Below are 143,414 nucleotides of genomic sequence, written 5' to 3' on the forward strand. Positions count from 1 at the left end.
ACAAAAGTTTCGCAGCCACTGTGATTCATCCCAGACCTGCAGCACTATGCGGTCCCACCAGTCCGTGCTTGTTTCCCCGGGCCCAGAATCGCCATTCCACAGCATCAACATGACCCATTGCCACCATGATGTTCACGGCGTGGGATCCCGTGCTTTGTGAGAGGTCTGTGCCACTCTCAGACTTCATGTCCTCATCGCGCTGCCGTAGCCCTCCTCGCCCGATTTCTCAGCATCTGCCTCTGGAAAAGGTGGATGATAAGGTGCGAGGTGTTGACAACGGCCATAACTGCAGCGATGGTCGCAGCGGGCTCAATGCTCACAGTGCTGTGGCGTCCGCACTGTCACTCACCAGAAAAGTGCGCGAACTGATTGCCCGCCAGCGCTTTCAGGGAGGCAGGGTGGGAGTGACGGTTGGATGACGACAGTTACCCAAAACCACCCTCGACACATTTTTTCCCCAGCAGGCATTGGGGGCTCGACCCAGAATTCCAATGGGCAGCGGGGACTGCGGGAACTGTGGGATAGCTGCCCACAGTGCACCGCTTCCAATGTCCACGCTTGCCCCATTAGTGTGGACTCACAAAGTCGAATCACTGTCCTTAGTGTGGATACACACGTTCGACTTTGTAATATCCATTCCACATATTCGATTTAAGTACAATCGAACTACTCTCATAGTGTAGACATACCCTTAGTGTGGATACACACGTTCAACTTTGTAATATCGATTCCACATATTCGATTTAAGTACAATCGAACTACTCTCGTAGTGTAGACATACCCTAAGAAATAAAGTCGTGTTATGTTCCAAACTTCCAGTAAGATTATTTGATGTTTTTTATCTAAGTAGTATGTGCGTGCTGTGAAATAGGGTGACCAGACAGCAAGTGTGAAAAATCGGGACAGGGTGGGGGGGGTAATAGGCTTCTATATAAGAAAAAGCCTCAAATATCAGGACTGTCCCTATAAAATCGGGACATCTGGTCACCCTAGCTGTGAAAGGACATGCGCATCTCCATCCGTGCAGACCCTTTCATGCTGGAGGTGGAGTAGCAGTCTGCCTTTGTCTGCCTTCCATCTGTAAAAGGTCGAACAATGCAGGCAGGCTGAACAGGGAAATTAGAGGATATCTTAAGCCATCTTAGTGCTGTGTAACCCAGCCTGGTTCACAATTAAACCCATGCAAACTTTTGAAAACTCAACTCTGGCTTTTTTGTGGATGTTTTCTGTATAAAGTTTGCCACTGTGCATTCCACAGCAATTGATGAGGACAGACACGTACATGGAATTAAGTGGCAAGTTGCAATTTTTATTAAACTTTAACATGGGGGCGGGAGGAGGCACTAGCTGCCTATCACCCATACTATCCCTGGTATTTAATTGGCTCCTGTGCGTGGGGTACAGAGCTCCTTACTATATAACCTATAACGTGGGGTAGGCGCTCCTCAGCCTACCTCCAAGGACTCAGCTCTTTCAGACTCCTAGCACCCTCCCCCACCCTCGTGAGGGGGACAGAGGGTGCAGCAGGGTGAGGACCTCAGCCTACGAAGGCCACAAGGTCTGACCCTATCACATGAGCACAAGGCCCATTACCAAAATCCCAAGTCTTTTGCTCTAGGGAACTGTTCATTTTATGCTCTGAACTGCACTGGAAACTGACCACAGGGGACACCAGCAACTAGCTTAGTTGCTTCCCACGCAACCACAATGGCAGATATCACAATACCTGTCCAATCTGTACCTGTATGTCCTCTAGCTGTACATCAGCGCCTCCGTCTGACAGATGTATGCCATCATCCCTGAAAACTTCCAGCCCATTGTCATGGATGTCCCTGTGCTGTATCATTGAACCCCCTTTTCCCAGGAATATCTTGGTGAGTCCTTTATTTACTTTCTTACTAGTCTTGCCCACATGGGCTGGGTCTGCAATCAGCTGTTGCCTGTCAGTGAGTGCAAAAGTGATATGAGCTGAGCCCACTGCATGCATCTTCTGGATGGGAACAGCTTCCCTGGAGTGCCTACAAACCCAGATATTGCACACGCTCTGTGTAGCTTCTGAAACAAACAAGCTCACTGAGTTAGTTATGTTTTGGCATTCCCTGCTATCTTTTCCTTGGTGCAGACATAAGTCGTGTAACATCTTGATTTCCAGTACCCAATTACCTGCACCTGCTGTGGGCCAAAGACCAGAGCAGTCACCAACGTTGCTGCTCCCAGCCTGAAAAAATGAGCATTAAATTTTAAGCCCACAGGATCTGCAAAAAAATAAACATTTGAAAATTCAGGTCTTGTAGGATTTTTTGGTGGGTGTTTGCTCTATAAAGTTTGCCACTGTGCATTCCACAGCAATTCTGCCCTCTAACAGATCTAGGAAGCGAACCTTAGGCAAGGGATCTCTTCTTTTTCTTTTTCTTCCCTGGAATGAAAGTTGATTGGTGGGGAGGGTGAATATGTTATACTATGTTTTAAATTTAAACTGAGTCATGGGTTAACCACATTTCTGCGCATGAGATTTGTTTCACTGGATATATTGATACCTTTGATAAGGGTCAGAGTTACAGTCTTAAGCAAATAGTTTCCAGTTTTACTATTTTTATGTTGTTGTTATGCTAAACTTAGTTTCAAGTTTTTAAGTCAATTTTGTTTGCTTAACATGTTCTTTGAAAAGAAAAACTACAGTACCAATGCTGGGATATTTCCCCCTATCTTATTAAGTCTGATGGAAATGGATGAATTCACATGCAGGTGGCCACAGAAGGTAACCAGATCCTGAGGTCTATTTTTAATGTGGGGCAGAATGGTGTTCCTTCTTGCCAGTGCAGAGAGAGAACATATAATGGTGTGGCTAAGATCCCCCTTCACAGGTGTGCCACACACGCTCAGCCATGAAAAACACAAACACACAGCACAATGAAAGCATATTTCTGCTATTTGGGCAACTACTGGAATTGGCTCAAAAATAGCAATAAGGAATATGGGGGTTTTGTTTGATTCAAACATCCCCTAAAAAAACTTTGGGATTTTTATCCAAAGTTTCACTTGTAAACACATGGACGTTCCACCAGAACTGCACATCTCTCCCATTCCCAGCAGTCCTGAGCCGGTCACTCTCCTTTCCCCTTCCTTTTTTATAGAAGCATAGACCACCTATTTTTATTCCATCCTACTGCGGGATTTTTTCCTACCATCCGTACATTTAAAAGTGTTGTGCCCAATTTAGTTGTAATTGTGCTAAGTACTAGGGCTTCTACTATCTCCGTTGGGAGATTACTTTGCAATATACATTTTTCCTGATAACTCAGCCTAAAATGTTACCTTTCTTACTTTGATCCCATTAGTTCTATTTATACCCCAGTTAGTTATGTCAATTCTTGTCTCTCATTGGTATTTGCACCTTGCAGATATTTGTAGCTTCTTATCAGACCCAAGTATTGTAGTTGTAATGAAGTAGCTCATAGCTGTTAGATATGGAGGACTAGTGGGCGAGAAATATTCCAAACAAATTTTCATTTGCTATGTTCACACTTTGTTTCTAGTCACTTTTCATGAACATTCAGGGGAGCTTGTTTAGATGAGTGGAAATGGAAATGATTTTGGAGCTTATAGGCAAGGCTCATTTCAGGTGGCTACAGAATCCATTTTAGCATTTGGTTTGCGGGATTAATGGCGGAGGAGTATAAGCAGCAGTGTAGAAAGAGCGGTGGGTGAGAGATACACTATGAAGGATGATCAATAAAAGAAGAAAGTGGAGTAGGAGGAGAGGAGACAGAGATGGGCCAATGACACTATTCTATGTGAGTTCACAAAGGTTGCAGAGGCAAATCACCTTCCCTGGGCCTCCTCTGAGAAAGGCCGGCCTGCCAAGATGCCAAGGAAGATAGAGTGGATACGTCAGCACTATCTACTCTCACCACATTTTCCATTTTACGGCGCGAGAGTTGGAAGATTGCATAAATCACAGAGCATGGTCACAACCATACGTGGCATTGTTACCATTGCATTTGCCCAGGCTCGCTGCCAGGGCACTGTTTACATTCTAGTGCATGATGCTGGGCACACCGACATCAGTGAACTCGCTGCTCCCAATCAGCTTGCTAAATCTAGGAAATTGTCTTGCCGGGCCTGTGCAAATCTCTTCCTAGTCTCTGATGGAAGCGTGGCAGCTTCGGAGAGGAACCAGCACAGGAGTTGGGAGAACAAAAAAGAGCCAGTACCAGCACTCGGGAGAAAGAAAGGGGGACTGATTGTGCCAGCAATCAAGGCTTTGCTCTGCCTGCCAGCGCTCTCTCTCTAAACTCCAGTTGGCATTTTGTCATTGGACTTTGCTTCCAGAAGCATTGCCCCACCCCGTCACCCTGAGTGCAGAGCCGTGTCCAGCAGCCACAATCTAGCACTTAATTAATAGCACATAACCCAAAAGGGCAAAAGAGAGTTGCTATTAGCTTAATTTCAAGTTTTATGCTTTTGCCTAAAGGAAAGAGTAATATATTCACTAGATAACCCCTATTCTAGCAATTGGAAACATTTGAATAAATGTTGCATTTTAAAACTCGAAATAACATGTGTAATTGCACATTCACTTTGAATTCACCCTTTTCCTAAATGTGGGAAGTAGGGGTTGGAGAGCGTTAATCAAAGGATATTACTCCAATGTGAATCTGTCTGTCTAGGTTCTTATACTGAAACATCATCTATCAAGCAAAAGTTTGTATTAGAATATTAGCAAAAAATCATTCTGAACTGTGCAATGGAAAACGGTGTCTGCGTGAAATGTGCAGGCCAAAGCACCTGCATGATGAGCTGATTGTTGCCCGAGCACTACTGGGGGAATTATAAGCCCTTTAAATACAGCTTTGCTCCAGGCCTTTAATTAACACACAGTTCTGGCTGAAAGAATAACTGAAAGCTAATTAAAGTTCAGATTTAAACTGAGTTTTCATTAAAAGCTATGAGCAATACCAAGAGCAATGCAATGTGTGTTGCCCTTGCAGGAACCTTAAGCAGTTGGTAAATGGGCAAAATGAACAACTTGCAGTCTGTTCCTTTCGTGAAGTAGTTCTTGCATCCTTACTACTGAATGCCAGTGAACGAGGCCCATTCAGGCCTAGGGGGCTATCTGCACTATAACTCTGTTTTTATTATGAGACAGTGGCAGGCTCATCTGACTTGAGACCTCAAACATGATTGAGTTGTGTCTGCACAGCTGACTTTTTGTGTGCATCTGTACATTGTGGGACAATTTGGGTAGCTACCCATTACTCAAATTTGGTTAAAAGTTGTAGCATAGACCTGTCTTAGATCAGTCAGCTTCCCACTTCTATTACTACTGCTTATTATTATTTGTATCACTGTAGCACCTAGGAGCCCAAGTTACACCCCAGTGTACCAGGTGCTGTACAAATACAGACAGCTAGTACTGCCCATTAGAAATACTAGACCCAGAAAATTCTTCTGCAGTTCCTAGTAACTAGGGGGACCAGAGCTGTGGCAGCATCTGCGTATGAGGATTACAAACTTGAGTGGCAGCATGTGTGTTTAGATTTAAAGGATGGGATGAGTGCTTATGGTGCTTCAGGGCTGGTGGGGAAGGAAGAAGAGGAAAAAAGCATGTCAGTGTGCATGTGCAAGCTTGAGTGACTGTTGTGAAGGGGAAATAGATCTGCAATATGTTGGTGGGCTGGAGGAAGTGTGTAGGCAGGAGACTAATCTGCTGTCTGTCCCCAAGAGATAGTGGATCCACTAGTATGGTGCAGTGTCCTTTGTGGCAGAGAATGAACATGACTCAGTTGTATTGAATACAAAGCGGACTGGGCACCACTGGTGAGGACCCTGCAGTTCTCTCTGGCTCTCTAGCTCAATAACTAAATCCTGCCTATGCTACGTATGCTCACAGAGCCTGTCTAAATCCTAGTCTGACCCAGGTAGTCATGGAAGGTGTTACTGATTACAGCACACATAGAAAAGAATCAAATATCAGGTTTCCTCTTTCCCCTGTCCCAAAACATAAAACAAGGAATGGCTGTTGGAGCATTGCTTGAGCAGGAGCACGTATCACAACAAGGCAAGCTCTGTTCCTTGCATTCTTTACAAACAAACTTATAATTCAGTTCTGCCGTGATAGAAGTCAACAGCAAAACACCCACTCTCTTCAATGGGAAAAGGAAGCTCAAGAAATCTCACAGTAACTGTTAGGGATAGAAAAAAGAAATTGCAAAACAAGACAGACATATGGTCCAAGTTGTACAAGGTGGGCTTAGATAGCAATATGAAATAATAACCTTCAAAATACATGGGATATATTTTTCAAGTGGTAAAAAATGTATCCAGATCATTTCCCACGGTAACATGTACAGACTTTAGCACAAAGTTTTCCATGCATGGGATAGTTTTACTTCTAACTGAAAAAGTACCCCCTGGAATAAATTCTTTATTTGCAGCAATATGCTTTCTGTAATAAATATCTCACATCCTCACCAAGAGAAAGCATTTTCATTACATTATTTGCACATTATGATCACTAGGTTTGTATATATTTATTTCTCCAAAGCACTTACATTGCTATATAAATCAATACAGTAACAATGGATACAGACATATTAAGGTGATATCACTCTCTATTACATGACTGCAACTCCCACTCCACCCCGACACACAAGCACACCTTTTAAATCTTTTTAGAAAAATCTGGAGCTAGCATGCAGTGGGGTAGCTTATCTTTCAAAACTATTGTTGCCCAACACCTAATGCTGGCTGGGGGATAACAATTCAATTTTGTGACAACTGTCAAGGTTTCAATATTTGTTTTCATTCTCCACTGGAAGAAAAATAAAACCTTTCCAATGTTTTCATGAAACAGAACTGTGTCAAAACAGTTGGTTTCTCATCAAAAAGGTCAGATTTTTTATTCAGGTATCTCTCTCTGGTCAGAAGAGACCAGAGAGCCCAGGATCTCAGAAACCTTTCAATTGAAAACTTCGTCAAAATCAATACTTCTCCATACAACATTTCAGGTTCGGTGAAACAGCACATTCTGATGACGATATATTTTATTGAAAGTATTAGGACCAGCTCTACAGACAACACAAACGGGCAGAAGAGACACTTTTTGCTAATCATTCACCCAGAAGAAAGATCACCTTGTGGTTAAGGTCATGGTATAAGACTAAGGAGATCTGACGTTCAAGTTCCAACCCTGCCCCAGACTTCTTATGTGTCCTTAGGCCCTGATTTTTGAAAGATGCTTAGGTATTGCTCTATTCAGTGTTGCCCACCCTAAGATTTTCAATGATCTTAGGCTCCTTGACCATTTAAATCACTCAGGCCTTGCAACCTTGAGGGAAGCAATGGCTAAATACCTTTAAACATCTGTGCCTTAATCTGTCTGTGCCCAAGTTCCTGATCTGTGAAATGGGAATAATAATACCTGTCTCTTCTGCCTATTTAAACTTAAGCTCCTTGGGGCAAGGATTGTGTCTGACTATGTGTACACACAGCCTAACACAAAGGGGCCATGATCTTGGCTGGGGCTTCTGGGAACTACCATAATACATATAATATCCCTTCCTTCCTTTTTTTTTTTTTTTTGCCCACCCTTCCCCCTGCCCCATCAGTCATGCCCCTACAACACATACACTTCTCAGACATGGAGGAGGGGATGGTGCACAGAAATGCAGCTCTCAGAGCCTTCATGTATTCACATTGAATGGGATAGAAGCCCTATGAATCTGTTCTGGAAACATGGACATATTGGGAATGTATCTTTACCCAACCACCCTCTTTCAATCACATTATATTTATTTATTTATTTATAACAGTACAAAAGGGAAAATGCCAAGACATTATCTAATACACAGATGGTGCCGCAATAGCTTTTCATCTTAGTCTGGGAACCATTAAGACAGTTTGCTACATAAACAACACAGTGGATTAAATATTCATCTTGTATCAGCACCATATGTTATTACCAAACTTCTTTATAATGTTTATTTAAATAGCTTCAAAAAGGGATGTTCCAATAGATCAGTTGTACTGTAAATATTATTTAAAATACTTTAGAAACTTTATCAGAAGGGCCTTTTAATATATGGGAAACAGCATTGGTAAGAAATTCTCTTCAAAAAGTACTGAAGAAAATATAACATCTCTAAAGCTTGGCCATACATAAACTTTGAATTTCTAAATAACTTTAGTAGGTATGTAAATTGATCAATCTCACTAAAGTTTATGCATTGAATTTCTCTCTAAGACAAATAACAATACATGCCAGACTGTATTACTAGTCGGTGGTCTTCCATCATTAAATAAAAACCTTCTGTATTGCAGCGAGCTGCAACTTGGCATTTACAAGTTTCTGTGTGATGAGTAAGGAAGACCATAAATACAGTTGATAGTGGAAGTTACCCTGGCTGCAAATTAGACTAGTAAATCAAAAGTAAATATGCAAGTATTTCTTTTGAGGAAAAACAGCAAATAAGCACATTATTTTATGCAACTTAACATTTCACAGAGAGATGTGAAATTTAAATTCATTTCTTCTGGTTCTCCTGTGTGTTAGAAATATTTCCATGAGCATTAGTGATGATGAGTCATAGAGTCATTAAGCAACTCATTGCACATTTCTGAAACAAACATAAAACAGGTCAGTTGTACATTTATGTTCATTATTTTCTTCCAGATAGTTTTATGTATTAGCCTCGGTGGCTGTTGAGACATTTAGGACACTACTCTGTAGGAAAGAATCTGTGGCCTTCTACAACATAGAAAGATGTTGATTTTGTGTCTGGATCCAGCAGGTTCATCAGCAGAAAACTTGGCTCTGACAGGGAAGTATCTTCAGGAGTTTTTAAAATGGACTAGATATAAATAGATTGATGCATCCTCAACCTATAAAGTTAACGCAGTGGACTTTTTGATTGAATGCAAATCTTTTTGTAAGCTAGAAAAATGTAATGTGCCGTGACAAACACCCACCTACCAGTAGTTACATATTAGTTGACCCGTAAACTTTTCCTTCTGCTCACACTCTGCAGAAAAGGGTCCTGGAGTTTGGGTCTTCTTGGGTCTACGTCCCATACAGCTCTCTTCTTCGGTCTGAGTGTTTAGTCAGGTCCTTGAGGATGGGTTCTTGTTGGATGACCTCTTACAGGCCATGTATTTGACTGGTTCAGTCCTCTTTCCGCTCTCCAGGGGTCAGTTCCTGGAGAGTGAGCTGTTCGTGGCTAACAAAGCAAATAGTCTCTCATCCTAGAACTGAGCTCCAGAGATAGGTTTAGGGGCTGAGTGTCTGTCTGAGGAATTGACCTCATTGGGCCCATTTCTCCATTACTTCAACCCAATTTTGTACCAGTGTAACTCAGAGTCACCAATCCAGTGTACTGGTGAACTACAGTGCGTTAGAGTGAAGCCGGTGTAGCTGGTTGGAGGATCGGGCCTATTATATTCAGACTAAGTTTGAAAGATGATGTGAATACACTTTGTACTCTTATTTCTATCCAGAGCATTCAGCCTTTCATGAGTGGGAGGGAAAAATTAATCTGGTTTTCGAATCATCTAAATGTTATGGGCCTGATGCAGTATGTTTTGTGGACTTGGTCCGCCTTTTACTTTCAGTTGTGTCACTCAGAAGTCACTCCTTTGATGTCAATGAAGTTATGTACTAGTGTAAAACCAGAGTAAATGAGAGGACAACCAGGCCCTACATATTTTAGTTATGTATAAATAAACTGTATCAAAGATGTTAATGCTGCAAAATCAAGCTCTAGACATTAGGAAATGCCAGGATTAGAATTGCCCATATCCTCTTAATTTCCCCCACTTAGGTGTACACTTTATGACATATTATGTGATCATGTAATTAAAGGCGATCTTTCTCCCTGGGTCCCCTCCTCATTGAGTGCACAGGATGGCAGCAGATGTTATAGGGTAAAAAGAAATACTGAATACTACTCATTTAATGTGCAGCTTCTGTCCTGTGCACTGAATGAAGCAGATGAAAAAAGGCCTTTTTATGCTCTGCTGGTTTACTATATATCCCTAAACTAGTCCTTTAACTCTTGGAACTGGTTTATTGTGTGCTCTTTATCAAACCTCTTTTTAAATGTTCCTGATATCATATATATGATATCTTTTTATATGTTCCTGATATCACTGGTTAAGAGCAGGAAATGCTATCAGCTGAAGTACCATGATTGCCCTAGAATCCCATTTGGCCTTTCGTCCACATCTGTTTTGTTGTGTGAATAGGATGCTACCCATAATGTTTCAGACCTTATATGTGTGGCTCCATAGCACTGGTTAAGCTGCAGCTTTTGAGCATAATATTTGAGGTGGAACTTGGCAACATGAAACAGAGGGACTTGTGATTTCAGTAAGTCTGATGCTAGAAAAATCCATCAATATCAACACAATATATTACTACTAAGTCCATACAGAGGAGTCATTTGCTTCCCATAGCCACTCTTTCATGCAGTTTAACTTGCCTTTCACTAGAAACTCATGCTGCTTCAAAAGACTGCCATATTGCACTTGCTCAAGTGAGTAAGCCCAAAGATTTATTCCTCCTTGAATACAGTTCAGCGGGAAGCAAAACTGCCCGGAAAATCTGCCCAGTATCAGTGGTCCCTGGGCTACGTGGAAAAAGCTGGCACAAGAAGTGGAATTGCAGGCTGCTCTGTAGGAGAACACTTTGAAAGCTAATGACCTCTAAGGTGACATTAACTTTCTCTACACATAGTGACTCTCCACCAGTTTCCCATAGTGCAGCAGGGATCCATCTGCTAATGGCAGCATTGTTTTAGCTGCAAGGCCAACCACCACAAGAATACCCACATGGCACTGACTGAGGTTCATAAAGGTTGGGGTCTAGGACTCTACAGAGTATGGGAGAGAATAGGCAGATTCTGAGATACTTTTGCAGCCCTGTCAAGTATCAGAGGGGTAGCCGTGTTAATCTAGATCTATAAAAAGCAACAGAGTCCTGTGGCACCTTTAAGACTAACAGATGTATTGGAGCATAAGCTTTCGGGGGTGAATACCCACTTCGTCAGATGCATGCAATACATCTGTTAGTCTTAAAGGTGCCACAGGACACTCTGTTGCTTTTTGCAGCCCTGGCATTTTGGTTCTAATTTGTTCACCCCTCCCCTGCACTTTTGTACAGGGGAGCACATAGGCTATGACTGCAGTGGGCTTACTCAGTGGAGGGGTAGTTTGCAGGTTCAAGCTATTATTTTGCTGGCCCTCTTAGAAGTGCTACGAAGCATGCAGGAGGGAAGGAATAGCAGCAAGAAGTATTCTCACAGTCCTCTCAGGCTTAGAAATGACATCACTCTGGCTTTCCATTTCTTGATTTGGAAAATGGGACCAAATATGTCTGAGTGCTTCATGAGACTGAAGGAAGTTCAAGTACCTTGGGGAAGCCCACATTGTACATGGCCAACCCCTACAAAAGCAGAGTTTATAATGAATACAGCTCTGAAATATATTATTTTAATATTTTCCCATTATATTGTTTGAAGTGGAGCCACTCAGTCTGCCTCACACAGCCTGCCAATTTTTAATCATGAACTGAAATTTGAAATATTCATTTTATTAGAACAAAAAAGAACACTCAAAACATGATTATTAATAAAAAATAATGTTTTAGTTACTTAACCTCAAAGAACGCAGTAAAATCTTCAGCTCATTTGGAAAGATGAAATGTTTGCAACTTATTTGTTTTTGATTGTTTTGTTCAGTATGTAAGAAGTGGTTATTTGTAATAAAATCTTAAAGAGATTAAAGACAGAGTATACAGACAAACATGCTATAACCACAAACACAATGGATCTATGTACTATCCATTCTACATTAACCCATTGCTTGGAAATATTCAAAGATTATTTGATCTTTATTTGTTGCTCTTCATAAAACCTACAGGACAATATTTCCTCCTGATAAATTCCTAGTTATCCAGACATTTTTCAGTACCCCCCTTTTCTTCATGTCCTTTTAAAACTGACTCCTTTTCATTGTTGATGTTTGGTAGCAGGCAAGCCAGTGAATGACCTCACTACTTGATTGTGGCTTCACTATATATCTATATTCAAGGTTGAGACAAAAACCAAATGAGCAAGAATTCAACTATTTTATCTTCAGGTCATAGTAACAATAGAAGTTATATTTTTCCCCTCCCTCTATCCACCACCCCTATTTTTCATGAAAATAGTCTGCTCCAATGACTTGTCTTTTTGTTCAACTCCAATTGCTGAGTAAAATATCTGACTTTGTTTACCCCACTGTCAAGCTTCCCAGCTTGCCAAATGTCTACTGGTGTGATGCCGCTACCCACATTTCTTCAGTAGAGTGCTAAAAATCCTTGCAGTTCCATGACAGGTCATTGGGAAGGCATGTGTTCAAACACGGAAATATTGTAATGAGTCTTACAAAACTTTGCAACTACCTGAAAACCATCATCTATCCAATGACATGGAGTAGGTATTTTCACCATGAATACTCAAAGTTCTGGCTTACTGTGTGAATTCTGCTCTTAAGGTTAGATGAAGCACCCTTACTTCGACACATGGTTCTTCATAACTGATTTCTTTACAAAATTTCTTCCCAGCTTTCCGATCCTCGGCAAGAGAAAAACACTGTAAAGAAAAACAATGAACCCAGGAAGTCTTTTACAGTTGGCGTGGGAGAGGCAGAGCAGGAAGGGTTTATAAAAAGCTTATGAAACAGATTAACACCCTTTATAACAAAAGGTAATATGTTCAACAGCATCCAAGTGATTGAGGAGCTTGGATCCCTTTGCCTTTCAATTAGATTTAGGCTTCTAAGTGGCTAAGTCCCTTCTGAAAATGGGAATCAGATAAAATGTTAGTGTACCCAAGTGATTTAGTGACTTCAGACCCTTCTCAAAATTACCTAGGCACCTGAGCTCCTAAAAGATTAAAGTAATATTTTCCAAAGAGTCTAGGGGCTACATTTTTTTAATCCTACTAGGCAGTCATCTTTATTCCTAGGTGTCTAATAGGGTGACCAGATGTCCCGATTTTATAGGGACAGTCCCGATTTTGGGGTCTTTTTCTTATATAGGATCCTATTACCCCCCACCCCCTGTCCCGATTTTTCACACTTGCTGTCTGGTCACCCTAGTGTCTAAATACCTTTAAAATCTGGCCCTAGTAGCTCAGGAACTTAGGGTACATTTTCCACAAGTGTCTAAATTCCAAGTCACATGGACATTTTAAAAATTTTACTCAATGATTCTGGGAAGGTCAACTGCTCATATAAAAGTGATATGCCGCACCTATCTGGTGTATGGAACATTAAAGGCAACATGGACTTCAAAAGCACATTTAATTTATGCAGGTTCTTCCAAATAATACTGTATCATACTACTCAATTCTACCAAGTAGTATGCATATATTACATGTAACAAACATACTTTCAAGGGTCTTTACACAATCCTTACATGTTTAGTGCCAGATTCATGGGCAATGAAGGATACATAATTGAAGCTAGTATAGGTTTTTAAACTAGAAATGAAGCCAATTTTGTAAATCAAAATTGCATTCCTGTCCATGAACTAAACTAAATACAGACCTGTGAGATTGTGAGGTTTGAATCAAAATTTTGAAAAAAGTAAGTATGAGAAATTTTGTCCTCTTCTAATGATGAATTTTTGGTTTGTTATATACTGTAGTGTTTCATTTTGGTTTGGTTTTTAGGGAAGGGGAAGGGATAGAAGTGATTTATTTTGTTTTTTAAAGGATTGATTCTCTCCTTTCCATTCCAGATGTCACTTTGTAGACACATACTCTGCCTTTCCTTCCCCTTCTATTTCCCATTTTAAAGAAAATAGAAACATATTTGTTCTAAATTAATAGAATGTTACGCTAAGAGTTAGGTCTTACTTTCTGCCTCCTCTCAGCTTGTGAAAAACAACTCTTCAACAAAATTGTACCCACTACATTACAATGACATAAGAAGACATTTAATTCACAGAGATGAAACAATAGGCCTTCAAACTTATGCCTCATATTGTGGGAAAACTCCAAAAATCAAATCTTTGTGGTCTCAAGTCAAAGGGCATGTCTACACTAGAAACTTAAGTCAACCTATATTAGATTGACTTACAACCGCTTCAGTGGTTCATATCCACACTACCCTCCTTTTGTTGGTGGTGCACGGCCACTGACTTGAGAGGGGCAGCATGGGAGGCTGAGAACCCAGGATCTCGGCTCCAACTGCAGCTCCCTGCTGCCAGGAGACCAGCTGCCTCCCCCTCCCCCAGCTCTTGGCTTCCTGCTTCCCACCGCCAGAAGCCCAGCTGCCCTCCCAGGTTCCTGGTGGGGAACTCTGTGCCTGGAGTCCAGGCGGCTCCCGGACTCCCCATGGGGGTCCCAGTGAGGAGTCGGGAGCCCAGGGCACAGCCTGCCTGGGAGCGGAGAGCAGGGAGCCAGGTAGGTGCAGCCCAGCTTGGAGCTGGGAGTGGGGAGCCCAGGCAGCAGCCAGGCTGGGGGAGCTGGAACCTGGGTGGCAGCCTGGCTCCAAGCAGGGTGGGAGTTAGGAGCCCAGGGATCAGCTGGAGGCCCCTGCCCACCCTGGGATGACAGCCTAGCTTTCTTGTCAATTTCAATTTACAAAAATGGCTGCCAACAGCCAATATAAGTAACGCAGTGTCTACACGGACACCATGTTGCCCTAATGACACCAACATAAGCCTTACGCCTCTCATGGAGGTGGAGTTATGATGTTGGTGTAGTAGGGCACTTATATCAGTGGGAGCTAGGCTGTAGTGTGTACCCTGACATATTTAGGTCGACATAAGGCTGTTCATGTACATGTACATGTAGTGTAGATCTACATGTAGTGTAGATCAAGCCTAAGAAAGTATGAATCCCACTCCAGATAACATCTTGGTACTTGACTGGCACGGTTATACTCATATAAGCAATCCAGATGGCTTCTTGTTGATCTAGCAATCAATTGTTGTCAGACACTGGAAATCTTCTGATGTGCCCTCTCTGTCTGCATAGTAATCTGAAATCAGGTATTTCTGAATCAGCAAAGCTAATCTGCGTGCAGAACAAGTGAAAAAAAAATACTCTACTTGCAATCAGCACTGTCTGAAGAAGCTGTCAACAGCATCTCTTCAAAAAGGTTAATAAGTTTCTTACTAATACCAGTTCCTTAAGAAATTACCTTACTTTATCCTGCTGGAATAGTTGGGGCCATTTTTAACCTTTCATCATCTGTAACATACAGAATTGTACTTTGTCAGAGTGAAATTCACCCCATGCAGAGAGGCTACAAGAGTCCTTATTCCCTAATGCACCATTTTATCCCAGTGGAGGATAATTTCAGCCATAAAGAAAACACAGTACAGAAAGTACAGAATCATAGCTGGAGTCCATTTCACTTGGAATAAGGAACTGTGGTAGACTCTCTCTGTGCTACTTAAGCTTCTGTGGGAAGGGCTTAAGAGGGGCAGATGAACTACTGCCCTCTGCATGGTGGTGAATTTCACCACAGAGAAAAGAATTCTCTAAATACAGACATGTAGCTGCAAGCCATTTCATATGAACAAAAACTATGGTGTTTCAGATTCCCCTCTTCCATATACTGCATAAAAGAAATCGGTGAAGCAATTGGTAAGTCTAAGGGCCATACAGCTTTGACTACTGAAGCCCTGATTCAGGAAAGTACTTAAACATGTGTGACTGGGGTTCCGGGAGGCCACACTGCGATTGCTCAATTAAGGCGAACTGCAAAAAATCGGGAAGAAAATCCCCCAAACTGGTGGTCATTCCTGTACTTCAATTTACCAAGCCAACAATCTAAACAGCTTCTACAATACCTTACTGGTTACATCGAAGCCAAAACATAGCTCTCTTAAAGCAACCCAGCACTGGGCTCCCTCCCAGCCAAGTCAAATATGATGATTAGTGAAAATCTTGTTCATCATATAACTGGTTCTATCAATCCCCAAGGATTGGGCACATTACCCACCAATCTAATGAATATTTCAGATTTTACCCAAATACATGCTTACAGCTTATCCTTTAGTATGTAATATCTAAAGGTTTATTTATAAAAAGAAAGATGTGAGTTAAAACTGGTTAAAGGAATCAAATACATACAATAATTGCAAAGTTCTCAGATCAGGCTTAAAGCAGTGATGGCCTAAACTGCTAACTAGTTAAGACTCTGGTTGCTCCCAATTAATTGGAAGGTCCTCAGTCCCTTAGTTAGAAGGCTCCCATTAGTATAAACCCATAGTCCAGATATCAGAGCAGGAAAGAGGCCAAATGGAGATATTTCCAGGGCTTTTATAGCTTTTGCCATGTGGAAGGAAACTCATTGTCCCAAACAAAGCCCTTAGCATAGTTTGTGGGAAAGTACAGGCACATACAATGCAGATTAGTATCACATGGCTAATCAGATGCCCTTTCATGCTTTGATGAGTCAGGGCAGCCATTACCCATACTCTAGATAGAATGTCCTCAAGAAGGTCCATCAGGTGTCGATAGGCTTCTTCCATGGTCCATTGTGAGTTAAATGTTCTTTGATGGGCCATTCAACTTGAATAATACCTTCACAATGTGCTAGCTTGTTATGAGTAAGTACCTTGTGTTACCACAGGAGCGAACACATTTGAAATACAGGTACATAGTCAATATTCATAACTTCAGCTACAAAAATGATACATGCATACAAACAGGATAATTATATTGAGCAAATCATAACTTTTCCATAGACACCTTATATGACATACTTTGCAAGATTTGTTGTGTTTATATAACAGTGATCTACATGGTCATATTTTAATCATATAATATCACACGTGTTTAAGCTCCTTTGATACCAACAGGACTTAAGTGCTTTGCCAAATAGGAAAGGGAATACTCCTATGTTTCAAGTTATGCTTGTTCTTAAATGCTTTGCTGAATGGTGGCCCCAATAGACCAATTTTCCAAAATATTTAGTCATTGTTGTGTTTTGCCCCAAACTAGTTCTTCTTAATATTGGGGAAATCCCTCAGTGAGAATAGCAACTCAAATATTGAAAGGAGACTAAAATAAAGGAACATATAATGTGATTAGAGCTGAGTTAATAATTTGTCATTAATATTTTATTTATTCACTGAATTTTGCATCTTTCTGTAAAGAGACTCCAGTTCTCAACATTAATAATTATTCAGAATGACGTAATCCTCAGACTATGGTTTATCCACAGCAGTTTGTTGCAAATAGTCAATTTTAAAAATATAAATTGTTTTGACTGGATCCAGAACTCTTGAATTTGAGCTGTGCATAAGAACATCCTTCTCTTCCATCCTTGAAGTATTGTTCCATGCAGTCATTCAAGAAATACCTCAAGCGAAAGCACTAAGTCCATTAGCTGAAGGAAGTAGTAGGCTAAAACAAAAAACACCACCACTTACATGGTCCATCCACTACAGGAGAACAAAGATCCATACTGAGGTAATATAGACTACATTATCATGGGCCTCAATATAATATGTAGTTTTGTTGTGTGGCAATAGGTATTGTCAAAAGAAGAACAGGAGGACTTGTGGCACCTTAGAGACTAACAAATTTATTAGAGCATAAGCTTTCGTGGACTACAGCCCACTTCTTCGGATGCATATAGAATGGAACATATATTGAGGAGATATATATACACACACAGACAGAGAGCATAAACAGGTGGGAGTTGTCTTACCACCTCTGAGAGGCCAATTAATTAAGAGAAAACAAACTTTTGAAGTGATAATCAAGCTAGCTCAGTACAGACAGTTAGATAACAAGTGTGAGAATACTTACAAGGCGAGATAGATTCAATGTTTGTAATGGCTCAGCCATTCCCAGTCTTTATTCAAACCGGGGTTGATTGTGTCTAGTTTGCATATCAATTCTAGCTCAGCAGTTTCTCGTTGGAGTCTGTTTTTGAAGTTTTTCTGTTGTAATATAGCCACCCGCAGGTCTGTCACTGAATGACCAGACAGGTTAAAGTGTTCTCCCACTGGTTTTTGAGTATTTTGATTCCTGATGTCAGATTTGTGTCCATTAATTCTTTTGCGTAGAGACTGTCCGGTTTGGCCAATGTACATGGCAGAGGGGCATTGCTGGCACATGATGGCATATATCACATTGGTAGATGTGCAGGTGAACGAGCCCCTGATGGTATGGCTGATGTGATTAGGTCCTATGATGATGTCACTGGAATAGATATGTGGACAGAGTTGGCATCGGGGTATTGTAGGTATTGGTATTGTATAGGTATTGTAACACCACAGAATTTATACTAGTGTAGCACTCAATAAAATTGTTGCGGTTTAACATAATTGGACCTAAATAAAGTCACAGCTAATACTGCAGCCACATTTACTTCACATCTTTTATTTCTACAGCACTAAGAAAAACAAGTCAGGATACATTTCTGCTATAAAAGTACATTCAGTCCTCATCGGAGGCTCTTATATAGCATAGGCGCCAACTCTGTGGGTGTTCTGGGGCTCAAGCACCCACCAAAAAAATAAAATAAGGTGTGCGCATGGCTAGATTAATCTTTTGTGGGCCCCGCCTCTTCCCCTCAAGGCCCTGCTCACCGCTCTGTCCCTAGGCCCCACCCTCACTCAGCCTCTTCCCCCTGAGGCTCTGTCCACCACTCGCACGGGGTGGCTGAGAGGAGTGAGCAGGGAGAAGGGAGTGGAGAGGAGTGGGTGGGGCCTCATGGGGAAGAGGCTGAGAAGGGGCAGGGGAATGGGGCCATGGTCTGGGCACTGGGGCCCCTTTTGTCTGTGAGCCTGTCACCACAGCTCCATTGTAAACCCTGTACTGAGCACCCACGAGCCTGGACAGTGTTGCTGACAGTTTCATCAAGAAAGCTACAGTAAGACATAATGTCTTTAAACTGGGATGTTCGTGAAGACAGCTTGTAGGTGAGTGCAATGATTTTAATATACTGTAATTCATGGTAATGTCATTATGTAGTTCATTACTATTTTAATAATGATTAAATTGTTAAGATTACCAATGATAGACACATTCAATAACTAGAATATGAAAAAAGTGTACAAATATGCTGAAAATTGCCTCCCACCAAAACTGCTAGAGCCACTGCCCAAACACACACCCCCACCTCTTCAAAAGTACCCACTGGCAAAAACAAAAGTTAGCGCCCATGTACAATAGTGTTACTATTCTTGTACTCTGAACAATATCTGTAGTGCTCAAGTCACTCTACCAGTCAAATAGGCTCTTGAGAAGAATTCTTTTATGTTGGTGGAGTGCTCTGTGAAATTAACACGTTGTGTTTGTCACAGTGCTGTTGTAATAGAAATCTATTTTTCTGGTGTTGCCTGAGTAGACACAGTAAATCATTTCCCCTGGCTACTATTGCTTTTGTTAGAATGAAGCCAAGGGAAAACTTTAAGTTGTTATGGGGGTGACAACTGCTGGCAAAGGTAAGTTATAGTGAAGTAAACGGAGTCAAAGAGCAAGTTTTGGACTGCTCCTACTAGTGATGGATATTCTGCTCTCAGTTACATTTAGGGAATCTCTGAAGAGCTGTAGCCTTTTACCATTCCCCCTTTTTACTCTGTCCTCATATGCAATGTCCTCTAAATTAATATATATACACACTCCCCATATAATTAGTATGCATTGTATATGCATCAGTAAATATATGATATAAAGCATCTGACACATAGTAAATATTGGTTTTATGTATTTTCTTCTCTTTTGTCAGTTGAATATTTCCGAGTTTGCCTCTCACTCTCGGCTTCCATCCCTCCAAGGCTGATTTAAAGTCCTAAACACATGTAGCAGATAAAAAAAGATGGACTAATATATTTTATTAATATTCATAATTTATGTTACAATATAACCTAGAGCAGGGGTGGGCAAACTATGGCCCGCAGTCCGGATCCGGCCCCTCAGGGCTTTGGATCCAGCCTGTGGAATTGCCCCCCATGGCGCCGCGCCGCTCTGCAGAAGTGGCCGGCACACTTCCCTGCGGCCCCCGGGCGGGGGGGGTAGAGGGCTCTGTGTGTTGCCCTTGCCTCCAGGCACCGCCCCCTGCAGCTCCCATTGGGCGGGAACGGGGAACTGTAGCCAATGGGAGCTTCGGGGGAGGTACCTGGAGGCGCGGCAAGGGCAGCACACATGGAGCCCTCTGCCCCCCCTCCCCCCCCGCTCCCCCAGGAGCTGCAGTGCTTCCTGGAGCAGCGTGGGGCCGGGGCCGAGGCCGAGGCCGGGGCCGGCATACAGGGACCCTGCCCTGGCCCCAGTGCGCACCACTGCCACCCCAGAGCCACTTTAGGTAAGCGGCGCCAGGCCGAAGCCCAAACCTCTCCTGCACCCCGCCCCCCAACTCCCTGCCCGCACCTCCCACCCCTCCTTCAACCCAACTCCCTGCTCTGAGCCCCCTCGTACACCCTACACCCCAACCCCTGCCCTGAGCTCCTTGCTGCACCCTAACCCCTGTGCATCGCAACCCCCTGCCCTGAGTCCTCTCCCACAGTCCACACCCCTCCTGCACCCCAACCCCCTTTCCTGAGCCCCCTCATACACGCGGTACCCCACCTCTGCCCCAATCCCTTGCCCTGAGCCCTTTCCTGCACACCCCACCCCCTCACACACCCCACACTCCCTCACACACCAACACCCTGCCCTGGCCCTGCATACAATTTCCCCACCCAGATGTGGCCCTCGGCCCAAAAAGTTTGCCCACCCCTGAGCTAGAGGTTCTAAGACAACAAACATATCCCCATTATGGAGGAAACCATACAATCACATATTAAGAGACAAATCCCTGCCTCTAAATAGCTCACAATAAATAGGCAAGATGGAAAGAGTGAAAGCAAAGGAAGATTATTTCGCTTATTTTACAGAAGGGAAACTGAAGTACAGAGAGAGTGTCAGATTTTCAACAATGCTGTGCACAAAGCACCACTCACTGAGAATCCAGTCCAGAAAGTCTTTAGCAACATGGTCAACCTTCTTGTCTTCTTTTTTTTATCAATCCGGGATCACTTTCTCTGTTTAGACGTGCTATTTATTATAGAACTGTCCAAAACAATTGAACCTTGATATCTGAATCTCAATGATCCAAAAACCACTCTTTATCTGAAATAGGTTAATCTGCTCTGATGTGTATTAAATGAACTGAAACATCCATGAATTATCCAAACTCTCGTTTATCTGAATTCACTGAAAATCCCCAGTTTCCCCTCAGTTAATCATAGTTTAACTGTAGTTCAAAGACTGACCCAGGAATTTTATAATGAAATGTATGATGTGGGATCATATCATTTATCTTTTTCTAATGTTGTAAGATGAAAAAAGTCCCACTGTTCTAGCTCTCTTGTTCTTTGCCATGCTGAGCTCCCAGATGAAAAACAATGGCTGCTGTTCAATCATCTCTCTCTGACTGGTTATTTCCAGATGCCACCCATCTTACCTTGCACTTGGCATAAAGAAGACAGAGAGTGTGCAAACAATTCACCCAGCAGGGAGTGAAAAATGTGATTAAAAGTCCTCTTAGAGACTTCAACCTCTTGAAGCAATTTAGCTGTTCTTGTACAAACTGACTGTAAGCCATCACTTGGAGATTACATTACACAGATAAATTACCTCACATCACATGCACCCTGGATTTTTACCTGGGACAGTTTAAAAAAAAAATCAATCCTTTCTATCTGATTTCAGAAAATGGTACTGACCCACCTGAGCGCTGAAACTGTTGTAAAAATCACAGACAGGAACTGAAGTGATCAGATAATGTTTAAAACTACATGCTGTGTCATTTAATTACTAATGACATAAAGGAAAACACATTACTCTGTCACAAAAATCACAATGTGCCCAGTGTGCTCAAGACTCTATGAGCCTCAAAAAAACAAAACAAAAACAAAAACAAAAAATGTAGACTCTGTTTGTCAGAGGGTGGAGATGGATGGCAGGAGAGAGATGACTTGATCATTGCCTGTTAGGTCCACTCCCTCTGGGGCACCTGGCGTTGGCCACTGTCGGGAGAAAAGGATACTGGGCTAGATGGACCTTTGGTCTGACCCGGTATGGCTGTTCTTATATAAGTTTAAGTAGAGATAAGACCACAGGAAAACCTTGGACACAAATACTATCCAAAATTTGAATCCAGATTCTGATCAGAATTTGACTGCTTTGACCCATCTCTAATTCTTAACATTCTTCCATTTTTAGGCTTTTAAAAAAAATATTTTTCTGATATGAGTTAGAAAATTCAGATGTTGGTTTCGTTTATCACTCTGCCTTAATATCAACTTATTTTTAACTTCCCAATTTACTTTAATTAAACTCTTGTTATACTTACAAGTTTGGAGAACTGTTACTCTCCAGCGCACCATCAAGGATCTAAAACCTATCCTGAAGGATGATCCCTCACTCTCACAGACCTTGGGAGACAGGCCAGTCCTCGCTTACAGACAGCCCCCCAACCTGAAGCAAATACTACACACCACGCAACAGAAACACCAACCCAGGAACCAATCCCTGCAACAAACCCCCTTACCAACTCTATCCGCATATCTATTCAAGGGACACCATCATAGGACCTAACCACATCAGCCACACTATCAAGGGCTCATTCACCTGCACATCTACCAATGTAATATATGCCATCATGTGCCAGCAATGCCCCTTTGCTATGTACATTGGCCAAACCAGACAGTCTCTATGCAAAAGAATAAATGGACACAAATCAGACATCAAGAATTGTAACATTCAAAAACCAGTAGAACACTTCAATCTCCCTGGACACTCAATAACAGGCTTAAAAGTGGCCATTCTTTAACAAAAAAACTTCAGAAACAGACCTCAACAAGAAACTGCAGTGTTGGAATTAATTTGCAAACTTGACACCATCAAATTAGGCCTTAATAAAGACTGGGAGTGGCTGGGTCACTACAAAAAGTAATTTTCCCTCTGTTGATACTCACCCCTTGTTGTCAACTATTGGGAATAGGTCACTTCCACCTTGATTGAATTGGCCTCGTTAGCACTGATCCCACACTTGGTAAGGCAACTCCCATCTTTTCATGTGCTGTAATATATATACCTGCCTACTATATTTTTCACTCCATGCATCTGATGAAGTGGGTTTTAGCCCACAAAAGCTTATGCCCAAATAAATGTGTTAGTCTCTAAGGTGCTACAAGGATTTCTCATTATTTTTGCTGTTACAAGGGAGTTTACCACAAACCCAGTTGTGGTTTTTTGTTTAGTTTGTTTGTTTCACTTACAGCTCTTGTTTTATCATACTTCCTGGGGCAGTTAACATTCATAGAAAAATCTGCTTTTTCTAGAACTCTTATGAGATTAAATATACCTGCTTAAAAATATCAAATATCCTCATAACACCCTCTTTTCAACCATTCTTTAACCAGGTTATGCCCAATTTTGCACCTATTAGTGTCAATTGCCACCAACATCAATGGAAGCAGGACTGAACCTATGGTTAGCTTATAATTTCCTCCAGAGGAAGACCAAATATGACTTCTGCTTCTCTGTGTCTTCCTTACGCTGTCAGACAACAGACTTTGCAAAGTGAATCAGAGCTACTGTAAATGACCATTTTATTTCCTAATTTCATATGGCCCTAGCACACAGTTCCCTGTGTTTTTTAATACATAGATCATTATTAGCATAACTACAGACCGAATGCCAGCATGCACAACATTAACATGTGGAAGAAAACAGTCCTCACTCCAAAAAGCATCTCATATTTTCTGCCCCAATGCCTGGTTCTGTAACACTTATACATCTGAGTAATCCTTTGAAGTCAATGGAATCACTGGAGTGACCATAGGTAAATAAAAGTTGCAGAATCAGGCCCTAAGTTAGACAAACAGTACAGTTCTGTTATGCATCATATAACTGCTGGATCTCACCGGGATATAATTTAGGCACTCTTTTTTTGGGGTGTTGTCTCAGAAGAAGTGTATTTCAACAGATTAGTTGCTTTCTATACTAGGAAAAAGAGGGAATTAAAAGAATGAGGAGTGGCATGAAGGAAAACCAATACAGATGAGAGTGGTAGAAGGATATAAAATGAGCATACAAGTGCCCATAGTGGAAGAGCAGAGAATCAAAGCATATAGAATTGTGCTGGGCTTTGAGGTTTGTGTTAGAAGTCTGAACTTGATATAGAAGGCTAGAGGAATGCTGCAAAAAATTGAAAGTAGGAAGTAACATGGTCAGAGGTGCCAGAGAAAATGATTATTTTAGAAGAAAATTGTGGGTTCAGCAGGATGATATAGTAAGACCCTTAGGAAGGAATTGGTGGCAGTTGTCAAAGCAAGAGATGACCAAGAAGTGGACAAGGTTTTTTGTAGTGGGAACAGAGAAGAAAGGACAGAATTCAACTATGTTGTAAAGGAAGAACCAATAGGATTTGGTCGCAGTCTGAATTCAATGTGACTACTAGCTTGAAAAAAGCCTACTGCTATGAATGTGGATTGCAGGATTGTGCCCATAATCATAGGGTTTACTCTCAAGATTACAATGTATAAACTGCTTCTCCAAATCAGTCTTGCATTTATGTGGTCGTGTTTGTTTTGGAACAGCCATATGCATATTGCTGTCTTTAAGACCTCGCTGCAAATGTATTATTGATGGCTTCTCTGCAACATTATTCTAAATGAGTCTAATTCTTTGTTGTACTGTGCATTTCTTCATTATAACAATTTCTAGTTCTGTGATTTATCCATGCTATAAATTATGTTGATGAGTAGCAAAGGACACTGACATTTCTATCTTGAAATAATTGATTTCTTTTATTCCTTTAGGCATTTTATTCAGATTTTGTTGTCTATTTTTAGAACTGATGTATTCCATACTAATGCTCTATGTGTAAAACTGTTACTTTTAAAATCCTTGCTAAATTAAATCATATTTCTTGTAGTTGTATTGCATGTAATTGGGGATAAGAAGTGTTAGTGTCTTTTACACTCATAACTAATGATCAAAGAAGAAAACGGGTTAAATTTCTAATTTAGTATCCAACCTGGGGTTTGTTTTTAAGTGTAAATCCAATCTGTAACAGTTTTATATAGTTAGTAAATGATGATACAGTTTGCTTTTACAACATGTTACTGTTATTAGCTCTACTGACAGTTTAGGTTTCCCTTTCCCTCAGCTGCTCAGATAAAAATCTGAAATATTTTGATATTAAAATACATTGGTGTGTATTCAGTGAAATGTATTAATCTACTGCTGTAGTTGCACAAGTCACAAACATGCAGAGTGAACTCTAGAACATGAAAACACAGGTGAAAACTCCCATTGATTTCAATGGCTCCAGAACTTCACTCAGGGTCTTTTGAATAACTTTTTCAGAAGTATAGATTAGATATGATCCTAACATGACCACCAATATATAACAATGTTAATAGAAGCCTTCTACCTACTCTATAACTAAAAATAATGGTTATTAATAAATGCTAATACTTTACAATCATGGCTTACATCTAAAGAAACTGAGGAACTCAAAGCTCTTTACAAACTTTTGTTAATTACTTTTATACTAATCATTTACATCTAAACACCCAGGATCTTGTGGGTAAAACTCACCTAATCCTTCATACCATAATGAACTATGAATTGTACAGCATAAAAAAAATCTCATACTAAACATCATATATACACTATTCATCATCTGTTATTTCAAACCAAATGTAGTTTAAAATTTGTCTGTTCCTTGCAGGAATAGGGACTTGTTTGAGATAAACTGTCAAGAACTCTCATTGCTCAGAAAAGTTTATATAAATAGACTTCTCTAAAAAGTCTACTCTTGACTGAAATAGGACTTATCTAAGAAATGACAACTGAACAATTAGCTAGGTTGCAAAAAGAATTATGCATAGTACTTCACATCAAAACTTCAAACTGATATTTAATAAAAATCCCAGTACGAGCACTGGTCGGAAAATAGAGAAATCATCATTAAAGATTTCAAATGTTCATTTCTGCTTCTCAAATTTTCATTTTAAAGACATTTCCCAACCAGATCTAGACAATACATTTTGTTCAAAGATAATTAGAGAGGAGCAAAATGGTTCAGTTAAAATAATAAACATATGAAGCCCTTATCTAAAAAAATATATTTAAAAGTCAGCTAGCTAGAACTTCATCCCCATATCCAAGTTAACAAGAAGACCACTATAATAATTTCTGTAGCACCAGAAGGTTAGTTTACAAAACAAAACCATGATCTCTGCTCCAAAAACGTTACCATCTAATTTTAAGGAAAGCTATGAAGAGAATTACAAACATCAGGGGGAACAGGTTGAGAAAGGCCAGTATTTATGGTAACAAGATCACTTTTTATTCAATTATACTGTAGTTACTTAGTTATCGCGCGTGCACATCTCTGCCCAGTGGTAAGTTAACTCCTTGAAGGCAACAAGGACTATGTGTTTTTGCTTAGAAGTGAGCCCTTTAAGAGAAGTGTTAAGTCATGAGTCACTCTCATAGTTAATCTCAGTTCTTGGTGAACTTTTTCTTCCAAATGGCTGACCTGTACAAGTGGAGAACCAGTCAGAGATATTTCCTGAAGGAAATGCCACATCAATAGCGAGCTGCTGATTCGTTTGGGCTCTCTCGTAGGTGGGGAGAGGCCAGAGGAAGAAGAAGGAGCAGATAAGTATTCAAATTTTTGAATACTTATCCAAGCCTCACTGGTCTGGAAGGAAGACTGGAAATAACTCAAAGAGGGTTTCTTGAAAGATTTCCAGTACTTCTTGGTTTTGGCTGAGGGCAGTAATACAGCAAGAATAGCCTTTCTTGGGATATTTCAGTATTGCTATTTCCTGTCACAGACAAAACCAGAATCTTCAATCTTTCTCTTTTCTTCTTTTTCCTTGTCTTTTCCTTGTTTTATTTTAAATTTACCAAACTATTTTCAAGTTTCTGAAAAGTTCAGGCTCGGGTTCAGTTCAAGGTTAGGGCAAAGGCTTGGTGCCATCCTTACTTGGTCAGAATGGATTCACCATATGCATTGGGTGGGCTGCAATTTTCGAGAACATTGCTGAACACTAATATTTCCAAAATTCCAGACAGATACACTGGACGAAGAAGAATGTTTGGTTCAATTTGGAAGTGGGAAGCTAAAGAATATTTGATTCCAATAGTAGATTTTTCTCTCCTTATTACTACTAAACCACCACCACACACAGCCAAATTCTGCCCTCACATGTGCACTCATAGCTCCCATTGGGGCATGGAACCCACACACATGCATCTGAGGGCAGAATGCGGACCCAACAACTGAATTTTTTAATATAGCCACTTTAATTACAAAGCTCATTGACCACTGTGTACAACGGACCCTCTGACCGCATATAGCGTAATGTAATTCTTGGTGCTGGTGTTGCAGCTGTTGTTCCTTTTCTGGCTAAATGGGCTGCGAACAGAACAGGAGAGAGAAAGAGCACAATGACAAAGATCCTTATTCTTTCATTGCATGCTAACATTGGCACCAGTTTTTCCCTTCACCAGGAACTAATTATTATACTCACGGCCACACAGAATGTGCCTGGCAGCTGAGGAGCTCATAAACCAAGCTCTTTAATCTACTTTGCTGGTAACATTTAGCTCGATGGTTATGATTGTGATGGTTCTGTTGCTGACTTGACTAGACTCTAACTGTCTCTGTTTACATATAAGGTTTGGCTGCCGTATCTAGGCTCTCTTACTGGAATGTTTCAAGGGCCCCAGTAAGGCATAAATAGTTTGACAAATTAGACAACTCAAAATCCATTTCTAACACCTTACACTTAAAAATTAATTATTTCAAATTAGTAAAAGTCAACGCACTTTTTGCTATTATCCAATATTAACAAAGTCTGGTGCAAAGTTTATCGTTCCGTAACCATAGTAGGGGTTCTATATTGTTTGTGTGCTCTACAAGGCTGTAGGAAACAGTTGACTGAAAAATGAAAGATTTTCTTTTTGGCAAACAAAAGAATCTGAAGTTACACATATGCTGGATTCTGGCAGTAACTGCTGCTTCAGTGATTACACAATGCATCCACTCCAGTCTTAAGCCCACTGCAGTTACACCAGGTCTGAATTTCGCTCATTGTGTTTTATTTACTACTTTTACTGTTTCCTTTGATGTATTCACATTCATAAAAGGGCTCTATCCTTTGCAGTAGCTGCTCCTTAAAAAATAAAATCAAGTCAACACTACAGCACTACTCTGTAGCTGCGCCGCTGTAGCTGCGCCGCTGTAGCGTGTCTGGTGAGGACGTGCTATTCCGATGGGAGAGAGCACTCTCATCGGCATAATTACTTCACCTCAGCAAGAAGCAGATGCTATGTTGGCAGGAGAGTGTCTCTTGCAAACATAGTGCCCATGTGGACAGCGTGAAACTTGCATTGCTAAGGGGGAGAGGCTTTTTCAACCCCGAGTGACATAAGTTAAATCAACTTAAGCGGTAGCGTAGACCTGCCCATCGACGACTCTTGGGACCATTTGTTACAATAACTGTAATCATTATCCATTAGCTGAAGACAGTTCAGTTTTAATGGTCCTTTACTCAGGGGTGCTAGAACAATTTGTATAGTGGGGGTGCTGAAAGCCATTGAACCAAACTGTAAACCCTGTTTATGATGGGAACCGCTTCAAGTTTATCAGTTCAAAATGTGTTCTATGAAACATGCAATAAACACAATCACATACTCAAAGTGAGAGTCAAGTGAGGAAAGAGCCTATGGTTTGCATGACAAGGATCTGTAACTTTGTGCGATTGTAAGAATGTGATTGACTAATGGAGGATGGATAGAGAACATACAGGGACGGATAGAAGAGACATGGAGAGACAGAAACATATCAGAGCCCTTGGTTTTTCCATTTCCATCCCCCTGATGGAGGTCTGGTGTTCCATGTGCCGACAGTGCCTTTGATCCTTTCCCCCCTATCCCAACCCAGCCTTTGCTCCCTCTGGGTTAATGTACTTCACTTCTACAGGTCAGTCCTTGACATTGTCACTTCTACCTCGCTGAGTTTCTCTCATTTTCCCTCCTGAATCAGCAGCACTGGGGATGACCCCCTGAGATGCCCCAATGTCTCAGAACCTATTTCCAGGTGCATTAGGCAAAGAAATTGTATTTTCAGAGCTTAATTGAGAATAAGACAGGCAAAAATAAGATTAGAATCTGCTCAGCGAATAGATTTCACAGGACCCATCCCTATGACATCATAGGTAGATACGCTGGAGGGTAGGAATAGGATACAGAAGGACCTAGACAAATTAGAGGATTGAGCCAAAAGAAACCTGATGTGGTTCAACAAGGACAAGTGCAGAGTCCTGCACTTAGGACGGAAGAATCCCATTCACTGTTACAGACTAGGGACCGAATGGCTTGGAAGCAGTTCTGCAGAACTGCAGAGGTTACAGTGGACGAGAAGCTGGATATGAGTCAACAGTGTGCCCTTATTGCCAAGAAGGCTAACTGCATTCTGGGCTGTATAAGTAGAAGTATTGCCAGCAGATCGAGGGATGTGATCATTCCCCTCTATTCGACATTGGTGAGGCCTCATCTGGAGTACTGTGTCCAGTTTTGGACCCCACACTACAAGAAGGATGTGGAAAAATTGGAAAGATTCCAGCGGAGGGGAACAAAAATGATTAGGGGGCTGGAACACATGACTTATGAGGAGAGGCTGAGGGAACTGGGATTGTTTAGTCTCCAGAAGAGAAGAATGAGGGGGGATTTGATAGCTGCTTTCAACTACCTGAAAGGGGGCTCCAAAGAGGATGGATCTAGACTGTTCTCAGTGATACCTGATGATGGAACAAGGAGTAATGGTCTCAAATTGCAGTGGGGGAGGTTTAGGTTGGCTATTAGAAAAAACTTTTTCACTAGGAGGGTGGTGAAGCACTGGAATGGGTTACCTAGGGAGGTGGTGGAATCTCCTTCCTTAGAGGTTTTTAAGGTCAGGCTTGACAAAGCCCTGGCTGGGATGATTTAGTTGGGAATTGGTTCTGCTTTGAGCAGGGGGTTGGACTAGATGACCTCCTGAGGTCCCTTCCAACCCTGAGATTCTAGGATTCTATGATTAATAGCATAGTGTATATTTTCCAAAAATACTGCTACATTTAAGGCAAATTGTAGAATTCTTTTCAGGAGTACTTGAGAGAGAAACAAAAAGCCAAACTATAGACCATTATGGGAAGTATACTTTCCTCCAAATTACACATTAGAGGTTTTTGGGGCCCTTTGTTTTATATTGGAGTCTTTGTCTCCACAATATGGTAACGGAGTGACTCATGACTGATCATTGATAGATATTCCAACGGTAATTCTCTCTCTCACACCCACAGACAGCCATTAGCTGGCGTAAGTTGGAATAGATCCACTGTATTTAACTTGATGTGTTAAATGAAGCTATGCCAATTTACACAAGCTGAGGGTTAGCTCACAAACTAAATGTACCTTTTTATGGCCTGGATCAAGTCTACCCTGCTTAATTTAGATTCAGCTGATTAAAATCATGACCACATGTGATAACCTGATGCAGGAGAAAGGTCATGTCACTTTTAATAGGACACACAGGAGGATGCTATCTGCCTTGCAACCTGGTATAGAATCTGAAGGAATGGATGGCCAAGAGATTTGTTATGCTGGCAGTGAGAGATTGAGAAAGATGAAATCCAAGCTAAATCCTTTATCTAAAACTAAATCTCTCTTCTGAACTCAACTGCCAGCAGCAATGAGATCATTTTATATCAAGGTGTTGTTTTTTTTTACTCCTGCCACCACTATTTCTAAAATTTGGCATGTATAAATAGATTTAGCTGGTCAATTGTCTTTAAAAAATAAATAAATGTGAATTTAAGTCATTTTGGCCTGTCCCCAGTTGGGGGCAACAAATTACAGTGGAGGAATCTGGAAGTTTGTACCCTCACTGGCTGCCTTTCCTGTCCTGACAATAGTAACAATAGTGGTTGAGTGCCAGGACAAGAGGTGGATATCAGATTGCAAAGATAATAGAGTTAGGGCAGGGAATAAAGGGTGAAGACCAGCAAAGTTAAGTTGATTGTTCAACCTACTACTAAAAAACATCATGGGAGAAATCTCATACTCTAGTCAATTTTTTGGTATCTTTGCCTTCTCTAGTAAACAATAGTGTCTATGCCACACAGATGGTGCCTATGTATGCTGGCTCCCAAACTTGCAGTGAATTCATCCCCATCCACAGTGCACACAGTGAATCAGAAAGCAAATAGAGCATTGTGTGGTGAACCATCTCATCTCTACCCTGTCACATGCACCTCCTTTGCCAAGGAGTACACAGACTCCATAATACTGGCTTCCTGGTTCTTGGTGGGGTCATCTTCAATCTCCTGACAAGTGTTGATAACACATATAGCTCACTAAATGACTTGTTTCCCAGCATTCCAGTTCCTCATAAGAGGTAAATAATTCACATGACTCCAGAGACACAATTGTTGATCCCAGCTTTATTGTATTGCACTTTCAACCTCTGGCTCTTTTCCTAATAGTAATCAATGCCCCACATCACCTCAGTATAGACATGCTATGTTGCAACTATAGGCAAATACTGCCTCATCATTCTGGGTTCTTTCTAAAACTCTGACATGGATGAATGAAAATGGTATTGAAAATGAGTACATATAAGCATCTGAATGGCTAATTCAATACAGTGTTGTACATAACTCAAACCTACCTGGCTAAACTGCAGCTATGGAACCAAATTTGGTTTCACTACATATTGCTTTTGGCTAAGAAAATGATGCACACAAAAATTGGTTCCGAAAAGGAAATGTAGCTGCCAACTGTTGTTTACCTTTTTTCCCCACTGATCATGTAGCAGATGCTTCTCTGATTCACTTACACAGATACTTTATAATGTTGCACACACATATTATTAAACTGCAGACCTCAACAGAAACATCTGGGAAAAAATTTAGCTCTTTCTCCTCACAGGAAGTCTGAAGACTTATTTGTACAAGAAAACATTTCACTACCTGCCATTTTTCCAAAACAGTGAGAACTGCCATGGTTTGTAATCTAATTAGAATGGTACTAGCACCTCAAAAGCAGCATAAGCTTTCAGGTTGTCTGTCACTGTGGCATCTTTCTTTGAAATACCATCCAGGGAAGAGAGCTCTTCTGAGACTGGCTTAAACAGTGTTTAGTATAGTGTGTAATCCCAGCTCTTCGTCCAATACACTTCAAAGCATCGGGGCTAGGTCTTTGCCATGGCTCCTCCCACTATAATTAATGCCCCCTATATCTCGTCACCCAACTATAACCCTAAGAAACTGCCAATTACATGCCGATAGGAGAGGACCAAAGGAAAGAAAATTAAATGTGTTGACTTAATTTTGTATGGCACTCAGACACTATGGTAATAAGCATGGTAGAAGTAACTAGATAGGTATAATCAATTGATTCATCTAACAGGTTTATTTTATGCAAACTACTGCCAGTGTATTATAGGCCAATAGTGAAACTTCCCAAAGAGAACAGTGTCTGCTCTGCTGCCCGCTAGGATGGAAGTTGCAAAGGAGAATAAATTCATGAGATTTATGCTCAAAAAGGGACATCTGCCAGCTGAAAATGTATAATCCCAGTACCCAATGATACATGAAATGGCTCTTGTTAATTCCTCAGAAACTTAGTTTAAATACCTATGCCTGTAGCTTTTCCAAGGGATCCTACCAAGCTACTTACACAGATCAAAAATAAAAGAAAAAAAAGATCATAAAGGAATTATAATCCCAAAGGTAGTTTGTTGAAACTCAGACAGTTGCAGCAGTACAAATGATGTGCATATCATCTACAAAAAGCATGGAAGAGATGCAAAAGATAACATATTTTGGTACTGTGTTTGGGTTTTTTGTATTTTGCTCATTATGTACAAAATTAGAGACAGAATGTACAGCCAGAAAGCAGCAATACAGTACAAAGGGTAATATAAAGCATAATCAGAATTGCTTGCTCCAAAACCAGAACAGGGTCAAAATAGAGGAAAGACCCAGTAAATAAAGCAAATAATCTGATTATAGAGCTATTAATATGAAATATTTTATATTATAAAGAATAAAAGTGAACCAAACACATTTATATTTCAGTGTCCAAATCTCATATCAATTTTTTCAGCCAAGTTCTACCAAAAACTTTCTTATGGGGTAACTAACATTGTGGGGTAGGGTATGTTCCTGGGCAACCATTGCTCCCCTCACTTCATTTTACAACAACCTCCCCTCTCCACATCACCTCTACCTGCAGAGTCTGATGTCCATGTCCCCGCCCCTGACAAAGACATGCAGCTTTGGTTGGTGCTGAGGATGACTGGGAAAGTGAAGAAGAAACCAAGCAGAGTGGTGTGTGAGCGGCTTTTCACTTTGACATGTAGTGGCTGCTGGTAGGTATCTTGATGTGTTAGTGAGGCTGCAGCTGACTGCGCCTCAGAGCTACGTGGTAAGATGAAGATAAGGACACAACATATGTTATAGCAGGAGTGCCCAACCTACGGCCCCCGGGGTTATTCATGGCCCACCAGAGCATTTTATAAGGCCTGTAGCCTGCTTCTACACAATATACTAACAACGGATTCATTACTGCTTTGTTGTCATGTTTACATCATTTTCGTTTGTCTAAGTGTGTAAACAAGCAATGCTGTACGTAGAATAACATATCTAAATACATACAAAACAAGCTGAACTCAAAATATAAATCAATACAGGTGACTTTAAATCTTATTAAAATACATAGAAATCTGTTTGGCTCACACAAGGTTGTACCTAGGTTTATGTGGCCCTTCTGTGTAATAAGGTTGGTCACCACCGCATTACAGCACTGAATGAAGGTAGAGCATATAGCAGGACTTAACCAGCTAGCTGATAAATATGTTACAATGGATCAAATTCCCTTAAAAGTCCCATCAAGTAAGTTAGTGTACTTGTGATGAGGAGTACTCAGATTCAAAATTTCAGGTACAAAAGTCTCACACTTAAACATAGAAATTTCAGACTCCAGCAAGGGATGGCAGAAAAAACCTCTAACAAATATACATAGGATTTTGCCTCAAACCTGGGAAACTCACCTACTACAGACTCTGCCTGTTGCAAGTAGACAACAGCTGAGAGATTCATTTGGGCAAGGTGGAAACTGTACCTATTAACTGGGGAAGAGGGCCCAATATACCTATAATAGCTATTAAAGATGGGGATATGGACACTCAAGCATTCCTGAAGAGACCAGCAATCTGACTACATCCTGAAGATGGTTAGAGGGCTAGAGACAACAGAAGTGGTTTCATTCACCTGGTATCTCTGCTTTCTTTTCCCCTATACCCCGAAACTAGCACTTTATTCATGTGTCCTCCATCCAAGCAACCACTACTACTCTGCTTTTCACAAAATACTCCCATCTAGAACTGGCTGGGAAATCGAGGATTTTCCCCAGTAAAGAATTTATCCAATTTCCCCCCTAATTTTATAAAAACATTTCTTGTTTTCATCAAAAACCTTAAAAATTTAAACAAATTGACATTTTTATGAAACTTTCCATTCTGACTAAAACAGCCATTTTCCATTGAAAAACGTTTTGATGGAAAGTTTTCTATCAGCTCTTCTCCCATCATTACAACTGCTCTTTCCTGACTTTTTGTTAGTACCCCCTTTCCCTTTCAATGCACCTGGCCCCTTCTCCGCACCTGCGACAGAAAGCACAGTAAACTGAAAGACAGAAGTTTGGTAAGTGAAGGAACCTCACCCAGAAGGGATAACACAAGCCAGACTCTCCTCTTTTTGATTCTAGGGATCACAAAAGTTGTTGTGATAGAATAATCACATTCCTGAAAAAACTCCCCATGTCCCAACCCGTTTTAGAAAATAAGTGTTTGCCAGGATTTATAAAAACAGGGCCAGACTAATCACCTGAAGGACACACCAACCTGATGAATCTGTGAAAGTCAGCAGCATACTGGCTGTGCATGTGCATGCCTCAAGTGCCATTCCTTACCTCGCCTGTCACTTTGGCCTTCTTATTTTCTCTCTTCCCTTTCTCCCCTTCACCCCCCCAGTCCTACCACTTGAACACCCAATAGGAGCTTATTTAGAAACCGATATATGTAGGAGTAGTTCTGTTTTTCCATCCGTGTATCGCTTTGCACTTACCAATACTGAATTTAATCTGCCATTGTGTTACTCATTTGCCTAGCTTGGTTAGGGGTCCCTCAAAAATTCCTTGCATCCTCTCTGAATTTCACTAACCTAAATGAGTCAGTAAGGAGGACAGTGCGGGCCTTTGTCTAGGGCACTGGACAGAAATCAGAAGAACTGGATATTTTTTCCAACTTTGCCCCAACCTGTGTGTGACCTTTTTGTGTGCATAAAGAAAGGACATCATTCTCTCAAGCTGCCACAATCTGTCACCTTTTGTGAACTCTAAATTCACTAACAAACAAATAAAAAGTTAGAACAAGGCATTTTGTTAACTTTTCCAATATGGATTGCACTTCAAGCTTTGTTCTATTAGATCAGCACTTGACACACACAAAAATTTAGAGTGATCGTTAAAGACTTTTAGGTTGAAACCATAAACAAACAGAAGTCAATCAATAATTCTAACATATACCATCTTTTTCTTTTATTAGCCAAGTGTGAAACACAGGCTCAGCCATTGAACTTGGGTTTAATTGAATCACAGTTGCTTAAGTGCTCTCAAGAGGTGACAAATTAAAAAGAGTTATGCGTGAAAGAAATAGGCATCCACAAGTTCGAAAAGCAATATAGCATGAGCTCAGTAATAAATTGTTGGTTATTCAATAAAACCAAATTACTACCAATAAACATTATCTGTGTACATTTTAAGAAAGAAGGAAGAATAAACAGAAGATTTTACCCTAGAGAGAAATTAATTCCACTTTCCTTGTCAAATTAACTATAGGTTAAATATAGAGCTGGTCAAATGATTTCCTGGAAACAATTAACACACTGAATCTCACTTTTTTGCATGTTCAAGAATTGTACACCAACAGACAAAATACTGGTCCCACTGAAGTTAATTTCAAAATCTCCATTGATTTCAGTTGGACCAAGATTTTACCCTACGTGCCTGACACATACATTAGAAATACGACTAAAGATAAAATCAGCAGCTAGAAAATAACCAACCAGTAATCAAGGTCAAACCCAAACTATACCCTCTTGACCCATGTCATTCTGCCCTCCTCCCCTTAAAAGCCTATGTCAATAGCCAGGCTTTGTAGCACACTCTGCAGTCAGAGTATTTGAGACCAATGTGTGGGAGTGAATGCGACATTGATGGCACTGCTTGGAAAACTTATGGTGCTAAGAAAGCTAACAGTAAAGGTATCACACAGCAAGAGAGGCAAGGTGTCAGGTAGACATATCCCAACCCTGCAGCTGAAGTCCTCCTCAGGCAGGATGTTCTCCATGTGGGGCCATGAATCTGGAATTCGTTTCCACCTCTGGTTCCATTTCAAGCACACTGGTAGAAATCTAATCTGGAAAGGATAAAGGCATGGATGAAGGGAGAGAGGTGTTGACTTTCCAACCAGAAAAAGTATCGCCTGGAGATGGCCCAAAAAATGGAATGGGGGAGGGGGTGGAGAGAGAATGAGAATTTTAACAATTTTGATGTTGTTTCATTTCTCATTTCACAGGTGACTATAAGACTGAAGCAGAGAGCACTGCCATGGCATAAGTTCCTCCACAGAACTGTTGTTGGATAGGTATATAAAAAGGGGTGAAACCATGACCAAAAACTGTTTACAGCTATTCCCTCATCCCCTGCACATGTGTCCAGGTGTGGTCAATTAGCATATTTGTAACCTTTAAGGCAGGCCAAGATTGTATTGCAAGTAAATAACTCCTGAAGCATCAGGACACCAGGTATATCTATTTCAGCAAATGAGATATTTTGGCTGTTTTAAAAGAACGTTAAGAGACTAGGCCCCTTAAGATTTCACAGAAAGGAAACTAAGCCCTTGCAAACATTCAGACCTTTTTCATTCTTAGCATCAGTACAATGTTTTGTTTTTAAATCCATCTTTTGCATTGTGCAACTGCCTCAAAATGTTACAGATCAGTATTTCAGGTTTTCAATTGATAGGGAGCAATATTTTCTATGTAAAAAGTGTTTGCCAATCTCGATATGGTCTCCATATATAATATACACCTTATCTTACTTTTTCTGTGGGTGGTAGTATAGTCATAAGAGTTTCCAGCAGCTCACCGTAATTATCTCATTCAAACTTACAAAATACTTACATAATGGAGCATTTTATAACATAAACTGAATTAATTTCAATTACACCTCATGCTCTTTGGACTCTCCTCCCAAACTACACAGTAGAAAGAAATATATTATGCCTTTGGGGGAGTACTTGAAAAAGCATGCCTATTTTCACATTTGCATTGAAACCATTTTTTTTTTTTGCAGTTTTAACCAGTCTGATAATGAAATCAGAGCTGTTTAAAACTCAGTATATAATACTAACATTCCCTGTATGTGCATATAATATTATGAAAGAGTATTCTGTTCATCAGGTCTGAGGACAACTAAACAAGGCTAAGACTCAGTGGCAACTTCAAAATTTATCTCTACAAATTTATATCATTGATTATATTTTCAAAATGTTTTGTCCTTGATCTACAAGTTTCTTTCTTTTCTTCTGTTAAAACAGCGTATAACATGAAGACATTTTGTTGCAATATATTTAATCCATTTAAAGTGTGCCTATTGTGAAGAATCTAAGAGCAAGTGAAAAAAAACCTAACATACTAAAAATTTATAAATAGTAACAAATATCCAGTCAGTTAATTCAAGGGCTAGCCTGATAGAACTCGAGCAAAGCCAACCACTCTGTTTATAAAATCACAACTATTAGGAAGAAAACAGAAAAATAGGGTGGCTAATGCAAAAAAAGATTAAAAAAAAAAAAAGGTCTGCTGGAATGTCATAAAGACAGCCAGAGATATTCACCATCTGTTAAAGAGCTCCACAACACAGGATCCTTGACAAAGAATGACCTATCATCTGGCCTTGACTTATATTTAGGATTGAGAACAGACCAACTGGATGTAGAGAGAGGTACTTACATGTATAAGTACTTGAGTAATGTCACCTGGTATTATATATATATAATATTTAAGGCCAATAACCCAGGGAATAACCCCCTGGAATAAGCCCCAATAACAAGAGTCATGGAGGAAAAGCTGAGGGACACTTCCCAATGTTTTGATGAACTCTGCAAAAGGATGTTGAAGGTGGAGGGGCCTCCTGGCACATGCAGCTATGAGGATGCAGACTGAGGAATAGGGATGTTCTTGACCCAAAAGTATAACTGGGTTCAAAAGAGAACTAGCTAAGGTTATGGAGGAGAGGTCCATCACAGAAAGTGATAAAAGAAACACCACCATATCACCTGTGTGCAAACACTTTTCACAAAGAGATCACTCTGTACCTGACCTATCGGTCTTCATCCTGAAAGGAAACCTGCACTTCAAAAAACAAACCTGGGAACTTAAATTAATATCTGTGAATGGCTATTAGCCAAGATGGTCAGGGATGCACACCCTATGCTTGGGGCAACCCTTAACCTCGAACTGCAAGAAGCTGGGAAGACAGGTGTGGACTACTCCAACTGCCCTGTTATGTACACTCCCGCTGAAGCTCTGGTACTGGCCACTGTCAGACAAGATCCTGGGCTAGATGGACCATTGGTCTGACTCACTATGACTGTTCTTAGAGGAGATAAGACTCAATGAACACAAGGAGAAGATCTTGTTGGGTAACCTAAATTTAACCATTTTTACTTAATTTTTAAGAGGATTTTTTAAAGAATGTTGGAAAACTAATTAAAGTTACATAAAAGCTATCAAGAGGACCCAAGTTAATGTAATTATACCTTTTAAAGAGCTCAATCTTGAAGCCTGCTCTGGTTTAAGAATATTCCTTTAAATTAGGTAAATTGCCAGTTGTGTGCCTAACTTTAGGTACACCCATTTTTTGAAACATTGGCTTGAATTTTTTTGTCTGTAGCAGTGATAACCACTATAACAATAGACAGAAGAGGTACAACTAACTCCATTTTTACTCTCCAAAATTAACATGTGAGCAGGGGCATTATACAAACTTTAAAGCCTATCAAGCCTATCAATCAATTTCAAATGAAGCCACAAGTCAGTAGATATATTCAGGATTATAAATAAAATTAGTTTAAGTTCATGTATGAACAATGGAGAAAAAAGCAAAATGTTACATATGCATACCTAAGGTTGTAGAAAACATTGTATTACAAATACTTTTTCTATAGTAAAACCCTGAAAGTCATCTTGCTGCCGCTGAATGTGACTTCAGTCCTTCAGCCAATATTCAAGTGGCTATACAGATTTGATGACACAGAAAAGATGCAGATTCTCTTAACGAAAAATCATGCATACCATATAAAAAGCAACAGAGAGTCCTGTGGCATCTTTAAGACTAACAGATGTATTGGAGCATAAGCTTTCGTGGGTGAATGCGCACTTCCGACTAAGTGGGCATTCACCCACGAAAGCTTATGCTCCAATACATCTGTTAATCTTAAAGGTGCCACAGGACTCTCTGTTTCTTTTTACAGATCCAGACTAACACGGCTACCCCTCTGATACTTGCATACCATATAGTTATCCTTCATTAGGTACATGATCCCTGAATGATTAATAAATTCGATTTTATCAAGTCCTCAATTAGTCTGTAAGAGTTCTACTGTATTTCAGAAATGGTATGTGATCATGCAATTAAAGACTTTAACATAATGCACACACACAAAAGGGCAGTTAAGACTGAAGACTTAAGTAGAAATGTTGGCTCAGTTATTTAGCCATATATTTCTTTAGGGACAATTGTAAGAAGGGATAGGGAGGAGTCTACATCGGAACCCCAGACCCAACCTTCTTGTCTGAGGACTGGGGAAGTCCCATTTAGATCCAAAGTGAACATACTTCTCTCCTTATAACATTCTGAACCACATCCTGGCGAGTCACACATACTCAAACTCAGGGAAAGTTTTCATTTGGTTCCAAACTTCACAGCTGAAGTCAATTTCTAATTCCTGTTTGATTGCTTAAAGTTACAGACAGATGAGTGAGTGTGGCAGCCCATCTCTGATAACATGAAATACCCAAATCATTTACAATTCAAACTCCAACTCATTAGGCAGCAGGGAAAACAAAAGATTTCCAGAAATCATGTACTGCCTATTCTAGTGCCCCTCTCCCCCACCACCACTCCCAGATGGAGATCCACATGGATGGACCTTGACATCAGTGCATAGATGCATTAAAGTTAATGGGGGTCCACCTTCACAGAGCCAGCTGCAAGAACTGGCTTTATATTGAGACAAACAAGTTGACACAAGATAATTCCTATTATTAACTAATACAAATGTTAAGACAGCATTGTATTCACTATCATACCTCCTGCCATGCTGAAGTTCACTGCAGGTAACTGAAATGGCTATGCAAGAGTTACCCAATATGTTTCCAGGAAGCTTAGCCAGGCTTAGCCTGAACCTGTCCTTCTCTATAAACAAATACAGTATGCCTGCAGTTGCTTTGGTTTGCACAGCACATTCTCTCTCTCAAACGTTGCTGGCAAAATTTTATCAAGGCTTTTTTTTTTTTTTTTTTTTTAAAGTGGCTGAATTAAATCATGGAACTGGTCAACCAGCTAGGGAACTCTTTAGGAATAGCACACAAACTTTATTTATGACTTATTCTCCACCTGTACTGACATGGCTGGGAATTTACAACTGTACTGAAAATGTTACACATGGTACTTCAAAAATTCCACATTTTACTGAGCTGCATTATTATGGAACATTTGTCATGCAGCCAAACACTATGTCAGTCCTATAATTGATTTACTGCAACATCTGTAAGAATGGTGGGAGAAGCAAGAAAAAACAATGTCCACTTTAGACTCCACTGTTTCCGAATAGCATATGGCTGTGGAGGATTTACAAAGAATTGGAAATAAGCAACATGCTTAAAGATACAGATAAGATAAATGTTACACACAAAAAATTACTACTTTTCAGAAGGGAGAGTAAATGTAACTTACCTGTAGCTAGCACCTGGCCCTAGAAAAGCAGACTTTTTTCCTGAGGAAATTATGAAACTTAAACAAGAAGTCCACATAGACTCAAAACTCCTCGTTTGTGAAAGACCACATTAAAAATAAATAAAATAAATAAAATTGTCTCACCAGGTCTGTACAGTAGATTCTTCGTAATCTCTTAAAAATGTATCCACAAATCCATCTTTTCCATTTAGGAATGTTTTGTCAGATGAGAGAGGTCCAAGACTGTTGGACAGAGGGTAAAGATTGGGGGGCAGGGAGGAGAGATACCCTTCCAGGATCTACTCACTTCAGTTTCTGTGAATCTCTCTCTCTCTCTCTCTCTCTCTCCCCCCAGAACTTAACTTGAATGTGAAGAAAACTGATGGGGGGTGGGGCGGGAACAGATAATGGTACTTGGGAATGCTCAATCAGATTGACATCATCTCAGTAGTTTAGTACAAAACACAAAAAAGCAATTCAGGTAGATCAAGCTTTATAGAATTTATGTAGTTTCCTCAGCTGGCCAATTTGAGAGAGGACTGTGCGATATGCCATTCTTACTTCAGTTCGGTTCTTAGGTAGAATGGTCCATTTTAAACACATTTCCTGCAAGGTTGGAACAACTATAGCCACTCTAAGTTTAATTTAGAAGTAAGAATATTATTCTAGATGAAGTTTCTAGAAAATGTTCTGGGTTAAGGATACACACAGGATACCACTATACTTAAGGTACATTAGAACTAAACAAAAACAAAAACCCAGTCCATCACTTTATAGGACCGTAAAGTCAAGATATTATTTTAGCCTGGGGGTTAATACTGTTTCTTGATTAGTCATATTTTCCATCATTGGCACCATTTTATTTTTCCACCTCCTGTGTGGCCACACTTATGTAAAATTAAACTCATTTTAAATGCTACTTTACCCAGTTTTTGTCTTTTTGCCAAGGCAGAATACACTAAATTTTCTCCGCTTACAGCAAATCCCTAGGAGACTGCTGGTGCTCTTGACACCTTTCATTCTTTAGCTTACGTAGCCCTGATGTTGAGGGTTACATTTCCCTTTTCCTTGGGGAAGATTAATGGGAAAAGCCATTTACACCAATAAAAAATAGCATCGGGATATGGCAGAAGCCAGACTCTGGTACCTAAGGTTCTATTAACAATATTGGCAGACAAGCACACAGGAGGTAGATGTACAAGTGCACTTCATTTTGATTAAGCCAGCAAAGTAGCTAATTACAATGGAGAAAGAGAAACAAGGGTTGGCTTGTTTACAGGGTTCTTCTGACATTTAACCAAGAAGAAGTGGTATTAATCATAGAATATCAGGGTTGGAAGGGACCTCAGGAAGTCATCTAGTCCAACCCCCTGCTCAAAGCAGGACCAATCCCCAGACAGATTTTTGCCCCCGATCCCTAAATGGCCCCCTCAAGGATTTAACTCACAACCTTGGGTTTAGCAGGCCAATGCTCAAAACACTGAGCTATCCCTCCCCCCAATGATCCACAATTATTTATAAACCCATTAAACAAAATCTTAATGCCTCATCCTAAAAAATAAAATGTATCTTTGTTACAAGGTACTGGCTGATAAAACATAAATATCCCATGTGCTAGACAAAAATGTTCCATTTTTCCAGCAATGGAGCTAGTCATGGACATAGGCAATACAATTATTAAAATCTTCATGGCAAAAGGCAGATGGTAAAGGTACTTCTGGCTATCTGGGATGCCAGCAGGAAGAGGTGTTCCAGAAGTAGCTCTAACACGGAACTTCTAACAAAGATTGAACAAACCTCCTTCGACAAAATCACTGCCCACAAGCTAGTCGTCTCCTGCCACCAAATCAGCATCACTCCTGTCTTATCTAGACTGAGCCTCAGGCATCCATTCTCACCCAAGATCTGCTTTCAGCCATTACATTTTCTTCATTCAGCAAAAAAGCGACAAATGCATCATTTTCAGATTGATAGCAATGCAGCCTCAATGGTCTGTCACAAACTCGCCAGGATGAAGAGAGAACAAAATTTGGCACAAATTTGTACAAGAAGATCCCCCAGGGCAGATGAGTAATTACCCCAAATCAACCTCTGATCTTGCAGAGAAGGGGAAAAACCAAACCAAATCACACAATCATCACTATCTTTTCTTCCTGGGGATCGCAGGCAGACCAACAAATTAGTCATGGTCAGATATTATCAACAGCTGCTGAAAAATCTAGAAGAATCAGCAAGGACACCTGCCCTCTGTCCAGCATTAAGCTATGGGGCCACAAAGAATCTTTGTTCTATATCCAGGGCAAAAGCCACACCAACACAGACAAAGGAAACCAGCTGAAATCAGTGACTATTTTTCCACCCCATCCTTCTCAGCCCTTGTAATTGTGGACAATCAAGACTGCAAACAGGATTATAATTCTCAGGACTAGCAATTAGATATATGTTATTTTGAAAGAAACTGAAATCCTGCCCTGAATGGCAACGTTAACTTTCTCAAATGAAAACAAATTCAGTCGCTGCCATTTGATTAGTCAGGCGAGGCAAATTTTCCAAAGCTCCTCCAAATGAATCCAGAACCTAAGTGGGTAATAAAAACAGGCAGAATCTCAGAATGAACACTACATCTGCAGACACTGAATGCCCAGTTCGGTTACACCGCCAACGTTAAAACCAACTATTAAAAATTGTGTCTTGCAATTTACAAAAATGTCAGTATATCATCTGACATTTCACTACACTATCATAAGTATAGTCAACTTCCTAGACATTAAAACTCATGTGTCATTGCAAGAACGAAGACAAGGATTTTTATTCCCATGTTAGTGATATTTAAGTTACCAAGAGAAAAAAAAAAAAAAAAGACACCACAAATACTGATACCTGTATTTTTAGGATACCATTTGAAGTAGCTTTACATCAGATGGGAAGCATTAAAATGTGGGCCTGGACCCGATAATGAGTTCTATGTTATTGCAGGATTGGGGAATTCATATAGTCTAACAGTTCAATTCATAAAAATATTTGAAGTAGTGGAGAAGGAAAGGAATATTGTCTTTTTCTCATTTTGTACATTAAAAAAAAAAAAAGCATGCTTCCAAAGACTGTTTTTAGTCACAGCCTTTTAACTTGGATTTTTAAACATAACATTTTATTTTGTAATGAACAGCATTAAAAATGGTTTGGTTTTTTACTTTCTTTCTCTAGATATTTGGGAAATTATGTCTGGTTAGAGATCTAAGTTATGACACTTGGGAGAAAAACTAGAGAAGCGAAAAAACTATTGACTTAGTGAGTGAATCTATTTTAAGATTTTAAGCATTATTGACTTAGAGATTTGTGCTTAACTCAGGAAAAATTAATATATTTACAAATGCAGTTAATTATCATCAAATACCCATACCAATGTCTGTCACCACGTCGCCACATCTGGCTGCAATGAAGGCAAATTAACAATCAGATTCAGAAAATCTGGCAATATGATAAACTAAAGCATGCAAAATCCATTCTCTACATTCAGACCACCAGTGATTAAGGATGGATTAACTTCCTGTCTCTAATACTGGCGCCTAAATTAAAGGAGGGAAATTACTCTGCAATCTGCATACCAGGTTTCTGGCTACAAACAACAAAAAGCCCTTAACTCAGCTACTTTAGGCAGGGAAACCTTTTGCTCTAGACGTATCCTCTGAAAACGTCTATGATGTGCTGGTCTAACAGCTGCTTTCAATTTAGTTTAAAAGTAAGTTTGACAACTATATAAATTTGCACCTTCAAAGTGAGCAGATTTGAAAACCTAAGTCCTGTAATAGTAAAACTTGTGAAGGCACATTGTTTTAATACATAGCTGACAAGAGGATTCACAGCTTTTTAAAATACTGGACATCTGTATCGAGGAAAACAAAAGGGAGAATTCTCATTTAGTCTTAATTACCATCACATGGTAAGTGTCTTTCTTTGGCTTAGAGCGGCTAATAATATTGGGCTCCTCAATTTAAATTTAATCTAGCAAGAATTCAAACTTATAACAACTGCTCAACTTGAGTGAGGAATGAAGTACAGTTCACATTTATCTATATGGAGAAGAGAGCAGTCAAAAAATGCAAGAGCAGCAGAAGGTAAACCAAGGAAGAATTATCTTGTACACTGGTTACCTTATTACGCTGGGTGTGGAAGTGATTGGGGGAGCAGCCGAGAAAACATAGGGGAAAAACACAGAATCTGACATGCACTGAATATCTGGGAAATATTTAATATTCAAACCATTTATTTAGAGGAGAATGATACTACCAGGTAAACGTCTAGGACAGATTATTTTTTGTTTTTGTTTTTCACTAAGTTGCTTGCTGTGTATGTGTGTCCACTCTGCATATCCACCACTAGAGGTATACATTAAAGTTATTTGTACACTCACATGGCTAGACAGCCAGTCTTGTGTGTGTGTGGGACAATTTGGGGAAGCTGTATGACCAGAACTACTTCTAAGGGCAGCGGATATCTAATATGGTGAATCCATATACTCTACATTTTAGACAAACTGATGAGATATGGGCCAGATATATTCACAACATACATTTTCAATTTCTATCAACATACCTCCACCTTGCATTCTTCATACTCTACTGTGTCTCAAGACCACAAGGCAGCATATTTTATTAAAAGTGATGTGCAAATAAGATGCATGGTACCTGCAAACAGCATGGAACGTCCATTCATAAAAAGGTACAGATATTGGTACAAGTTTAGGATGCTTTAGTACTCATTTCAATAAAATGAAGTCTGACAGGAAATATACATAGTATTATTTACATCATTAATTTACAGGAGATACCATTTGCATAAAACAAAGCTATAAAATAATTAGAAATATAGTACTTCTCTAAGGAATGTATTCCCTGTATAAAATTTTATAACACTTTGGCAATTACGTTTTATCTGTATAAAAATGTATCCATTCTTTCTGATTTCATAGCTCCATTAAAAACATGGATTCCCCCCGCCCCTTTTAAATAAAGCTCCACATTGAGGTAGTATGTCAAAAATATTTCTTTGGTTCCATCAATCAACGGCCATTCCAAAAGCAGCTATGTGTTCAGGTCATAAGACTGGAAAGTAGGAGTCCTAAAGTTTTCAAAGGCCTGTTTGTAAGTACAAATGCTGTTTTCCTCATGAGAAACCGTCCTGTCCTTTCCATCTTCCTCTGCCTCTGAGTCAAAGTCCAATGAGGCTTGAGGATTATTATTATTATGGAAGGTTTTTGGTTGACAACTTGCTGGCATCCTACAGCTCGAAAAAGAGTCCAGTTGAGGCCTCCATAGAGACTTGCCAAATGTTCCTGCAAGATAGAAATTTGTAAGGAAAGAAATGCTGGTGTTGATCGCTCTGTGTCTTACCAAGGGCTGTACTCGAGAATACAAGCCAAGGACAGACACAGCTCAAGTTCTCTGAAATGAGATTTGGCTTTATTTCTAAGCCTTACTATTATTCCCCACCCAAAAGAAAAAAAAAAGCCCTCTATACTCATATGTACCCATTTAAAACTCTTAGCTGAGATGTTAAAAGTGTTTCCAAAGTAAATAACTTGGTTGATAGCCATTCAGAACAACCTACCCCCTTTAATTTCCTTGTTTATATTTTCATGAATTTCCTCATTCTCAAACATAAAATACAAACAAAAACCTGCAAACAAGTCACAAAGACATTCTAATGCATAACCAAGAACCATCTCTTCAACATGCTTTTTGGATTAGTGTACTCTGAAAAGGGATTCAAACATTTGCTCTGTTTAGCTAGGCTGATATTAAGATCTGTTTATAAAACTTTTTTTTTTTTTTTAAACGACACACCCTGCAGTCTGAATGCCAGACAGTGTTCTTTCTGGCTTGTGTCACACATCAGTAACAAAGATCCTGCTAGTGAAATTCTGCCTTCATTTATACCCCATTTGCGCTCAGCTGGCTAGCACAGGAGTAACCCAAGTAGAATTTGGCATTCAACTGCATCTTCATTAAACAATTTTGTTGGTGCACTAGCCAGAAAAAAAATATATTTTCTCTTCTCCCTTTTCCATGTGGAGGCTCCACAGCTAACACCACTACACTGAAAGTCTTCACTTTTTTCACGGACAGAAAATATAATTAGATATGACTGACACATGGCATAGATCTGTTGATTAAGGTACCACACTTACACATACCACCCCCCAAAAAGTGGCTGGCACACATTGATTTTGAAACACTAGATGTTATTAATAATTTGATTCTAAAATGGTTTATTGTGCTAGAAGAGTCCTACTTCTCTGGCATTGTATCCATTGACAAAATTGACATAATCACAGATTTAAAGGGAAACTGTATTTGGGGAAAAAATATAAATGACTTTATGGGGTTTCATATTTGCATCAATGTGCAGATCATGTTTGTTTACCATAATACGAAAGATGTTCTTTATAGCATCAATCTGGCTTCTGAACAAAATCAAGCTATGACCTTTTGGTTCATGCATCAACAATGAAGCTAATGCCAACTGTCTTCAGTGGGGTTGAACAGATATGATTGGGCAGAATTTGAAGACAATGGTGCTGCAGAAGTGATTCTACAATTGGAAATTAGAAACAAATCACCACGCTTTCCACCTCCCCAAGATCAACTGACTAGGGAACGAGTGGCTAGGCAGCATGTCTGCAGAAAAGGACCTAGGGGTTACAGTGGACAAGAAGCTGGATATGAATCAACAGTGTGCCCTTGTTGCCAAGAAGGCTAATGGCATTTTGGGCTGTATAAGTAGGAGCATTGCCAGCAGATCGAGGGACGTGATCATTCCCCTCTATTCAGCGTTGGGGAGGCCTCATTTGGAGTACTGTGTCCAGTTTTGGGCCCCACACTACAAGAAGGATGTGGAAAAATTGAAAAGAGTCCAGCGAAAGGCAACAAAAATGATTAGGGGGCTGGAGCACATGACTTATGAGGAGAGGCTGAGGGAACTGGGATTATTTAGTTGGCAGAAGAGATGAATGTGGGGGATTTGATAGCTGCTTTCAACTACCTGAAAGGGGGTTCCAAAGATGATGGATCTAGACTGTTCTCAGTGGTACCAGATGACAGAACAAGGAGTAATGGTCTCAAGTTGCAGTGGGGGAGGTTTAGGTTGGCTATTAGGAAAAACTTTTTCACTAGGAGGGTGGTGAAGCACTGGAATGGGTTACCTAAGGAGATGGCGGAATCTCCTTCCGTAGAGGTTTTTAAGTTCAGGCTTGACAAATCCCTGGCTGGGATGATTTAGTTGGGGATTGGTCCTGCTTTGAGCAGGGGGTTGGACTAGATGACCTCCTGAGGTCCCTAAACCCTTTGGAGCAGTGATTGTCTCACTGTAGGTTTGTACAGTGCCTAGCACAATGATGCTCTAGTCTGGCTGAAGCCTCTAGATATAAAGCTATAATATCACCAAGTACCAGCAGAAGGGAGGATATCAGCTACACCCCAGCCCTGAGGTTGCATTGACTCCAAGGTAGTATTCTTTGCCATGAAACTGCTCCTCCTTTAAGGCAGACAGTGGCCAGCTGGTGAAGCCCTATTTGCACATTTCCCCCACAGCAGTAATGGTAGGGTGCCTCTGCCCAGGTCTCCTGGTAACAGCAAGGTTTTATAGTCTGTACCTGTGCTTCTGCCGGGGGGCAAACTACAGCACCTTTACCCACAAAAAAGAAGGCTGGGTGGGTGGGAGGGGGAGATAAAGAGTCAAAGAACTTAGACAGGAACATTCTTCACTCCTTCCTGTGGGTTTCCCTACAGGAGGAGCAATCTGGGCCTTACGCATTCTATTGATTCATAAGCCAGGATATAACCCAGCCCCTTATCTCATAGCTGTGTTCGGCATTAAGATACCACAGTGCTGAAAGCAGTATAAACAAGAAATGTAGTGGGGTTCTAAGTTAAACCAATCTTGCAAAAGAAAACGTAGGACATGAACCCTTTAGTCCCCCTTTACAAGTTAAATGTGTGAGCCCTAAAGGAGTTAAACCTTAAAACCCTTTTGCGGTTCATTAGAGCAATGACCTCCATAGCATGCTTAAAGCTTGCAGTGTTGTTTTTATGTACTTAAATATGTTCTAAAATTTGTGGAAATATGCAAATTGTATTTGGATAAAAGATAAAACCAACCAATACAAAGGTTCATGAACAAAGAAGAAGAATTTGCACAAGTGAACAGATTGTTTTAGCTAGGCTGATAGTAAGATACTTTGTTAAAAAGCTCATGCTCAGTGGAATTGGTTGTTGATTCAAGACTTATCTTCTCTAGAAAGACCTACGGAATGGCACCAAAACCACTAGAGAAGGAGTCAGAAATGTAACATTCCAGCAGGCAGAAGGGAAGGAGGAAAAGGAGAAGCTCCTAGTCACACTTGGCTTCAATAAATTATGCTGTGTAGACCTTTAAAAAAAATATGGCAGGTTTGAAGTGGGGTTGCAATCAGTTGCATTTTACTGAAGAATGGTTTATCTTAAGTCATTCCCAACAAACTCAGGTCTTCTGGGAGGCAACTGAATGCTGCATGTAGTGTGCTTTTTAGGACCATCTTGTATTACAGTTGTGAACTGTTCATGCATGATTGTGTTCTACTCCATGGGGGAGGGTTACCTCAGCTACCACAGGAACTAAAAACAGTGGAGGGGGGGTGATTAAGGTGAGTGACTGAAACTTAGGCCTTGGCTACACTTACCGGCAAGTTCGACGGCTGGAAATCGAACTTCTGGGTTCGACTTATCGCGTCTAGTCTGGACGCGATAAGTCGAACCCGGAAGTGCTCGCCGTCGACTGCGGTACTCCAGCTCGCCGAGAGGAGTACCGCGGAGTCGACGGGGGAGCCTGCCTGCCGAGTGTGGACCAAGGTAAGTTTGAACTAATTCGAAATAAGGTACTTCGAACTTCAGCTACGTTATTCACGTAGCTGAAGTTGCGTACCTTAGTTCGAATTAGGGGGGGTAGTGTAGACCAAGCCTTAGACTCCAGAGACATTCCACCCCCTGGGGTGGTTTGTATATACTAGTTCATGCTGGGGTTTCCAGAGGGTAGGAAACAAAGGAAGAGCTTTTGATATAAAGGGAGGAGCATAAAATGACTTATGGCTTCTTTCTGATGCAGCAAATGGACAAAGGGAGGGCCTCATGGAAAGGATGGAAAGACACTGGCCTACTCGGGCCCCATAAGACTGGTGCATGATTCCTGGTATGCTAAGTGTGTGTCTAAATCTGTTTATTGTTGTGGGGTTGGGGTTTTTTTTTTTTTTGGTAATGCTTTTATCTTAAGAAAAAGTGTGCTTGCTTAGAAAGAGCTGGGTGATAGCTTGTAACCTTTGGCAATACATTTTTCGTAGCCATTGGAAAGAAGGCAAAGGCACAGGCACTAGTCTTTAAGCAGACTGGCTTGCTGGGAATATCATAGTGTAAGGCAGGGAGATGTGCAGTCTTAAAACTCCAGTCAGGAGGGAGAGACACGTGGGTCTTCACCCAAGAGAGGTGATAGCTGGGAGCAGAAAACCTTACGTGTGTGCCCTTGAGGGACCATGGAGGGGGAATAGAGGTGCAATTACCCAGAAACTGTGATGCTACCAACTAAGCAATACATGCAGAAGTTATTCCCCTGGTATAGTAGAAGATATTTTATAATGCACTGAATTTTTTTTTTTAAATCCATCAAAAAAAAAAAATCAAGAAACTAAAGGCTTGTTCATAACTTCACAATAGTCACACTACTTTTTATTTCTCATTTGAGCCCCTCGAGTGTTGGTACACTGTCTATTCAAAGGCCTTGTCAGAGTACCTTGTCTGAATATGAAGTGCCCTGCATGCTCCTGGCACAACACAAATAATGGAGGAAAAGAGGTAATACTAAAGTTAGCTTTCACAAACTAAGGCCTTGCTTAGACAGGAAAGTTTCATTGGTTAAACTGCCAAAATTTTCAAACAGTATATATTTTATAAACTGTAGTATCCCACTGAACTCAGTGGCAATTGCATGTACTCAGTATCTCTGAAAAAAAGTCAGGCTACTTATGTGACCAGCTTTTAGTTAGGTTTCTCACAATATGTAACAATCATATAAGCAATCACTGAGTACAGCCGTGAACTACTGTTCTGACAAAAGGATAAACATGTTTTCTAGTACATGCAAGTCATAAGGGACATGCATACAAATGATGTTTGCAGCTTTAAGAAATGTAGTAGCTGAAACATACCCATGAAAGTGCTACTAGTGGTAATACAGGATGATTCCTGATTTCTGTTCAAATCAAAGATGTCTGAGTTTAGACTCAAGCTTTTCACTCCAATTCCTTCATTTGGCGGGTAAGTAGAGTTAAGCAATTTGCTACTTGTAGCCTGCATTCCAATGCTGCCAACATACTGGTCAAAGGGATCTTCTGGTGAATGTGATAATGTTCCAAGTGAATACGGATAGCATTCCTTTTTCTTTAAGTAACTAGAGTCACATAGGTCCATGCACACTGTTCTTTGGTCAGGGCTGCAGCCTTAATAAAAAGGAGAAATCAGTATTACTAGGAATCTGCTATGGCAAAACTGAAACAGAACTAAAATATTTATTTGACTTACTTGTATGGTATGCTTCAAAAGCGTCAGAGCCATAAGCATTCCCTTTTAAATATACAGTCCCTGAAGTCCCCAGATAGTGGCATAAGAATGGATCTGTAACAACCTCCAGGTCTGTTTCACTGCCATTATCTAGATGACAAATGCCTTAAAAATAAAGACACAATGTATCAGCTAACAGACTCCTTTTTTCTAGGCTTCATCCTACACAGTTAGTTTTACTAATGGAGTTTTGTTCTTCTGCAAATAAAGAAACTACAGCGATGAAACCTGCACTGGAATTTTCAGCACATGTTTCCTGGAGGGGCAGGAGTTTTCAAGAGTTCAGTTAAACAGCTTTATAAAGCTGCTACAGCCTAACCCTAACCCTCTCCAGAATGGCGATGTCAAGATTTCTCAGTATGTCACCACTCTGTTGGCCTGCTTATCTTCTAGGAGTATAAAATAAATACCAGGAGAGCCAGGATTTTATAATTAAGTAATTAATTAATAAAAAATCATGCAATGAGTTCATTTGCAACAAAAGATTCTGCTCTGAATACTGAAGCCATGATCCAAATAATGGCTACAAGTCATCAAGTGTTACAGAGCAGATTACTGCTCTAAAACACAATGATCATTTTGAGGTCCTTTCACAAACTAAGGCCTTGCTTACAGGGGAAAGTTTCATTGGTTAAATCATATAGTAAAACAATATAATGCCCCCTATGGACACTTATTCCTGTATAAAAGAGTGCTTTTGGGAAGTTATAATCCCAAGAGACATAACTAAAAACAAAAACAAAAGGGTACTCTTACACTGGTAGAGTTCATGTGTAGACTTAATCTTTTTTTGGTGTAAGTATGATCAGTTTAAATTCACACCTGAGGTGATACTGAAGAAGCTTCCCTATGTAGATAAGGCCATATGTCAAGTGGCTCAGTAAAACCAAGTTTCTGTTATCAGCACAAGCATTTCTCATTCCTGTATTGCATAGTAAAATCTCAGCTTCAAATATTATTTTAATGTGTTGAAGCAATCAGTAAGTCAGTCACAGGGCCTACATGGCAATCAACAAAGATGCTTCACTGGTGTCACTACAATTCATTACATTAGTTAGGAAGACAGTATCTGATTTCTAGTAATGAAAAACAGTGCCAAGTTGTATATTTAAAGTATTTACCATTACTATCTCTCTGCTGTAAAAAATATCCTCCCATTGAAGAAGTTATGAACTGATGATGACTTCCATTTTCTGATGACCCATCCTGCCTTTCAGCTAATGTTCCCTGGGATGACAGGTAACTTGGAATGTCAGCAGGCAAGTTTGTCTCATCTGTGATTTAAGGGGGAGGGGAGGAACACACATAAAACCATCAGTATATTTTAGGTTTCTTTGAAATATTTTTAAACCAGCCAGCAACATGTTGAAGGCAACAAATGATTCATCGTTCTGAATTGGAGTCAAAACACACAAGCGTTTCTGGAAGAAAGTTACTGCAGAACAACCACAAACACATTTGATGACTCCTTTGCGCCGCCAAGCTTCAGTTTACACACCTGTATTTGTGATGCTGCAATCTTCATTTCTTCTCCTTGTGTGGTATATGATGACCACCCACACAAGGGAAGTGCCCACCACACAGCAAACCACTGCTATGATCACTACGCCGACTGTGGCCCATCCATCATTATCCAATGATGGAGCAATGTTTTGAGGCGAATCACAGGTGGGAGTGGGAATTACATTTAGACGAATGTTGCCTCTCTCTGTTCCAAGCGTATTAGACATTTCACAAGTGTATTTCCCAGCATCTTCAATGTCTGTGTCCACAATAATCAGTAACTGGTTGCCTGCAGCGAAGAAGTGCCTTTCTGTTACCACCAACGGGCTGTCATCTTTAGTCCAGTTCAACCGAGGCGGAGGGCTACCACCAGCAATGCATTGCAAGACTGCAGTTTCACCTTTCGTTACTGTTCGGTCTAGCAAGGGCCGCAAAAATGATGGTGTTTCTGAAAAAAATAAATAAATTCTAAATTACCTGTACAAGAAAACATAGGTGGTTCCAACCCTCACATCGACCCAACCCACAGAAAAAAAAAACAAATGAGTTGGGGTAATATCAAATCACAGAATTTCTAACATTTGTGTTGTTCTAAACGTTAATCCTTAGAAAGATGGCATATTTTAGACAAATGACTACACAGTTATGCATCTGCTAGATACACCTGATCCTTGCAATCACCCCAAAATGTTTAAGACAAGATATCTAGGGTGTTGCCAAGCACCATTCAGAAGCAAATTTCTACACAAACGCTGAGGTAGCTAACAGTTTTGGGAAATGATTTAACTAAATTAAAAACATCATTAAGGCCTAATTATACTTATAGTTGTGAAGGGGAGACATATTCCAGGAGTCTGAGTTAAAAGATTGGCGTCAGCTAATGTGTTACTGGTGACAACTAAATGCTCACTAGCCCAACAAAAGAAAAAAAAACTAGGAAATAAGTTACATATTAGCATAGTGTTCTCTAGAATATATTATTAGTAGAGATACCAACTCTGAATTAATAGAAAAAAGGAAAAAAGGTTTTGTTTTGTTTTTAAACTAAACTTTTCAGAAAAAATGCCAGCAACCTGCTCCTTTCTTTGTGTATACTAAATAATTTCTATTTTAAACTATGCGTTTAAATGGAAAATGCAACTATTTATTAGTAACAATGATTGTGTATTAAAAATTATAAGTATGTATTTCTAACCAATAGCCACCGATTAATGAATGATGACTTCAGGAAATGCATTACCACAGAACTAATCTGAAAAGACATTTTTCAGCTAAATACGTGCCTCCAAAAGCACTCATTAGTAGTGAATTGATGCATCTCCCTATTAAGCCCTAAAACACATTTTATTAAGTAACATCTAAAAGTATGGAAAAACTTGTCACACCACTTCAATATAAAAGACTTGTATCATTACATGTTGACAGTTTCTCACCTAGTACTGTCAGTGTTGCATTAGCTGAAATGCTCCCAGCAGTGTTTTGAGCTGTACAGCTATAAACTCCAGTGTCCTCAATTTTTACATCAACAATAAAGAATACATCATCCTCGGGCATGACATGCATACGTCTCTTGCGTGCTGCAGGAAAGTCTGTGCCACCATCTTTCTGCCAAGCAATCTGCGGTACTGGATGACCAACTGCAGCACATTCTAATCGTGCCGTTGCCCCAGCACGAATGGTTAGGTCCATGGGCATCTTTGTAAATGAAGGCAGCACTAAAGCAAAACAAAACAAAAAGTTTAACCAGATACATGTTATAAGTAGGTTTGTTTCCAATTTTGGACAAATTATTTTTCCTCCTTTGCACTGTATTTTCTCAATTTCAGTACACCCAATTCCAGTAAGTGTAAAACTTATACCAGTTTCAACAACAGCGATGTGCATGGAGATGTGGAAAAAACCCTCACAAGACCTAACTTATATCTGGACAGAAGATGGTCTTATGTTTAAATCAGGCGACATGGGTTTCATCCTCATTCAGGAAGCCTGTAGCAGAGTTGACCTCTGCCAAGTCACAGTCTGCCTACCTCAATAGAGAAGGTTGTTGTCCCCTGTAAAAGGCGGACAGTAGGACAGTAGTTCTTCCCGTCTCCTATCCTTTCCTTAGTCTATTTATACTGCAAGCTCTTCAGGACAGGGATCATTTCTTAAATGTGTTTGTACAGCACCTCACACAATAGTGACAGATTCTGGTTGGGCCCGTTAGTGCAACTTTAATAATAAACAGATTTTGGAAGCAGCATGCTTTCATGAGCTGAAATTAGGTTATAAAGCATTTATATTGTATTTTGCTTTACAATTATTTCCTCTTCAAATGCACAGGTTAAAAAAAAAGGATGCTTACTGTTAACTGTAAGCTTGGCTTTGACAGAGTAGGATGAACCAAAGTGATTTGAAATAACACACTGGTATTTTCCTTCATTGCTGAATTCAACATTGCGTAGCCGAAGTATGGTAGTGTATTCCATCACTTCACCACCCTGTGCCCGGAGATGTGCATAATTCTCCATTTCAGCATCATGCAGTAATTCATTGTCCTTTTTCCATGCAAACGTCATAGGGGAGTCACTGCTGCTGGCTGCTGAACATATAAAACTCAAATTGGAGCCTTTGATTGCTGACTGGGTTTCTGGCTGGACAGTGATCTGTGGTTTAGGAAAATCATCTGTAAAGATGGGAAAGGGGAAAAAGTGTGACACTGAGGAAGAGAGGCAAATACCTGGGTCCCCAGGACTCTGAAAGATTTTGTAAGCTTTGTTTTATAGGTTTGAGAGAAGAGTCAGACATGTAGTTATAAAGCAGAGATACAGTGATTTAGTTTTAGATTTCATTTATCTCCAGGCATTTAAAGATGTCATATTTATGAGTTTACTGTGCTAAGCCATCTCTAGTGAAGAGAAAGCACATCTAAAGCAAACTATGTGCTGTTTATATATAAAGAGGAGAGAACTACAGTTTAACATCTGTAAAAGGTACTTTGACTGTCAGTCATGAAGCCAAGACTCTTTTTTTCTATATCTTAAGGCTCCAATAAGTTTTTTCTTCACTAAAATACAGTTCTTTCTGCCACCAGAGATTGTCAGGCACAGTCCAGGGTTCTCCCCCAGCCTGCAACAGAAGTTGTGGTTCCAGTGATTTGTAGTCCTTTGCTCCAATTTTCAAATGCAGCAGTGCTGAAAGTCTGCTAAGCATACTATACAAAGATCAAGTGTGGGTTTTTTTATGATGGGGGAACCCCTAACAATTGTATTTTGTTGGATTCCATGTTTCTTGTCCTTCAATTATTTACAAGTAAAAATGTGTTCTACAGCCAATCCTTCAAATGCAACCTGGGATCTGAGAGTCCTGCTGGGTTATTTCTTTCTTGTGCATCATACCTATAATAAGTTCCACAAGCCAAATTATGTGCTTGGTGACATCTATGTCACCACACTGCCATCAGTGGTTTTGCATCGGTATAATTTACTGAAACATACTTCATGTTTATACTGATAATGTGAGAGGCGGAACAGGATCCATCAAGCTCATTCTCTTCTGGCCGCGCTATGCTCTGCTAACAGACATTAAAAGTATTAAAAACATTTGTTTGGTGGAGGGGAGGCACTAAAATGAGCATATGTGATACAATATACAAAAGGAACTGATCTGTTGAGTAGGATTCTGCCATTTTCACATAGCCCATTTTCAGAGTAGAACCACACTTTAAAATAAAATTGTGAAGGATATTTCTCATCATCTTGTTCAAGCCATTAACTTCAACACTTGACTTATAAGCAATGGAAAAAGAGACAGCTATTAAGCGGGTTGTATTTGGTTACAAAAATCACTATAGTAAGACTACTGTATAATTAAGCAGTTAATACAGGTCACTTAGGCACCTATTTTCAATTGCTAACAGTTTTCTCAAAAGTTAACTTTTGGCCTGAAATTATTCATGCTTTGTTTCATCTTGAAAGGCATAATTTTAGAAAGTGTGAAATACATCAATTTGGCCATTTTTGAGCTACACTATTATGGCCCACTCATCTCATGTGTCCATCCCATTAACAAATTTTAAATGTTTTTCCTCTGAGTTGTTTTCAAAATTCCAACTTGGCACGGAAGATTTAAAATTAATATACGAAGCATACATCATTCTGAAGTTAAAGAAAATAATTTGCTGTGTAAGAAGCATTTCTCCAGATCTCCAATCATTCTATTTGAAATATACAAAAGGAGAAGAAAGAAGCACACCTTGATAGAATACTAAACACTGCAGAAATGCACCTTCTCCCACTGAGATGTTAAATTAACAAATATGCTACGGAGCCAAACAAGGTGGCCTCTATTCAATTTGGAAGTTGTATTCAGGGAAAGGACTCTGCAACAATAACTCTTTCCTTTTAGTTTGTCACCAGAAATCCAAACAATTTTTAGAAAATAAACCACAGAACAGATAACAGAGCAGACACATAAATGCCATAAATTACGGGGGCCACAATGTGTTGCCTAAGGGCTGGATGTTGTGTGTAGGTCAATGGTACAAATGCATCTCCATTTCAACAGCCTCAATCACCAACTCCATTGGACAAGCACCACCAACACCACTGGCCTTGCCCTCTAAGTTAAGATTTCATCTGTGTGCTTTCACACGACAATGCAGGACAGCAACTTACTAAGAGATTTATTTCTTTGCCCTTGCTTCTTTTTCCTGGTCCAATAGAGGCCAATTTTATTAACCTTTTAGGCACAGTAAAAAAAAAAAAAAACACTTCTGTTTAGCCAGACTTTTATCTGACATGTGGAGAGGGGTCTCTTTATTCTTCTTATAAATAATGTCTTGTGCAGTTAATATATGTTATGTTAATTTTGTGTCTTTTTATGAACACATATCTAGATACATTGTGATTGCTGTATTTTAAAGATTTAACTGGCACACACCACTTCATTTATTTAAAGGATTGCATCTATTCCTGTTTCACAATTTACTTTTCTTGTTAAACTTATTCTAGTACTAATTTCCTTTTAGGTTTTCCCCTTTTAGTGGAAAGGGCTATTGTGCTTATTTTAAATGATTTGAAATCGATCACAGCTGGCATCAAGCTATAAACTACTGATAAAAATTACCTTTAGTTAAATGTAACCTGTCACTTAAATTAGCCTCTGTACTAGATGACAGGAGGCTAGCTAATGTAATGCTGATTATTAAAAAGGGCTCCAGAGGTGACTGTGGCAATTACCGGCCAGTAAGCCTAACTTCAGTACCAGAAAATTGGCTGAAAGGACAGTAAAGAATGGAATTATCAGAAACAGAAGAACAAGAGGAAGAATCAACATGGTTTCTGTAAAGGGAAATCATGCCTCACCAATCTGTTGGAATTCTTTGAGGATATCAACAAACATGGACAAGGGTGATCCAATGTATATAATGTACTTGGACTTTCAGAAAACCTTTGACAAGGTCCTACACCAAAGGCTCTGAAGTGAAGTAAGGAGTCATGGGATAAAAAGGAAGGTCCTCTTATGGATCAATAACTGGTTAAACGGTAGGAAACCAAGGACAGGAATAAATGCTCAGTTTTCAAAATAGAGAGTGGCAAATACCAGTGACCTGTACTGGGATGTGAGCTGTTCAATCCATTCATAAATGGTCTGGAAACAGGGGGTGAACAGTGAGGTGGCAAAGTTTGCAGACGATACAAAATTACTCAAGAGAGTTAAGTCCACAGCTGAATGCAAAGAGTTACAAAGAGATCCCACTAAACTGGATGATTGGGCAACAAAATGGCAGATGAAATTTAACGTGATAAATGCAAAGTAATTCACACTGCAACACATAATCCCAACTATACATACAAAATGATAGGTTCAAAATTAGCTGTTACCACTCAAGAAAGGTCTTGGAGTCATCGTAAACAGTTGTCTAAAAACAATTTCTTAGTGTGCAGTGAAAGTCAAAAAAGCTAACAGAATGTTAGGAATAGGACAGATAATAAGACACAAAATATCATAATGCCACTATGTACATGTCTGGTATGCCCACACCTTGAATACTGCATGCAGTTTTGGTTGTATATATATATATATATAAATATAAAAAGGTACAGAGCAGAGAAGGATAACCAAAATGATTAGGGCTATGGAACAGCTTCCATATGAAGACAGATTGAAGAGACTGGGACTGTTCAGTTTAGAGACAACTAAGGAGCAATCTAATAGAGGTCTCATCATGAATGGTGTGGAGAATGTGAAGAAGGAAGTGTTATTTACCCCTATACATAACAAGAACCAGGGGTCAGCCAATGAAATAAAGAGTTTTAAACAAACATAAGGAAATATTTCTTCACACGACACACAGTCAACCTGTGGAACTCATTACGAGGGGATGATCTGAAGGCCAAAAGTAAAACTGGGTTCAAAAAAGAATTACGTAAGTTCATGGAGGGTAAGTCCATTAATGGCTATAAGCCAAGCTGGCTAGTGATGCAACCCTATGCTCTGGGTGTCCCTAAGACGCTGACTGCCAGAAACTGGGACTGGATGACAGGGGATGGATCACTCAGTAATTGCCCCTGTTCTACTCATTCCCTCTGGGGCACCTGGTATTGGCCACTGTTGGAAGACAGGATACTGGGCTAGATGGACCTTTGGTTTACCCATTATGCTCATTCTTATGTTATGTTCTTAATAGATAGTACTATTTTCAGATGTCAAATTCCTCGCTGGTTTTCCAAAATGATTTCCTCATAAATAAGGTATATTCTTCATTAGCTGTCTATTAATTTGTTTACTTTCTGTTCTGTCCACATCAGCTTTAGAGGTTTATATATTAGCTACTCTAATTTAATATTGAAATATTAAAAACACTTGTATAAGATGGTAATGTTAATAGCTGCTGTTAAGACAGCAACAAGACCCTGCAAATTCTGTGCTCCTTTATACCTAGGCAATTCCACCAAGACTCGTGAGGTTGTATAGGTATAAGGATAGGATTAGTAAAAATTAAGCAATGTTGAATTTGTTGGGGTAACAAAATTATAGTGAAGAAAGATCAATTTTCCATTTTACCTCTTTAAATCCAGGACAGTAGAACGTTTTTTGTAAACTTTAATTTTTCCTCTATTAATGGAAATTGCAAGGAAAAATATATATGAATGTCAGATAAAGTACCAAATTTTTATCTTAAAACAGTCAAGAAATTAAGAATTAAGGTTCCCACTTTGTGCATTAGAATAGGGTCTTCCATTACATGATTAGACAACAAAGTGACAATATTTGACATGCAATATTTAGCATCAGTGAAAATGTTACGTGTTAAGCTATTGTATAATTTACATACTGAAAGACTATTATGAAGTGATACTTTCAACCCAAAGTTGACAGGCAACAAATAAAACCTACCCTGAAGTATTTGCAGCACTACAAACCTGAAAATAAAACTGATTCTAATTAGTATTCACTGTTTAACCTGTGACAAATGCAAAAGGTAAAAACATTACAGAAAAGTGAGTTGGATTTTTATAAATGATTTTGATTTTATTAAAGTGAGGTGTTAGTAATGTAAACAAGAAATGTATATGCGGTCACAATGATTTTTAAAAGTTGAAAATAGTGTTTTGAAGCCCACATAGAGAGGTCAAGGTTACCATGGGAACTATACTTCAATACTTAACTTCTGTGCAATTAAACTCAGATTTAATAAAGCACAAATGCAATTTGCATATATAATTAAATATATTGCATATATTAATAGACATGTCAGTTAAAGTACACCAAGCTGCACCACATTTTTAAATGGTGCTTACCTAAACAATATCCATATTTTAACTTTAACAGCACATAAATTTACCACCACAAACCACTGATCTTTCCTTTGTACACAACACGTAAGTATGCAACACATGAAATTAAGTCAGAAAAATGTTATTCCCCATCTGGAATGAAACCACAAGCTCTGAGTACCTGCAGATCAAAGTTTGAGGAGCAGTGGACAAAGCATTAAAACAAAATATTAACCCCACTCAGTCCAACTAGAGAAAACAAAACATGCCAGATAAACCAGTGTAAAATAAATTCACTAAGCAAAACCTCTGAAGGTGAGGAGAAACAGTTATACTCACCACACACAAACTCATCTGGGCTAACAGCAAAGATACGTCTGCCTTTTAGCAGCGGAGGATGAGCACAACTGGCATTCACAAAGTTCTGAAAGTTGTTTTCGGATACCCACTGTGGTAGCCATTTTAGCTGGCAGTCACACAAAAGACTTGATGTATTTAAGTGCCTAAGGAAAACAAATTACATTCAATGTTTTCTGTATAAAATGCAGATCCACCCAAACAGTACAAGTCAATAGTATTTTTGTAAAACTTCATGTTTTAATGATTTATTATAAAAGAAACTAATGTCACCCAGTACTCACAGGACACCATTATTGGACTTCAGGTCTACAAAGCAGACATTTTCATTCTTATTCAATTCTTTGAAAAATCACATTTGTGACTCTTTACAGTTTCATGTCTCCATCTTGAGTCAGGACAAGGACAGTTACGTAAAGGGGCAGGGCAGTGATGTAAAGAGGGCACCTGAGAGGACACTCAGAAGAGAGGAGTTCCAAAAACGACATAATGCGAATACCCTCACAAAAGAAAAACTTTGGGGGGCGGGAGAATGTTCAGCCCAACTACAAGCTGTATCCCAACTGAGGTCTGCTGGGGTGCAGCTATCTAAACAACTGTACCAGGACTGATGAAAGAAGGAGCATGAGTAAGGTAACAGTGGTATTTATGTGAACAGTGGGTATACACCAATCCCTATGTTGTGATATGAACAGCAGAAATACTCATCCCCATGGCCTCAAGAACCCTGTTGCCAAGATGAAGACCAAAAGATCCACTTTGCAGTATCTTCTGATACTGCAAGTAAAATCTTGCCCCTGACTTCATTAGGCCTGGATTTTTACCTCAGATTCCTGGCTTTAAACCAAGTCTCCTGCTCTCTCTGCCTCAGATGTTGCTGGAGATCTTGTACTGTGAGTCTTAACGTTTGCTGGAGCTTGAACATCCAGTTTTGTAAGCAAGTGAACTGCAAATGCATCCAATTGCCGATAGTACATAACAAAATTTTGTTTAATTTAATCTCAGATTCAAGGTCAGAAACAGCAGTAAAAACTCACAGCTTCACATCAGTTCAAATAGCTAGAACCCTAAATATTCAGTTTATGTCATCTTTTCTCCACAGGATTGGCGCTAAAAGATAGATCTCAAAACAATTGGAGTGATGGAAATTACAGTTCATCTTGGAAAGGAACTAGGAAGATATTTGAAGGACCACAAATGCAGACGTAGTCCTCCATTGATAGCACAGTACTACCAAACCTAGCCACATTCAAAAAGAAGAAATGGGAAGAAACCAAACTAATAGTTTCAAAAGAACATTCTGTGAGTCCATATAGGACCAACTTAAATTTCCACTAAAAAATTGAACTCTTCCTACTTGGAAGAGTTAGTTTGAAACCTCTTACAAATCTGGACCAAAAATAATGAGGAATCAAACTTCTCCCCGAGGACTACTGATAAGTATTTGGATCTAGATAGAGCTAATTATAAAAGCCTTAAAAATTATCTTGATGGAGGAAAGACAGTATTAATTTGTGTGTGTCCACGGCGATAAACGTGTACTTGTAGTGAGTGAAACATTCCCATTTATTAGTATAGAAATTCTGTGATGACTACTTTCCAGAAGCAAAAAAGGAGGACATTACCAGCTCTGAACATTTCCTTTTCAATCAAGTTTTTCCACACAAGTGCTCTGTGCTCAAAACCTAGAAATGCCATATCATCAGGCAGAACTGGATCCAGAAGAAACAGGTATTTTTTAATAGAAAATTGAAGAGTGGTCTTGTTGCTATTCTTAGGATGGAAGAAAACCATGGCTGTCTTGACCACTTGATGCAGTGAACATCAGTCATACCCTCACCCTGCTAACCTTCTCTAGGGTCCTTTGAATGGGCAAAATTCCTGGGAATGCATATTATGAAGAGTTAATTTAGCCAATTTTGGGAAAGCACGTTCTATCATCTGCCCAGTTATTTACCAGCCATGAGGGAAACAAACTTGAGAACTTTGGGGAGCGGGCAGGGGAGACATTAGAAAAATCTCTCTATAAACAGAGGGAATGTCCAAGTCCCTGAAGGACTCAGAACTTCCCTGAGCACGATGTCCTTAAGCATCTTACTTCCCTTGGTGGATGCTACTGTCTGAAGGTTGCTCTCTGCTTTCTCTCCGTGGCCTGAACACTGGGAAATGTCATCAGGTATGGGAAAGGAAGAAGAGGGCCAGCCTCTAAGCAGTTCTGAGTCTGACCCAGAATAGCAATCTTGAGCCACAGCAGAACACACATTTTTTCTCCAGCAAAGTTTCAGGTAGTTTCTCTTCACAGAAAGAGCAGCTTCTCTTTTTGACTTATTCAGCTTTGTCATGTTGCAAACTCTTATTTCCAGAAACTAGACTGGGTAGGGCTGAGACAAGAAAAGTTAGAGAAGGAACGAGACAGGAGCACCGGAGACAAGAAATTAGCTGTGCCTCAAGGAAAGAAAACAAAGGTCTTTTCCGTTTCAGCAAGAGTTAGCTGTAACAGCTGCTGCACTGCTCAACAGAAAAAGAGCTTTTACAGCATTCCCTCAGAAAGGGGGACTTTACCTTGCAATTGTTCGTATGTTGCCTCAGGACAGAGGGAGCCAATAATAAGGATCTGCAGATGGGTCTTTGGTAAAGAATTACGATATTGCATTTTACTGGTCCAGTAAGTGGTAGTTCAGTGATACCAGTACTCACTTTACAGTACATTAATAAGTCTTTCTTATCTCATGCATTAGGGACCAGTTTAAACTCAGGACTCTAGGTACCAAATGGAGTAGAAAATGAACACCTGCCGCCTGATGCTACCTAGCTTATATGCAGCAACTACAGAGAAAAATCTGTTGATGCACCATTTGTTACATGACTTCAGAATTGTTGCAATGAGAGGTTAACACTGAATCTATCAGTATCTTATATGGCTTATGTATTTTCTAATATGGAGATTTTAGGGGCAAGAACTTACAATTCTTCAAGTTTCTTCATTTGTGAAAATGCATTTCCTTGCACTGACATGATTGCATTGTTACTTAGATCTCTGGGGAAGGGAAAAAAAAAAAATCAGAAAAAAATCCATTTTATTAACTCAAATAAGGTTTAAGTAAAGATTCAAGCTATACTTCGCTCTATTCTGTACTGATAATGTAGAGATCAGCTCAGTAACCAAAAGAACAAAGACCAGTTTCCATAGTATGCTGATGTTCACTTAAATATATAGCACTTTGAGCAGAACTCCTAGACAGAAAGTTCTTAAGAAGTATCACACTACTGATCAACAAGGTAAATCTGCTTCATTCAGACAGTCATGAGGTAACCTTGGTAGTCTTATATTTGTTTTGGTTAATCTTGATATTTGCTTTGGCCACTGTTGGGTTAAATATGAATTTCAGCTACTTACAGGTGTTCAAGTGCATCCAAACCAGAAAATGCTTTCTTTGTAATGGACCTAATCCTGTTTCCTTGGAGTATCCTGGAAATATAAATACTTAATGCAAAACAGATGCAGTAAAATGGGGGCATTTTTTGAAACTATGATGAAAATCTTATACAATTGCTTTTTTAGGCAATTATTACTAAACTGTGACTAACGTTCTCCATTCTGCCTTTCTTGCTGCAACAAAATACCTCATCTCTAAAATATACCCATTTATTCTGCTTCAGTAACTATATAGATGATGGTATGATTTTCAAAGATGTTTAATGTGTACAGTTCAGTAACATGGAATTTTGTTTTTTAAAATCTATAAATGTAAGCATCTTTTCATTCCATAGCTGTGTATTTGGAATGACATCTTTGCATTATAGCAGAGCCATTGCCACTAGATGCTGGATTACTTTATCAAAGACTTCCCTTGGGCACTGTGCTTTTGTAATCTTTGAAAACACACCTCCCTTCATTTCCTATTATGAGCAATCCTAATTCAGTGTGAAAGGTTTCTATGCAGCAACTGCATGAATCTCCATATTGATAACATTCAAGAAGGATCATATTCTTCAGATTTTGTTTGACTAAAGAGCTGGTGTTTTGGTTTCTAGAAAAGGAGGCTTCAATGAAGAGCAAAACAGTAAGGAAGGAAGTCACAAATTTCAGAGATTAATAAAATTCCCAAGGTTGGGCTCCCTCACAGTACATTTTATCTGAGCTAGTCCAATATTAATTTTTTTTTAAGTAACTAAGAAAATCCAAAATCAGGTCAGTCATACTTACAGCATTCTAAGTTTGTCAAGTCCAGAGAATGCACCATTCATATCTTCAATAGTCCATGAGATTTCATTGTTCTTCAGATCCCTGGTTGAAGAGATCAGACCCAATCACAAAAAGTACATTATATTTAAAGCAATTTCTAGAATAGTCTGTGTAAGGAACATTGTGCAATATAATATCAATTTTAAAAGATGCTTGACCCAATTTGTTTCTTTTTCTAGTATGTCTGAAGTTCAAGGGCCTAACCCTTTTCACCACTACTTTAAAAGATGACCAGAATCAATTTATTTAAAAGAAATTCAAGGGCATTCAAATACCAGAAGGGAAAAGGGAAAGTGGGGATGGTAAGAAATGAGGGGGCCAACAGTTGTCATATCAAAATAAAACCTAAGACAAAATCTTTAGAGAGTCAGTTAAATATGGTAACAGATGGATGTCAAAGGGAACAAGTTTCACACCCTTGGGCCACGACAGCAAAGGTGTGCGACCAGATCTGTGAAAGAGGAGTGGTGTCTGAGCAGAGAACTAGTAGGATAGGATTTAAGAAAAAACTCAGAACCATGTCACAGGAGAAGAATATACAGAAAGTCTGAACCCTAAACGTAAAGAGTTTAATGTACACTTTTCCAGCCCTTGGAATAAGTTCAGCATGCATATAGCCAAGCTCTAACTTATTGTTCTGGCCATTGGAAATGTCAGTTATTAAACTGATAAGAACAGATAGTAGATAATGTTTTCACCCCTCAGCTCATAGAGAGCCTACACGGACGCTGAACATCCTCCAGAGTATTACAATTTTAATTCATTCACACACTTCTCACCTCTCCCCCGAATCACAAATTTAGTAAAACAACATTATTTCAAAAACAGTGCTCAGACAAATGCTAAAGGCTGACTAGCTGAATAACCCAAAGCCTTGATAATCATCAACCCCTAATCTTTAATGACCCACTGAATCTATCTATGTCTGGGCTTAGGCTTCTACCCTCATGACATCTACCAAGAGAGAAACTCTTATTTAATTAGGTGGAACCTATAATCATGGTGCCTAATATGTCAGTGCTAGGCTCACAGCAGTGCTGTCTTAGCCTTTCTGCCACTCCCTCTTAGCTCCACTGGAATTTGCAAGAGTCTCTGGAGCATGGCAGCTTCATGCTTTAGACATAAATTATGACATTTAGCAGTTAGGGTATTCATCTCATGAGATTTAAAGGCAACTTTTTTAAAAGGTTAGACACAGGACAGAGGATGGTCAGATTGCAGTCAAGTGACATAGGGGCTGACAGAACAGCTCCTCACAAATCCTTCCCTTAAAAGGCATGAGGTTGTGGGGAGGGGACAGGGATTGGGAGCAATGTTGGCAGAGCTGCCCTCCACATTCCCTTACAAGCAGTGCCTGGAGAGGAATGTTTCTGGGGGCTACGAACTGGATGTGAGGGAGGGAGCAGGACTTAGTCCCCCCCTCCAGTCTCTAAGTGACAGCCAATTGCCAAGGCCACCCATGTACATATAGTTCGTTTGGGGTGCACATGTACAGCAGATGCCACGATGCGACTGCTGAGAGCTAGTATTGTGCTCCCTGCCATGAGGAGAATAGAAACAGCCATTATTAGTTTCCTTTTCTCCCCTCAGAGATTCTTTTAAGAAGCTTCCTTATGAAATCACTGCGACAAATAGGAAGGTCTGGGGACGTATAAATTTGTACACAACCTGTATTGCAAGAAAAAAAAAAAACATACTACTATCCTGGATGAAATCTTACCAAAAAAAAAAAGAAACCATACTAAGGTCTAGGAAAGATTAAAACAAACTTTTGTAGTTCTGCACTTCCTTCAAAACAAAATAAAAGTAATTCAAGAAAAAAAATGGGTATATTTATGCACCGTCTAGGTTTCTGACCTTAAAATAAATTATGTCAACTTACAAAGTCTTTAAACTGGAAAGTCCCCGGAAGGCACAATCAGCAATGTAGTTTACTTTGTTGTTCCCAATATACAGTCCAACTAGTAGGCTTAAACCAACGAAGCTTGAATCATCCAATCTTGCTAAGTGATTAAATGTTAAATCTCTGCAAGTTCGAGATGGAAAAATTTCTTTCAATGGTTGAATATTTATTACTCATTTCTCCCTACCACTTCATTTTTTAAACAAAAAATCTTCTTAGTTGCAGCTATCACAAAGCCTCCTACACAATTTTTGGTTATTATACAGCTTGTGTATTATTTCCTGCTATTCACAAGTGGATTTCTTTCATTTGAAAATTGCTGTGTCAAAGCCCTAGCACAAGTGCCATGGAAAACTGAAATGGTCATGGTTGGCTTCAACTTTTCACAACAAAATAGGACTATCTTGCACACAAAAAAAGCTGTTGTCACTTTGGAAACTTTGTTATGAAAAATTCACAGATCAGTGGTAAGCAGCTCATGCTTTGGCATGTACCCTACTCTCAGAACTGGAATAGAATAAAAGCTACTCACAGCTCGCTGAGTTTCTGGCAAAATTCCCAGGCATCGGGGCTGATCCTGCTGATGGCGTTTTGGCTGAGATGGAGCTGCTGCAACATCAGCAAGCCATAAAGCCAGCCTTTGGTAATCTCTGTTAGGTTGTTATGGTCCAGCTGCCTACAAAACACACACAGACAAAATGTAGGGTAAAAAAATAAATAAAGCGCATGCTTCATCATGGATCAGAAATTGATTGTGAGATGTTACTGGCTAGATACCTGGTTACCACAGAATGAATATATAGAAAAAAAAAAAAAAAAAGAGGCATGCAGAGTTGCGAGAACTGCATTTACATATTAATAATACTCACGACTTGTCAAACCAAACCAAAATATTTTAATTTGAAAATATCTTCACATTTGAACAAGCATGTCTATTTATTTTGAATTACACAAATTATGTCTCTTATGAAAAGACTGAAAGTTTATACTTACAAGACTTCCATGTTGGTTAGTCCCCAGAAAGCTCCATCCATGAGTCTATTTACTCCATTTCGTTGCATTTTTAGTGATTTCAAAGCAGTAAGTCCTTGGAAAGTAAGCCCATCTATTTTTTTTATTTTGTTGCGATTCAGCTCCCTGCATCAATAAATTTTACAGTTACAACAGAGTAAGTTTACCTGGATGCCTGTAACATTTCTTCATCATCAGACTTTAAAACACCCATGCTACACATAAAACAAAGTAAACAAGATAAATGAGACCTTTTTACTGTAACACAGAATAGTCCTAGCACAGTTAATCTTAATGTATTTCAGCTATAGAAGGACATGTGTTTGTTATTACATTGATTTTTAAATTTAAAAGGTCCAAGCTGGTTTAGGAGATAACAAATCACCTTCTGAAGTTTACATTTATTTTTAAGTGCTTGATGTTTAGTTAGCAGCGATTAGTGTGTAATCAGGGGGTTAAATAAAGAAGGATCATTATAAAGGGACCAAAGTTGGTCCTCTGTTTTCTCCATAAGGACTACTTATCTGCCTCCCTAAGAGATTTCTGCTTCTACACCTTCCCACCCAGAAACACAAAACGCTATACCTCCAACCTAGTTCACTTTTCAAATTTGTAGCTTTTCAGGAATTAAACCACCATCCCTGTAAACCTGCTCAATCACCCAAATTCTGCATCTGGGGTTAATGTACAGAAGCACTAAAAGAATCACACTTAATAGCGGACGCTGGTGTTTCCCTGCTCCTCCTCTGCCTAGCTTTGCAAGTCAAGGTGAACATGATTATGAGATCACACACAGTCATACAATTCCTTTGCCTCTACAGTGGTAAGTAAACACACTACCTAAGGTAATAAATCCACCTGCATAAGGATTGGCTTTCCATTCATCTGAATCCCTGCATATCAGAACAGGCAGGAATGACAGTTTCAGATGGATCTAAAGATCAAGAGGACCACGGAGATCATTAATACACCCTGAATTTTAAAGTCTACTTTCACTTCCATTGAGATCTGATTTAAACTGCTTTTCAATATCTGTGGATGGCACACAACCACCTTCCTCAACAGTGTATCCTCCTGCCTAGCTGCCTTTATTATTTATTACATACTTTTTCTTAAAAGCTAATCAAATTAAGTTTTGTCCCTTAAAGGGGCATTATCAATTTGAAATCCAGTCAGTTAAGAGTTATTTTGGGTATCACACTACAACTCCCCAAACTCATGTAAATCCCCCTATCAATTTTTGTGGTTTCAAAGTCACATTTGCATACTAAGAAAGATGTATAGGAGACCCACACAACAGAAGAGTTCTATACAGGAGAAACCCTGAAACTCGCTAGACACAAAGTACTATCAAATGCACAGAGAAAACAAAAAAGCCTCTTCTCTAATTCCTTTCATTTATAATAGTTTTAGATATTACTTAAAAGATTAAAAAAAAAAAAGTTCTGACAGAAGTATATCATCAGTCAAGATGATGGTGTCTAACTTTAGGCTATTGCTCCCTGTCTTATTTTCTGAAAGTATGTGATTTCTCTTCATCTGTTTTTGCCAAGAAAATACGTAGAGGCTGATCTTGTCTCCAAGTTATGTATATTTAGGGCTAGTATACACTGGCAACGCTAAAGCACTGCCATGACAGCGCTTTAACGTGGCTTGTCACGGCAGAGCGCTGGGAGCATACAAACCCCCACCTCCACAAGGGGCGTGGCTCCCAGCGCTGGTGCACTGTTTAAACTGCTGCTTTACAGTGCTGAAACTTGCTGCGCTCAGGAGGGTGTTTTTTCACACCCCTGAGTGAGAAAGTTGCAGTGCTGTAAAGCGCCAGTGTAGACAAGCCCTTAGTATCTCCTCAGGTGTCTAAATACTGGAGCATTTTTGCTGCCCTTGTGTATTTTTCTTGATCAGGCAAATCCAATTTTAGCACAAAGACTATTCCCATCTCACCCATATGTGACAGTATTTTCTTCACTATAAGGCTGCAGTTACTAGAAGCTGCAGAACAGGTTCTCGGTGTCTGCCTCACTTAGTGTCTGGCTAAATTAAGGGCTAAAGTTCTAGCACTGCCAGCGCTGTGCAAGACCTAAAAACAATCAGCCAACTGTAGGTTGCACTTACAGGTGCTGCAGATGGGACAGTTTAAACATCTTTTGAGGGATGGCTGAAATTTTGTTCCTGTTCAGTTTCAATACTTGAAGTGTGCTAGACAAACTATCAAAGGCACCTGGTTCCATGGAGGTTATTCGATTACTGTTAATGTACCTGTTGAGACAATGTCTAGGAGGTTAGATATACCACTATTTAATAGAATTTTAATACAAAGCAGGAAGATATAATGATCATACACTGCATATCCCAGGGTAAATAACTCTTACATTTACCAGATTAATCACTAATCTAACCACAGTCCTCACCAGTTGGTAATTGGAGGGCCAAGAGTTATGTTCAATTCTGTAAGAGTCTGCTGCTATGAGAGTTGACAAGTATGTTATCAACATATGCCCCATAATTATGCTGACTAAATGCAGCTATGGATTAATTTAATTCTCAAATCAATGATACTGTAAAGATTCAAGAAATTAATAAAATTCCAAATGTAATTCAATATAATTAAACCCAATTGAAGATTTTTTAAACTTTATTTTGTAACATTTTTAGGCCTCAACAAGAGATATTTTGTTAACCAGTTTAGTATTAGTACTTTGACTTTTTATTTTTTATGAACTAAAAGCTCTATTGCAACAGTCTATGTGCCTATACCAATGATCTATAATGGAACAGGTAAAGATGGGACTAAATATTTAAAGTTAGTATCAAACTGAAAAAAATACCGCCTCAGCACAGAGGCAGGATAGCTATGGTTTGCAATGACGACCAAGATAATTTGATGGCATATTCAACATTTTGAAAGCACTTTGGAAAAATTTAAAAATGAAGTTTTGCTTACAGATACTTGAGCTGCAAAGAAGGAAATGATGCAGTTTTCAACTCTGAAATATTATTGTTGCTCAGGTCCAAAGTCTCTAGAGAGTGAAATGGTTTCAGATGTTCAGGCAAGATGCCCCCAATCTTGTTACTGGTCCTGCAATTTTAGGATATTAGTCAAAGATTCTGCCATTCTGGTGATAAACATTTGCAAACAATACATCAACCTGGCAAAAACTAGTGCTCCACTCTCCCATAGAGAAATTAACTTTTCGGAGAAGAGATACTGTTCAGCAAGTTCTCTTTAGTAAAATGATTAGCTATCATCATATACCAAGTTACAATTCTGCATGTTCTGAAGAAACTTGTTTATCTGTATTTCCTTAATCATACTGCCAGGACAGAAAAAGAATCTACTTGTATTACAAGCTGATTACTGGGATTCAGAGGTTTTAAGACCTAAAGGAACCACTGTGATCATCCACGCTGGCCTCCACAGTGCAGGCTATAGAATTTCATTCAGTAATTCCTGCATCATTTCCAAAAGGCTTGTGGTTGAACAAGAGCACATCTTTTTTAAAGCTATACAGTACTGACATTGAGCAATAGGACACTCAGCATTGCAGAGAAATCAGGTCAAGGTTTAACCAAGTCATACACAATGTTGTTTTAAAATAAGTGTTACAAGAATGTTCATCCACCCAAACACCCATTAAGGACAAAGACCTAGATTAGAAGATAGATTGATCACTATGCACCACCACTGAGAGAGAGCAGCTATTTTGTAAGTGGAGTTGATATTTCAATTCATCTCAAGTAATTAAGAAAGAAACTAGTACATATTACATAACCCATATAGGAGTGTCTCAGATTTTGTGTGTGGTCATCACAACTAATGGTATTTCCTGTCTCCATGCACACCACAACAGTAACTTTGCAACTGGGTTAGAGACATTGGCATCATAGCCTGTCACAAGAAACGTATTTTTTCTTTTATCATAACCATATTTCTGCATTTGTACCTGCCATTCTACCTAACCTTGTTTTTGTATTGGTGCATTCCAGGAAAATCTGAGCAGCAATCCTATGCTGCTTCAGTGAGGAATAGCGTGCCCAAGAGACAGGCATAGAGACCAGAAGCAACAGTACACAGGGCAATACGTTCTGGGATATCCCACTGTAAGGAGCTGGGGAGGTGAAGGGGAGAATGGAGCTCAAATGGTTATAGGAATGTAACCATCTGCCAGTGTCTGCTCTTTGCTGGTTAGGTTCCAGTCTGCTTCAACCAGGTCTAGTTGAAATAGTTCATATACCTAGTTTTAGCAGTGTTCAAAAATTGGGATTTCCCCACCACCACCATTTAGAGATTGCATGCTAAGTGGTTTAAATTAAGATATTAACAAGTATATAGGTTCTGAAAAAAACATTAGCAATACTGGCCTTAGATCAAGTGGTAGGCTACAGATTCTGGGGTGGTTGCTTATGCACATGAGAAGGGGTTACTACTCATTAGGACAGAAAAATCCAGACTCAAAAACTTAACCAGAAGTTATAGATTAATAGGCCCTCCCATTAAGAGTAAATGATCTTGCAGCCTCTCCAACATTACTCTCCTTCTGTATCATGTTTCATTCCTCAGGCTGTCTGGTAAAGGTACACTGCATTTTTTTTTAAAAAACCTCTTAGCTGGAAGTATTTATAATAAATGGTAACAAATTACTTTAATAAAAAACAACAACAAGCACAACCATCATGTGTCACTTTCACTGGCCAAATAAGGCTATGATTTAGATAACGGGTCATAGAGCCTTTCGTTTATATATTAGTTTGTTTATAAGGTAATTACTAACTAGGTATTAAAACTGCCAATTACTTGAGTGATGAATAAAATTTTCCTTGCAGTAAAAGTGTGCTCCAGCAGAAGCCAGCAATTTCCTGAACTGCACGCCTCCTAAATTGCAGTGTGAAAGTGTTCAGTTATAGACATGGCTTACACAGTGCTGTCTTTGTGTCAGTATTGCTCATAAAACAGAAATTCCTTACAACTGGCAGGATAATAGCCCCTGTATCACAAAGTTCAGTCATTTCTAATAGAACTGAATAAAACCCAAATACTATCTTCAGATTACTGCTTTAACTAACTGGCCCATTACTTGACATAGACCAGCATACAGAAAGTCTGTTTGCTTTTTGGGGTAGGGGAGAGGGGGACGGTAGTGCAGTCACATAAGGGGGAGAGAAAGTAAACTCATTTGTTCACGAAAATAGGGCTACATATCAGTGTTTTTATTACAACTCTATGTGGGTCAAAGACATGGTAATTAAGCTCCCACTGTGCATTATGTTGCCTCTTGACCGTGGAATATACTTTAAGATATTTGAACGCTTTACTACTGACTGCCCTCACTTCTTAATCCCACTGCCTCTTAAAACAAACAAACAAAACCCCACAGTGAATTAAAAACTACCTGAACAAATTACACCAAAGGAATGGGGTTATATCTAGAAAAAATGGCGAAGCTAACTTAGGCTGTAGCATAATAAAAGAAAATTTCTTAAGTGGCTATTTCAAATGGTACCTCAGACCAATCAGGTTATAGCTACAGATATATAGAGAGATTGAATGAAGATAAATGTTGGAGAAATTGTGGTCAAAGAAGATTTTATGCATATATGGTAGACACATCCAGCCATTACTGTGATGCAGTTTGTAACCAAGTATCACAAATTATTAGATATTTATTACCAAATGATCCTTTGGTAATCCCTCCAGGGGCTTCTTAGCAGGAACAATCATACAAAGGAAATGAAGAATTAATCTTTCATCTGCTAATAGCTGCTAGGCTGATAGCTTCCCACTGGGGAAAAAAACAGTCCAACTCTAGAGCAATGGTTCCAAAAAAAATATGGGAGGCGTTCTTTATGGAAAAATTGATGTGCCATTTACATACCAAGGAAAATAGACGAAGGACTTTGGTATATTCACCTGCAAAAGAACCTCTGTACACTTGCCCACTTTTTTAATATTGACATTTTATAGGCATGCCTTGTGTGAGAAAGGTGTATGTAATCAGAGATTTCACTCAACGTAATAAAAATCACTAGAAATGACATGTAGTGGGTAGTGTAAAGATGCTCATTCTGTAACACAGTAACACCTGTTAAAGAGAGATCCAATGATTATACTACTGTATGATGTCTCACTGTTGTAATGATTACTGGAATGTCTCTGATATTTACCTGTTAAAACTTCTAAAATAAAGACGGGGGTGGGGGAAAGAAACGGACGTTCTAGTGCGGGAAGCCTACTGAACCATTCTAATTTGACTTTCTCTTTATAATCATTGTAGCAAATTAAATAGTAAATTATATCAGATGCCTATCTTCCAAGTTATTTGTTATATTAATCACAAAGAACATTTTTGAAAACACAAGCCTAGCTAACATCTCAGAGGAGAAACAAACAATATCCTATATCTTGACATAATGAAGTACTAATAAAGTACAAGACTCTTCTTGTGGTGGCTGAAGAGGAGGCAAAAGATACCAGGGGCTGCTCTACTTGCAAACACACCAAAGTAACTAGCATTGATGTTTGAACTCATATCTTTTGTTATTTAAGTGCACATGCACAGGCTTGTACAAAAACAAAATGTCAGAATTCAAACTGGATTTAGTTAGATCCATACAAGTTTGTGTGTAGACCAATGCTAAAAAATATTAATATTAGTAACAGTTTAGAATGTGCCATGAATTAGTTTTAGATTAGGATTATTACAAAAAATTTATCTCAGCATTCATGACTTTTACTACATCACTAATGTCCATGAAGTTTACAGCAATCCAATCAATCATGAAGCAATGGGTCATCCCATACAAGCAGCAGCTACAGCATATTCAACATATTGTCTAGTACAGTTTCCTTGCCTCTGGGGGAAATAAAAAAATGGGACAGCAACTTCCATATCTGTCTTGTAATGCCATTAGAAAAAGTATTTAAAGGATATATTTACAATGTAGCTGGGAGTTGTGTTTCCCAGGGCGGGTAGATAGACTTCTGCTAGCTCATCTTGAGCTAGTGTGCTAAAAATAACACTGTGGATGTTGAGTCACTGGCAGCTAGAAGCCCAGGCCCACCTGACCCCGTTTCCAAGCCTGGGCAGCTAGCTCGAGTCATTTCCCATGCTGCAATGTCCACACTGCTATTTTTAGCAAGCTAGCTCACACTAAGCTAGTGTGAATCTGTCTACCTGCACTGGGAATCACACCTCCTAACTGCTGTGTGGACATATCCCAAATGTGTTGAAGGAAACCACTACTTTTTATTCCAAATACTATGTCTAAATACCTGCTGATAAATATTTTCAACCTGTATGCCATATGTTAAAGAAACACCTGTGGAACTCTGAACTCGTATCTAGGCTATTGACTCCTACTCATGAAGGCTGACATTTACTACAACAGGGAGAGAATTGGTGTCCTCTCTCACCCTTATGCTGAACTCTGTCCAAAGTCCCAATATGCAACATATTACTGTTCCCCCTTCCATCAGTAAAGTTCTCCTTCGAACCTGTTCTTGGTCCTTGTCTTTTGCTACACTCCTAGTCAGGCCTTACTTCATAATCTATTGAGAATTGCGGAAGGTGAGGAGGGGAGACAGGTGGAGGTAGAAAAAGTGGTTAAAAAAAAAAAATCTAGTCACATTCCACTTGGCACACAATCTCCCCTCTTTGGTTCCCCCAGCTTCTCCTCTCCACCTTCACTGGTGCCTGCTCCTTTCATTTTGGCTGTTACCCTGTTCCATGGTTGGTTTCTTCTTCCAAGTCTCCTAGTGATGGCTCCCACTATGCTATGAGAACTGGGGCCCATGACAAGGAATAATGGGAGGAAAATAAAGAAAGGAAAATTTAAGCTGGAAAAAAAAAAGCAGGACAATTTCTGTGCAATAAACTCCCAAGGTAAATGATGGGAGCCCGGTATTTTGTGGCACATAGAGCTGCACAAATTACTGCAGCATTTACTGTGGCAAATAATTCTCCAGTGGCCACAGGAGAGAAAGAGAGACAATGATCTCTGACGCCTTTTCCACTGTTATGGGATCCAACTTAATAAGCACGTTAACTAGGATGTTTCTGCTAAAATTATCAGTAGTGTAATTAATAATGATGTCATTTAAACTGTCATGTTTCAAAGTTAACACCCTACTGCCATAAATGGGACTATGAACCTTTCTCACAACTGTGCACCTGACTGCAGCCTGAGACATTTATAGTTGGAACATTCTCTCTTCAGTCATTAAAATATGTTTATATCCTTAAGAGACACTCATATTCCAGAGAAGCAGATGCCAAAGTAGAGCCAGGACAGCATTCTGGCTCCCTTCAAGTCAGCTGATAAGTCTACAGGTCTGCTGCCTGGTTCACACACAGACATTTCACACTCCTTGAGCCACATTGCTGCTTTCCTTGTGAGGATCTCTTCCAATTTCACATTCTGTGATATTCTTGACAGGCTTTCAGATCAGACTTCATAGCAGCCCTGGCTCTACGCATTTTTATTATGCCTATATTTGTGGTATCTAGGCACAAAAGTACAAAATTAACATTAAGTCCCCTCCTTTGTCATGCTAGTCTACTGAATGACCCTGGCTGCTTCCTAGGACGGAAGGAAGGGGCAGAGAGGATGCCATGTGAGTGGCCATGAGTTTCTGGAAGGGAAAGGTTTACTGATGCCCAAGCCAGGCATGGATGAGGGGAGGAAGGGAAAGGAGCTATGAAATGACACATACCAGGAAAAGTGTCCAGAGAAGAAAGGATGAGGGGAAAACAAAACACCCCCCCCCCCCCCCCCGCATATTTTCACCCTATCAGAGAAAGCAATGCTTTACTACAATATTAACTTTTCCCTTGCTAAACTACAATCTGGTGCCACCCTTTCCCCACTCCACTGAAGCTGCTTTTGTCAGTCACCACTGACTTAGCACTAAGTAGCAACAGCTCTTCATTTCCCCACACGGTAGATTGCTCCCTTTCACAAACTATCCTCTCTCTGAGCTTCAGACAGTGTGCTTTCCCCCTGGTTCTATGTCCACCTCCAGTCTCCACCTGCTCCTTTAGCGTGTCTTGGGTCTCCTTTTCTTCCCACTCCCTTTCAGGGTTTGTTAGGGCTGTATCTTCACCTCTCATTTTAATGCCTTATTCCTGGGTGACCACATCTACCATCTCACCCAGACCTTGCCCCACTCCATTCGGGCTCATCTGACACTTCTTCCTAGATGCCCCACCATCAAGTAAAATTTAACATGGCAGCAAATGAATTCATCACCTTTCCTCTCTTTTTATCACCACTGAAATTAATATCCTCCCCATTCCTTACACCTGCAGCTTCATACTAATTTTTAAATTCACTTTGTCCTCCAACACTAATGCTCACCAAATCCTGACAGTTTTTCCTCTATAATATCTCAGAAATCTACTTGATATCCTCTGTTATCTTTGCAAAAGCCCTTGTCTTGGCTCTGTTTATTTTATACCTCAGCTTCGACAAGTTGTCATCTTCCAGGCACGTCTTCCTTCTCCTGCCATTCAATCTATCCAAATTGCTGCCACAATAAAATCCATCTTCCTTGTTTGCCACTCTGATCACGCCCTGTTCCTCTTCAAATCGTTTTATTTCTTTCCCCTTGTTCGCCACATTGAATTTAAGTGACTGCAAAACCTAGCTCCTGTCTACCTCTTTGCTCACAACCTTTGCCACATCACTCACTGTTCACCAGCACTCTCATTCTTGGGATTTTCTCCAAATCACACCATGCCCGAAACCCAGTCTGACATGGCTCTAGCCTCTTCTTCTTGAGTCCCTCTTCAAAACAAAGCTTTTCCAGAAAGCCTAATATCCTAATCCTCTGCTTTCATCCAGCATTCTGGCTTTGAGACAATGCCATTATCTAGCAAATACAGGAGGCTTAAGACATCAATTTCTATAGAATTTAAGATTTTATTTTAAAGAAGTCATTTCCAGAACTCATACTTGTAAAGATAACCTTTGGAATGTGAACTGATACTGCTTCCATACATGCCTTTGCTATTGCAAGATGGCAAAGAGCTGGGTTCCTGCCAGTTTGTAGCCCTGGATCTCCCTGATACTTATCCCCTCCAGACAATCATCTTTGATGATTTTGTCCTCCTGCTTTAGGCATTTGTTAAGATTCTCTCGTTAAGATATAGCCAAAGATGCATCAAATTGCCACCCTGATTCAAACACTGCCCCTACACAGTGCCCATTACGCTATATTTGAGCAAGTGTGGAGGTGGACAAACTATTTTGTATGTTTTCTTAAATTTGTGTAATTTCATTTGAGAATAAGATCTTGGAGCAAAATGGCCATTGTTTTAAAACAAATATTTAACTCACATTTCCATCTCTACTTAAGAAATGGACATAGAGTGGTAGTAGAAGATCATCTTCAAACATTTATAAGAGGTTACTTAGATTAGAGACATAGTTCAGCAAAGCACTTAAGCACACAATTTACTTTAAGCACATGAGAAATCTCACTGAAATTAGTAGGACTACCCAGGCATGTAAAGTTAGGCATGTTTAAGTATGCTGTATTTCAATGAATCAGGACCTGGATGAGACAATGCAAGTTCTAACATCTGAAGAACATTGTTCGGGTATTCCATCTAGGCAATCAGTAACACAAATACCTTGAAATTATGTGAACTTTTGATTGTTGATTGCCATATGGTTTTTAACATGGAAGCAAGGATGAAAATAGCTAGCTAGTAAACCATCCAGTAATCCTTGAGAGAAGCCATTTTTCATTCTTCCCAGTAATGGGACTTGGCCCTTAAAAATTCATATTAGCCAGAAGAATTAAACCGCCTAACACTGATCAATTTATGCACTTTTAGCTATATATCAGGCAACTTGTTTAACCGATTTAAACAAAAAACTTCTTACAGATAAGAAACAGCTTTTCTTCTCCATTCTTAAGACTTAAAAGGCTAGCTAAAGGATAAATACCTTTTTAGATTAGATGGCTAGGTTGATTGCATCAAAGGCCCCAAGCACTCTAAAACCCCCCAATGGAGAGAGAACTGTGTTATACTTTTGTCTACTGACATGCTTAGAATACCAGAGCATGTGGCAAAATTCTGATTGCCAGAACATAGTTAGGTCCTATCTACATCACATAATGGAGCAATTGCTTTAACCATCTCAAGAAACAATCATGTTGTAACTGGTTCCCTTGTCATCTGAATGTGTAATCCAAAAAGGACTTAAGTACACTGCCCACTGATGAGACTTTGGTGATAGCTAAAGTCAGAATCAATGGCAATGAGGCAAGATAGAAGAAAAACATCTAACATGTGCAAAGATCAACCTTGGCTCCTCCTAGTCAAAGCTTAATTTCCATACTGATGGCAACTTATTTTTAAATTTCACAAGAGTCACTCACCAGTCCTGATAAAGACTGAAACCTAAAGACGCCTTGAAAGTTTACACAGGCTACATAAGCAATGAGAGAAAAACACCTTTATAGAACTCACTATTTTGATCCATCACAGCTTTCTAGAATTTTTCTCTCTCTGAATATATATTTATAAAGCTGAGCAACTGAGACAATATTTTTAAAAAATCATTATTGAGTGCTGCAAAATTTTTTATTGCAATCAAAATAGAATCATTTTACATTTTTCCAATGCAGCAATTGATTTTAGCTTTTAGGTTAACATCACCATTACTGACAATTGCCCTATTAACACAAAAGATTAATAATTAGATGAATTTTAGAGCAGCTGACCAGAAAGTACAACTCTCAACTTGATCTGGGCCAAGAAAGTTGGAATAGTTTTGTCAACCAACTTTTAAATTTAACCTTCCAACCTCTGTGACCACAGAGAGAGAGAGAGATGATTAAAAATAGCAACATGCACATAATAGTACAAATCAGCAAAAATAATTTTCCCAAAAGTAAGTAATATGTATAAAAATAAAATGCTTGTATTTAAATTCAATTTCAGTGCATTCGGTAAACTGATCTAAAGCTCTTATTTTAACAATACTATCTGGAATGCAAGGGATTTTTTTTTAATACTGAACATTGCCTCATTACCAGTGTGCTTGACAATCTGTGGATGCACAATCTTTCAACTCTGGGTCATGTATTCAAAGTAATTGCAGTCTGAAGGCTGTCTGATGACCTTTAGAAAAATGACCATGTGGTTTCAGTCTAGTGCCTAGTAAAAACAAGTGGCTACATCACAAGAACTTCCATTAATACTGACACCTGACTGGGCCATCACAAAGCTCAGAATTGAATGGCCATGGTATTTAATGTGTTAAACCTCCTCCTAAAGGTAGCTTGCCCAGAACATGTTGAAGAATGTTTTTAACATACTAGTCTGACAAATTGTATAGCCGATGCAGTCCATGCTTAACCTATCCTATGGATATAACAAAATATTTCAATCTCTCTAGGGTTGTCAATATGGCACTTTTCATAAGTTCTATATTAGAAGAAATATTATTCCACTTGAATCATGTATTTTCTCATTCCTGCCAATGCTATAGAGACACTTAAAGACATAGAAAAGTCTACAAATTACTTCACATATTTTGTCAGAACTTTTAATTTTCCAGTTTAGCTTTAGCCAAACTTGATTTTTGCTTGGTACGGGTCAGTGATTTACAATGGTTGTAACAAGAATTTTTCCATCTGAACTTATCAGCTCTGTACAAAAATAATAATAATAAAAATCTAAGCTTACTACTTAAAGAATTTCACTAAGATTTCAGACTTCATTATTTTAAGATATTCTAATTGGAGTCTTTCAAGCTATATGCAATACACATCTCAGAATGTGTGGTTTCCTTATTGTGAGAGACAATAGCCCTTATACAATATATCAATGGCTTGTGAGTCCCTGAAAGACCCTTCACATTTTGGGTCTTAGCGTATAATTCTGATGTTGATGTATTTCTTTCTTTCTTTCTCTTTAAGCTCTAAGTCTATTTGTAAGTTTAGGTATAATAGGTTTAAGGCAAAAAAAATACCCCCAGTATCCCAATACAACAAAGGTCTTTCAGGGTCTCCAAAGCCACTGATAGCTGCCTTTCATTTTCTGAGGTACTGAAGGATGACCTATGGTGGTGACATCACATGTGTAACACCATAGGCTGTATTTTATATGATCCCATAAATAAAGTAGACTCCAGTTTGGTCAATATTTTTGATATCTTCAAAGAAAACTTAGGTGTTGCAGAAGTGTTTGCAATTTCACAGAAGGCCCTCTTCCTTTTGAGGGAGTACTGAAATCAATGAAAGTTAATTTTTCAGACAATATTAATATATAAAGATAGAGGTCCCTAAACACTTGTGGTAATTAAATATCAGATTATACTTTTTCAAACACATTTATTATACCCTGGTGCGGAGACAAAATTATATCCCACATGCCTAAAGTTTCCCTATTGTATAGTGCCCATTGTGTTGGATACGGTATAATTTTCTTCCTTTCCTGAACTGCTTTATAATGTTGTTATGCACTGAAACAATAATGTGTCACCCCAGAAGTAGCATCAAGTGTTCTTAGCTACATCTTAAGTAGTTTGTCATCCCTTGGGATTAAAGTTATACCAACCTAAGTAATCATTATGAACCATAAGGCTTTCTAGAGCATGGACCCATGCTATGAAGGACAGTGGCCAAGTGACTTTTTAAAAACTGATTATCTGTATGTTTTTGCAGTTTTTAATTTCAAAGTTTCACCCCACATTAGGTACAGAATTGAGAATTAAAAAGTCATGCAAGACTCTGGCTATGTTGTTACTGCAGAGTTAGCTCAAATCGACGCTCATATTACTTCTCTCCAGTTAACCTATTTCAGTCACACTGAGAAAAAAAACACAAATTGCGGGGTGCACATCAGTAAACTGAGCTATTCTATGAGTTCTTTTCCAGTGAACTGCAGGAAAATTTATCTGCCTTTCTGGGCATGGGGGGTAGGGGAAATGTGGGAAGACATTGGAGGACTAGAAGCACTTGAGTGTTGCTAACTGCGTCCACACAACAAAGTGGTTGTGTTAGCTGGCAAATTGTGTTCCCTTTAGTTTTAACCTACGCACCACCTCATTCATTTACCAGGTCCCTTCTCCCTCACCAAATCTCCCCAGGATTAATATGACACCATCAGTTTAGTTGACTTTAGAGTGCCATGTAGAGCAAGAACCAGCAATACAGTATTTAGGTGATTCAGAACAAAAACATGTTTAAATTTTATTCAAAGATGTCCCTAACTGTTGGGGCATTTAGCATTCACTTCTAAGCTTGACAAAACAGCAAATAAGTGATCAACAACCAGCAATAATTAAAACATAACTTGCTTTTTTCCTCAGAATTCCAAAATTGTGTAGCATGAAACTATCACAAATTTTAAAAACAGTCCTATGTTCGTTGTAACTGGCTTTACAAGCATTTGAGGAATGCAAATAAGGAAACATCTAAAATATTTTAGTTCTAGTGATAGATAAATGAGGCTATATTACTATGTATAGCCAGTGTAAATATTTGTGGTAATTTAGTTGTTAATCCAGTATACCCAAAAATGTTTACATTGTATTGAATTAACATTACATATTTAATAATTAAATTCTAGCAACTAGAAGTAAGTTTTAGTTTTGGATTACCCAAATTTGCAGGAAACTAGGGACTGAATTGATGTAGAGCTCATTTTTTCTCCTGCAGAAAATAAATTATATTGTATGTGTAATTTGAAGAGTCAGAAACAACCAAGAGTAGGTCAGACAAATCAGTTCCATTTTTGGTTTAAACCATTTTTTTCAAAAACTAAACCTGAAAACAGTTTGGCTAAAGGGGTGCTACTACGGATAAAAGGTCCCCTCGGGAATTTCTCAAGGAACATCACAGTGTGCCAAGTAATTTCCTGTTATGCCGCACAAGCGCATTTACTAGACATTTTGAGTATATTCTTCAGCAGTTACGTGAGTCAGTGTTAGTTATGTCAAGATTTACATTGCCTATCGAGCCCTTACAACTGTACATGCCCTGCAGCTTAGGGAGCATCTGTTACTCAGGCTAGGTCAGCAAAACTTATGTCGCTCAGTGGTGTGAAAATTCCACCCCCTGAGCGACATAAGTTACACCAACATAAGCACTTGTGCGCACAGCGCTATGTCAGCGGGAGAACTTCTCCCACCGACACAGCTTCTACTGCTCGCAGAGGTGGTTTTTTTATGCCAACGGGAGAGCTCTCTCCTGTAAGCATAGAGTGTCTTCTCCAGATGCGCTGTAGCGGCGCAACTGTATCAGTACAGCTGTGCCACTGCAGCATTGTACATATAGACATACCCTCTGTGGAATTCACTCTGCAGAATTGTAAGATTCCAGAACTGTACTAATAGGTGCTAGGGAGGAGAAGTTTTCACTGCTTCGAAGAGAGATCCTGGGCCATTAGAGTCTGGCAAGGAAAGAAAAGCGTATCAAGGCACCCTACGCAGCATTCCTAAAAGACTTGTTGAGCAAGCTAGCTAGCTTTTGTGCGCATCTTGTAAGAAATGTAATCAAAACAGAGCTTCAGCAGGATAACTCCCATTTAAGTAAATTCACACACCCTTTTTTCTGCTATTGAGAGTCAGAACCAAGACTAAGGAACACAATAGTTGTTTGCACTGGGAAGATTTCACAATCTCCTTTTTCCATGAAAACTAAGATCCTACAGAGTTCATCAGAAGTTTGCTTCAAGCAGTCTCTGAAAACCATCTCTAAAAAGTTACATCATACTGCTGTATATTGTTCTCTTCCACTTCCTCATGTTAAAATATGTTAAAATATCCTCACACCTTCCATGGATCATCTCGATTATCACTTCAAAGGTTTTTCTCTCTCTCCTGCTGATGATAGCTCATCTGAATTGATTGGCCTCTTACAATTGGTATGGCTACTCCCACCTTTTCATGTTCTTTGTATGTATAAATATCTTCTTTCTGTGTGTTCCATTCTATGTATCCGATGAAGTAGGCTATAGCCCACAAAAGCTTATGCTCAAATAAATTTGTTAGTCTTTAAGGTGCCACAAGTACTCCTGTTCTTTTTGCAAATTAGCTCAGTTTACAAGATTGGCTTTTTTTGGTTTTGGTTTTTTCCCCAAAACTGCCAGCACTACAAACTGAATTTAGGATGAGAAAAAAAGTCAAGCAGTATTAAGTTTCTTTCTTTATCTCCAACATCAAAAATGATGCCATTAGACTGATATGTGTTGGTGTGATACTGATATATTGTACATTCTTTTATAGACCTACCAACCAGCTACAGCCATCCACTTCTGCAAAGAGTATGTTCATTCCTCTGTTTATTTACATACTAGTTTATTTAATGAAGTTGTGACCCTCTGTGCCCTTAACAATTCCTAGCTTGTGAGGTGTCTTTTGGGGGAAAAACCTTGGGGGCAAGAGATTTTTTTCCCCTGAACCATGAAATACCATTCTCTAGTTTTCTTTTCTGACTACCCATTCCACCTGAGCATTACATAATATGCTCTAAGAATTAATCTTACACTGATAGGGGAATGCACTAGATGGCTTAATAGGTCTCTTCCATTTCTAATTCCAATGATTCTCCACAGTGGTCATAAGGTATATGGTAAACATTAGTAACTTTAATTTGGCCAGGAGTTTCCTGACATCATACATAGGCATGGCCTGGGCTTCAAAGCTGAATGGCAACAAGCCAGCTCCCAAGCAATACCTTCAGTGCATTGCAACTGAAACACTTTTAAGAGGTACTTTAAAATAAAATAAAATAAAAAAATCGGAACACAGTGCACAAATCAAATCCAATAAAGATTTCTCCATGTTTGGCCAGGTGGGTAAACTAAACTAAGCTAGTGATCCATGGGTGTGGGACAAATATCCAGCAGTGGCTGGATTAATTCATTTTATCAAAAAATTCTTTTCACAGCTGCAGAAGGATAATTTTAGGTTCCTCTGAACTAGAGTTTAATTTCCATGGAAAGGGGTTGAGGATGCTTTAGGACAAATTCTCAACTTGGCATACATTTTTAAACAAGACAGGAAAGATTTCTAATGCTTTATTATGCAAAGGTTTATAATCTCATGGTAAACAGACTCTTAAAAAGAAGGGCACTTAATAGTTAAATGTATATTTGAGACTCAATACAATGATTAAACTATAGAATGATGTGTCATTAAAAAAAGCGTCAACACTAATGTAATATGAAAGTAGATAGTGTGTTTAAATTCAGTAGTTATTTGTCAGACACCATCTGCTTTTTCTTTCATTCTTTTCTGATTTTGATCTGTAGAAAAACCACATCAGTATCAAATGTCACCTAATTCTTATTCAAACAGAGCAGTGCAGACACAGCGGCTGCACCAGCTGACTTAGCTGACCTAGGATCAGAGTAAAAACAAACCCCCTATAAATCACCAGATGTAAGCAATTGAATAGTGATCAATTTAATTAATTGAACAGCTTCCCAAAATGTACTGTATTGTTTTAACTCTTCAGAGGCCTCTTCAGAAAGGCAGCTTCCAATTTGTATTAAGAGTAGGGCTAAACAATACTAGCTTTAACACTAAAAAATCCTGCTGGTAAACCCCTCAGCTAAATACCCATGTTTTAGTATTGAAGTATTTGACAGTTTATGAAAAAATAATTAAAATGTAGTTAGACATTACTATTTTAAGTATCCTCATACACACATTTTATGAAAGCTGATCAAAAGCCATGAACAGAAAAGAAAGCATAAGTGTTATGCAAGTTTCCCATTAAAATGAAAATCAAGTCATCTCTGTTTTGAGTCCCTTCATTTTAACTTGATATCTGCTTTTCCTGAATGTACAAATTCTGCCTTTGAGCGCAGGTGACATACTTTTAGTAATATGATGGTTCATTATAAACATATTGCATGCAAACTAAACCAAACAAAAGCTTGTGTAACATCTGCAATAACAGGAAATAATTCTCTCTCTCCCACACACTCGACAGACCAAACAAGCTGTAGTAAAGTTACTGGCACTTGATTTATTCTGAATCCTAGTCTACATATCATATATGTGTCCTAAAATTAAGGGGTGAAATCCTTGGTCCACTAAAGTCAATGGGAGTTTTGCCACGGATGTCAAAAGAAGGCAGAATTTCACCCAAGGTACACAAACTTTTGTTTTGAAGGCGTGCATTATACAAGTTTTTGCATGCTAGTTACTAGTGTTTGTACAGTGCCTAGCACAACAGAGTCCTGATTGTGGTTGGGGCCTGCAGGCACTACCACAATACAAATTAATACTAATAGTCTGTCTATATCTTAGGGAAGCCTCAAAAACTACTAGGATTAAGTTTAATTTTGTGTGTGTACACACACAAGCATCTGTGTACATACACATATATATTTTTAAATAACCTGATGCAACGTCACATAAGCAACTTCCCAGCCACAATCTGAGAAACTTCCAATTTTTTTAACTTTAACATCAATGCAAATTTCCACTATTGTTTTCATCTTTACAGTTAAAAAGAGCGCCATCAAAATCTACTTACAAGGACAGAAGAGTAATATTTGCAGAGACTGGTCCCAGATTAGGTATGGTCTCCAATTCATTATTGTTCAGTTTTCTGCCAAGATCAAAAAAGAAAGTCTGTTGCAATATAAACAAGGAGTGCATACTCTATATATGTTAAATTGCTGAATACCACCTAAAATTCAAAGTTAATTATAAACTCACTTATTGCAGCACACAGCACTATAAGAGCACACACCTTTGTCTCTCAGTCAGCCATCCTTACAGAAAAGAACATTATTTTTATACCCAAACACACACAAATCACTTACATTTCTCGAAGACTATGAAGGTGACTCAAGGAACTGGCCTTGATTGAAGATAATCTGTTGTGACTTAAGTCCCTAAGAGATTACAAAAATAAATGAGATGTCACTTTTGAAATATCAGGTATATTTTTACTAGCTCTCATAATACATATTTAGACTGAACCTGCAATCTAATTAATCACTGACTATATAAAAATCTACATTATAGTTTTGCTACCAATAACATTACAATAGAAACTCACTCAAGTATTGTTTTGTGAAAACAAGGAAGGTGATTTTAAATGCTTTGACCACTGCTAATAACTGGAAAGAGAGGCCTTTAGTTTGTATGTGGTGTTTTGTGACTGAACAATCCCTTTCGTTTTTTAAATAGGCAATAGCACGAAAAAGTCTTAACATCCATGGGAAGCTTCATATATACACATTGTCAAGGAAACCTGTCATACAGAAAAAAAAGTGTAGGTAAAGTAGCCTCTTGGCTACTGTAAGAGAAATTCACAGATAGAGCTGCACTTGAGTCTTAAATTTTAATATAGGCTCAAAAGAATAGGATGTGTTAGTTTCATTTATAGTTTTTAACGAAATAATCTAAAACAACTTGCAAAGCCTAGACACAACAGCAAGGAAGCATGAAAACAGAATTGATGTTTTCATTTGATTTGGAATCCTATTCTCATGTACACAAATTTAATCCTGATCATATGTAGTATCAGCAGCTGTAAATAGACAAATAGGCCTGAAACCAAACCTACATTTAAAAGCCAGTCTCTATCCTACTCAGAACTTCAGCATAAAATCTTGTATTTAAGGAAACAACCTTGTGCCATAAAGTTCAGCTCTCTTCCATGCCAGACTGAGAACCCCACAGGGCTTCATGTTAGCATGGTTTATTAATCAGAAAAAGTGTAAATGATGTCAGTGAAGTTCTACATGTGTCCTCTTGGAGTGAGCAGTGTATGCTGTGTCCAGAGACAGCAAATGGACTAAACACCTAAGGAGCTTCATCTGGAAGATGGGAAACCAGTTCAGTTTTAACATTTTCAAAAACCTACAAATGTTAGTCTTGTTAGCATGACTGAGTTCTCCTGTAAATGAGGTTGGTCACACTTAAACTGGAAGATTAATTCTTTCACTGTTTAAAAATCCAGAGTAGCCATCCGTCAGACCCTAGATTTGAGAAAAATCCATTTATTTTACATTTTAAAACCGCACACATATATTTAATGACAACTTCACCCTTACATTCAAAAACAAATCTTGAAGAAGTGTCCTACAACAAAGAGATTTTAAAAGTGATCTGAATTAAACTTTTTACTTAGTAAGGACTCCCCACCACCACCTCAAACTTAATTCACTTGCTTGGCTTTGGTCTGTCTGTAGGGATTATGAGAAGTATGCAAATAAACAGTCAAAATTCTATGAAGTCACGGTTATTAGAGCCTAATATGTTACTGCTCGTCATCATTAGACAAGAATTAGGAATCAGCATTTATTTCAACTAAGAGCTTTCAACATCACTGCTAAAAACCTGCGTTTCTTCATTTCATCTAAAAACCCTGCAAAAGGTTTATTTAAAACATGTTTGCTTAAGGACCCACCAGACAGTAACAGACGTGAGTAGATTTGTTCTGCTAGAGTTATAACATGTAAAAAAAATTGGCAGAGTCTTTAAACTATAAAAATCCTGCAATTACAACCACTGCTGTGCATGATCACCACACTGGAGCCAGACACTTTCACTCATAGCTCAAGCTCACATCCATCTGGAGTCTATCAAGGCAACCGTGAGTGTAACAACTTAAATTTTGTTTCAAAACAAAATTTGTGTTTTTAATGCTGGAGATGCCACATGCAAAATTAGTGGGTATCTACTTTTTAAAATACATACATCCAGAAACTCCACATTGATTCACTTGCTTTTATCTCCTATTTGAAAAACTGTTGTAACAACAATAAAAACAGTCAATTCCAAGCCTTCTCTCTCAAACACACATACTTGTACAATTTTTTTGTTTAACATTACATACAATAAAAAGCATTTAATAAGGCCACAGTTTCAATGTTAATCTTTTTTTAGAAATGTTATGGGGAAGTTTGTTCCTTGCAGGTGAACTATAAGTGAAGACAGAACTTTTGAATGTGAATCAACTACAGTTAGAAAAAGTATTTTAAGTGAAATTTAAATCTATAGTTTCTCATGAGCCCTAGGCATAAAAATGTAAAATACAGACTTTAAAAAATAAATAAATAAATAAAATCTAACTAACGCCCTTGAATTAAAACCCACTGATAAGAAAGTGAGGTGCAAGTGGACTGGTTTTTTGGTTGTTTTTTTTTTTATTTCCACTTAGAAATAGGAGTGGGAAACACTAAATACTATGGTTGCAAAATATTTTCCATTTTTGATTCTCCTTCTCAAATCTAACTCCTCCACACTAAAACCATATTAAATGGGGAAAGAAACTCTCTCCTATGGTTACTTTTACTATTGGAGTTCTAAGAGCCATGAAAGATGTAATGGGGACTAAATTCAGAGACTTTATAGACACCAAATTTACATTTAATAAATTCTTACTAGACAGTAGAAACTATATATTTCACTCTTCGCTTAAAAATTTATACTGCAACAGAACAGTAATACTTATGTGCTGCAGTGTTTCAAGCCTTTTTGACCCTGTCCTTTAAGAACCTGTTTTATGAAAGAAAATTATTCATATTCAGTTACTTTTGCATTAACAATCTTTCATACTATGCTTCTTCATTGGAAAGCTGAACTGCAACTTTAAAGTGTTAATATTTATGTAATGAAAAACCAAAGGCAAGGCCTAATACAGAAGAGGTGGTACCTCTCCACTTTCACACACTGTATAAATACAATTTTTAGACCCTAACTTAATTTACAACACTTAGTTGCAATTATCATCTTCTTCCTTAGAGAACTCAGAAACCTGAGCCTCAAGTGCAATTTTAAAATGCAAATCCAGCAACAGCTTCTTAATCAATCCCACTGGGGCCTTTAGAGCTGCTAATTCAGCAGAAATCAGGAACGCTAAAAAACAAAACAGCTACAGCCTGGCTTTTTAAGACACTGATCCAAAGTGACTCATAAATCAGCTTGCTATGTTAAAGTTTTAGTCTGGAAAATATTGAAAAACAGCTGTGAAAACCATAAGGAGTTTTTTTCTGGCAATTCTGGTGAAGAACTAGAGGATTTATAAAATGTAAATACTAAAAATGCTGTACAAACACTAGCTGAAACCATCTTTTAGATGCTCCCTTCTGTCTCATTGACAGCTTTGGCATTCCTAGGTGAACCTGGTAAGGCATATTCTAAAATTCCAATGAGAATTTAAAAATAATGAAAGCACTGGTGAGTATTTGCTTTCCCTTCCCCAATTCTGGCTTTGAAACGTTAATTCTAACAAAGCAACATTCTTTCAATCTCAAAGCACATATGCTAGAAGTAAACTGAAATCTAACTTTAAGGATATTTATATACAAAGCCATTACAAATATTTATCAGTTTTCAGTTTTCAATGGACTTCCATTAAATTATGTGAAGATTTCACTAAAGAAGATGATGCACTTTACTCTAAATCCCCAATAAAGCTGGTCAAAATCTCCTATTTACACTACATTTCATGAGGTTGCTTCTGTATCAATGGAGCAACTACAACTTTGACAGCACAGTAACAGAATGCAAACACTCAACCTTCAGACAGTGAAGCTCATTTTCTTAATGTAGTCATAAGGTCTGCTCCAATACAGCATTTTCTGCACAACATTCAATTAATTTTGTGAGAACTTGAATGAGACAGGGCCGAGCCACCACTTCATAATGCTAGATATTACTTTATATCAGTAGACTTTTTGGATGCATTGGGGGATAGGGAGACAGAAGAGGAGAGGAAAACATTCAAAATGGGCTTAGTCCTGAAGTTCTAACTCAAGCAAGAACTCCCACCAAACCACAAGGGAGTTCTTGCCTTAGTAAGGTCTTGAGAATTAGGTCTAATGGATATTACAATATTTTCTAATAAGGCTTGGCAGATTTTGAACTAAATTACTCCCTTTCGAGATTATATATATTTTCTGCTATTTGTCAACAAAATACACAATCTATTACTATTTGTAAGTAAATAGTTTGGAGTAACAATCATCACATTAACTCAAACTTTATTGGCTATCTGAAACTGAAAATTATCTTGCACCTTGAGCAGTCAAAATTCCAAATACTAAACAGGAGGAGGTAAAGGACAATGCCACATGTTTCTGCACTCTCTTATTAAGGGGAAGGGGAGGAAGAAAGAAACAAGGGTACTTCTAAGGCATCTGACACAAATAAAAGAAACATTTACACAAAAGCAGCCAAACCACATGGTTTGGTGACACCTACAAAGATGTACTCCTGTGAGTTTAAGACCAAATGACACAGCTGTCCAATGAGTGATCACAGCAGGATGTCTTACAACAGGCCCAGTATTTATTTATACAAATGGAACTTATTTTCTCTCACTTCTTTAAAGGAATGTGAACTTACATAAAAACAATTTACACTTCCAATTGTGCTAACCAGAAAACCCTCTAATTTATTTTAGTCTATCACTAAAATAATTGCAAAAGGCAACACATTTGGTTATTTATGTTAACACAACATATATTTTAAAGATGACTTTTAGAAGTAAGTTCCAGTTAAAGGTTCTATGCTTTCCCCTTAGTTTTAGTTTGTCGTAATGTTAAATCTAAACGTTAAGTTAGCTGCACTAAGGTAAGGAATGCTAATTTTCTGACATATTAACAAGTTTTGTCAAAAGATTTATTTTATCTTACTGAGACAACTCAAAAGAACCAGAAGGATCAACATTCAATAGGAAGAACAATGAATTGTTGAATATGTATATAATTGAAACATCTTAACAATATCAACCAAAAGGAAAATGTAAGTTTCTTTTCTCTCACAGATTCTTTCCAATACTACTCATGGAAATATTCACCTCCCAAAGTCATTCATATGTTCAGTTCCATATGTTGTCAATACAGCCATCCATGTTTCATGAGTAAAGAAGCATGACCTCCAGATGAGGCAATTGAACAGAATTAGTCAAAACTAATTGAAAGCCTTCCTGTTTACGTTAAAGTCTTTATCTCTATCTGTTTTTGAAATTTAATAGAAAATTAATAAGAAAAATATAGAAGTTAAATGAGTGAAAAGAAATTAAGAAATGTAAAAATAAGGTTCCAGATTGTATCTTTTTTTTTCTTCCTTTTAGGAAATTTCAGTATCTTATGATTTGTTCAAAAATGTTTGTTACTAAAATTAAATATTCTAAATGTGACATTTTAATATTTGTTACTAAGTAGTCTTCAAGTTTGTCTTGCTAAATTAACTGATATAAGCTGTCTTCTTAATACATTTCTTAAAACTACTAGAGACAAAAAAAGATCAATAGGAATGATGATATAAATCCCACACTAGCTAATATGGCAACTTGACTCTACCTACAAAAGATATCTTTTTGTGAAGCATAATGTAATTGTAAATAATGTTAATTAAATAACATCACCAGAATGCACTTTTTGTTTTTCTGCTAACAGCAGTATGAAACTTTTCTGGGCCCAATTATTTTCAATGCCTATCAGCAATCAGTTTTTTTTAAAAAACACTTAAAACAGAAACAGACATTCAATCTTAGCATCTCTCTTCCTCCCAAGCCCTCCCTCCAATATAACCCCCCCGCCCAATTTCAATTCAGTATCAGTTTTATTTCATCCTATTGGCAGGATACCAGACTCTGCCCCAACTTGCGAAAGAACAAGTCACTTTCAATAGCTTCCAATCCCGCATTATTGGTCTCTATAAAAAACTTTCTCCCTCACTAAAACACTCAGCCCCTTGCAGAGCCTTGTAAGGGACAAAAGGCCCCCACACCCCTTCTCCTTTGGGCAATTTTGTGATCGGGACCGTGGCCCCCACGTCCCGAGTCCCGTCCCCTCAAATCAGGACTACTGCGTGGGAGGAGGCCGGCGGGGTGATGGATAAGGTCACATGTGCGGGGTGAGACGCTTCCCTAGGTGACCCATGCCCCGGTTGAGCCGATGTGAGATGGGCAGGGGATGCAGGGGGGGGGGGGCGCTGGGGACGCCACTCACTACGGACGTGGAGGGCGGGAGACAGCTCCCCTCCCCCCGCAGCTGTAGGGCCAGACCCTCCAAATCCAGCCCAGAAACAAGTCCCCGAGGGGGACTCGGGGGCTGCTGCGCCGCCGCACCCGGCCGGAGCCCGGAGCGGTAACGAAGCGAACTGGAGGTCCCCCCCCCGGTCATGCTCAGCCCCTTGCGCAGGAGCCGTGCTGGGGTCCCCCTGCCGCCCCGCCGGATACTCACAGCTGTACCACCCCTTGCGGGAGCCGCTCGGGCACCCGGCTCAGCTTCAGGCGGCTGCAGTCCAGCAGGTCCCCGAAGCAGCGGCACGGAGCCGGGCACGAGCGGGAGCCGGGGCCGCCGGCGGCCGAGCTCCCCGCCAGGCGGCCGAGCAGCAGCAGCAGCAAGCCCAGCGCGGCGGCCGGGGCAGCGCGGAGCGAGCAGCTCATGGCCGGGGCTCCCTGGGCCGCCGCCCCGCTCTCGCCCACGGCGCCCGGGCGCAACCTGCCGGCTCTCAGCGCGGGCGACAGGTCCTGCTCATGCCCCGGGGCCGCAGGGAGAAGCAGACAGCGCCCAGCCCGCTGCAGTCACCGCCAGCCCCAGCCGCTGCACAAACTTTCCGCCTCCTCCCCCTGAGCCCGGCCCGCCCCCGGGCCGGAGCCCCCTCCCCCGGCCACGTGACAACAACAAGCCTGCAGAGGGGGGACGAGCCCCACGAAGGGGCCCAGCAGCCGGAGAGTAAATCCGCGAAGGGGGAAGGGTACTGCCAATAGAGCCACGGGGACGTAGCGGGGCTCCAGGCACTGTCAGAAACCTGGCAAAGTCAACGCCACTTGTATGATTTCACCTGAAACCAACCATTCCCCTCCGCTCCCCGTGTTAAGAATCCGGCAACCCCAACCTTGAGCCCCGGGGAAATGCATTGCCACCCTTTGTTTTGGCTAGCACCCAGAAGGCCCCCCTTCCCGCGCCGAGATACCAAAAAGAGAAAGGCTGCCCCATTAGGCAGAGGAAGGATATGATCAGATAATGGGGCCAGATGCTTAGCCCTTGCTAAGACCCCTCTGCACCCTTCCAGGGGCTTACTTCACCCCTTGAAGATTTCCACCAGCAAAGGAGAATCCCTGGTACACCAATCCTTCAGTACTCAGCAGAGGGGTCCTGGCATGGGAAGGAGCGTGAACTGGCATACTGTTGTGCTCCAGGGACCTCCAGATATTACACCAACTGTCACAGTTAGAGCAACCCTGAGGATGCTCCAGCTTATGCCAGAGTCCAAACCATCTTTCAGTCAGTCCTAAGGTCAGAGAAACTTAAAAGGTGGTGACAGGTCAGCTTTGTCCCATCCAGGTCCATCATAGCTGGGCCAGACACAATGATCAGAGCTCCAAATTTCTTCTGCTTTGTTCACTGTTCAGGTTGGATGGTACATGGAAATGAGATAGGGACAATATTTTCCCCATCTCTTTCCCAAGACTAAGGTAGCCTATATATTATAAGTCAATATTAATTATTGCTCAGAAGTCCCACGTACCCTGATCCTACAATGGAATCTATTACACCACATTCCACTCCCTGGAAGCAGAGTGCCAAGCAACTCCAGGTTGGGGACCTCATGTAAATTATATGCTTCTCTAGCACTCACCTGAGCAATAATATTCACCTACACATAGAGTTGCCACCTCAGGAGCTGATTGCAGCTTTGCTGCTAGGAAACCAAGTGGGTCTTGTATGCTTGGTGGCTCCACTGCACAGCAGGGTAGGGCCAAGATTTGGTTTGTTGTCTTATTGTTTTTGCCCCCACCTATCCTACAAAAAACAAGCAGGGAAACCATTTTTAGTCTCATTTGGAAAAATACTTTCTGTTGGCATGTTCTTGATGCCATTGTGAATGGGGCATAAATGTGTTAAAACGGTGGTGAAAAACTATTTTCTAATACTGGGATCGGCAACCTTTAGCATGCGGCCCATCAGGGAAATCCACTGGTGGGACAGGATGGTTTGTATACCTGCAGTGTTCACAGGTTCGGCCGATCGCAGCTCCCACTGGCCGCGGTTCACTGTTCCAGGCCAATGGGGGCTGCGGGAAGCAGCGTGAGCTGAGGGATGTGCTGGCCGCCGCTTCCCGCAGCCCCCATTGGCCTGGAACAGTGAACCACAGCCAGTGGGAGCTGCGATCGGCTGAACCTGCAGACACTGCAGGTAAACAAACCATCCCATCCCGCAGCACTTAAATCATATAAGCTGAAAACATTTCAGATACAAATTGCTCTCCAGACTGTTTTGGAATGTACCTGGTGTCATGGTAGCCAGCGGAGTCAGTGGGAAAAGGCTGACAGGACACCACAGGCAAGATTTTTAAAACCACTCACCATTGGCCTAATTCTGCTTCTATTGATGTCAATAGTAAAATTTCTGTTGACTGAATGGGGCCAGGATTTCACTGCATAGATGTGTGACACTGGCATATTAAGATGTAAATACATCCACACATTCCATGGTTAACTACATAATTTAATATTTGTCTCTTCTTCAAAGTAATCTTGTTTAAAGAGGAAAATCTTTGTCTCTATCACAGTGAATTATCAAATGCATGTATTAAAAAATAAAATTGAATATGAACAGTTCGGTAGCACACTTTACTACAATTCCCAGAATGAACAGTAAGTGCCTCTTTGTTTGGAATATGTGAGCTTGTCTTATCTTGAGTGTTGGCAAGGGCAGTGACTCAGAGATAAGTAGTAACAGAAGTGTTAAGCTGGCAGTTTTAACATCCAAGAGGAAATATAAAAGCAAAACATTCTGTACTTATTTTATCATAACACTGAATGATATATTTTGTGTAAGTGTGAACTGTTAGAAAGGAAAAGAGATAGCTGAACTGAGGAAGTAAAGCACAAAAAACACAGCTTAAAATACTGCAGAGGGCAAGTGTTACTATTTTATGTAACAATTGTATAGTGTCTTTTCTGGGTCGTTAAGCATAATTTTAAAAAAACTTTATTTCAGTGCACAGTCTTAAAACTTTATACGGTTGAAGTGTTAAATAATGAATGAAACGTCTTTACTTTTCCTAATTTCTTTACCTTCTAATTTAATTATTCAGTTGGATTTTTTGTGGACTCTACTTTTTTTCTTAATGCTCAATAAAGCAATTTAAAATTTAGCATATTGTGTATTTTCTTAGCAGAGTTGTTGTAGCTGCGTTTGTCTCTCACATATTATGAATTGTAAAATAAAGTAATAATATCTAGCTTTTATATGGCACATTTCATCAGTGGATCTCAAAGCCCTTGCATTTATTAATACAGAGCCTACTACTGCAAACCTCTGTTCACATAAGTAGTTTCTCTTCAGTAGTCCCCAGAGCCAGTTCAGCCAGTGCTGTCAAACCTGCAAGAGCCTGGGACTTCACCAATGGGGACACAGAGGGTTCTCTCACCAATGCTAGTTTCATGTTTACTGCTCAGACTACAGTGCTCTGCACATGAGTAAATAAAAGAGAGATGGATTCATGGTTCACTTTAGTCATAGCTCTGATTGCAGGACATCTGAGTCTCCTCTTCTTGTCTAACAAAATACATCTATTCCCCCAAGCTGAGATCCAGTTTCAGATGTTATGCCCTTCCTCAATCTGATATGGCACAGCGCACAAGAGTCTGGGGTAGGTTGGAGCAGGGGAAAGAAAGTTGCATAGTGACTCTTGGGTCTTGTACCTAGGAAGTCAAATGGCTTTGCAGGGGATCCCAAGTTTCTTCGTACAGGCCATGATAATTTTATTTAAGTCTGAATAAGGATTTGCAGGTTCAAGTGCTTAATTTGTATTTCTTGAAAGGTCCATTAACTTTTAGGCAGACTAACATCTACAAAGTGATTAAGTAAAATTTTATAGGTAGCATTAATGAATTTAAATTAAGATACTGCTTTAACATAAACAACTCTGAGTTGAGAGTCTAAATCAGACAGATGTCAGATATTTTGCTCTTATTAATACTAAATGAAACCAAGTTAAAATTTTGCCTTTGACTGAATTGGGGCTATCCTCTGTTGCAATTGACATATAATTTACATAACTAATAATGGTTGATTCACATCTAAATTGAACTGTTCAGTCCATTGTCAAAGGACTCTTTACTGCACCATCAAAAGCATAGTTATATCCGCTGGGATTTATGTCAGAACATCAAAAAGAATTACCAATCACATCCACCAAAGATTATGTCCTGTATGGGAAAACAAGGGATAATGCTTCCCCACAAACTTGTATTAACAGCTAATCTCCACACTAGTCAAATATTTCAGATTTTCCACTCATCAATGCTTGATAAAATTATTTAGAAAATGAATGACATTAGTATGAGAGGACAGCTCCATTTATTAGTAGATACATAGATAATAGTATCTCTCTCTCTCTTTCTATATATATATACACACACTAGTAAATGGAGCTATATCCTCTCCTAATCAATAGTGTCACTCATTTTCTAAATCATTATATATATGCAGAGCTGGCTCCAGCTTTTTTGCCGCCCCAAGCAGCAAAGAAAAAAAAACAAAAAACGATTGAACTGCCGCCGAAGGAAGAGTGGAACTGAAGGACCTGCTGCCGAATTGCCACTGCAGGCCCGATGTGTTGCCCCAATAACAGACGGAGTACTGCCCCTTTCTATTGGCCGCCCCAGGCACCTGCTTCCTTCGCTGGTGCCTGGAGCCGTGTGTGTGTGTAAAAGGACTCAGGGCACAAAATTCCTAAGATGCATATGCATGCTGACTGCACACATGGCCAACCTATTCTAAAGAATGTTGGCCCAACACAAGGAATAAAAAAGCTAACTCTCTCCTCTGACTCTTACCACATGACTAGGCCTGGCCTCTCATGGATCCTGAAAGATCTACCATTTTAGGGATGGATTTTCCAAAGGGAGTAAACTCTATATCCTTAATGCAATCGAGGAAGACAAGCTTTGTAGTGAAATTCTCAGAGCAGTTTCTTTGCAGAAAGCCCTTTCTGGTGGCTTTTAAAGCAGAAAGGACAATTTAGGGCTGGTTAGTAGAGCTGTTTGGTATACAGGACAGAGAACTCACACCCTGAAGAGTACTACACTCCTTATCTGGAGTTTCCCTCTTTCCTGGCTACTTAAGTTGTATGTAAAAAAAAAACCCAGGAGTTCATACAGCCCTAGAACTAAAGCAACTCCTTCTGTGGCCACAACTGGGAGCGAAAGAGCACAGCAAAGTCCACATGCTGCTTCAGTTTAAAAACAAAAACATACATGTCTTCTTGTGGGTGGAGATGGAGATCTTTCACATACACAAAATAGCTTGCAGCAGACAGTGGAAACTGTTTGCCCCAGGCACCTGTCTGGAAACTAGAGACTCCCAACAGAATGCCTTGTTGAACATAGCAACAAGTCTTGCATCTGAAGAAGTGAGGTTCTTACCCACGAAAGCTTTTGCTCCCAATACTTCTGTTAGTCTCTAAGGTGCCACAGGACCCTCTGTTGCTTTTTAGAGATTCAGACTAACACGGCTACCCCTCTGATACTTGTTGAACATAGGAGACTTCTCCCTCTCCTATTCCGGTCCCTCTTGGGGCTCTCAAGATTCCCATCTTATGGAATCTTACTGTAGGATATGACTGGGATTAAAAGGGTAATTCTCCCCCCATGGATATACGAATATCAACTGATACTAGTTTTAGTTTATAATAGCACTAAAACCTGATGACCATTTACTGCAGTTCCTGTGAATACTCATTGCAATTTCACATACCTTTGAGAAAAAACAATAAACGTTCTTAAATAATTTCCTAGTACTGTAATTGTGAATCTCTTTTTGGTGTATCATAAGTCCATAGTGTATGTCCCAAAGTGCATGTAGAAGTCTCTTTTTTGGTAGACTTGACTTTATGTGTTCCAAGAGACAAACCATGAAAACCCAATTATGCATAATTTGAATGCATATTACTCATTACAACCAGCAAAAAGCTGGAAAGTTTTGCCTTGAGCAGAAAATGTTCAGCTTTTATAGAATTCATCCAAATGCAGAGTATTTGCCTCCATTACAAATAAACTTGAATCCTAAGGCAATCCACATGTAGTAATGATTGTTAATGTCTTCAGGTCATGTCCTGCATGTGGCTAAGTGGGAAGTTAAAGGCATGAATGGAGGGTCAATTAAACAATCAACATTTACAATTGTGTAACTTCAAAGAAGAAAAAGGTTTCATTTAGAAATCTTTAAAGAACACTCAAGTTGAAATCTAGTCAATTTAAATAAAAATAAGTTAAAAGTAATTGCAGGTAGGTGCTGCCATAATATTGGTAATAAATAAATACATTAATAATATGCCTACCCCTCCCGCACCAATTTCTTTTTTATGACATTTTATTATTTTTATGTTTCAAAGTAGCAGCCGTGTTAGTCTGTATCCACAAAAAGAACAGGAGTACTTGTGGCACCTTAGAGACTAACAAATTTTTTTCAGCATAAGCTTTCGTGGGCTACAGATCACTTCTTCAGATGCATAGAGTGAAACACACAGACAGAAGATATTTATAGATTTATAGATATTTATACATACAGAATCATTATTTTTATAAGTGTGTGGCTATGTGAAAGACCACAAAAACTGCAGGAGAAATAGATTGACTGACAGAACAGTAGTGCTGATTAGACTTTGCTTATCTCTCTTTCTCTAATCTCTGACAGTTACAGTAATCTTAAATGCTATTTGTAATAGTAGCAGATAAATTTTCACAGAAGTGAAATGTGAAATTTTCACAGAAGTGTGATTTTTTTCTAAGTTGACAGTGTTCCTTAAACAGGTAGTTTTGTTGTCGAATGTCTACAATGGTAAAACATTCCATAAGGGATACTTATTAAATATATTACAAAAAGTAATAATGCCACATTATCCACTTTTACCTGTTATAAATATATCACATATGTATATAATATACACAAACAGTAAAAGATACTGTATAGATATGGTTAGATATAGTCTGTATATACAAATTAGTGATATTGTGTATTGATAATGCATTTCTGACTGTCTCACCTGTACAATAATAAGAACAGGAGTACTTGTGGCACCTTAGAGACTAACAAATTTATTAGAGCATAAGCTTTCGTGGACTACAGCCCACTTCTTCGGATGCATATGCATAGTCTCTAAGGTGCCACAAGTACTCCTGTTCTTCTTTTTGCGGACACAGACTAACACGGCTGCTACTCTGAAACCTGTACAATAATCTATCTTCCTTGAGACTTATTCTACCTTTCAGACACCTGAGCTGCTTGAAAACTTGAAATATTTTATTTTATTAAAGTCAATCTGCCGGAGAAGTGTTTTCTACTTTTAACCCTAATTTTTCAATTTCTCCCCTAAAAGCACACTACCTTAAACACCAGAAATGGAAGTACTCAGTCCTAATTGAAAGACTTGCCAGAAACAGACAGGAGTGGAGGAGCTTCGTCACTGCCCTAAATGCCAACGGCGTAATAGGAACATGATGATGATGATGATGATCTATACCATTGCTGGGTTTGAGGTCCTGTATCTCACAATTCATCATGACTGTACGTGGGGATTCCCAGCTTTACAGTTGGAAAGCCACAGTGTTTGTCAATAGCCTTGGAAGTCCAGGGAGACTAGATTTTGAAGTATTGACTTTCTGCTGCATAGTAAAGTTATTTTACATCATTTTTTCACCCTGTGAGACAGCTGGTCTGATCTCATAATGCTTGATTCTCCACTGTCTTGCACACTGAACTCCTTAACCCTGCCACCAGCTGCCACCTAACCCTGTAGATGCCTAAACTCCCTTGGTGTCTAAATTTTAACTGTGAAAGCCCCTAGGTGCCTACATGAGACTCTAGATGAGCACTGATGCCTCAGTCAAGTTCCTAGATGCCTAAGTCCCAGTGTGATTCTCAAATCAGGTGAAAATAGGCATTCTCTCGGCTGTGAGTCCCGATATGGTAGGCATACTCTGAGTATGCCCAACTCCATACAAAACAGCTGGCAGGGGAGTGCTCACTTATCATCTTTAGCCAGTGATTAAGAATACTCACGCAGAATGTGGGAGAAGTCAGTTCAATTCTCCCCTCTGCCTGATAAAAAGAAAGGATTTGAACATGGGTCTTCTACATTTCAGAAGTGTGCACTAACCACTAAGCCATGGGATATTCTGATACATTAGCTCCCCCCTTAGTCTCTTCTGTTAAAGCTGTTCCACTTTGTCTAATGAAATATGCATTGGACTAGAGAGAGAATCAGAATGACTCTATAGTCAAGTCAGGGCCCAGCTACTACTCTGTGTTTGTATAGCACCCAGGGCAGGCTCCAGGCCCCAGCCAACCAAGCACGTGCTTGGGGCGGCACCTTGTAAGCGGCGGCCAATCTTGGGGTGGTGGGGCGGTGCTCGGGTTTTGTTTGTTTTGTTTCGGCGGGGCAGCACTCGGAGGTTTTTTTTTTTTTTTTGGTTTGGCGGGGTGGCACTCAGTTTTGTTGCTGTTGTTGTTTTTGGTTCAGCGGGGCAGCACGGGGGGTTGTTTTGGTTCAGAGGGGCGGGGCGGGGGGGTTGTTTTTGTTCGGTGGGGCGGCACTGGGTTTTGTTTGTTTGTTTTGTTTTTGGTTTGGCGGGGCGGCGCTGCGGGGAGGATTGCTACAGGGGGGCAGGTTTTTGTTTTTTTTGCTTGGGGCAGCAAAAAAGTTAGAGCTGGCCCTGATAGCACCTAGCACAATGGGGCCTCATTCTTTGTTGATTCCTAGGCAATATCATAATAAAAGTCATAAATAATAAATTTCTTGCCCCATAATATAAATAACTATATAACCCCATCAGTTATTAATTGCAACTATTAGCTGCAGTGCAGATCCTCAATAGCCAAATGGGAGTGAGATGTGATCAAACAAGTCACTGTAAATGTGGCTAAGATAATTCCACAATATGATCCCCATTTTCCTGAAACAAAGGCTAGTGGCTAAAGAATGTTCAATGAGGTTTAGTCAACATTTTGGCTCAGAGCTACAAAGGAACTTAGGCGTTGCTCAGTGTCGCAACACCTACCAGAAACTCACAGGAACAACACTGAGCTACACAAAGCTGAGTGAGGCACCTAGGCTCACTATAAAATGAATAAGGAGAGATAAACACCTAAGAATAGATTCCACCCAAGCCTGCATGTTAGGCATGGAGCTGCCTAAACTAGCCAGTGGGAGATACTGACGAGAGGCTTGTGTCCTAAACCATGCCCCTCTCACAGAGATAGACACCTTATTCTGGGCTACAGTGTGGTGCCTATCTCTGTTCAGCAATCCACGAACAGGAACTCATCTCCGGGAGTTAGGTGGCTTAGGCATCTAAGTTGTTTCTTGTGGGAATGAGTTAGGCATCTGCCTCGCTCCACACAAAATGGGCAGAAGAGATGTGACCCAAGAACCTCTTGATGCCAACAGGAAGAGGACACAGGGGTACACAGGGATCCCATGAGTTCACCAAAAGGAGTCATGTAAGGTCTCTACTGAAAGCCTGTGTCACATTGGTGATCATAATCATTGTGAGATGTATGCATGGAAAATATTTGAGGAGTTATGCGTATATACAAAAAATATGTTCTCTAGGTCTGTAGTTAAAAGCAGATCACTCAAAAGTAATGTGTCTTAAGACAAACTTCTCCAGACAAAGTGTGGGAGACATTTATCTCCATGGGGAACCATTGTGATACAGTAGGAGTCTATTAGCATATTAAGTCAAATGCTAATGAAGAGCTGGCATAGACTTCAGAAGGAAATTAACAAGAAGAGATACATAGTGGGGGTGAAAGGGGACCCTATTTTTAGGTGAGCATCAAAGGTCTGTTCTGATATATTTGGAGGTACAGAGAGACGTTCTTTTAATCTGTGAAGATGAGATACCAGCAGGCTCGATTTTATGGGATTTCAAACAAACTGGTTGAAATGCTGGGGAAAGAACTTGGAGTAAGCTATCTGGTAGGAGATAAGGGAATGCCTTGTAAGTTAAGATTAGTTTCTAGAATGCACATTATGATTTTGTTGTATATGTAACCATTTTTTCCCCAATATCCTCACATTGGAATCTCTGGTCTTTGATAATAAACTTATTCTTGTTTTCACTGTGTGTGTGTCTGTGTGTGTGTGTGTGTGTGTGCATGTGTTAAGTAAAGGGGTGATCCTGATGTGAATGTTACAAGCTGGTGTGTACTATTTCTTTGGGAAGAGCTGATCCAAGAGTTCTGTGAGTATTCAGTGGAACAAGTATTCTGGAGCTGCCATGAGCCTGGCCAGCTATGTCTGCCAAGAGGAGAGTTCAGAGCTGGGATGGGATGGGAGCCCTAGCAGCCCAGCTCTGGCTGCATATGGGAGGAACCAGGCATGCGTCCCCTTCTGCCTGGCAGTGGACACATTGGGAAGAGTAATGGGCAGCAGGCAGGGGTGCAGGGCAGGAGTGGGTGAAAATTGGGTGAGTCTGGATTCTAATTGAGTGGATCATGACCCACCCAAGCCCACTTGAGGCTACGCCTGTGACATAAGCATCTATACCTGAGATTTAGGCTATGTCTACACTGCAGACCACTGGCAGTGGGGAGTAGTGTATGTGTAGCTACACTGCAGTGAAAAACAGGCTGCATCCACAATGTGGTGTTTAGCTACACCATACACGTGTCAGTGAAAGGCTCTGGTGGAGGGAGGCAGCAAGGTAAGGTTCCAACAGAGGGGAGCTGCCAGAACCTTTTCCTGCTGCCAGAGCCTTTCCTCGTTACTGGACTGTTTCTCTGCGGTGGGGAAGGGGTCCAGCAGGACACTGTGGCAGGGAAAGACTCAGCAGTGGGAGTCTTCACAGCTAAAAATAGCAGTGTAGACAAAGGAAGCACTTCTTGAGCATGTAGACAGCCCTGTGTACGTACCCACAGAGATCAGGTGTGTTTTTACTCGCTTAAGCAGTGCTTCACCGTCTACACTGCTCTTTATACCCACAGTAGTGGGGCGTGCAGTGTATGTACTCTACACACCACCATAAGGAGTATCCAGTGTAGACGTACCCTTAGGTGCCTAATTACTTTTGCGGATTGTAGTCTTTAAAATTTTTGCAGAATTGTATATTATTTTAAATATTCAAAAATATAAGCAACCTCATCCTAACATTTTTCACTGTGAGCCTTTAAAAAAAACCTGCTAATGATAAACACAAAGTAATTCTTTCTAGATTTGTCCTTACAAGAGTTTTTCTTTGAACAAGTCATTTTGATAATTTCACATATACAGTCACTGCTTCCCACATGTGAGTAATATTTCAACTACCCCAGCGATGTCATTGAAATGGAATTAAAAGTGCTGAGATTTTCAGTGATGGATATTTCACCGCAGCTATGAGCAATGTGTTCCACAGAGATTATAATTCTCCCAAGGGTCATGTTAACCCTTGGACTTGCATCTTTCTAGTTATATAATAGAATTTAAAAATAGAATCACAAAACATTTAGTCAACAAAGTGAGCCTTTTCTATATTTCAGACAATATAGGACATAATCCCTTAAATTACAAATAAATAAATAAATTTTATAATTCTGTATAAAATTAAACAATAGAAATATGATGAAATAACCACCTGACTAAAACCAACAAAACAAGTTTCAGAGTAGCAGCCGTGTTAGTCTGTATCCGGAAAAAGAAGAACAGGAGTACTTGTGGCACCTTAGAGACTAACAAATTTATTAGAGCATAAGCTTTTGGATATGCATCCGAAGAAGTGGGCTGTAGTCCATGAAAGCTTATGCTCCAACAAAACAAGGGAATTCAGAGTTAAGACTAAAAATGTAGGCTCTGACTCTGCCTTTGAACTTATCATGCCATTGCTTAAAAAAAAGGGGGGAAATGGTATGAGGTAAGGATGAAGTGGTGGTTTAGACTTGTAAGTATTCCTGCCTGACTCTATTTTATTGTTTTTTTAAACAGACGTTTTTTGAGTTAAGTGTATACTTTTGACATTGCAATACATTCTTAGAAAGGTTTGCAGAGGTGACAAATTGAATAGAAGCCATTATTGACAGTCGTGTAATTGCAAACAAGGACTCTTTACCATTATTTAGTGGCCTATAGTGATTCCCTCAGAGCTGTAATAGACTATGGTATAAAGTGCTGATTCAGGAAAGCACTTCAGCACATTGCCATTCAGAAGAGCATTTAGGCACATGATGTATGTCTACTGCAGGGATCGGCAACCTTTGGACGCACGCGACCTGTCAGGGAAATCCGTTGGCGGGCCGGGCTGGTTTGTTTACCTGCAGCGTCCGCAGGTTCGGCCGATCGCAGCTCCCACTGGCCGCGGTTCACTGTTGCAGGCCAATGGGGGTTGCGGGAAGTGGCGTGGGCTGAGGATGTGCTGCACAGTGGGAGTTTGTCTACTGGTCTACTGAGTTCAATGGGACTTCAGCACATGTTTAAAGTTAAGCATCTTTTCTGAATAAGGATGCTTTCCGAAACTGAGGCCTAAATGTACAGAGTTTTGAAAATACTAAAAATATAGATTCAGTGGATCCAACTACACTAGCCTGGAGAACCTTGCTGGAGTCATTATAACGAGAAGTGTGATTAGCCTGGTTAACAATGAAGATACTGCTAACAGTGCTTCCCAACCTAATTAGACATGCCTAGAGAGTAAAATAATCCATGCATTCACTCCAAGATCTTCTTACACTTTTTGTAGACATTTGTCCAGAATCATGAAGGTCGCATTTTGCTCACAGTGCTCTAATACAATAATATTTTTCTGGAATTCTGTGAATTTTGAAAATATTTCCTTTCAGCTATGTTGAGTTGCAGCATTCATGATTAATAGATTATGAAGCCAGAAGGGACCTCTGTGGTCATCTAGTTTGAGTTTCTGCATAACATAGGCCATAGGCCTTGCCTGAATTAATTCCTGTTTGAACTACACCATATCTTTTAGAAAAACATCCAATCTTGATTTTAAAATGTCCATTGACGGAAAATCTATCTCACCAATGGTAAATTGTTCCAATGGTTACTTACCTTCACTGGGGGGCATGCACTCCCCATCAGTACCCGGTCTGAGCCAAGGAAGTTAATAATCCAACCAGCAGACCAAATTGGGTGATGAATTCTGGTCATGTGCCACCTGAGGCACGTTGCACATACAGTAAGAAGAAGATTACCCTTACCGTTAACAATGTTATTTCCAGTCTGAATTTGTTTAACTTCAACTTCCAGCCACTGGATCTTGTTAGACCTTTGTCTGCTAGACTGAAGAGTCTATTATCTAACGTTTGTGCCCCATGTAATTTCTTAAAAAATATTATCAAATCTCCTCTTTACTTTTCCTTTGTTAAAGTAAGCAGATTCAGCTGCTGGAGTCTATCACTATAAGCTATCTTTTCAAATCCTTTAATCATTCTCATGGCTCTTCTCTGGACCCTCTCCAATTGATTAACCCCTTTCTTGAACTGTGGACACCAGAACTGGACACAATATTCCAGCAGTGGTCACACCAGTTCCAAATACAGAGGTAATATAATCTCCCTACTCCTACTTGAGATTCTCCTGTTTATACATCCAAGGATCACATTAGGTCAAGTCCTGCCTCTGATCAGCCCATGATGTCAGCCTTTGTTGCCCACTTGTTAAATTTTCAAACAATTTCAAGCTTTCTCCCATGCTGCCGTTCACACCTGGGAGAAGCTCTACATAAACACCCGCAAAACTAACTCATTCTCTTCCTTCAAACCCCTCCTTAAAACTCAACTTTACTGTGATGCCTACAAAAACTTGACAACAGTTATGCTGCTGGGGTGCTGAGCCCACAGCCTATCATGCTGTCCCATAGTGTCTCATTATTCTCTTGTACTCCCATGTCAGTCTGCCTGTATCCAGCTGTTGTCTCTTATCTCACACTTTTATTATAAGCTCTTTAGGGGCAGGGATTGTCTTTTTGTTCTCTGTCTGTACATCGCCTAGCACAGTAGGGTCCTGGTCCAGGATTAGGTGTCCTAAGCGCAATGATAATACAAATAATTATTAATAATGTGCTATTCCCTCACATCTAAAAAATTAAGCTTCAGTTAAGGAGACAATGGGAGTTTTACAAGATGAATTTAATGGGCTCAGGATTTGTCCCCATGGTTGCTAAATTATTTGCTTTTAGAAAAGTAACTTTAAAAGAAGATTGCAGTTAAAAATTAAGGGCTCAGACATAATGTAAAAGCACTTGTAATTGGGCAGAGAGAGAGTGGAAATCACTGTATAGACTGATGATCGGGGAAGTCACCTGAAACGTAGCAAACCCCTGTTGAAATATCTTCTCATCAGGCAGAGGGTGGGAGTAGAACTGGGGCCTCCCACATCTTGGGTGAGTTCCCTAAACACTGAGGAAAAGGTTATAGGTTGGATTAATTTAATTTTTAATAATTTCAATGGATAATTGAAACATTTTTTTCAGATTTTTATCAATTTAAATTTTCACAGTTGCAGATAAGTATGGGGGCAGGTCAGACAATTATTCAATGACAGATGTTGAGATTCATAAAGTTAAAAGCTTTATAAACCATTAAAACGCAAATAGTCAACATCACACATCAAAATATAGAAAGTAAATATCCTGCAATCAACAAACCATACCTGGTTTTACTATTCATTTGCTAGTCCATTTATAACAAGCCCAATTCAAAAGTCTAAATCATGGGATTTTGACTCTAAGTTCTCAAGCAGCATTTTTCCTACTATGCCTATCTGTAAATGTTGATTATCACTGATGGAAATACTTTTTCAGTGGTTTATACGTGTATGGTGAAATTGATGTTTACTGACAAATATTCCTTCCAAGCCTAGTTATAAGGGAGGCTGTTGCCTCCAGTGCTGTGGGAGGAGGCAGGTTCCTAACCCTAAATAGCCTGACTCTCGGAGAGGGGTTATAGAATCATAGAATATCAGGGTTGGAAGGGACCTCAGGAGGTCATCTAGTCCAACCCCCTGCTCAAAACAGGACTGATCCCCAGACAGATTTTTGCCCCCAATCCCTAAATGGCCCTCTCAAGGATTAAACTCACGACCCTGGGTTTAGCAGGCCAATGCTCAAACCATTGAGCTATCCCTCCCTGGCCTTAGATTGCAAGCCGAGATAGGCACCTTCCTCCAGCCCTGGCTGATGCACCAATCTCTTAAGAGGGGCTGGACTTAGGACACACTCCTGTAATTGTCATCTCCCACTGGCTAGTGTAGGCAGCTCCCTGTCTAGCATACTGACTTTCGTGGAACCCATTCTAAGATGCCTTTTTCTCCCCAAGCATTGCACACCTAATTTAGGCATACTGAACCCCATTATTGTTGCAGTGATTTTCTGATGCCTGGGCTACACTAGAAAATTAGGTCAGCATAACTATGTCACCCCAGGGTGTGAAAAATTCATCCCCCTGAGCAGCATATTTAAGATGACCTAAGACCCCATTTAGGCAGTGCTAGGTCAACAGAATTCTTCCTTTTATCTAGCCGCCTCCCTTTGGGGAGGTGGATTACCTACACCAATGGGAGAACCCCTCCCTTTGGCATAATTAGTATCTACACTGAAGCACTACAGATTGTGCTTTCCTTAGGAATTTTGTTACTGAATTCAGTAAAAGTGAAATTAGACCCTAAATTAAATGTGCAACTGGGCAGCTCCAAACTGTCAGTTTCTGTAGCTTTAGGCAGCACTTCCCCCCCCCCCCCAAATAAATTCTATTTGTACATCTGTGCACTTAAAGGCATTTTGCGTATCCAACACAACTGATTTTCAAATGCTTTTATCATACATCAAATAGCAATGAAATGTGTTTCTTAATTTCCATTCACTTGGAAAGACCCACTCAAGGACATTCACTAGTTAAAAGCCAATTAATCAGCATGTTACAGGGTACTAATTCTTTTAAAGAGCCCCTGGGTAATTACTTTTTCAGACTGTCTGCTGACAGCTTACAAGTCTGTTTACTCCTGCAGCTTGACATATTGAAAAGCATTTAGTGTACTGAGATGTTTGCACCTTTATTTCCCTGAAAGAATAAAGATGTGTTGTAACTAGACAAACAAGAAACTGGTTAAGGAGTTTCAAGATGCTTATTGCCTAGGCACAACTTTTTCTTTAAATAGTTTTCATTAGAAGTAATTTTATTTTAAGTGACTTGAGAATAAGTTTATGTACAAAAATTGGCAGGAAAATACAGTGAAGAAATTAAGCATGGAAAAATGTTTAAATTGAGTCAAAATAAGGATAAGGAAAAGCATGTATGAAACAAGAATCTTGTCATTTATCTGATTGACTTCTGACATTGTAAAACGGAGAAAATTTGACTTTTCCAGGAATAAGAAAGGTAAAACTGAATGGAAGCAAAATATAACCAGCAGAAAGAGAGAAAAAGCCTGCTACAAGTTGCAAAATGATCACTTTAGGGCTGCAGGTGATTAGCTCTGCCAAATTTAAAGGAGAACCCAAGAAAGACATATTGGGGAAAAAAGTTCCTGTAAAAGGGACATCCTATGTGTGAGTGAGATAGTAAGAAATCACCAAGGACTGGGTTCATTCAGTGTTATGGTCACCACCAGGACATCACAAAAAGTGCCTAACATTGAAATAGAAGAAAACTGGCACGTTCAATATTTTAAGTTTAAATAATGTGAAAAGAACACACAGATTTTTGGTAATAGAAGCAGCCATAATAAACCATCAAATACTACCATGGATACCAGTAAGTGACTTTCAGATACTTCAGTGCAAATTACATAAGGCCTAGTCTCCTTGTTTCACAAGCATATACCCTATTAATATGAAAGGAAAATAAGTATGTCCAAAAAATAGAGAATAAATCCTAATCCTGTGATGAGTTCTGTGTAGGCAGAGACCCGTTGACTTCAGCAGCATTCTATGCCTGTGTGAGTGGAACTTGTTATAGGATGTTATAGGATGGGGCGTTAAATAAAGTCCTTTAGAGACAAAGATTCCTCAGGAAATTTATTGAAACTATCTTGCAATACTGAACATAACATTTTGTAACTAATAGTGTCTGCCTCAAATACTTTTCTTCATCGAATATATTGTTTTTCTCTTTCTATTAAAACAAGAAAAGTAACTGCCTATGTTGTTCCTGAGCTGAAATTCAGTAAATTAAACATTCCTTTTTGCTTGCAGAATAAATGTGGTAGTTTTCAGGCCAAGCCAAAGGGGGCTAATAAAAGGGCTTTGTAATGGTTGCAGGCTTAATTATAGCCTCTCCAAAATAAATACATAAAAAATAATACTTAATGAATAACTAATACTGCGGCTGACACCTGCATATAACTAATGAGAGAGATTTCTGAACTGAGACCAATGGTGCTGCCTGGAAGTTTTGGTGATTTGGGAGTTCGCTCTTAAGATCCCTCCCCCCCCTAAGATTAATAAAAATTACACTTTTTAAAATAAGGAAACTCAGACAGGTAATTCGGGATTCATCATTGCACAACAAGGAGTGAGGATGGTATCCAATTTGGAGGATCAGCCCCTCACACTGCCCTGCTCAACCTCTCCAGCCTAACGGCTCCATCTTTCACAAGCTGGCTGCCACATGCTGAGTGCCCTGGCAGCTATTCAGTAATGGTCATTTAGGGCCCCAGAGGGAGTTAATCTTGCCTAAAGCATCAACTTGAAGCAGCATTAACTCTTGCTTGGATTTCTAATTGGAAAATCAGTGTGGTCTCAGCAGGGGAAGATGCTACAGAGAGTAGATGGGCCCCTTTCTTCCACCCCCAAAATCCCATGCATCCCAGAGTCACACAGGGCTCCATGATAGTGTCAGGGCAAGGGGAGAGAATGCTATGGACTCTGCATTACTGCTACACAAACTAGGGACGATTCAGTGCACTGGGGGGGTCTCCTCCACTTATGCTGATGAAGAGGATGATATAATCTTAAACAAAAATGGGTTTAAGAATATATTTTCTAGAACAAACCTTTGTGCATTAGACACTATATTTACAAAATTATTTAAAAGGGAAAACTCAGTGAGTATTCAGCGAAGTATGAAGAAACAGGAGGTGCAAAAGTTTATACAAAAGCATGGCACTGCCATGAAGAAGGCAAATGGAGCCTATCTCTGCCCAGCTATGAGGCCAGCAAAGTCATGACCTGCAGAATTTCTGGATTATGAATCACTTGGTATATCACTGCCTCCATTCAACCCTAGAACACAGCGCTTCTTACTTCAAGAAATGGTCTTGTGGTTAAAGAACTGGAGAGGAACTCAGGAGACCTGTGATTGAACAGCAAGGTTCAATGTCTGACTTTTCCACAGACTTCCTGTGTGACCTTGGGCAAGCCTCTTAATCTCTGCATGCCTCAATGCCCCATGGGAAAAATGGAGGTAATAATTTGTCCCAAACCTTGTCTGTTTTGGCTGTAAACTCTTTGAGGCAGGGCCTATCTCTTACGCACATGTACTACACCCAGCTTTGATCTCAATTGGGGCACGTAGGTGCTACTGTAATCCAAATAATGAATCAGTAATATTAATAAATTCTCTTACTTCATAAAGAAGATCATCTGCATCTATAGTGGCCTCAGAGTTTCTTATGCCACCAAAACCAATAAGCTGAGAGCAAGACCAGAAATAAAACAGCCTCCTGCTAAGAATTCAGTTTTTTCACACAAGAAGAAGCCTTGAAAGCAATAAGAGTAACCAGGGCTCCCATCCATGATTCTGCCAATTGACCTTTGTGGTTAGTAAAAGAGACAAGAAACCAGCTGGAGCCATTACAAATTGGATGTGCAAGGAATGAGAATTTGGGCCTTGGCAAAAATAATTTATATTTCTTTTCAAAAGTGGGTCAGGCATCCTCCCTCTGCCCCAGATGACTCCCTTTATATGGTAAAACCTTTCCCACTGTTTCAAGAGTGATCAGCAATAAGTTACCTCTTACATAATTATGTATTTCTAAGGCATCTCTTTCCCATCTCTTTCTGAAATATAAAGTGCTCCCATGAACTGCATGTCTTTTGGTATCATCCAAACAGTGAGTGAAAACATTTTGTAATTCCATAGGAGACTGGCTGATGCACCTGTACTATGGTACATGGAACTACAATATGTAGCAGTTATGATTCTATTTTCTAAGCACCGCACTTTTAAGTTTCTTAGGCAAGAGTGGCTGCTGCTTTGTTAGGCAAAGTTGATGCAGCCTGTGCTTTCACGGATATTATTTTACTTTATTTTGCTTGTTTTGTTTCATTTTTTGTAAAATGAGTTATTCTGAGAAAGCATATTGTCAGTTGTCTTCCTCGCTGGGAAACAACACTTCTGACCAATTGTTTAAGTTTGGAAATGCTGAGATGTAATTTGAACTTGTTTAATAAAGGAGCAATTTCTGATCCTGGAAATATGTGGAAATACCTTTCCTTGCACAGTAATCTCTAAGGATTTAAACTGCCCAAGTTGTCTAGTTGTTTAAATTTCCATGAGTGTTTTCACTTTCCAGATTTCTAAAGTCTACATATGGGAGAATGGAGAAATGTTTTTTTCTGGGTTTTTTTTCTTTTGTGCAATTAGAATGTGACTTTGCTCCAGCTCTGTACTTTCAGCTCCATTTTCTTGTATGAGTTAAGTCCAAAATGAAGCAGATCTGTGATGAAGATGTTTTTATAAGAAGCTAGTGGCTCTGGTTGAAAGTATATGCAGCTTTTCCATGTGTCCATGTAGTGTTAGAAGCAGACCGAATTTGATTAGGATTAGGTAACTTCTCTCTTTGATAAAGTGGGTGCTTAAGTGATTCCTTTGCTGCAATTTGTATGATGAGATTCAGTGCTTTTTAGTATATATTTAAAAAGGTATCCCTTGTCTGTCTCCTTCTGGCATGGTCATGTAATTTTATGATCTGTTTGGTTGATACCATGAATCATAGTATTCAGTATCATCCAAACCGGTTGCATCTACAATGCCAATTTTTGGCAATTCTCCTCTCTGTTTGCGACTCCACCAGGTATAGCAATGGTACACTGATTGCCAACATCTTTACCATCGTCCTAGTATGTCTAAATACCATGGTGGTAAAAGCACTGGTGGCCAGTATAGGTTAGCACTCCCACCATGGGAGTGGCCACTTGTAGAGCTGCACCCAACGGTGAAAGATTTTCCCTGAAAATGCAAGTGTAAACAGTCCCCTGGCCATGAGAACAGGTAGGGAGAGGGGGAAGATGGCTATTCCACAGTAAAGATAGTAAAATCTGGAGATACATCCATTGGTGGAGCCACAATGTATCCAAACACAAGCCCATGCAGACTCTAACTTCACTCTCTTCTATGAGGTAACCATAGAGAGGCACCAGCAGGACTTGAGGATAGTACCACCGAGATGGCTTACTTTCCCTAACTCTTCCTTGTGGAAAATATGTGTGTAGACAGTTCCCTCTGTATATGAATCTTGGGGACATGATCTAAACCATATATCAGGGCAAAGTCTGCACTCAGTTACACCAGTGTAAATATATAGTAAATATGTAGTAATTCCACAGGGTGGAAGAGGGAAAGACTCAAAGTCAATGTTGTTATTTTGCTCTTAGTTACACTTGTGTGAATCTAGACTTTTGATTTGTTGGCCTCAGAGTAGTGATATTAAAATGAATAATTTTCACCAACTACCATCTGGAAAATCTACTGTATTATAGATTGTATGACATACTGTGCAAATAATGTTCTGCATATACCAAATATCCCATGTGGTCTAGTTAAGTAAAACTAATCAGCAACTCAAGCAACACATCAATGAACACAAAAGAGCCATTGGTAGCAATGACAAAGAGCATCCTATGGCACTACAGCTCAATCATTTCTACCAAGAAACTTTTACTTTTCCCTTGAATAGAATGAAGAGGGTTAAATTACTCTTGAAGAGAAAGTGATTTAGAAAAAAATAGTATTATGGTGGAAACATATGAGTTACCTATTTAGAAGTCCCTCCCTACAATCTTCATGAGCAGCTGTCTTTTTATTAGCTTTTTTCTAGTTTTCTTTACTTCTTTTTTTCCTTTAGTGGGCTGACTGAAGCCCTCAGATGCACCCTTGTTGTTCCCACTGACCTCATTTGAAATTATGCATAAGCATCCAAGACAGAATTCAGCACCATGTTCCTAACTTAATATTTCACCTAACTGCTCCATCCACTGTCTTAAATGGCCATCGTACAGCATTACATACTGTACACACACAGGTTATTCTGTAAATCCAAGTTTCTCCATTGGACCAAAATCATATTTTCAAATAAATGAAGTGAATCACGACCCTTCTGCCAAACATTGTATTGTAGGTCAGATATTTTTTTTATTCCTCTCTGAGTTGTACCAAATGAGTCTTTGATTCAGTTAGTAGAGTCAATAATCTAAAATGGGATATGTCTATCAATCCAAATATGGATTCTAAGAGCAGTCCTGAGATGTCTGGGAAGGAAAGGCTGGGAGAACTGAGAAGACATCATTCTAAGCTGAGAGTATCTTGTGTCACTCTCTAAACAGCTTCCCGAAGATCAACACAAGGGAGACTTCTGCGAAAATAATATAAAAACACAGTGGCCCCCCTGGCCACGCAAAGTCGGGCTGATCCTCAGCACTGACCAGTCTGTGCTTGGTGCAGGACAAGAGGGGAAGGCATAAATGGCTTAAGAGAGGCTTTCCACTCCCTAGATCCTGAGAGTGGTTAGCTCTATATCAAGTAATCATACTGTTGGGGCAATTTTCTATGGTATGGAGTGGGCCAAGGAGTTGAACCATTTTCAAAACACGTTAGCTTGAAACAGTTCAAAATTGTCTTTAAAATGATTTAATCAAACACCCTTGTCATGTTACTATCCATCTTCTCTCTCTCTCTGGATGTCATTACCATTGCCCCTTTCGACCAGAGTGGCTAGTTAAAGGTCAGGAACTTGGGGATGTTGATGGAAGTAGAAATTGATGACGGTGTCTCCTATTTTCTTTAATGCAATCTTGTTTATTTACCAGGAATGTACAAAGTAATGCTTCTGTGAACTCAGGAGGAATCTAAGCAAAAGGAGTAGTTTCTTAGCTTACAGCCCCAAGCCTCTTTAGCCAGCCCAGGCACTAAAGCACTTTCTCAACCTTCTTTCAGGTCCACCCCTGGCTTACAGGCTTTTGCTTGGATTCCTTCAGATTGTCTCTGTGTGGTTCTGTGTTCTGATCCCTGCCTCAAACAATACTCAACAAAAATCCCTCCACTATTTCTGGGCGGTTCACATAACCCTGTTGTCTCAGGTGGGTGCTTGTGATTCATTTATCCTTACAGTTATGTTAACTGAAGGGGGCATTCACACCCATTAATTTCAACAAGGTTTTAACTGAACTCACATGAAAGTTTCACCCAGCTCATAACATTATCTTTTACTAAGAACATAGCCGTGGAAGTAGAGTTTTTCTCTGACATAGCCCTCACGGTTAATTTTTGAAGGTAAAGCCTACTAAGACACTAGCTATATGTACTGTACATATGACACTGCAGTGTAAGATTGCTTCTGGAATCACCTACACTTTTGTGTCCTTGGTAGAACAGTTTTCCTTTAGAAAATTACAAAAAAGGCCAATTCTTGCCATCCCTACACAAGCAAAACTAGAGAAGTCCACTCATATTTGTCAACTTGCAGGCTGATATATTTTATACTGGTGGAGTTTCTTTAGTTTCTGTGGACTCAGTCCCAATTAAGCACTGAGTAAGGACTTCAGGATTTGTCACAAACTCTTCCCAGGCCAAAGCCTGCTGTTCTTATTCACACAAATAGTCAATGGGGCTTCTTGTGTGAGTAAGACAAGCTGGATTTGTCCTTTATATATTTTAATGTGCTCTAACATCAGGAGAAACGTTTAAAAATAAGTAATTTGCTAGGTCCCATTAATTTGCTAGCTCCCATTGAGACCCTTATATATATGTCAAAGGAGTTCACTGTCCAGCAGCTCTTTTGAACAACAATGAGAGCTGCAAGGTGCTGAGCACTCTTGAAAACCTGGCCACTTCACTGAGGAGCCTTAGGTGGGAGCTAAGCTTTTTGAAAATCTTACCCTGTTTTTCTTTTGAGTTCATTGAAACTTCCAAATATGGTAAATTTTCTTGACAGGTGACTCATCCCCTTTAAAAAAAAAGTAATCTGGCAAACCATATTTCTTAAATTAATTTCAAGATGATTTTCTTTCCATTATAGGGTACAGAATATGTAACAGAACACTTCTTGATGGTGCTTTCTCTGCTTGACACTAGGTCTATAATAGTATCCTAAGACCTCAAATACATACTGAGAGATAAAATGTCAAATACTCAAAGTATTTGGATAATATCTAAGAGATTTTCTATTGCCTGAGACTTTGTAGAAATGGTATCCATGGAAAATAAATGTTTCATTCCCATGTTCATTCATCCTGAGACATTGTGAAAAGCGCAGTGATATTTGTTGAACATTGAAATATAAACCGGCAGAGTTTCATGAGCAAATAATATGGCAGCCATATCTGTTTCTGAAGATTATATCACACATAGATTGTATCACCTTATTTAATCAGAGGAAACAGTAATTATGGTATTAAGCTTTTCCTGAGAGGTAAAGTATAACAAGTCTTCAAATAATAAAACACACCTCATTTTACCCCGACTTCATTTATATAAACTAATGTTTCAATGTGCCTCTCTTAGCACAAATTCTCATCTACATGGAAACTTAAATATTTAAAATTAGATACTCTAGTGAAAGGGGTAACCATTGAGGGACTTGATCTACAGCAGCGATTTAATGCCAGCCAACTTAAATCTTGTGCCAAGAAATTCTAGTGTTTTTCTTTTTGCAAACAAGTGGATGATTGTCCAGATGATTAAAAGGAAGCTATGTCTGTATACTATCAAAGTCCCTCTGAAGCTCATCTATAATTTCATCTATCCTCCCAGCTTTCTATCTATATATGTCTTTCATGTGCATAAAGATGAACTAAAGGATTCAGATGTACCTGGTGTTGTTCATTAAGTAAATCAGAAAACAGGAATGGACTAAAAACAGATTTGTAAAGTACATTACTCCGACTCCTTTATCCAGTAAATTAAATATCTCACTTGCAATGACAACTAACTACTTTCTGTCCATGAGGTAAGAATTCAAATTTATTTTTTAACATTTATAATATTTTAAGTTAACCACATAAAGAGTTCATTACCAGTATATAAAATAAATTTATCAGGGATACCCTTCTCCCACTGAAAGTCCAGATTCAAAGACTAACATCTCAGAATCATTCTGAGGCAAAAGACAGGACATTTATACCATTGGAAAGGAGAGACTTTCCTTTTCAGTGGGTCCATCACTAATTTAGAGACCTAGCAGTGCCTGACATTTTAAGGTATGGTCAGCATACAGGTTTAAGGTCAGTTTTGTTTTATTAGTTTTAATGTATCTCTTCTGAGACCTGTACAGTTGAACTCATGGTAACCAAGCCGATTTCAAACACCATTGAAGTCAATGGAAAAATTCCCATTGACTTCAAAGGGTATTGTATCATGCCCTCTGCCATCAGGCTTTACAGGGACAGAAATACAAGAAACATTCCTAATACAATTTTTTATAATCTCCCTAAACAATCCTAAAGTAATTTTTCTGCAACATCTTTGACATTGGTGAGTAATATATGTGTATTGTACAATATATATCTAATACACCTATACTACATTTGAGTGTGTATTTAGTATTTAAAATGAGAGGTAACAGAGCATAGTCTGCTGGAATGAGCACAGGGTTTGGAGTAATGAACTTTCTGAGAAGAAAGAACAAATCTAATATTCAGTCTATTCTGACAAGAAGCCATAGGTGAGCCAACTATACATAATGATCACGGTCAACGATGCCAGTAGCTGCTGATAGGTTTAAGGGAATCAGTATGAGTATCTTACCCTTGTCCGTTGCTACCATCAACTATGTGAGATCGATAGAATCACAATTTCATGCCTAGGTCTGAACTCACCTATTTAAATCTCAGGCTAGGTTTGTTAGAAACTTCTCTAAAGTTCACAAACCTAGGTATGAGTGACGTCATTAACTGCTTTGCATGAAAATCATATGTCACGCTTTGCATGGATTTAACATTAAACCAAGTGAAACTTGTGGTTTCAATTGAGTTTTGCTTAGAGTTCCAGGATACATTTGAATCTATATCTCAAAGATAAATACAAAGAAGAACCCACACAGAATGGAACAAAAAATCACTGGAAGTCTGGCAAAAAGAAACTGCAACTTTGCAGCCATATTTAGTTAGTATAATGTATTGCCAGTTTTAACAGTAAGCTATATATTAATGCACACTGTGGTATACAACTCAGAGGAAGCCTTGTTTAGGGACTAACCAATGGGAGTGGCAGTCAGTGCTTAATTTGTAATGAAAGAGGTGCCGGGGCTCAAGCAATTGTTTTACATTCATAACTGATGCAGCAAGCCCAGAGGTGCCGGGACTCAGCCCTGGCAAGCCCTGGCACAAATTAAGCCCTGGAGTCAGAGGCTAGGTTTTCCAGAAGAGTGCCTCATTCAACAGCTCCCATTTAGGCACCTATTTGAAGGAGAACAAAGATGCTGTGCACTTCTGAAAATCTGGTCCCAGTTGGCGCCAGGGTTTGTAAGTTCTATACCTGGCTCTGCTATTGACTTGTTTTGGAAATGTAGGAGAATCATACAGCTTCTCTGGAGTATTGTTTCCCCATCCATAAAATACAGACCTTTCTTACCTATAAAACAGAACCTTTATTATGTTTATCATTTTTATCATTATCATTATTTATTATTTTTATTTTCAGCAGCAGCTGCTGCTGCCTCAGAAAGATGTTGTGAGGCTTCACTAATTAATCTTTGTAAAATCCTTTGTGATCCTGTGCCATCAAAATGTATTCATTATTAATTATCATCAATATAATCTTTAGATTGGTGAAATACCTATAATATCAGAATTTGGAAAGCCAACAAACCCAATCATTTACTCCATGCAGTGCTGTATAGACTTAAAATTAATGCAGTATACCTTCGCAGCCCAGCTAAAATCCACAAAAATCCATATAAAATACCTTCCAAATTCCACAGCCCAAATTATACTAATTGAAGAAACCCTTCCCTTTCTAATATCTTTTTCCCCTTTCAATGCTTGTTATTTGCTATGTTGATAGTAATTTCAAAGGGTTTGGACGGATTTTTCTTTCAGAAATATGTATCCGAGCTATATATATATATATATATATATATAAAGACACTTAAGTGTCTCTAATTGTAGGCTGTACCTGTTTTTCTATCCTCACCAGGGGAACTATATAGAAATCTTTTCCCAGCCCTACTGAATATCACTGAATTCCATTGAGGGCACTAGTCCATCTCCCATTGAAATCTTATGGGACATGATCAGAACCTTACATATGCTAATTCTTTGCATAAGGTCTGGTCCTTTCATTGGACTCAAAAACTGCAAATAGTTTATCATTTCCCCACATAAAGTAGATATGTCTCGTTTCCTAAAATTCATGATTTGAGAAGGCGTACACTTTAAATACATTTTATGAAATATTTATTTAGGTTAGGGAAAAGGAAGGCAATGCAAAGGCCCTGATTCTCCAGCATGCCCTTGTTACTTTGTGCCGTTCTGTAAAACCAGCAGACCCATTCATCTGAGGATTCTTCTTGGCTAATGAAATATTCAGGTGATGCAGAAATTTGCTGCAGTAGCTCATAAGCCAACCTATCTCCTGGCCTTTGGCACAGAGGCACAGGCTGAGGAAAAAGAGGTGTTGCTGGTGCTTTCCTATGTTTGATTGATTCCTGGCTGCCATTAGATGACCTTGGAGATATTGCAGCTGGTTCAGGGTGGGGCAGAACAGCTTTCAAGCTGCCCAGAGTTGCACTGAGGGAAGTTGGAGAGTTTTCCTTTTCCTTCTACTACTACGTAACTTTTCCAAAGTTCAGGAAGTTTTGAGAACATGTCGACTGGGGGTGGGGGGGGACCCTGAAGCATCATTCATTCTATTGCATTCAGTGGCAAAAAGAGGAAAGATAAAAATCTAAAGTTTGAAAATTGACCAAAACAAAAAAAAAATCAAAAACCAAAACCAAAACTCCCCTAAAAAAATAACCTGAACGTTCTTTGCAAAAGTTTTGAGCTTTAAAAAAAAAGTTTTGAATTAAACACTTCAGTCCACCTATATGTGAAAGAGAACTCAGTGAATGTCACGCTTTCCCAAGAATTATCATTACTGTCAAATTTTCTCAGCATATTTTTTTGAAGTGTATAGGGAAGAGAGAGAGAGAGAGAGAGGAGGAGGTGAGAAGTTTGGAATTATGGAAAGGCAAGGAGAGAGAGAGGTTGCAGGACAAGCTTGGTATGTTAATTAGAGCACTATTTGTATGTGTAATCACACTTGTAGTTTATCATCTGATTAAACTGCAATAATAGCATAACACAAGGATCACAGCGTATTCTTTTAATTCATACACCTTTTAATTACATGATGTGATGGGATTGTATAAATACTTATTTTCTTTAGGTATAATATAGTCAGTTCATAAACTCAGTTTGTGCTGTTATAAAATATATCTTACTTCCTTCAGCAACACATTCCATTTCAGGCCTCCTCTTTTCCTGTAATAACATGAGAAATAAACAATAATGCCATTTAAATTCTGTCATTTAAATTCTGTCACAGTCACCGCCACTATGTAACTCATTTCATGCATTTTTAGGAATGGTCTCAATAAGATGGCCTGCTGTTTTTCTGAGAATTACATTTTGCAAAGTCCCAACTAATAGTAACTAAACACAGTTCATCCACACAATTACTTTTATTAAGTGGAAACTCTGATATAAATCTTCTCTATTTAACCACTAACCTCAAATGAATACAGCACACTGGAAAAATCTGGCTATTTTGTATGAGTGGGTTACTTTCTACTGGCTTCAGTAATGCCCTTCAATATTTACTCTATGCTCAGTTTAGCCACAAGCAACTTTTGGTCGATTTATTTTTTCTATGAATACAGAAGAGATCAAAACTCACTGCAACAGTGTATTGAAGTTTGCCTCATCTTGATTTGTTTAATCTGGAATGGAATTGATCTGCTCCAGCGCCAGCCGAAGGCACTTTGTAAGTTGTACACAATGGACACTACATTGGGGTAATGCATTGTCAGATCGGATCATAAGACGGGCCCTAAAATGTGTTTGTGTGCAGAGATGAGAGGAAAGAGATGAGGGAGGAAAGATATTGTCGTACTATTATGCAAAATCTGCTGAGAGAATAAAAGGGGTTTTCTGAACAACTACAAAACATTTATAAGAAGTCAGCTGCATGCAATAAGGAAAAGAATGTTCATTTTTACAAATGCATGACCAATATTACAGAAGTGTGTGTCTTTTTATGAAAATGCAGTGCTCAAGATAAATGTTATATTTATTTTCATACAATTTATCGTTTCTATCTCTCTCAGGTGGGAAAAGTGGACATGTTCTTCCAGATTAGAACAACTCCCCCCTCCAAAAACAACCCCACCACCACCAAGCACCATGAAGAATATGTAGTGGAATTTATAAGTTAATTCACTTTGTGTTTGCATCGCTTTTGTGTTTACTTTCCATACTCTAGTCTGGAAAATTAATTGACTGGCAGGAATGTTTGCTGAGACAGTGAATTTAAAATGAATACTGCAGAACATTTTGCAAAGTGTATTTTGAATGTGTAATTATGAGTATTTGCACCAGAAACCTGATCCAAAAGTGCAGATTCTCTACTGTGCCCAGTATCCACTGGATATAGTTGAGGGAGAGCCAGAAAGCAGATGCTTGTGGCTCCCTGATTTTAGAGTTAGTTCTACACTGGTTCAGCATTTTGTAAGACAACCTTAGGGGCTGCTATAAAGCATGGCTGCAGAGAAGGGGAGTCCCAATGGATTATCTTCCACCTGGAGATCGTTGGAGCACAGCAGTACTCTGGCATGCCCCTTCTTGTCCTGACGTGCGTCCTATGCCAGGGCTTCAGGATGGAGTGGTGTAGCAACTGGCAATGCCAGGTCTATGTCATCTGGAGATTTTGCCTCATTCCCATACCAGGGGACTCCCCTGCTATGGAGCTCTAGCTGCTTTCCAATTTTGTACTGCCTTCCATTTTGATTTGCTTACTTATGAAGTCACAAGAGACATATGAATAGTAATAGACTAAGCACTGAAACCCTGGTGAAGCCCTACCTTCACCGTGAACCACTCCACTACACTTTTGTCATGGAACCATCACACAAACCCATCACCATCTGGACAAACACTTCTGGTACCCCATAGAATAGTAACAAAGGCACCAGCAGTCACCTAGCTATTTTGTCAAATGCTTTCTCCAAATCAATGAAAGCCCATTCCCCTCCAGTTTCTTTTCCATTAATTGTCTAGCAATGAACATACCATCTATCCTCCCGCTTCCTTTTCTAAAACCAAACTGCTCCTTTCCTAAAATGGGTTCCACTGTTTGGGGAATGTGACTATCTATGATTCTCTCTAACAGTTTCATGCAGCAGCTTAATTCTTCAATACTTCCAAGAGTTGTGTATGTCAGATTTTTATTTGTGTATCAGAACCAGTATGGACTTTCTCCATTCTCTTGGGACTTCAGTGTTTTCTGCTGTGACTTTATCCTGGCCTGCTGCTTTTCTGGATGCCAGCTTCAGCAATGCAGCCTTTATGTCTGCCCGGCATAGGTAACCGACATCTTTAATTGTTGGTTCACACAATTTTCTCAAATGGCTAGCCTAAATTATTCATTGAATAGTTTCTCTGACTATTTCTTGGTCAGTAAACAGTTTGTTGGACACACATATCATGTTTTGTTTCTGGTCATGAATTTTTATGGTCAGATTCTGAATACCAATCTGGCCTCTTTGTGCTACTTAGGCAACAGAAGGGGTGATGGAAGAGGATATTGTGCTAATGGCCAAGGTGCTTGATGCCTGAAAGAGGGAACTAACAAACTCTGACCTCAAAATGAGTAAAGAAAAAATTGAAGTCATGTGGGTGACTTGCACAGAACCCAGACAACATCAACATGAAGGGCCAGTGCCTAAATAAAGTTTCTGTGTTTCAATTCCTTGGGGGCTGGTTAGTGGCAAATGGAGTAATCAACAAAGGACTGCAGGCAAGGCTGCTGAGCACCAGGGAAGTCTGGCACAAGTTAAATGGAGTGATTTATGACAAACAGATGCCCAGACTACTTAAGAGAGAGCTACACAAAACCATGGTAAGACCTGCTCTTCTGTATGGATCAGAGACATGGGCAACCAAAGAGAGGCACTTGAGAAGAAATGAATCCATTGAAATGAAACGTTTGAGGGCAGTGCGAGGAGTGACTTTGCTGGATCACATGCAGAATGATGTCTTCAGGAGTGAGACCAAGGTCGGCATTAGCAGAGAGAAGCTGCAAGAGAAGAGCTGAGATGGTATGGGCATGTACAAAGGATGGATGAAGGGAATCCTGTTATTGAAGCATTTGAGACTAGAATTCGTGGGTGAAGAACATGAGGAAGGCCAAGAAAATAGTGGACAGACTGTGTATGGAAGGATGGAATTGATATGGAGTGAGCACTGGACCAGCAAGCCTGGAAAACACTGATTGGGTGACCAGATCCAAGCTAGTTGGGAAAAGGAGAAGAAGAAGATTTGATAAAATCTTGCAGACAATTTGAAAACAGAAAAAGTGGCACACTTCATCGAATAAACCATGAATTATTTGCCTAGCTCTATTCCAAACCTTATGAACACCAGAGTGTCAAGTGTTGTTCTCAGTATTAATTAGAAAAGGACAGGGGTCTATGCTCTATGAAATCCAATGGTCATTACTAGTCAGTTTGACTGTCCATGTTACTTCAAATATTTGAAAGTACATAACAGTAACTATATTTGAGATACTTTTATTATTCATATTTCACTGTAAATGTACATGGTATATTACAAAGCACCTAGTTTAGACAGCTGCCTGAGGAACAATTTAAAATGGACAGATGCAATAGAAGGAATTCAAAAATGAGGCATGAGGGTGTAAGCAAATAGCAATATTATCACTTAATGATGGAAGGCAAGGCACAATATATGGGTTTATGATTATTACTATTTAATATCAACAGCATGGTCGCAACTACAGGTTAGGAGAGATTGAAGGAGGAGAAGTGTCTAAAACAGGTCATATTATAACACCAATAACTTCTTCTGAAAAGATAGGAAAAAGCCAGATTTTGTAAAGTTGCCAGTGTCTTCACTGACTTAGTTATCTATTCCCTCTTTAATAATAATACTTAGCATTATGCACCTTCAAAGTACTGTGCTAACTGTAGGTAATTAAAGGCACAATACCTTAGGTATATAAGTACTATTATTTCAGTTTTATAGATGTGAAAACAGGAAAACAAAGTGATTAAAGGCCTGACTTGCTCCCATTCAATTCAATGGCAAAACTCCCATTTATTTCACTGGGAGCAGGATCAAAACCTAAATGACTTACGCAAGGCCACAAAGTAAATTGGAAGCCAAAATGAGATTAGAACTGAGGTATTCCTGGCAATCTTATGGGCAGACAAATAGAGCATGCTGCCTCTGAGTGGGGCCCTGATCCTACTTCTATTGAACTCAAAGCTAAAATTTAAATTGATTAAAATTGTGCAGAATAAGGCCACAAGGGCCTGACTTTCAGAGATAAGCAACATGGGGAATGTTCACAAATAGCTAACAAGGTGAGGTCCCTAATTCCCATTTAAATCAATGGGGTTTAGTTGCCTAACATGTTTAGGCACTTCTAATTCCACTAGGTGCCTATCTGCATCTTTAGACACTTATATAGCTGTGAAAATCTAGCCCTAAGAGCCTAAGCCTACAAACTCTTACTCATATGAATACTTCTAAATTAAATAAAGTCTACTGCTGTCTTAAATGAACGGTTAATTAATGTATTATAACCTAGTCAGGGCAAAAAGTTATAAGGCATGTTAGTTTGAAATAAACATAATTTGTATTGCAAAATAAAGGATGTTTAGCTTGAAGTTATATGCCCTGTGATTTTTTGTCATGATAAACAACCAGACTTAATTATAATGAATTAATTAACCATTCATTTTAGACAGCAATAGATTATTTAAAAAAAAAACATTAAAAATCCGGATCACTCTCCCCATCCTCCACTGCACTGTACATATAGGACCATATCCTCCAATGACATCCATAGTGGCAGACCCCTGCACCTTATCGGAGCCCCAGTGTGTGGGGATCAGCCACATCCATTGGCATAGGGAACGAAGGCCAGGACGGATTAAAGAATGTTCGGGCCCTGTGCACCTTCCCCTCCCCCCCACCTTCCATGAACTAGACAGCCCCCGTCCCATATATACCCTACCCCACACAGACTCCACAGTGCTCCTTTCTACCCACCCCACATGCAGAGCCCTGAACGTCCCTTGCACCCCAACCCACACAGACCTCGAAATACCCCACAGACCCCACATACATCCCGGAAGCTCTGATATACATCTGCTCACCACAGCCCCACCGCCTCACTCCCACCAGACACAGCCACAAACATCACTCACTCACCCCCAACATCGTAGTCCCCAACCCCACCATTCCCAATTTCCTGCATTCCCCCCTCAGCCTCTACAACTCACCCTATTGCCCCCCCAAATCCTCACTCTCCTCCAATGCCTCAGCCCCCCAACACTTCCCACTCACCTTATAGCACACCAAAACCTCATCCCTAGCCCTTACCCACCACACCCAGGACCTTCCTGGCTACTCAGTGATGCCTTCCCAGCTCAGCACCTCACTCCTGTCTCAGGCTAGGGTAACTCATCCCAATCCTCCTCATGTTCCTGGCTGCCCAGCTCTGCTTGCTCCGCGCTCAGATGGCCTTATGCTGTCATGATGGAGGGACACGGGGTCACGGGTTCGGCCACCCCTCCATGATAAAGGGGCAGCTGGGCCAAATTTGAGTGAGTGGCATTGCACCGCAACGCTGCTCATTTGTTTTTTTCTCAGTTGTTGTGGCTTTCTGAGATGGGGACCCTGTGCAAGTGAACAGAGTACACATTGGTCAGGCCCAGATTGACTACAGCCCTGATTCGCCAGTCTATCCCTTTTGAGCAAATCACTTAAGCGCATGCTTCAGTAACATTGACTTCAATGGGAAACAAGTTAAAATGCTTTGATGTTTTGGGACCCATACTTATCAAGGTTCATGGGCCATGAGTTCTTAGGAAAACTCTGACAGTCATGGTTGTGAGACTCTTAATTGTCATCACTGTTGGTTTGAGAGTCTTTTTTGAACATTTGTTTACAGACCCTGTCCTGCTTTCAACTCAATGTAGCCTCTCCAAATGCAGCTCGTCCAATGTCCTATTAGAACCTAGCATTTAAATGTTATACTTTCAATTCAATATAAAATTGCCTTTATATGCTCAAGTTTTAAGATTGGATCTACTTGGGTGGACCCCTTCACCTGTGCAGACCTGATTGCAGAACTCAGGCCATAGTTTTGTAAATCTATACTGCATATGTTCAAATTTTGCTCTCAGATACAGATACAGACCCTTTGTGAGTGGGACCTGTGGGAAGAATTGGGTTAGCAGTGTAATAAATGCAATCCTGCTCACATTTAAGCCAATGGCAAGACTCCCAAAGGAGAAAAAACAACATTGCTAATTTTTTATTTTGCAGAATATTATTCAAGGCCACACTGTGGTTCACATAAAATAATAAAGAAAACTAGATGTAAAAATGTTATAATAATAATAATATAGTTCAGAACAGATAGTAAAAATTAATTGCCTCCATCTCCCAACCCTCTGTCTTTAAATCAGCTGTCAGAAAACTTATCTGTTTACAATGAATGTACAATGTTTGGGCCCAGTCACATTCCCACTGAAGCCAATGGCAATTTTGCCACTGACATCTAGTAGAAAAGCTCTGGGCCCTATGGCTGGACTTCATCAGAATGTCACGGCATGACAAATGGCCTTTCAGTGGCACAGTCATGTGCCAACGGATTCTCAGGATAGTCTATAGAAAGGCTTTATGATTCACCAGCTGTCTGTAGTGCTAGTTCTCTTGGGTGCCATTTTCCAATGAGGCATAACTTGATTCTTGGAAATGTACATGGCTGTTATCTGCAGGACAATAAAATGCTATGTAAATCCCTTATGAGTTCTGTAGTGGGGTGATCACCCCGCTCCAGCCCTTGGCCCCGGGAGTGTGAAAGCAGCCCTGGATAGGGCAGAAGCCAAAAGACAGTCTCTCTCTAGCTGTGGAGAGAGACAGACTTGGCTGCTTGGGAGCACAGCAGGGTACCTAGACTGGAGCAGGGCTGGGGAAAGGCCAGAGGAGCTGGGGAGCTCTGGACTGGAAAACCCCCAGGCTGCAGGCCTTGCTAAAGGCTGAGAAGGTACTGGGGTTGCAGAGGGCAGCCCAAGGGTAGGCAGAGGCAGCAGGTCCAAACCCTCCTTGCCGATGATGAGGGGCAATTATACTGCAGTCCGCCCCAGTGAGCGGGGGCTAGATGGTGACTGGCAGTAGCCAAAGACTGAGGCGAGGTGGGGATAGGAGGTTGGGGGTTCCCCAGGGAGGGGAGACCCAGTAAGACTGTGGGGTACTGCAGGGGGTAGAACCCTGAGAGAAAGGGCACCAGGGTCTGGGAGGGACACCGGGGCCAGCGGCAAGGTGAGACACCAGTCTGCAGAGGGTGCTCTGGAGGCTGGCGAGCTAATTCCCTGGATGACCAACAGGAGGTGCCAATGAGTCCCACCCTGCCACAAGGTCGACATGCAAAACCCTTTTCTTATTACAGGCAGTATTTTGTATTGACCAATTTGTCTTCTGTTCTTGCACTGTTCTCAGGGAACACCCATATCTCTCTACAGAGGTCACTTATAAGAGTAAGACAGTCTTTACTTACTAGAAAGTAAACTTTACTCCACCATTTTTTCTATGAGACAAGTAGTGTACAGATTTTGTTATTATTAAATAATAATCTGCAATACTTAGATGGTGCTTTATAGCTTCAAATGTTCTTCAGCACTAATCAAAGCACTATGGAAATATATTTTATTGAAATATTAAAGACCAAATTCTGATATACTTAATCTGGATTAGTAACCCACAAGCAGTTCATTTACTTAAATATGTGAAACAGTATCAGAATCTGGCCCTAAATTAAAAAATTCTGACAAAATTTTCAAGCTTTAGGTGCCTACATTGTTTTGAAAACACTGGCTTTGCTGGGAGTAGGAAAGTACTCTGGGTATCCCTAGCCTCTGTTTGCCAGAAATTGGGAATGGGCTACAGGGGATGGATCACTGTCGGAAGGCAGGATGCTGGGCTAGGTGGACCTTTGGTCTGACCCAGTATGGATGATCATATGGGTGCCATTTTATTTTAAAACTTACCTAATGGTTCTAGATAGAGCAGGATGGGAAACTGATTTCCTGGCTCATGAAAATCTGATTTTTCTGATTTTTTTCCCCCATCCCATATTGGGACAAAATGTGGAAATCTGAAAAGTTTTTACATGGGAAAGTAAAAAATAAAATTGATTCATATGAAAACATTTTGTTTTGATTTTTTTTTAAAAAGTATGATTATTAGTTTAAATTTCAAAATGAAAAGTAGTTTCAAACTAGAAAACTGGAATTGTTGGTGAATCAGCATTTTTTGATGAAAATGTGTTTAGCTGAAACATTCCTGACCAGCTCTAGCTTTAGATGCCAATTAGAAATTGAGGTTCCAGTCCCCTAGGTGGCTGTCTGCAAAATAATGCTGATGTCTTTGTGTTTACTGTATAACAAGAAACAGAGCAGTCATAGCATTCACAATGCTGGCTATCATCCGTGGTGGAAGTCAATATGAGCTTATTCTTTATTTAGAATGTTTGCACTGTCTTGTCAAACACCACTAATTTTTTTTCCTTAACAAAAGTAAGAAAACAGAGCCTACACCTTGCACACCCTTCTGCACCCAAACACCCTCCCAGAGCCTGCACCTTGCACCCCCTCCTGCACCCAAACGCCCTCCAAGAGCCCAAACTCTCACACCCCCTCCCCCCGCCGCTCCTCAACTCCCTGACCCAGCCTGGGTGAATGAGAGTGAGGTTGGGGGACAGTGCGCAATGGAGGGAGGGGAGATGGAGTGAGCAGGGGGTGGGGCTTCGGAGAAGGGGTGGGACAGGGCCGTGGTCTCAGAGAAGGGGTGGGGCAAGGGTCTTTGGGTTTGTGTGACTAGACAGTTGGCAACCCTACCGGGTGGGCATGTGGAAGCCCTGGGTGTGCCGGAAGAGTGCGATCAGCAGCACAGCCGGCAGCTTGCTGGGCACCAGCCAGTGCAGGCGCAGCACCGCCCAAATGGCAGGTGGACCATGTCTGTGTGGGTGCGGCTTGTGCGTGCATGGGGAGGCCTATTGACTGTTCTGCCCTGGGGCCTGGAATTGCTGTTGGTGGGCCTGTGTACAGGTCTGTCGCGTCTTATGCAGGGGTTCCGTTCCGCAGTTAGCGTGTAAAGCGAAAACTGCTTATAGCCGGATGGGGTGCGGGGAGGTGAGGAAAAAAACACACACACACAAAATAGCCATTTTGCCGGTGCCGGGGCCGGGGGAATTAGCCCTCCCCCCAGGCCCCGGGCCCATGCGGTGCGTTCCGTCGCCCCGCAGGGAAGGAGCCACTGGAGCTCCGGACCCGGCAGCGGCGGGGGAGAGTGGCTCAGGGCCGCGTGAGTAGCCAGGTAAAGTTTATTGGCTGGGGGGACCCCGTCCGGCTCCTCGCCCTGCCCTGTAGGGGGGTAGCGTCCCCGCTCCATGCCAGCATGTACCGCCGGCCGCCGCAGGCCAGGTAAGGAGCTGAGTTCCCCCTCCCACCTTGTCCAGGCTCCTCAGCTGAGCGGCATTCCTCCTCCCTCCCAGGCTTGCAGCTGTAATGGCGGGGCAAGCCTGGAGGGAGGGGCACCGGGCGGGCAAGGGGGGCTGGCAAGGGGGCTGCTCCCCCAGGAGGGAGACGGGGGGGGGGATCAGCTCAGGAGCCAGAACGTGGGGGGACGGGGGGGACTCGGATCCTTACCACCCACCTAGAGGGGCGAGGACCAGCCAGGGTCCCCCCCGAGCCAATAAACTTTACATGGCCACTCGTGCAGCCCTGAGCCGCTCTCCCCCACCGCTCCCGAAGCCCCGGAGCCCCCCCGTCTCCCTCCTGGGGGAGCAGCCCCCTTGCCAGCCCCCCTTGCCTGCCTGGTGCCCGTACTCACCAGCTCCAGGAACTGGAAGCCGGCCACCACCCCCTCCCTCCACGCTTGCCCTGCCAGTACAGCGGCAAGCCTGGGAGGGAGAGGAATGCCATGTGCTTGGGGACGAGGCGGGGCCAGGGCGGGGATTTGGGAAGGGATCCAATGGGGGAAGACGGGGACGGAGTAGGGGCGGGGAGATATTGAAATTGTGTGGTTTTTTGTTTTTTTTTGCCAACTGCGTGAACTTGAAATCGTGCATGTTAAATGCGCGTAAGACGCGACAGACCTGTATGAGCAATGTATCCATACATGAAATTTTGAGCCTTCTTTTAAGCAAATGGCAAGGGTGTTTGGGTTTGTGCGATTAGACAGTTGGCAACCCTAGCTGTGGGAGGCACCAGGGCACCTGCCGGTTTGAAAATATTTACCGGAGCTCTGCTCTGAACAGCTCAGGCTGAATTTATACCATGAATATGGGTCATTCCTCTACATAGAAATGCCCCATTGCTTGGTCAATTAGAGCACAATCCTGATCCCACTGTAATCAATGTCAAAATTTCCATTGACTAGAATGGGTAAAGAATCAGATTCTTAGACAGCAGCAAGAATATCACAGTCTAAAACTCCGGCAAGGAAATCACAAACTTGGGACTAAACATCTCTAACATGAGGCAATCTCAGAAACAATGAAAGTCTCTCTGGATTGTGCATTGAGGACCTATTTGGAGATCTAGAATCAGAGATATAAACATTTCTTGAGAGCTATTACCATATTTCCCTGAGATCACTTGAAATGGGTTTATTATATAGAATGGAAACACCTTTTCCTGATCCCTAGCTGTGTTCCATCTTTTACATTCCCCACCCCCCCATACACACTCTATTTTAAAGCTCTCGAGCTAGAAAAAGCTTGAGTATTATGAAGCTATAACAAATCTGAGAGAGAAGAGAAAATGATATAGAAAAAGTTATTTTATAAATCAGCTAAGGGAAACTCATGAGTGGATTTTTCTATAAAGGCTGATAGAATCAATAAACCTTGATCTTCCTAAATAGTAAAATTACCATCTATAATGCCTGAACAAAACTCCAGAGTACCTCTGACAAGGGTACAAAGAGGAGAGGCTATTCAAAGCTTCTAATATTGGTGGGTGGGTTTCCAATTTTTAATGGAGTAAGCAAAAGAAAGTTAAACTTAAATTTCATCCAGGAGGTCACGCTAATTAAAAAAATTTTTTCTCCTGCTGATTATAGCTCATCTTAATTAATTAGCCTCTTAGAGTTGATATGGCTACTTCCACTTTTTCATGTTCTGTATGTATATATATCTCCTTACTATATGTTCCATTCTATGCATCTGAAGAAGTGGGCTGTAGCCCATGAAAGCTTATGCTCAAATAAATTTGTTAGTCTCTAAGGTGCCACAAGTACTCCTGTTCTTTTTGCTAATTATTGTGTGGCAGAAAAGAGAAAAGGTAAACACTCTAGTCTTGGTTTGTTTACATGGGAAGTGATTATACAAGCATATGAACAGGTTGTTAAATCCTTTAATATCTTTTGTATATTAAAAACTCCATGAAGATAATATAGCTTCAGTATTTAAGGCCTTCTTATCAGTTAAAGAATAAAGCCATGTTGCTGATTGGTGTTTATTTATTTAGATTTAAACATATCCCTAAATGGCTTCAGGTGGATGGTGATGGCATTCACTTCCAAATAATGTCATACAAGTGCCTCATAATTGTGAGATCTATCCTGATTTGGTCTCCTGACACCAATCAGGTGAAGTCATTTCAATGAGTTTGAGCCTTAATAGTTCAATATTCACGTATTAGGATTAGGAAATACAATATATTTGAATTCTAATACACACACACACACACACACACACACACACACACACCAAACAGTTTAAGCTAGGATGGTTTTGCCACCAATGTAGATGGCATACAGGCTATTTAAAATTGTTTTTTTCTTGCATGGAAATTATTTAAAAATATTGTAATGTTTTCTTCTCAGTATAGATAGAGCTGTAGTGAAAACATTTCTTTTAATTATTTAAAATGTTACATTTCTCGTAAAGGTAAATATACATGCCAATAATAACAAACCGCAAGCATTTAATGGTTGTTAATCTGCTGTATCCTTTAGTCTGACACAGTTCAGTGACACTATCACTGATATGGATAGCTTTATTGTTCCTAGTCATTAAGTGAGCAATTAATCTAGGGAACAATGAAGGCTGGAATTGAAGGATAAAGGATCCGTGACATTAAGCAAGCATTTTATACCTGAAAATGGACTGGAATGAATCTAGGCCACTGGTTAATCTGATACCTGCATGTACAGATATCATAACTGTCTTGCAATCAAAAAAGAGAATATTAGGTAAAGAAAACAGTGAACCCAACTAATCTGAATGTAAACAGAAGATCTGTTAAGCACTGAAAACATATGAATGAGAAATTTAGCATGACTGATCTTCAGATACAAGGACTTTTCTAAATATATTTAGTGTCTCTTGAAAAAAGCATACTGGGGATTTGGTGGTATGAGAGGGCCAGATTTCTAAAAGTATTTAGACACCTGAAGATCCCGATAAGTGCCTAGTAGGATTTTCAAAAGCTCCTAGGTGCCTATCCACATCTTTAGTCACATAAATACCTTTAAAAAGCAACAGAGGGTTCCTCAGCTCTCGTCCACTCATGCCCCTTCTCTACCTACGCTATATTGATGACATCTTCATCATCTGGACCCATGGGAAGGAGACCCTGGAAGAATTCCACCATGATTTCAACAGCTTTCACCCCACCATCAACCTCAGCCTGGACCAATCTACACGGGAGGTCCACTTCCTAGACATCACCGTACAAATAAGCGATGGCCACATTAACACCACCCTATACCGAAAACCCACCGACTGCTATGCCTACCTTCATGCCTCCAGCTTCCACCCCGGTCACACCACATGATCCATCGTCTACAGCCAAGCACTGAGGTACAATCGCATCTGCTCCAACCCCTCAGACAGAGACCAACACCTACAAGATCTTCACCAAGCATTCTCAAAACTACAATACCCACACAAGGAAATAAAGAAACAAATCAACAGAGACAGACGTGTACCCAGAAGCCTCCTGCTACAAGACAGGCCCAGAAGAGAAACCAATAGAACTCCACTGGCCATCACCTACAGTCCTCAGCTTAAACCTCTCCAACGCATCATCAGTGATCTACAACCCATCCTGGACAATGATCCCTCACTTTCACAGACCTTGGGAGGCAGGCCAGTCCTCGCCCACAGACAACCTGCCAACCTTAAGCATATTCTCACCAGCACTGCACCATAACAACTCTAACTCAGGAACCAACCCATGCAACAAACCTTGATGCCAACTCTGCCCACATATCTACACCAGCAACACCATCACAGGACCTAACCAGATCAGCTACAACATCACCGGCTCATTCACCTGCACGTCCACTAATGTTATATATGCCATCATATGCCAGCAATGCCCCTCTGCTATGTACATTGGCCAAACTGGACAGTCACTACGCAAGAGGATAAATAGACACAAGTCAGATATCAGGAATGGCAATATACAAAAACCTGTAGGAGAACACTTCAACCTCCCTGGCCACACAATAGCAGCTGTAAAGGTAGCCATCTTACAGCAAAAAAACTTCAGGACCAGACTCCAAAGAGAAACTGCTGAGTTCCAGTTCATTTGCAAATTTGACACCATCAGATCAGGATTAAACAAAGACTGTGAATGGCTATCCAACTACAGAAGCAGTTTCTCCTCCCTTGGTGTTCACACCTCAACTGCTAGCAGAGTACCTCACCCCCCCTGATTGAACTAACCTCGTTATCTCCATACTGATTTATACCTGCCTCTGGAGATTTCCATTACTTGCATCTGAAGAAGTGAGGTTCTTACCCACGAAAGCTTATGCTCCCAATACTTCTGTTAGTCTCAAAGGTGCCACAGGACCCTCTGTTGCTTTTTACAGATTCAGACTAACACAGCTACCCCTCTGATACATAAATACCTTTATAAATGGTTGTATTTATACACTGGCTGAATCACGGACTTTAAATCTGTGAGATCCACTGGGTGAAAGTGTTACCCTGCTGAACACAAGGAGAGTAAGAAGAGATGTAGAGGGGTCAGGGCCGATGAGAGGGGGGGAAGCCGGTACAAATTACTGGGGCCCGGCGATCCGGAAGGGGGCCTGGCTTCCCCGGCTTCCCCCTCCCCCTCCCCCTCGTCGGCCCTGGTTAGCCGGTCCGCCCTTGCTGGGGGGCCCGACATTTTTTTTTCACCAGGGCCCAAACCCACTCTCGGCAGCCCTGCATACAACAAAGTATATATTTGAACTAATCAGATTGACAGTCGCATGAAGTAATCTCAAAACAAAGCGGTCGTAATTGGTGATGGTGTTTGAGATAAAAGGATGGAAACTCAGCACTACTATTCCATTTTTGTTTGTTATTATTAATTGTTGTTGTTATACTGGAATCATTTACATAGCTATGCAGGTGTAGGTAGCATTTTACAGACATAAAAACACAGGGAAAGGAGTTTAATTTACTTTCCTGGGCAGGATCTGTTGATTATGCCTTTTGTGTTTTTAATTTAGGGAAGGTTTATGGCATGATAGCTTTTCCCCTTTGGCAGACACAGCTAAAGTAATTATTACACTTTTCAGCAAGAGGATTTTCTGTCTCCACCAGAACATGATTTGTGAGTTAATTTTCCCACCTGTGTAGCTCCTTTTATAGAACTTGTCCTTCATCTGAGGTCTCTTTGAGTCTGTTTCTTGTCCGGCCTTTGAATTTTGCATAACCATCTTAACAAAAGAAAAGTGAGATTATGGGGGAAAAAATGCTTGAGAACCTTCTTTTGTTTGAAGCAAACCACACCAACTTCACAGCACCAAAGATTACATAATGTTTACCCAACTCAAGTCTCCTAAAACTTGGATTATGCTGAAACTCTTGGAAGAGAGAGGTGGGGCGTTCCACTTACTAATTAGATTGCTTTGAAAAATTGAATAAATATGTATGAGGTGGGGGGTAAAAAGAAGACAAAAACAATTTACTTTCTTACTAATTCCATGTCAGAATTCAGATAGTTCACAATGTCTACTCTATATTTTAAAGTAAGCAAACTAAAAGGGGAGTATTATAAAGTGGCATCTAATTCTATGTAATCCCCAGTGGCAGGTATAATATTTTTAGGTAGCATAGAGTTACCTTGCTTGTTTGCCACTAAAATCTCTTGGTTTATTTATTTTTATTTTTTGTGTGTGTGTGGTTTTATTAGGTATTTGCGTCCTGGCTGGAATATGAACTTCTTATATTGCTGTTACACAGAGAATCTTATTCCCCTTCTCTGCCTTCTTAGGATAAACCTTTTATAATATATTTATAATCAGAAGTGACTGTAAAATTGGCCTTGGCCTTAAAATCTGGGTTGAAATTCACCTTGCGCACAGTGGTAACAAAATACATACGCATCACTTGAGTCCTCAAAATAGGGCTTAAGTGGTGCATAGGTCTAGTGCAGGGATCAGCAACCTTTGGCACGTGGCCTGTCAGGGAAATCTGCTGGCGGGCTGGGCTGCTTTGTTTACCTGCAGCGTCCGCAGGTTCAGCCGATTGCAGCTCCCACTGGCTGCGGTTCGCCATTCCAGGCCAATGGGGGCTGTGGGAGGCGGCAGCCAGCACATCCCTCAGCCCGCGCTGCTTCCCGCAGTCCCCATTGGCCTGGAATGGTGAGCCACGGCTAGTGGGAGCTGCGATTGGCCGAACCTGCAGATGCTGCAGGTAAACAAACTGTCCTGGCCTGCCAGCGGATTTCCCTGACAGGCCGCATGCCAAAGGTTGCCCGTCCCTGGTCTAGTGCTAGCCCGCTGAACAGGAGTGAGTTTTACCCAGAGTACTATCCAGCTGAATGGGGACTTCCCTCCCATCATGTGGCCAGGCCAATGAGTAGACCAAAGACAAGATCCAGTCCCATAGCATATTAAGATATTGGCGGGTTGATGGGATCCAGAAATTTTAAATTTGGTCACGGAGCAAAGCTTGATAACGCGAGGACTTCACAATTTTTACAACGTTAGATTGGATGTTAAGGTCAGATGGGACCACTGATATCATGTAGTCTGATCTCCTGCATGGCACAGGCCATAGGACTTTGCTGAATTAATTCTTGTTTGAACTAGAGCCCATCTCTTAGAAAAACATCCAATCTTGATTTTAAAATTAGAGTGGGCAGCTGCCTATAGGCTACTTTGACACTGCGGCTCATTACTTCAACAGCATCTTTATTCATTAGCAGTGATGGCTCAAGGTGATGCAGAAACATAGCTCTTCAATTGAAATTTAACTGCATTCTGCCAGGAAGATTATCACATAATAAGCAGGACATTTTTCATATCCTAACATGCAAACAAAGTGAGTCCAATGAATGGGTGGCACATCACTCCACTTTCACTTTCATGAGTCTTTGATGCCCAAAATGTGTGCATTCTGAGGGCATATCTCCATTACAACCTTAAATCAACCTCTGTTAGGTCGACTTGCAGTCACTGCAGTAATTACAGCAGTGGCTGATGTCCACACTACCCTCCTTCTGTCCGTGGTGTGCATCCTCACCAGGAGCGCTACTACTGACTGAAGAGGGGCAGAGTGGGGTGCTGAGAGCCAAGGCTCTCAGCTCCGTGCAGCTCCCTGCCAGAAGCCCAGCTGCTCTCTGGGCTTCTGGGCTTCTTGCCTCGGGTTTCTCACGTTTCCACTGGAGTGAAAGTGTGTGTGTGTGGGAAATCCACCTGGGGCTTCTTGCCTCTGGCGGGGAGATCTGCGCCTGGAGTCCAGTGAGCTGCTGTGCTCCTGACAGGGAGCAAGGAGCCCGGACCCTGGGGGGCAGCAGGGCTCCCAGTGGGGAGCCTGGGCGGCAACCCAAACCAGGAGCCTGGGTGACAGCTTGCCTTGGAGCAGAGACCCGGCATTAGACTGTCTGGGGAGCTGGGAGCTGGCTTTCTTGTCAATTTCACGGCTCTGCTAGCTAACAGCAGATGGAAGGAATGCCCTAACTACACCGACAGAAACCCTACACCTCTTGTGGAGGTGAAGTTATTACAACAGTGTAGTAGAGTACTTACATTGGCAGGACAAGGCTGTAGTATAGACACTGACATAGTTTGGTTGACAGAAGCTGCCTTATGTCGACCTAACTCTGTAGTGTAGAACAAGTCTGATTCTGTTTTGAAGGTGTTTTACTTGTCACTCATTAGACAGTAAAGAAATAAATCTTTAATAGGTTAAATATCCTTTGCCCCCAAAAGAGAAAAAAAAAACAGAGGTTGTTAATAACTGCAATCCTTGTTTAATATATTGTCACTTGCTCTCAAACAATTATAGGTTGTTAACTTGCTTCCTTTTTGATATATTGGTCCCTTTCTTTCAAAGCTGTTAGAGACGATTATCCCCATATGATCAGAGAATTTAATCTGTCTCAGGTGTTGCTGAAAACCTAAATGAGTCATTCTGTTCTCAAATCAATGCACTAAAAAGGGCTCTAGTTTGGTAACTCTCCAAACTATTATTCTTTTCTATAGCCCCTTTTCACGGCATTGTGGTACTTTATGGTGCGATAATGATGATGATAATAATAATAATAAAAAAAAACAACAAATAATGCACGAAACAAATCCACAACAGTTCAAACAGCAACAGAACAAAGTAATGAATAGATTAGCTAGATTAGCACTCAGATAAAATGGGAGTCTATATCTCCTCTATGTCTGCTGGTAGATTCCTCCCCCCGCCCTTTGTTTTCACAGTACTGCTGCTTCAACTGCACCATCCTTCCTCCTTAGTTTTCTCGGATGCTCTGCTGAGGTTTGGGCATTATGGCCAGTTGAAGAGAGAGAAGCAGGGGAACTGCTCACCAAATTTCTAAATGGAAATCTGGCTATTAGCTATATTAACTCCCCTTGATTTTGTTCCATGATCATCACTGAACAGCTGTAGGAGAACCCAGCCAATGGCAACATGACTAGAATGTTAGCTTAATTCCTTCTGTCAAACAAACATCATTACAAATACAATGTAACATACCATAAGAGTCTACCAGAGTATGTCACAGTGGGAAGCTCACGCCACAATCAGATTATAGTGACTATTTAGAACAACAATGTTCTGCTCATTTAGCAACAAATCTTATATAATCATTTTAGCTATTGAGTTGGCCTCCTACTTAGCATCATGCTGTTCAGTTGTGGGAACTAAACACATTATTACACAATTTAACCAAGAAACATAAAATAAGTCTGAAGCAAGCACCGACTTGTCTGAATGTTGAAGAAGAAGAAATCATTTCTCCAACCAAGAAGATTGATCGTTTTTCTGTGCAATTCTGCATTTGCACAAAAATAATTTTCTCAAACATGTTGTTGGAGAAAATAATGCTTTCTGCAAAAGCATCAGAGAGTTATCACTAGCTTTTGGCTAGGAATTCAAACTCTAGCCTTTTTAAACTTGCTATGATAAATCCTGCAATAAAACCCTATGAACTGATAAATCACTGCTGATGTTCACCTGTTCATTTTAGGATGTAAAGGGAGAATGAAAGTTGCTGCCAGATGTTGTTTGTTTTGTTGCATTTAATACTGACAACTGGGGGCTGGGGAGAAAGAGAGAGAGAACCTATACAACTTCAGAGAAAGAGTAGTATGGCAAATTCATTGTGGTGTTACTTGCATGTAGTATGTAAATAGGTGAGGAAAAAGAAGTGAATTTGGCCCATGATATATAAGAGCTAAGTTGTTTTGTTGGGGGTTTTTTTGGATGAGAAAGGGGAGGAATTGTTCCTTTGTCTTTGACTTAATTAATAATAATAATAATGCAGAAATACTAAAAGTGATCAATAATTATTTCTCTTTGGTATTTGGGAAAATGCCAGATGATGTATTCATACCCTCTCATGTTGATAATGAAATACTTTTAATGCCAGCAGTAATTAAAGATGATGTTAAACAGCAGTGACTAAAGTTAGACCGCTTTAAAATCAAGTGGTCCAGACAACTTGCATCCAATAATTTCAAAAGAGATGGCTAAGGTCCTCTCAGGACCATTAATTAAGAAGTCTTAAGACTATTTTTAAGATATCTTGGAACACTTGCGAAGTTCCAGAACTGGAAAAAATCTAATTGTTGTACCGGTATTTTAAAAGGGTAAATGAGATGACCCAAGTAATTACAGGCCTGTCAGCCTGACTTTGATCCTGAGCAAAATAATGGAAAGGTTGAATGGGACACCATTAATGAATAATTAAAAGAGGGTAATATAGTAAATGCCAATCAGCACAATTTTGTGGCAATAGATCTTGTAAAACTAATGTGATATAATTTATTGATGAAATTACAAATTTGGTTGATAAAGGAAATAATGTTAATGCACTATACTTAGACTTCTGTAAGGCATTTGACTTGTTACCACATAACATTTTTATTAAGAAACTAGAACAATGCAGAATAAACATGGGGCATATTAAATGGATTATAAACTGGTTAACTGAGAACTCTAAAAGTAGAATTGTAAATGAGGAATCTTCATCAAGCAGGTCTGTTTCTAATGGGTCCTGCAAGGGTTGGAACTTGGAATGATGCCATTTAATATTTTGATCAATGACCTAAAAGGAAATATAAAATCACCACTGATTTAGCAGATGACACAAAGATTAGGGGAGTGGTAAATAATGAAGCAGACAGGTCACTGACACAGAGTGATCTGGATTGCTTAGTAAGCTGCATGCAAGCAAACAATGTGTTTCAGTATGGTCAAATGCAAGGTTATCAATCAAGGAACAATGAATGAAGGCCATACTTACAGGCTGGGGAGACTCTATCCTGGGAAACAGTGAAGCTGAAGACAATTTGTGGGTCATGGTGGATAATCTGCTGAACATGAACTCTCAGTGTGACACTGTGACTAAAAGGGATAATGTGATTTTTGGATGTATAAGCAGGGGAATATCAAGTAGGAATGAGGAGGTTATATTACCTCTGTATTTGGCATTGGTGTGAGTGATACTGGAATACTGTGTCCAGTTCTGGTGTCCACACTTCAAAGAGGATGTTGAAAAATTGGAGAAGGATCAGAAAAGAGCTATGTGAATGATTAAAGAATTGGAAAACATGCCTGACAGCGAGAGTCTATGAATCTCCGGATGAATCTGTTAATATAATTATGATAACTTTCTCACAAGTGACAGCTGTAGTTCAGGTTGCATAAACTGTTCCATTCTGACTTGTTTTTAGTTGCTCAATACTTCTGTATTGTAGAAGACACTTTCTAGGCTCATTCTTTACCTAAAGTCTAAGGACTGGCCGCACACAAGGAGGTAGGTGCTATGATGCTAAGCATCACAGCACCTAGAAAATACTGTGATTCACAAAACTTGAGTTAGGCTCTAGATTCCTTGTATAATGAATGGGAAGATACAAGCACCTCAGACTGTGATTCATAAAACCCAGCAGGGAGCCACCTAAGCTAGCTGATGGGAGATGCTGATAAGAGAGATGTGTGCTAAGACCCATCCCTCTCCTGGATATAAGCACCTAAATCCAAGCTGAAGAGAGGCATCTATCTGTGTTAATGTTTCACAGCTGGGAACCCTCTTTGGTGTTCGGCACCTATACCATTTTTGCAAGAAGCCAGGAACATGGAAGAGGAGGATTTCCCTTGTAACTTATAGCCCAGTGGTTTGGGTTCTCATCTAAGCTGCAGGAGGCCCCCAGTTCCCATCCACCTGAGGGAAAGAAGGAATTTGAACAAGGATTTGCAAGCTCCCAGGTGAGCTCCCGAACTTTGGGCTATTTTGATGTGGGGCTCCCTCAATCTCTTTGCTGTTGACACTGTTACATTCTAGATAAATAATTAAAGAGCCTTTGGAGCAGGGTGACTAGATTCTGGGTCTCTCACATCCCAGGTGAGTGTACTAAACACCAGGCTATAGTCACTCTCATGCTTGTAGTCTTCTCTTTCTCAGAGTCATTTGGAGCACAGAGAGAGCAAGCACACACAAGCATGAGAATGACTCTGCGTCCTGGTGGTTAGACTATCAGGCTATAGAGGGAATTCATCTGATGGGCCTGATTTGATAGGCAGTCTCTGAGCATGCCTAGTAGATCAGGCCCTGCCCAGAACTTAGGCAGCTGAACACCCATCATCCCCTGTTTGTGAATTGCTCTGGGGCTTAGGCAGGAAATAGGCTCCCAGACACCTACAGGGAGGTAAAAGTGCACATGCCAGAGGTGGAAACATAGGTGCCTCAGGAACTTTTATTGCAAAAAGCATAGGTGGTGAGCGAGGTTAGGCACCTACATGGTTCAGTAGGAGTTTTGAGCATCATAGTTGGAAAAAAATATTTCCCCCAAATTGTTTTTAACAATTCTAGCTCCTGAACGAGTTGGGGCACTAAATTGTAATTCTCTCAATGAGAAGAAATGCCTTTGAATGAACGTTGGTTTTGATTTGACTGAGTTTGAAAAGTGCATGTTAAGCTGCTATAGTCCTGTGAATTCAACCATTTGAACCACTTTTCCCCAACATGCTAAGCAAAGGACCTCTGTTGAGCAATATTACTATTAATTACAGGTGGCCTGATTCAGTGCTCAGTGAAGTCAAGGGAAAGACTCCCATTGACTTCAATGGGCATTGGGTTGGGGCCCAAGTAAACATGCGCATCTTCAAAACTGTGTGTTGAACCACTGCACATTAAAGTAAACAATGAATGAGGCAGGGCTCATTGACTTGAATGGTTTTATGCACCCAAGATGAAATTCACCCCTGCCAGAGGTTTATCACAATTTACATCTCATGTCAGTCCTTGCATTAGTCCTCTGCACAGGGGTGAATTTCACTTTCAGCAAAAAATGTTTCCATATCATGAAAAACTATATATTTGGAACTACTGGTGTAAGATGTGCAATTTGCTTTTGTGGCACTACTGTCTAGTCACACAGTTCCAGCTTATGGAATTTCTTCTCTTTCTTCACCCGCCCCCCTTCAAAAAATTAAACAAAAAAGAACCAATCAAAAAACATGCATAAAAACAGGAAATATCATTTGAAAATAATCAACCAAAAACCCATGTTAAGAGAACATTAAAATTCTAATTGTTAAGTACTAAAAAATCAAGAGCTCCCAAAATATTCATTCCTTACCCTGCTCCCTTGTGCATATGGATTATAAAATATTTTTTAACTAATGTTCCTATCACGTAGCATGTCTGGAGTGTGAATTTCCTTTTTCTAAAAGTAATTTTTAATGAGTGAAAGTATGTTGTGTAAAGCTATTTACTAAGTAACGACACTTTTGAATTCCGTAATTGCGCATCTTAATTATATCATTAGAGTACATATATGTAATTAGGCAATAAGGATATTTAATTTTGTGTTGATTACCATGTGCAAATTACAAACTAAATAATCTTAGAAAATTGCGGTGGAAAAAACTGGCACACCAGCAAAACAACTGTTTTTCAAGTACTTTGTACTAGTTTTATTTTTTGGAGCTG

The 143,414-nt window shown here is 39.9% G+C and overlaps 1 protein-coding gene across 6 annotated transcripts; it reads right to left on the bottom strand.

The window, feature by feature from the left end:
- Window positions 1–45,370: 45,370 nt before the first annotated feature.
- Window positions 45,371–94,092, bottom strand: LRIG3 (leucine rich repeats and immunoglobulin like domains 3). 6 transcript variants are annotated; one of them, XM_024100581.3, is made up of 19 exons: window positions 93,743–94,092; window positions 87,362–87,433; window positions 87,070–87,144; window positions 71,509–71,643; window positions 70,680–70,823; window positions 68,547–68,690; window positions 68,086–68,229; window positions 67,533–67,676; window positions 65,612–65,692; window positions 64,802–64,873; window positions 64,370–64,441; window positions 61,387–61,550; window positions 55,632–55,952; window positions 54,721–55,002; window positions 53,283–53,735; window positions 52,906–53,058; window positions 51,746–51,889; window positions 51,373–51,663; window positions 45,371–46,473 (listed from the first exon to the last, which is right to left on the bottom strand). In XM_024100581.3, the coding sequence occupies exons 1-19, from the start codon at window positions 93,946–93,948 to the stop codon at window positions 46,223–46,225; spliced, it is 3,348 nt and encodes a 1,115-aa protein (XP_023956349.2). In that variant the 5' UTR covers window positions 93,949–94,092; the 3' UTR covers window positions 45,371–46,222. The 6 variants fall into 6 exon arrangements, with proteins under 6 accessions (XP_023956349.2, XP_023956350.1, XP_042711830.2 ...); XM_024100582.3 differs by lacking the exon at window positions 93,743–94,092 and adding an exon at window positions 92,353–92,504; XM_042855896.2 differs by lacking the exon at window positions 70,680–70,823.
- Between the last annotated feature and the right edge of the window lie 49,322 nt (window positions 94,093–143,414).

The sequence above is a fragment of the Chrysemys picta genome, chromosome 1 (genome assembly GCF_011386835.1).
Source record: "Chrysemys picta bellii isolate R12L10 chromosome 1, ASM1138683v2, whole genome shotgun sequence".
Taxonomy (NCBI): domain Eukaryota; kingdom Metazoa; phylum Chordata; order Testudines; family Emydidae; genus Chrysemys; species Chrysemys picta.

Excerpts from the sequence above, each read along its gene's own strand:
- LRIG3 (XM_024100581.3), bottom strand. The coding sequence starts at position 93,948 with ATGAGCTGCTCGCTCCGCGCTGCCCCGGCCGCCGCGCTGGGCTTGCTG. Across the intron at positions 71,644-87,069 it reads AATATTACTCTTCTGTCCTT|GACCAGTAACAAGATTGGGG; the intron begins GTAAGTAGATTT and ends CTAAAATTGCAG. Across the intron at positions 68,691-70,679 it reads CTGTCCCATCTGCAGCACCT|GGAGCTGAATCGCAACAAAA; the intron begins GTAAGTGCAACC and ends TTATTGATGCAG.